At 42.8% G+C, this 106796-nt stretch overlaps 2 protein-coding genes across 2 annotated transcripts; one reads left to right on the top strand and one right to left on the bottom strand.

Moving 5' to 3' along the window:
- Positions 1–230: 230 nt before the first annotated feature.
- On the bottom strand, positions 231–68843 carry LOC117523938 (synaptotagmin-4). Its single transcript, XM_034185564.1, has 5 exons — positions 68625–68843; positions 47794–48803; positions 25647–25818; positions 1815–1981; positions 231–1436 (listed from the first exon to the last, which is right to left on the bottom strand). The coding sequence occupies exons 1-5, from the start codon at positions 68644–68646 to the stop codon at positions 1287–1289; spliced, it is 1521 nt and encodes a 506-aa protein (XP_034041455.1). The 5' UTR covers positions 68647–68843; the 3' UTR covers positions 231–1286.
- A 10066-nt stretch (positions 68844–78909) lies between these two features.
- On the top strand, positions 78910–97329 carry dhcr7 (7-dehydrocholesterol reductase). The gene is made up of 8 exons (XM_034185553.1): positions 78910–78961; positions 86172–86278; positions 87603–87825; positions 87934–88024; positions 89585–89798; positions 90406–90610; positions 96415–96546; positions 96801–97329. The coding sequence occupies exons 2-8, from the start codon at positions 86190–86192 to the stop codon at positions 97263–97265; spliced, it is 1419 nt and encodes a 472-aa protein (XP_034041444.1). The 5' UTR covers positions 78910–78961; positions 86172–86189; the 3' UTR covers positions 97266–97329.
- The last annotated feature ends 9467 nt before the right edge of the window (positions 97330–106796 follow it).

Raw genomic sequence — 106796 nt, 5'->3', positions numbered from 1 at the left:
TTGCCTTTTGTCATTGTTTGTGTCATCTGGATGTAAACATGATACAAATAAAGAGCTGAAGTTGTTTATGTGAAATTTTCCCACAAAAAAGGTTTGTGCGCTGTCAGATTCCCACCAAGTCTCCCACTAAAACATTTTGAGGTGATGCTACAGTACTGCGTTGCTGGATGGCAGTATAACAGCATGGCACCATTATTCCATTGTCTAGGGAGAACCCCGAGTACTGAAAGGGCTTTGCAGTATATGTGCAAATACTAACATGGTAATTCACCACAGTGAATCACAAATAATATATACAAATAATGAATTTTGATGCCTCATTGAATGAAAGTTCCATTTTTCAACTCATGCAGATATTCATACCATTGCATGAATGGAAAACATTCATTATTTGCTTTATATGACACTTAAATAGATCAGCATCATTGAAACATGACTTACACAAAGCTAACAGCAGAGGGCAGTGTAAGCTCTATGTCTGACCTGTAGGACACTTTGGCTGGCATGTGAGCTGGTACACCGCTGAGTAGTGTCTCAGCCCACATTTCAGCTGGCTGTGGTAGATAGATGTTATTTTAGAGATGGGGGAATGGACAGGATGTCTGCCTGGGTTGTTGCCATCCAGGGCTCAAGGGTATTCTCTGGCATTGTGCATGCAGCAAAGCACAGCACCAGCTCATGGTCCCAGACTTCACTTGACTGAACTTGACTTGACGTGATGATCACAGAAACTCACCATGCAGTTAAAAAATATATATGTTTCAGAACACGTCAACATGAACATAGCCTCTTGACACTACACAAACAGATTTCCAAAATCACTGTACAACAACAATGGCATGGAAAGTCACTGTGAAACAGTCACATAGCGTGGATGAACAATGCAATGGCACGAGGGAAACAGGCATAACCCTCCTGATGCATTTCTTCAGACACTGACTAAGCAGAAGACAAGGTTCTTCTTCCATATTTCTTAACCATCTGGATGTTTGTAAGAAGGATGTTGCCAGTTTCTCTCAACCAATATGATTTCAACTTAATTCAATTACAGCTGTCAAATGTCGATAGAGGACACAGTCAAATATTAATCATGCTGTTGCTACAAAATTGTCCAAAAGTGGAGTTTTGATAAGCTGAAGAACAGATAGAATACACATGATTTGCAAAAGAGACTATAAGTTGCAGAAGTATCAGCTCAATTTTTTTCTGTCTTCACTTATTTCTGTAACCAGTGGACTCGCTCTGCACAAGGAGAGTAACTCGCTCCTATGGGCTATCAATTATTTCTATAAGAGATCTGATTGGATGGCGTGCCAGCGAGCAGTTTCTATTTGACCCCTACTACACATTTCCCTCCAATGTCCTTGTCCCGCCTCTGGAGCTTTGTTTCCAATCAACACTCGACCCAGAACACTGCTCTTTGTGTACAGACGTCCCTGTAGAAATAGAGAGATGGCAATAAATAATTAAATGAATAAAATCCTGTAGGAATATGGGCATAGATAGATAGATAGATAGATAGATAGATAGATAGATAGATAGATAGATAGATAGATAGATAGATAGATAGATAGATAGATAGATAGATAGATAGATAGATAGATAGATAGATAGATAGATAGATAGATAGATAGATAGATAGATAGATAGATAGATAGATAGATAGATAGATGTTCTGTTTTGCACACACTAAAAAGTAATTAAAAGCATCATTGAGATGCTACATTTCAAGATGAGTGAACTCAATGACAACTGTGCAGCCGATTTACCCCTGCTGAGTGTATATCCACTGGGTAAATTTCTTAAGATCGTACCTGCATGACTATAAACTCAAGGACCAATGGCAGCTCAGTGATGTCACCAGGGGGCAGGTCAAACAGGAATGGAGCATTCCAGACAGGATTTGAACCACTGACCCCTTTGGTTTCCTTGGTACCAATCACTTTCCTTTCCAGACATAGGTTGATGATGATGTAATGATCTGTACAAAGAAAGTGGATAAGCAGCTCCATTGTGAGTGATGATTGTATCAGCATATTTTGATAAAAAAGAAGTTTGTTTGTCTGTATGTGGCCCTGTGACAGACTGGCATCCTGTCCAAGGTGTACCCCACCTCACGCCCTATGACTGCTGGGATAGGCTCCAGTTCCTCCACAACCCTTAAGTGGAGTAAAAAGAAAGTAGACAGTGGTATAAGGAGATGTGAGATAAGGCAAAAAGAAAAGTGGCAAAAGCTAAGGAAAAGGTATATAGTGAGTTGTACAAGACGTTAATCAGAAAGGAAGGAGAAAAGGACTTGTACTGATTGGCCAGATAAAGGGACCAAGCTGAAAAGGATGTGCAGCAGGTTAGGGTAATAAATTATACAGATGGTAAAGTGCTGACAGGTGAGTAGAGTTAGGGCAGCTATGAAGAGGATGAAATGTAGAAAGGCAGTCGGTCCAGATGACATTTCAGTGGAGGCATGGAAATGTTTAGGAGAGCAGCAATATGGTTTCATGGCGAGAAAGAGCACTACAGATGCAATGTTTGCTCTGAGAGTACTAATGGAGACGTAGAGAGAAGGCCAGAAGGAGTTACATTGTGTGTTTATGGATTTAGAGAAAGCTTATGACAGGGTGCCAAGAGAAGAGTTGTGGTATTGTATGAGGAAGTCTGGAGTAGCAGAGAAGTATGTGAGGGTAGTGCAGGACATATACAAGGATAGCGTGACAGTGGTGAGATGCACAGTAGGAATGACAGACTCATTCAAGGTGGTGGTGGGATTACACCAAGGATCAGCTCTGAGTCATTTCTTGTTTGCAATGGTGATGTACAGGTTGATGGAAGAGATCAGACAGGAGTCTCCATGGACTATGATGTTTGCAGATGACATTGTGATCTATAGCGGGCTCCCTCTCATTTACATGTATGTGAGCTCAGGTGGGACAGTTTGGGAACAAAGTTAGAGAGGCGAGATTGAGATGTTTGGACAGGAAGGACCCAGAGTATATAGGGAGAACAATGCTGAGGATGGAGCCACCAGGCAGGAGAAGAAGAGGAAGGCCAAAGGGGATGTGCTGAGGGAGGACATGTAGGTGGCTAACATGATAGGGGAAGATACACAGAACAGAGTGAGATGGAAACGATCTGCTGCTGATCTGCTGTGACAACCCCTAACGGGAGTAGCCAACAGAGGAAGAAGAAAGAAAATGTATTTATTGATTTATTTTCCAAATGGATTAGGAATGAATGAGACTGAATGTGGCAGCTATACTGGGAGTTACAAATTGACCATACATTTAAAATTGCAATAAAATAAAACTCTCAACCTACTTGGTAATTGTTGGCATTTCACCATACAATAACATCTGCAGAAATGGCAGATTGATTTATTGTTATCGTTGTTTTTTTTTTTGTTTTGTTTTTTTTGGAGGTCTAAGGTCTGTATGGGAAAATATCTGAGGTCTGATATTCCCGTACAGCAAAGTTAATAATTCCTTTATTATATGTTCAGAGCTGTTTTCATCTTGTTGGTCTTCATTTTGCATGTCCACTTTGAGCTTGTTTGCTGTTAATTCCTCCAATTCATACTCGTCAGTGTAATAAAATTTGCTTGGAGAATGGTTCTCTTCGTTGCTCATAATTTCTTTGTTCGCTTTTTGTTTTGTTTTATTTTGCGCCGTGAAAATTGTAAACAAAGTCACAAACCTGATACATGATCCAGACCGACTGTGATGGTAATGGTCTGATAGGGGAAAATATCAGACCGGAAATCAGCCAATCAATGCGTGCGTACTGTCGTAACCATATAATAAACTGTAAAAATGTAAAATCCAAGAAAGTGTGGACAATGGCAACTACAACATGGCTGTAGTTTGATTCAGTGCTACAATTCTTCAGACATAGGCTTTAATTCAATTCAATGTATTTAGTTTATATAACACCAAATCACAACAAAGCTGCCTCAAGGCGCTTCACACAAGTAAGGTCAACCCCTAGAGCAAGCACACAAATCAAATCAAATCAATTTTATTTATATAGCGCCAAATCACAACAAACAGTTGCGCCAAGGCGCTTTATATTGTAAGGCAAAGCCATACAATAATTACGGAAAAACCCCAACGGTCAAAATGACCCCCTGTGAGCAAGCACTTGGCGACAGTGGGAAGGAAAAACTCCCTTTTAACAGGAAGAAACCTCCAGCAGAACCAGGCTCAGGGAGGGGCAGTCTTCTGCTGGGACTGGTTGGGGCTGAGGGAGAGAACCAGGAAAAAGACATGCTGTGGAGGGGAGCAGAGATCAATCACCAATGATTAAATGCAGAGTGGTGCATACAGAGCAAAAAGAGAAAGAAACACTCAGTGCATCATGGGAACCCCCCAGCAGTCTACGTCTATAGCAGCATAACTAAGGGATGGTTCAGGGTCACCTGATCCAGCCCTAACTATAAGCTTTAGCAAAAAGGAAAGTTTTAAGCCTAATCTTAAAAGTAGAGAGGGTGTCTGTCTCCCTGATCCGAATTGGGAGCTGGTTCCAGAGGAGAGGAGCCTGAAAGCTGAAGGCTCTGCCTCCCATTCTACTCTTAAAAACCCTAGGAACTACAAGTAAGCCTGCAGTCTGAGAGCGAAGCGCTCTATTGGGGTGATATGGTACTATGAGGTCCCTAAGATAAGATGGGACCTGATTATTCAAAACCTTATAAGTAAGAAGAAGAATTTTAAATTCTATTCTAGAATTAACAGGAAGCCAATGAAGAGAAGCCAATATGGGTGAGATATGCTCTCTCCTTCTAGTCCCTGTCAGTACTCTAGCTGCAGCATTTTGAATTAACTGAAGGCTTTTCAGGGACCTTTTAGGACAACCTGATAATAATGAATTACAATAGTCCAGCCTAGAGGAAATAAATGCATGAATTAGTTTTTCAGCATCACTCTGAGACAAGACCTTTCTAATTTTAGAGATATTGTGCAAATGCAAAAAAGCAGTCCTACATATTTGTTTAATATGCACATTGAATGACATATCCTGATCAAAAATGACTCCAAGATTTCTCACAGTATTACTAGAGGTCAGGGTAATGCCATCCAGAGTAAGGATCTGGTTAGACACCATGTTTCTAAGATTTGTGGGGCCAAGTACAATAACTTCAGTTTTATCTGAGTTTAAAAGCAGGAAATTAGAGGTCATCCATGTCTTTATGTCTGTAAGACAATCCTGCAGTTTAGCTAATTGGTGTGTGTCCTCTGGCTTCATGGATAGATAAAGCTGGGTATCATCTGCGTAACAATGAAAATTTAAGCAATGCTGTCTAATAATACTGCCTAAGGGAAGCATGTATAAAGTGAATAAAATTGGTCCTAGCACAGAACCTTGTGGAACTCCATAATTAACCTGAGTCTGTGAAGAAGATTCCCCATTTACATGAACAAATTGTAATCTATTAGATAAATATGATTCAAACCAATGCAGCGCAGTGCCTTTAATACCTATGGCATGCTCTAATCTCTGTAATAAAATTTTATGGTCAACAGTATCAAAAGCAGCACTGAGGTCTAACAGAACAAGCACAGAGATGAGTCCACTGTCTGAGGCCATAAGAAGATCATTTGTAACCTTCACTAATGCTGTTTCTGTACTATGATGAATTCTAAACCCTGACTGAAACTCTTCAAATAGACCATTCCTCTGCAGATGATCAGTTAGCTGTTTTACAACTACCCTTTCAAGAATTTTTGAGAGAAAAGGAAGGTTGGAGATTGGCCTATAATTAGCTAAGATAGCTGGGTCAAGTGATGGCTTTTTAAGTAATGGTTTAATTACTGCCACCTTAAAAGCCTGTGGTACATAGCCAAATAATAAAGATAGATTGATCATATTTAAGATTGAAGCATTAATTAATGGTAGGGCTTCCTTGAGCAGCCTGGTAGGAATGGGGTCTAATAGACATGTTGATGGTTTGGAGGAAGTAACTAATGAAAATAACTCAGACAGAACAATCGGAGAGAAAGAGTCTAACCAAATACCAGCATTACTGAAAGCAGCCAAAGAGAACGATACGTCTTTGGGATGGTTATGAGTAATTTTTTCTCTAATAGTTAAAATTTTATTAGCAAAGAAAGTCATGAAGTCATTACTAGTTAAAGATAAAGGAATACTCGGCTCAATAGAGCTCTGACTCTTTGTCAGCCTGGCTACAGTGCTGAAAAGAAACCTGGGGTTGTTCTTATTTTCTTCAATTAGTGTTGAGTAGTAAGATGTCATAGCTTTACAGAGGGTTATTTTATAGAGCAACAGACTCTTTTTCCAGGCTAAATCTAGATCTTCTAAATTAGTGAGACGCCATTTCCTCTCCAACTTACGGGTTATCTGCTTTAAGCTGCGAGTTTGTGAGTTATACCACGGAGTCAGGCACTTCTGATTTAAAGCTCTCTTTTTCAGAGGAGCTACAGCATCCAAAGTTGTCCTCAAAGAGGATATAAAACTATTGACGAGATAATCTATCTCACTCACAGAGTTTAGGTAGCTACTCTGCACTGTGTTGGTATATGGCATTAGAGAACATAAAGAAGGAATCATATCCTTAAACCTAGTTACAGCGCTTTCTGAAAGACTTCTACTGTAATGAAACTTATTCCCCACTGCTGGGTAGTCCATTAAAGTAAATGTAAATGTTACTAAGAAATGATCAGACAGAAGGGGGTTTTCAGGGAATACTGTTAAGTCTTCAATTTCCATACCATAAGTCAGAACAAGATCTAAGATATGATTAAAGTGGTGGGTGGACTCATTTACATTTTGAGCAAAGCCAATCGAGTCTAATAATAGATTAAATGCAGTGTTGAGGCTGTCATTCTCAGCATCTGTGTGGATGTTAAAATCGCCCACTATAATTATCTTATCTGAGCTAAGCACTAAGTCAGACAAAAGGTCTGAAAATTCACAGAGAAACTCACAGTAACAACCAGGTGGACGATAGATAACAACAAATAAAACTGGTTTTTGGGACTTCCAATTTGGATGGACAAGACTAAGAGTCAAGCTTTCAAATGAATTAAAGCTCTGTCTGGGTTTTTGATTAATTAATAAGCTGGAGTGGAAGATTGCTGCTAATCCTCCGCCTCGGCCTGTGCTACGAGCGTTCTGGCAGTTAGTGTGACTCGGGGGTGTTGACTCATTTAAACTAACATATTCATCCTGCTGTAACCAGGTTTCTGTAAGGCAGAATAAATCAATATGTTGATCAATTATTATATCATTTACTAACAGGGACTTAGAAGAGAGAGACCTAATGTTTAATAGACCACATTTAACTGTTTTAGTCTGTGGTGCAGTTGAAGGTGCTATATTATTTTTTCTTTTTGAATTTTTATGCTTAAATAGATTTTTACTGGTTATTGGTGGTCTGGGAGCAGGCACCGTCTCTATGGGGATGGGGTAATGAGGGGATGGCAGGGGGAGAGAAGCTGCAGAGAGGTGTGTAAGACTACAACTCTGCTTCCTGGTCCCAACCCTGGATAGTCACGGTTTGGAGGGTTTAAGAAAATTGGCCAGATTTCTATAAATGAGAGCTGCTCCATCCAAAGTGGGATGGATGCCGTCTCTCCTAACAAGACCAGGTTTTCCCCAGAAGCTTTGCCAATTATCTATGAAGCCCACCTCATTTTTTGGACACCACTCAGACAGCCAGCAATTCAGGGAGAACATGCGGCTAAACATGTCACTCCCAGTCCGATTGGGGAGGGGCCCAGAGAAAACTACAGAGTCCGACATTGTTTTTGCAAAGTTACACACCGATTCAATGTTAATTTTAGTGACCTCCGATTGGCGTAACCGGGTGTCATTACTACCGACGTGAATTACAATCTTATCAAATTTACGCTTAGCCTTAGCCAGCAGTTTCAAATTTCCTTCAGTGTCGCCTGCTCTGGCCCACGGAAGACAATTGACTATGGTTACTGGTGTCGCTAACTTCACATTTCTCAAAACAGAGTCGCCAATAACCAGAGTTTGTTCCTCGGCGGGTGTGTCGCCGAGTGGGGAAAAACGGTTAGAAATGTGAACGGGTTGGCGGTGTACACGGGGCTTCTGTTTAGGACTACGCTTCCTCCTCACAGTCACCCAGCTGGCCTGCTTTCCCGGCTGCTCGGGATCCGCTGGAGGGGAACTAATGGCGGCTAAGCTACCTTGGTCCGCACCGACTACAGGGGCCTGGCTAGCTGTAGGATTTTCCAAGATGCGGAGCCGAGTCTCCAATTCGCCCAGCCTGGCCTCCAAAGCTACGAATAAGCTACACTTATTAGTACCATTACTGCTAAAGGAGGCCGAGGAATAACTAAACATTTCACACCCAGAGCAGAAAAGTGCGGGAGAGACAGGAGAAGCCACCATGCTAAACCGGCTAAGAGCTAGTAGCTGTGCTAAGCTAGCGGATTCCTAAAAACACACAAAGTGAATAATGTGTAAATAATTTAGAGGTGATTCAGCAGAGGGAGTGCTTTAGTTAAGGCACGTGAAGATTACACTGTGAAACAAATCGTTATCTAGTTATCTAGATCAATCTAACTACGCAGATTAAACAGCTAACAGATACAGCAAAACACCGCTGTGCTCCGGAAAAGGAAGTGATACAATACCGCAGTGAGATCCAACCGGCGACAGTGGTAAGGAACAACTCCCTCTGATGATATTAAGGAAGAAACCTCATGCGGACCAGACTCAGAGGGTTGACCCACTGCTTAGGTCATTCTAACACTTACAAGATTTTGCAAAGTTTTACAAAATAGAACATAACACAACAAAAGAAGATGCATTTGATGAGAAATACATGCAGGCATCTAGTCCACAGTAAGGGGTCATCCAGCAGTTTTCACGCCATTCAGTGGGCCTGTTCCTGTGGCAGAGTCCGTTCCACGTTCCACATCCATTTCAGAAATTATGCATAAATCTTGTAATTATGCAGAAATTATACCAGGCTTCTCTCAAACAGTGACCAAATACCAAAATACCAAGTAAACCTCTGGGTGCAACACCCAGAGGTTTACTTGTTGCAGTGTTTAAATATTTGTTTAAATATGACTGAACTTGTAAAACAGTGAAATTGCCCTTAACAATAAAAGGGTAAATATGTGCCAATAAAATTATTATTTATTTATTTATTTTAAGCTGAGATCCATCATAGCTTCCCCAAATGTCAACAAATCTACAGTAGTGATAAGCCTGGAGCGCTGTTTGGCTTAGTGTTGCTACAATATCAATAATTAAATTGGAATGATCTTGATGCCTCAGCCTTGCACATAAAAGTGTCTTCAGATAATTGAATTAAACTTGAACAATTTACAGTTTCTGTTATCTCTAGGCCAATATACAGACTGTTTCAATGGTTTTTCTAATGCAGTGCATCCTGAAAGTACTCACAGGACACTTTTTCCACATTTTGTTATTTTACAACCTTGTTCCAAAATGGAGTAAATTCAGTTTTCACAGCCATTTTCAGATCTCTCCAGAGATGTTCAATCAGATTCAGGTCTAGGCTCTGGTTGGGCCACTCAAGGACATTCGCAGAGTTGTCCTGAAGCCACTCCTTTGATATCTTGGCTGTGTGTTTTGGGTCATTGTGTTGCTGAAAGATGAACCGTCACCCCAGTCTGAGGTCAAGAGCATTCTGGAGCAGGTTTTCATCCAGTATGTCTCTGTACTTTTCTTCATTCATCTTTCCCTCAATCATGACTACTCTCCCAGTTCCTGCTGCTGAAAACATCCCCACAGCATGATGCTGTCACCACCATGCCTCACTGTAGGGATGATGCCTGGTTTCCTCCAAACATGATGCCTGGCATTCACACCAAAGAGTTCAATCTTTGTCTCATCAGAGCAGAGAGTTTTGTTTTTCATGGTCTGAGATTCCTTCAGGTGCCTTTTGACAAACTCCAGGTAGGCTGTCATGTGCCTTTTACTAAGGAGTGGCTTCTGTCTGGCCACTCTACCATACAGGCCTGACTGGTGGATTGCTGCAGAGATGGTTGTCTTTCTGAAAGGTTCTCCTCTCTCCACAGGGGAATGCTGGAGCTCTGCCAGAGTGACCATCGGGTTCTTGGTCACCTCTTTGACTAAGGTCCTTCTCCCCTGATTCCTCAGTTTAGATGCGTAGCCAGCTCTAGGAAGAGTCCCGGTGGAGCCAAACTTCTTCCATTTATGGATGATGGAGGCCACTGTGCTCATTGGGACCTTCAAAACAGCAGAAATGTTTCTGTACTCTTCCCTAGATTTGTGTCTTAAGAAAATCCTGTCTTGGAGGTCTACAGACAATAACGTTGGCTTCATGCTTGGTTTGTGCTGTGACATGCACTGTCAACTGTGGCACCTTATATGTAGACAGGTGTGTGCCTTCCAACTCATGTCCAATCATTGGAATTTACCACAGGTGGAGTCTAATTAAGCTGTAGAAACATCTCAAGGATGATCAGTGGAAACAGAATGCACCTGGGCTCAATTTTGAGCTTCATGGCAAAGGCTGTGAATAATAGGAAAATAGGAAAAAACTATTTCATCCATTTTGGAATAAGGCTGTAACATAACAAAATGTGGAAAAAGTGAAGTGCTGCGAATAGTTTCCGGATGCACTGTATGTTATTGATTTGATCTAATGTTAGTGTTTTCTGCAATCGTCCATTCTGACATCTGTGTCCTCACTCATAAAATCTGATTTCCATTGCAAATCCCTTTTACAGTAACATGTAACTGGCTTCAATAATAATTATAATAATACAATGAAGCAGTGAATCACTGCCAGGCGTCAATTTTTCAACTAAAAAGAACAGATTTGGGCACATTTTTAGAAGAGCTTTGATGACAAAACAATTACAACTAACGATCGTAAAAGTTTCCGTTTCAGTGATAAGCAGCAGAACAGCAAATCTGTTTTCTTTTTCGCAGTATCTCTCACGTCCTCCCAGCAAGCATGCTGAAAGCAGAGCTTTAAATGAGAAACAGTGACATATGATACCGACTGGAGGGGAAATGATAGCAGGCTGATCAGTTCCTAATCTGATTATAGCAAACCAATCAGGGATCAGGCTCGGCCTGACTGTGGCCGGGGCAAACACCGGCTATAAACATTATGAGTCTTCACACATCAGCGAAGGACATCACGACAATCACTTACATTATTTTTTTTTAACTGTTGTGCTTAATATAAACAAAATGTTTACTTTTTAACTGATCATTATTGTTTTTAATACATTTATTTTATTATTATTTACATTCATACATTTATGTTGACCAGTGTACTGTAGATTTGATATCTTGCAGTGATGTACTTTGAAGTGAATGGTTTAAACTGGTCATATGAATCTCATCACAGACCACAATTCGATACGCACCTCGATACACCATGAGCGATACGATACATATAGTGATACGTGACGATACTGACGATACAATGTGACACAATTCACTCCCGTTCCCGATTCAATGCAATTTGATATGTATTTGATGGTGATTAAATTCCTCACAATGCGATACGATTAATGATGTTACTGATAAGATTTTATCGATATCGATGCCATTATCGATTCCGCTTATCGATCCGATTCTTTATTGATTCCCTTATCAGTACCTCTTGTGAATTTTCTGTGTATTAAATGTAGACTTTACAGGTTTTCTATGTCAGCAACATTTTATTGAGTCTTAAAGTAAATAAATATGAAATTGGTCACTGGATCCTTGATCTCTGGACAGAAATAGAAATAAACAAAATCTGTCATTTCTTTTAAAATCATTTCCTTTCAGATATTAATGACACAAATGTTGTTGTGAAAGTGTCATGACACGGACCCACAACAGGGGGCACAAATGAACGGTCAATAGATGAGCCAAAAAGTAACAATTTAATGTTGTGAAGGTGCACAACGAATACACAGACAATCTCAGAATCTGATAACAGTCAATCCACAAAGGTGACGTGTGGGCAGGCTCGAGGATAGAAGACGTCTGTCCTGAGAAGAGCCGGAACCACACGATTTCCGGCGCCACCGAACCTGGTGAATACTGGAGCCGCCAAGTCCCGAATTCCCAGGTGATCACCGTCCCCGACTGTCGGATCTGGTACTGCTGGCAAAGAACAAAGACAGTCAAGTGTGGGTGTGTGTACACCCTGTAACAACAACGGTGGGAATGCCACCTCCACCTCTAACACACACTCGTGCAGCGTCTGAGTACCACTTATCTGACGGACATAGGACAAAACAGTCGCGACCCACGCCGGTCCTCTGGTTGACAGCTGCAAAACAATAGCTCTTGGAATCAATTACTACAGGCAGAGAAAGTTACCTCCATAGAAGTACGATATCTCGGCGATGAGGTGGAGATGACGTCTGGGTTTTATGGAGTGAGATGATGAAGAATGAGTGACAGCTGTCAGGAATTAATGAGTGACAGCTGTCACTCTCGGCTGTGTCCGTGGCGGCAGCGCCCTCTCGTGCCTGAAGCCCGCACTTCAGGCAGGGCGCCCTCTGGTGGTGGGCCAGCAGTACCTCCTCTTCTGGTGGCCGACCAGGCTTATCGGGGTGTCAATGGTAGAAATCGGCCAGGAGGGCCGGATCCAGGATGAAGCTCCTCTTCACCCAGGAGCGTTCTTCGGGTCCATACCCCTCCCAGTCCACCAGATATTGGAACCCCCGGCCCATTCGACGGACGTCCAGGAGCCGGCGCACTGTCCAAGCCGGCTCCCCGTCAATGATCCGGGCAGGAGGCGGCGTCGGACCGGGAGCACAGAGGGGTGAGGTGTGGTGAGGCTTGATCCTGGACACATGAAAGACTGGGTGGATCCGCAGTGAAGCCGGGAGTTGGAGCTTCACTGCGGCAGGACTGAGGATTTTGAGGATTCTGTAAGGTCCGATATACCTGTCCTTGAGTTTCGGGGAGTCCACCTGGAGGGGGATGTCCTTCGTGGACAGCCACACCTCCTGCCTGGGCCGGTAAGCAGGGGCCGGGGATCGCCGGCGGTCCGCATGGGTCTTCGCCCTCGTCCGGGCCTTCAACAAGGCAGAACGGGCGGAGCGCCACACCCGACAGCACTTCCGCAGGTGGGCCTGGACCGAGGGCACACCGACCTCTCCCTCCACCACGGGAAACAATGGGGGCTGATACCCCAAACACACCTCAAACGGGGAGAGGCCGGTGGCTGTTAACATCTGGCTGTTATGCGCATACTCGATCCAGGCCTGGTTCTTGGTCCCGGGGCGATAGCTGATCCGGAAGTCAAAACGCCCGAAGAACAGTGACCAGCGGGCTTGCCTGGGGTTCAGCCGCTTAGCGGTCCTGATATACTCCAGGTTCCGGTCAGTGAAAACCGTGAATGGCACAGACGCTCCCTCCAACAGGTGTCTCCACTCCTCCTCGAGTTCTCGATTGCCGACGTCATAGTTCCGTTCAGCCGGGGTCAACCTGCGAGAAAAGTAGGCACACGGGTGAAGAACCTTATCGGTCTCTCTGCTCTGGGATAGCACGGCTCCTATCCCTGAGTCAGAGGCGTCCACTTCAACCACAAACTGGCGGCTAGGGTCGGGCTGCACCAAAACTGGCGCAGTAGAGAACCGGCGTTTCAACTCCTTGAACGCGGCTTCGCACCGATCCGACCAGCTGAAGGGGACTTTTGGAGAGGTCAGGGCTGTCAGGGGGCTAACTACCTGACTGTAGCCCTTAATGAACCTCCTATAGAAATTAGCGAAGCCGAGGAACTGTTGCAGCTTCCTACGGCTTGTTGGTTGGGGCCAATCTCTAACCGCCGCAACCTTGGCCGGATCAGGGGCGACGGAGTTAGAGGAGATGATAAACCCCAGGAAGGACAAAGACGTGCGGTGAAACTCGCACTTCTCGCCCTTCACAAACAGTCGGTTCTCTAACAACCGCTGCAGGACCTAACGTACATGCTGGACATGGGTCTCAGGATCCAGAGAAAAGATGAGAATATCGTCCAGATACACGAAGACGAATCGGTGCAGGAAGTCCCGCAAGATGTCGTTAACCAAGGCTTGGAACGTCGCGGGGGCGTTGGTGAGGCCGAACGGCATGACCAGGTACTCAAAGTGACCTAACGGGGTGTTAAATGCCATCTTCCATTCGTCTCCCTTCCGGATCCGAACCAGGTGATACGCATTTCTAAGATCCAGCTTAGTAAAGATTTTGGCTCCATGCAGGGGGGTGAACACGGAATCTAACAATGGCAACGGGTATCGGTTGCGAACCGTAATCTCATTCAGCCCCCTGTAATCAATGCATGGACGGAGTCCGCCATCTTTCTTGCCCACAAAAAAGAAACCTGCACCCATCGGGGAGGTGGAGTTCCGGATCAGCCCGGCAGCTAATGAGTCCCGGATGTAGGTCTCCATTGATTCGCGCTCAGGTCGTGAGAGGTTGTACAGCCTGCTGGACAGGAACTCAACGCCTGGAACCAAATCAATGGCACAATCGTACGGACGGTGCGGGGTAAGGGTGAGTGCCAGATCCTTGCTGAAGACGTCAGCAAGATCGTGGTACTCAACCGGCACTGCCGTCAGATTGGGAGGGGCTTTGACCTCCTCCCTAGCATGCAAACCAGGAGGAACCGAGGATCCTAAACACACCCGATGGCAGGTTTCGCTCCACTGAACCACTACCCCAGACGGCCAATCAATCCGGGGATTGTGTTTCAACATCCAGGGGAAGCCCAAAATCACACAGGAGGTAGAAGGAGTTACAAAAAACTCAATCTCCTCCCGATGGTTTCCAGACACCACCAGAGTTACTGGTTGTGTCTTGTGTGTGATTAAAGGGAGGAGGGTGCCATCTAGTGCCCGCACCTGCAATGGCGAAGGAAGCGCCACCAGAGGGAGCCCTACCTCCCTTGCCCATCTGCTGTCTAGCAGATTCCCTTCTGACCCCGTGTCCACCAGTGCTGGGGCTTGAAAGGTTAAATCCCCGCTCAGGATTGTAACTGGGAGTCGTGTGGCAATCTGTGTGTGTCCCACATGAATGTTATGACCCCCCCTTAGCCCAGTCTCTAAGGGCGGTTGTTGTCGTTCTGGCCGTTTGGGGCAGTTTTTCTGTATGTGCTCCTTTGAGCTGCAGAGAAAACACTCCCCGCGGACCAGCCTCCTCATTTTGGCCCTGTGGGTTTCCCTAACAACGTCAGCAGGGGGAGCTGTAACCCCACGGAGCGCTGCGGCTGTGGAGCGTGGGGAGGGCGGCCCCTTTTCAAACCCGGAAGGGAGAGGGACGGCACGTATCCAGCCACGTCCTTCACCTCGCTCCCGACGGTGCTCCTCCAACCGATTATCTAACCGTATAACGAGATCGATAAGCCCATCTAAATCCTGCGGTTCTTCCTTAGCTACCAGATGTTCCTTCAGGACCGATGACAGTCCGTGTATGAAGGCGGCACGGAGCGCAACGTTATTCCAGCCGGACCTCGCAGCCGCAATGCGGAAGTCGACTGCATATTCGGCTGCGCACCGGCGCCCCTGTCGCATTGACAGCAGCATTGTTGAAGTGGTCTCTCCTCTGTTAGGGTGATCAAACACTGTTCTGAACTCCCCCACAAACCCAGTGTATGCTGATAACAACCGTGAGTTCTGTTCCCAGAGCGCCGTAGCCCAGGCGCGTGCCTTACCCCGAAGCAAATTAATAACATAAGCCACCTTGCTGGCGTCAGACGCGTACATCACGGGTCGTTGTGCAAAGACGAGCGAACACTGCATCAGAAAGTCCGCGCACGTCTCCACACAACCCCCGTACGGCTCAGGGGGACTTATGTATGCTTCAGGGGATGGTGGGGGGGTTTGTTGAATGACCAGTGGAATGTTAATACCCGGCACCGGGTCGGCAGGAGGAGTAGCCGCAGCAGCGCTCTGATCGCGCGCTTCCACCTGTGCAGTGAGAGCCTCCATCCTGCGATTAAGGATGACGTTTTGCTCGGACATCAATTCCAGCCGAGCGGTAAAGGTGGTGAGGATTTGCTGCAACTCACCGAGCACGCCTCCTGCAGACACCTGTGCACCCTGCTCTTCCATTGGCTGTCCAACAGATGGGTGACGCCCCTCGGGATCCATGACGCTGGCCGAGATATCCTGTTGTGAAAGTGTAGTGACACGGACCCACAACAGGGGGCGCAAATGAACGGTCAATAGATGAGCCAAAAAGTAACAATTTAATGTTGTGAAGGTGCACAACGAATACACAGACAATCTCAGAATCTGATAACAGTCAATCCACAAAGGTGACGTGTGGGCAGGCTCGAGGATAGAAGACGTCTGTCCTGAGAAGAGCTGGAACCACACGATTTCCGCCGCCACCGAACCTGGTGAATACTGGAGCCGCCAAGTCCCGAATTCCCAGGTGATCACCGTCCCCGACTGTCGGATCTGGTACTGCTGGCGAAGAACAAAGACAGTCAAGTGTGGGTGTGTGTACACCCCGTAACAACAACGGTGGGAATGCCACCTCCACCTCTAACACACACTCGTGCAGCGTCTGAGTACCACTTATCTGACGGACGTAGGACGAAACAGTCGCGACCCACGCCGGTCCTCTGGTTGACAGCTGCAAAACAATAGCTCTTGGAATCAATTACTACAGGCAGAGAAAGTTACCTCCATAGAAGTACGATATCTCGGCGATGAGGTGGAGATGACGTCTGGGTTTTATGGAGTGAGATGATGAAGAATGAGTGACAGCTGTCAGGAATTAATGAGTGACAGCTGTCACTCCCGGCTGTGTCCGTGGCGGCAGCGCCCTCTCGTGCCTGAAGCCCGCACTTCAGGCAGGGCGCCCTCTGGTGGTGGGCCAGCAGTACCTCCTCTTCTGGCGGCCCACACAACAAATGTAACTCCATTATCTCTGAGCTGAGCTCTGTGCTGCATATTTTTATGTAATTCAAAAAAATGCAGGACGTCTCATTTTGGGAAAAAAAAAACCCTGATTTTTGTTTGGTTGTACTTTATTGTTTGTATTATAGCATTTGGAAAGTGGTGTCATTTGACTGAAAACGGTGATTCGCTCTGAAGTTATTAATTCCAACTGAAATCTGCACGGCTCTTTGGAGCTGTGCACTTAGTCCCACAAAACAGAGCATATTATTATTATTATTATTATTATTATTATTATTATTATTATTTCACCCGTCAATTGAATCGGCACTTAGTCCCACAAAACAGAGCATATTATTATTATTATTATTATTATTATTATTATTATTATTATTATTTCACCCGTCAATTGAATCGATACACACTGAATGAATCGATGCACTTGCATCACACACGTTTTGTATCTACAGTTGTGCTCAAAAGTTTACATACCCTGGCAGAATTTTTGCTTTTTTTAGCCATTTTTAAGAGAATATGAATGGCAACACAAAAACTTTTTTTTCACTCATGGTTAGTGGTTGGGTGAAGACATTTATTGTCAAACAACTGTGTTTCCTCTTTTTAAATCAAAATGACAAGAGAACTACCCAAATGACCCTGATCCAAAGTTTACATACTCCTGTTCTTAATACTGTGTTTTTCCCCTTTAACATCAATGACAGCTTGGAGTCTTTTGTGGTAGTTGTGGATGAGGCTCTCTGATGGTAAAGCTGCAACTGAATATGTCTTGGACTTTATTTACATCACTTACAAAGAAATATAAACAATATGGAACTCTATGTTAAATCTGCATGGAGTAGACAGTTCTCAAAAACTGAGTAACTGTGCAAGAAGTAGAAGAGTGAGGAAAGCCACCAAGACACCCAGATAACCCAGAAGACGTTATAGGCTTACATGGCTGTGATTGGAGAAATTATGCACAGTGCAAGCTTTGCATTTTGTATCATATTGTTATCCATCTTCATGATGAAGTGGTATAGAGGAGGATTTTCTTAAGAAGACCTGAAAGTTTAGCTATAAATTGCCAGAAGGTACATCTGAGATGCAAGCCTGGATTTGATCTGTGTTGATGAAAGAAAATCCTTCTCTGCTCTACTCCACTATGAAGCTAAGAGTAGTGATGACTTGTCTTCCAGTTCCTGCTGTTAAAAAACATCCCCACAGCATGATGCTGCCACCACCATGCTTCACTGTAGGGATGCTGCCTGGTTTCCTCCAAACATGGTGCCTGGCATTCACACCAATCTTTGTCACAATCAGACCAGTGAATTTTGTTTGCCAAAATTTTGTTTTTTGTTCTGAGTGAAAAAAAAAGTTTTTGTGTTGTCATTCATATTCTCTGAAAAATGGACAAAAAAGCAAAAATTCTGCCAGGGTATGTAAACTTTTGAGCACAACTGTAGATGCTGATTCGTATCAATCTCCACATGCCTAGTTCATACTGTATGTTGCATACTACACTGATTGTTTGAATGTGTTGATTAAAACTTGTTGAAAAAAAGCCAAAGTGCTTGATTTTTTTTTTAAGTCATAATTTTTAAGGTAGGGCAGCATGGTGGCTTTGTGGTTAGCTCTGTTGCCTCACAGCAATAAGGTACTGGGATCGCTGCCTCCCTTGTCCTTTTGGTATGGAGTTCTCCCTGTGTTTGCGAGGGTTCCCTCTGGGTGCTCTGGCTTCTTCCCACTTCCATACCACTACTGGTTTCGAGTCCTAGCCCATGGCCTCAGTGTATGACTGGGTGATAAGATGATCTCGAACCAGGATTGTAATCAAATCTATGTTAATTTCAGTGATAAGTCTTGTGCAATTTTACTTTATATGGAATAGACCTAGCAGCCTTTGAGCACCCATGCTGCATGATTGAAATTGAAAATCTGAACTTTTCAGAAAGGCAGTGCAGTGTCCTTCCAGGTAACCAATAAGATGGAGAAAATCTTGTAACCCTCATGGAAGGACAACCTTGATTTTGTTATCTCTGTCTACAGTTAGCTGATTTAAAAAAAAGAGATGGTCACAAAAGAAGCAAACAACGTGGACAGATACTGTGTTCTGATTGAGGGTGAGTGCTTATATCACTACATGCATTATAAGCTAGTTATTACCTATTTTTTGTTACCAAACAAATAATTTCTGATCATAGTTACAGCTTTTATTTAATTATTTTTATAAGTTACAAGGCAGGTTAACTTGTATTGCTTTGTTAAATCAGATAAATATTTTCTGTTGTTCTATTTATTTAAGTATTCTGAAGTTCACATAATAAAGTTTTTTCAGGCATCAGTCATTTTTTTTCATCAAACTGGCAGCATTATCAAATTAGATATTACGATAAATGTCAAAACCGATCAAAATGATGGGATAAATAGCAATTATATATATTTTTTCCATATCGCCCAGGCCTCCCTCAATGTACAGTCAAAATTGCTCCTTGAAATTTCTCTTGTTGTTGTTGAGATTCCCTGTTAACTTCAGAATCTCTGGTGACTTCAAATCATCTATTATCACATCACTTGTTACAGTTTGCTTCATTCCTTGTAGTTTCTGCACTCACAGTAGATTTTTGTTTGTACTATCTTGATTTCTTGTACTACCTTGACTTCCATCTTACTCCACGTTTAACTAACTTTACTGTCTAGTTGTCCAGTGTGAAACACCGTAATCATCACATACCTCTTTCTTTGAAGTGAATATTGAAAAGCTGCACTAAATGGAATTGATAAGTCATATGATATTATACAGTGGTGGGCACAGCTAACCAAAAAGTTAGCTTTGATAACCATTAATCCGATAACTGAAAAGTTATATTTTATCACGCTAAACCAATAAACTGCTAAAAAAAATTATCTTTATTACCAATAACTGATAACTTTTAGTATTGATTCGGATGCGGCCACATCATGTTGGCTTCTGATAGACCATTTTCATTTTCACTTTTCGCTGCTGGGTAAATTCAGGGATCACAAACACATAAAAACGCACAAAAATGAATGAATAAAAAATAAAACCCCAAATACTGTCATCATCTTTTAAAAGTTAGATGTTACAGTTTATCTCAGTATTAGATACATGAACTAAAAAGCTGCTGCTCTTTCCACACGCTTTGAACCCTGAGGCTTAACCAAAATACATGTTGTGTGGGCCGCTGAAGAGGAGGTACTGCTGGCCCACCACCAGAGGGCGCAGCCACCTCACGGGAGCAGCCGGGAGTGACAGCTGTCTCTCATCACCACCTGACAGCTGTCACTCATCACCACATCATCATAAAAGCCGGACAGCAACTCCACCTCCTTGCCGAGATATCTTCAAACCAAGAAGGTAAAACTCTCAGCCGTTTTTGGTGCAAAACAGTTATTCTGAATACTTTGCAGGCGTACCTGATACCTATCAACAGCTGGAGGCTGGGGTTGTGGATCGTAACGGAGACGACGTTCTTCTCTCCTCACACCAACCCGGATAAGTAGTCAGGCGCTGCACGTTTGTTGTTTCAGTGTTTGAGGTGGAGGTGTCTTTCCCACCCGACTATTACAAGAAGAACTTGCTGACTGTTTGCTGGGTGTTTGCTCACACCCAACCTTGATTGTTTCTGCTTCCTGCCAGCAGTACCAGATCCGACAGCCGGAGACGGTGACCACCTGGGGACTCGGGACTTGGCGGCTCCGGTATTCTCCGGGTTCGGTGGCGGTGGAAATCGTGTGGGTGCCAGCTCCTCTCTGGATGGATGTCTTCTATCCTCGAGCCTGCCCACACGTCACCTTGTATATTTTGATTGTAACCCAAATTCTGTGTTTGTCTGTATTCTCATTGTGCACATTTCACAACAGTAAAGTGTTGTATTTTGGCTCATCTATTGTCCGTTCATTTACGTCCCCTGTTGTGGGTCTGTGTCATTACACTTTCCCAACAGGATATCTCGGCCAACGTCATGGATTCCAAGGGGCATCAACCATCTGTTGAACAGCCAATGGAAGAGCAGGGTGCACAGGCGCCAGCAGGAGGCGTGTTAGGTGAGTTGCAGCACATCTTAACCGCCTTCACTGCTCGGATGGACGTAGTGACCGAGCAGAGCAATATACTCAATCGCAGGATGGAGGCTCTCACCGCGGAGGTGGAAGCGTGCGCACAGGGCGTGGCTGCAGCTCCTCCTCCTGCTGTCCTGGTGCCGAATATAGACATTCCACTGGTCGTTCAATGAACCCCCCCACCATCCCCTGAAGCATACATAAGTCCCCCGGAACCGTACGGAGGTTGTGTAGAGACGTGCGCAGACTTCTTAATGCAGTGTTCGCTCGTCTTTGCACAGCGTCCCGTGATGTACGCGTCAGACTCCAGTTGGGTGGCTTATGTAATTAATTTGCTTCGAGGTGAGGCACGCGCCTGGGCTACGGCGCTTTGGGAGCAGAATGCACGGCTCCTAACGGTGTATACTGAGTTTGTGAGGGAGTTCAGACTGGTGTTCGATCACCCACATAGAGGCGAGACCGCTTCAACGGTGCTGCTGTCTCTGAGACAGGGGCGTCGGAGTGCAGCCGAGTATGCAGTCGACTTCCGCATCGCGGCTGCGAGGTCCGGCTGGAATAACTTTGCACTCCACGCCGCCTTTGTAAACAGACTGTCTCTGGTCCTAAAGGAGCATCTGGTGGCTAAGGACAAGCCGCGGGATTTGGACGGGCTTATTGATCTAGTCATATGATTAGACAATCGGTTAGAACAACGCCGTTGGGAGCGAGACGAAGGACGTGGCCATGCACACACCGTCCCTCTCCCTTCCGGGTCCGAAAAGGTTCCACCCTCCCCACGCTCCACAGCCTCAGCACTCCGTGGGGCAACAGCTACCCCTGCTGACGTTGTTAGGGAGACGAGCAGGGCCAAAAGGAGATCAAATGACAGAATGAGGAGGCTGGCCCGCAGGGAGTGTTTTCTCTGCAGCTCAAAAGAGCATATACAGAAAAACTGCCCCAAACGGCCAAAACGACAACACTCGCCTTTAGAGACTGGGCTAAGGGTGGGTCATAACAGTCACGTGGAACATACACGCATATCTGCACGTCTCCCAGTTACGATCCTGAGTGGGGATCTAACCCTTCAGGCCCCAGCACTGCTGGACATGGGGTCAGAAGGGAATCTGCTGGACAGCAGATGGGCAAGGGAAGTAGGGCTCCCTCTAGTGGCGCTCCCTTCACCATTGAAGGTGCGGGCCCTAGATGGCACCCTTTTCCCTTTAATCACACACAAGACACTGCCAGTAACTTTGGTAGTGTCTGGGAATCATCGGGAGGAGATTGAGTTTTATGTGACTCCTTCTACCTCCCGTGTGATTTTGGGCTTCCCATGGATGATTAAACACAATCCCCGGATTGATTGGCTGTCTGGGGTTGTGGCTCAGTGGAGCGAGACCTGCCACCGGGAGTGTTTAGGATCCTCGGTTCCCCCCGGTTTGAATGCTAATGAGGAGGTAAAAGTCCCCCCCAATCTGACGGCGGTGCCGATCGAGTACCACGATCTTGCTGACATTTTCAGCAAAGATCTGGCGCTCACCCTTCCCCCGCACCGTCCGTACGATTTTGCCATTGATTTGATCCCGGGCGTTGAGTACCCGTCCAGCAGGCTGTACAACCTCTCACGTCCTGAGCGCGAATCAATGGAGACTTACATCCGGGACTCATTAGCTGCTGGGCTGATCTGGAACTCCACCTCCCCGATGGGTGCTGGTTTCTTTTATGTGGGCAAGAAAGATGGCGGACTCCGTCCATGCATTGATTACAGGGGGCTGAATGAGATTACAGTTCGCAATCGATACCCGTTGCCCCTGTTGGATTCAGTGTTCACGCCCCTGCATGCAGCCCACATTTTCACCAAATTAGATCTTAGGAATGCGGATCACCTGGTTCAGATCCGGAAAGGAGACGAGTGGAAGACGGCATTTAACACCCCGTTAGGTCACTTTGAGTACCTGGTCATGCCGTTCGGCCTCACTAACGCCCCCGCGACGTTCCAAGCTTTGGTAAACGACGTCTTGCGGGACTTCCTGCACCGATTTGTCTTCGTATATCTGGATGATATACTCATCTTTTCCCCGGATCCTGAGACCCATGTCCAGCATGTACGTCAGGTCCTGCAGCGATTGTTGGAGAACCGGCTGTTTGTGAAGGGCGAGAAGTGTGAGTTCCACTGCACTTCTTTGTCCTTCCTGGGGTTCATCATCTCCTCCAACTCCGTCGCCCCTGATCCGGCCAAGGTTGCGGCGGTGAGAGATTGGCCCCAACCCACAAGCCGTAGGAAGCTGCAACAGTTCCTCGGCTTTGCAAATTTCTACAGGAGGTTCATTAAGGGCTACAGTCAGGTTAGTAGTCCCCTGACAGCCCTGACCTCCCCAAAAGTCCCCTTCACCTGGTCGGATCGGTGCGAAGCCGCGTTTAGGGAGTTGAAATGTCGGTTTTCGACTGCACCAGTTCTGGTGCAGCCCGATCTTTGCTGCCAGTTTGTGGTTGAAGTGGATGCCTCTGACTCAGGGATAGGAGCCGTGCTGTCCCAGAGCGGAGAGTCCGATAAGGTTCTTCACCCTTGTGCCTACTTTTCTCGCAGGTTGACCCCGGCTGAACGGAACTATGACGTGGGCAATCGGGAACTCCTTGCGGTGAAAGAGGCTCTTGAGGAGTGGAGACACCTGTTGGAGGGAGCTTCGGAGCCATTCACGGTTTTCACAGACCGGAACCTGGAGTATATCAGGACCGCTAAGCGGCTGAACCCCAGGCAAGCCCGCTGGTCACTGTTCTTCGGGCGTTTTGACTTCCGGATCAGCTATCACCCCGGGACCAAGAACCAGAGATCGGATGCCTTGTCCCGGGTACACGAAGACGAAGTCAAAACAGGGCTATCGGATCCTCCGGAGCCCATCATTCCTGAGTCCACTATCATGGCCACCCTCACCTGGGACGTGGAGAAGACCGTCCGGGAGGCCCTGGCACGGAGCCCGGACCCAGGAACCGGTCCAAAGAACTGCTTGTACATCCCACCAGAGGCCAGGGCTGCGGTCTTGGACTTCTGTCATAGTTCCAAGCTCTCCTGCCACCTAGGGGTGCGAAGAACCGTGGCAGTGGTCCGGCAGCGCTTCTGGTGGGCGTCTATGGAAGCCGACGTCCGGGAATACATCCAGGCCTGTACCACCTGTGCCAGGGGCAAGGCGGACCACACAACCGCTTCCGGTGCCTCGTCGCCCCTGGACCCACATCGGCCTGGAGTGACAGCTGTCTCTCATCACCACCTGACAGCTGTCACTCATCACCACATCATCATAAAAGCCGGACAGCAACTCCTTGCCGAGATATCTTCAAACCAAGAAGGTAAAACTCTCAGCCATTTTTGGTGCAAAACAGTTATTCTGAATACTTTGCAGGCGTACCTGATACCTATCAGCAGCTGGAGGCTGGGGTTGTGGATCATAACGGAGACGACGTTCTTCTCTCCTCACACCAACCCGGATAAGTAGTCAGGCGCTGCACGTTTGTTGTTTCAGTGTTTGAGGTGGAGGTGTCTTTCCCACCCGACTATTACAAGAAGAACTTGCTGACTGTTTGCTGGGTGTTTGCTCACACCCACCCTTGATTGTTTCTGCTTCCTGCCAGCAGTACCAGATCCGACAGCCGGAGACGGTGACCACCTGGGGACTCGGGACTTGGCGGCTCCAGTAATCTCCGGGTTCGGTGGCGGTGGAAATCGTGTGGGTGCCAGCTCCTCTCTGGACGGATGTCTTCTATCCTCGAGCCTGCCCACACGTCACCTTGTATATTTTGATTGTAACCCAAATTCTGTGTTTGTCTGTATTCTCGTTGTGCACATTTCACAACAGTAAAGTGTTATATTTTGGCTCATCTTTTGTCCGTTCATTGACGCCCCCTGTTGTGGGTTCGTGTCATTACACTTTCCCAACAATACGTCCATTAATGCATTGATTGGCAGAGTAAAATACACGTAGTAAATATAAATTCTTACCTGTTAGGTTCAGTGGGATTCATTTGAATAAATAATCCACATAAAGCATCCTTTTTAAAAAAAAATCCAAAACAGTGTCTAAACATGAAGAAAAGTCCACAATGCTCCCTGCGTCAACCGGCCAATCACTTTTTGCGCTTAATGATGACATCATCAGCAAGCGACAGGCAGCCAGTCTGCTACAGACACACAACAGATGGACTAAAATGTTTGATTTTAGGGTTTACAAATGTTTTGAGCTCACTTTACCAGCAAAAAAAAAATGTTATGGGACTGAAAGTTATTGGAACTAAATTTATCGGAAGATAATTGGCCCGATGATGGTTTTAAAACTTATCTGAAAAGCTAATCCGCTAGCAAAAAAATTAGCTTCGACAATTATCTGTTATCAGATTATCTGAACTGTGCCCACCACTGATATTATATATTATTGAAAAAAAATCACTCAGGGTCACATAGATTGCAGGTAGCATTTTCTCGGTGCATTTCAGAGCTGTTTAACTGTCCATCAAATACACTGGATTGACTTTAGTGTACTTACAGTGTGTACTGTGCAAGTGTATTATCTTGGAAATACAAGTATTGGTTCAGAACTAAGTATTGGCAGGTATTCAATATTAAATGACTTGAATCAGGATTAGGGTAAAAAAAAAAAATAAACTTGATCAGAACATCCCTTGTAAACACACTTTCTGACATTTGTTAATATAAATTACAGTAATAACTGCAAGAGTTACAGATACATTTCACATTGTTTATGTCTGCATGTCTACCTGGAGTTCCTGGGATTCGTGTAAGCTTGGCCAGATTCTCAGCTTTTCGCACCATGACTTTGATACGTTGTGCCAGTGTCTGGTATTGCAACAGGATGAACACCTGACCCAAAGCTCTTGGAACACAAACGAAACTCTTCCGTGCACTTAGCGTTTCCTGAGAACTCACACTCTGGTAAGGAGAAGAAAGCAGAGATAAAGAAACATGCGTCACAAAGCTGGAAATTAAACACCAACTATAACCGAGAACATAATGCAGACTCTAAAGCTGCAAGGTACTAAAAACTAGTACTCAAAATAGTTTCTTTTCTCAACCACCCAAGACGGGCACTAAAAGGTTTATTGCTTTCCTTCTACATGGAGAGTTACTGTGATTATCTGCTGAGTGTCTCTCAGTTTTACTTATTTTTGATACAGTTCTTCGAGAATATTTCCAAAAACTGTCGCATTTACTCGCATGGGCTGTGCAGCCAGTACATTCTGAGTGCCGGTCCCAAGCCTGGATAAATGAGGAGGGTTGCGTCAGGAAGGGCATCCGGTGTAAAAAGTGCCTAAATTAAAGATACAGATAACAAATTGAATTTCCATACCTGATTGGTCAAGGGCTGGGTAAACAACAACCGCCACCGGTGCTGTTGCCTAGCAGGGTGCCGGCGGTCCACAGAGGGGTGGACCAACGACAAAAAAAAAAACAATTTTCAGACGGTGGAGGGGGTGGGACATGGACTATGGACATACATGAACAGATTTCAAAGAGATTTTGTAGCAAGGTGTTGGGAAAGTGTAGTGACACGGACCCACAACAGGGGGCGTAAATGAACGGACAATAGGGGGAGTTAAATTAGAACACTTTACTGTTGCGAATGTCACAACTACACACAGCAGAATGAATACAAGTCAATTAATGAAGGTGTCGTGTGGGCAGGCTCGACGATAGGAGACGCCCGTCTGGAGACGAACCGGAACCACACGATTTCCACCGCCACCGAACCCGAAGGATACTGGAGCCGCCAAGTCCCGAAGTCCCCAGGTGGCCACCGTCTCAGCGTGTCGGATCTGGTACTGCTGGCGGAAAACAAAGACAGTCAAGTGTGGGTGTGCGTACACCCCGTAGCAATAATGGTGGGAATTCCACCTCCACCTTTAACACACACTCGTGCAGCGTCTGTTTAACCACTTATCTGACGAGACGAAGGACGAAACAGTCGTGACCCACGCCGGTCCTCTGGTTGACAGCTGCAACACAATAGCTCTGGAAATCACTGAATGCTGGCAGAGAATATTACCTCTCACAGAAGTCGATATCTCGGCGATGTGGTGGAGGTGTCATCCTGCTTTTATCCCGGGTGAGATGCAGATGATCGGTGACAGCTGTCATAGTTGATGAGTGACAGCTGTCACCTCGGCTGTTCCTGTAGGCGGCAGCGCCCTCTCGTGCCTGAAGCCCGCACTTCAGGCAGGGCACCCTCTGGTGGTGGGCCAGCAGTACCTCCTCTTCTGGCTGCCCACACAACAGCAAGGTAGGCCTTGAGTCAAGAAGCAGTTGAACATACTGTGGGCCAAATGCAGACCCAAGATCAGTTTTAATTCTTACTTCTATAAAGTCTCTCGATTTTCCAATCAATTTATGTTCCTATCCAAACCTATGCTCATGAAATGTGAGTCATGACCAAAAGCACTGTTATGTATTCTCTGAGTGCCCTGTAGGTTCCATCTGATTTCAGCTCATTAGCCTGTATTGTCTGGAGTCCAGTGAGTCACAGTCTGCTGACAGCTGGCTGAGAGTCCACTGGCACCTTCGTGAGATCACTGTGAAGTGGCTTTTAGCTAACAAATAACACTGGGCTTCACACATCAATCATGATTACTCTGCTTTCAAAAGTAAAGACAATGTTATAGCACTTAAAGTGGTCATATTATGCAAAATGGATCCACACATAAAATTCCATATCTGTTTATGTAAAAACTCTTGTGCTCTATGAACAAAGAATCTCATTATAGACTTGTCAAGGAAGTCCATAACTGAACCCCTGCTTGTTATCTGAGATGCACCTGTTGAGCCTGTCTGCACCCTGTACAACACACGTGTCTCATTGGCACTGCCTGTGTCTCAATTCTGGGAGGACATCCTTCAAGGGCTGCATTCTACAAAGATCTGGCCTTCCAAAACCATGAAGGCCGAACCAAGCATTCTGAAATAAGAGAGTTTAGCTTTCAGAGCATTTTGCTATTGTGTGATTAACTTATTCTGGCCCTGAAACCCCTATTACCGAACAACCCTGACAGCTGCACATGACAAGGTAACATAGTGGGTTTAATAATAATTTTTAATATTTTTAGTTGTTTTACTTTATTTGTAAACATTACTTATTTGCAGCTGTACATACTGACCCCAAAATTGTCCTTTTTAAACATTTACCAACCAGTTTGTCTTGGGGTGGGAAAAACTAAACAAAAGTGAGCAATGAGTTTTGGGATTGTTTGAGCCGTGAAGGATGTACCTGTTGTATCCTTTGTTTTCAGGGAAGAGAGAGCTGCATTTGTTGGCCACATTCCAAGGGGCCTTCAAAGTGAGGCAGCCTAGTTGTGCCACTAAAATGTATACAGCAGATGAATGCATCCTTTGAAGGATGCGGTCCCTGGATTGAGACACAGTCAGGGTCAGACAATTCATTTACTGCAGTCCCCCTCCCTTCAGAGAGAGAGGGGTGAGCAGCACCTTTTCATTTAGAGACAAGAAAAGGATGCATCACCTGGCTCCAAATGTAAATATGTGCGCTGAAGACACCTGGAAACCCACAGGAGCTTCTGAAAAGGACTAAGGGCCCTGTCCCACTGGCGTTTAGGAGGATTTGCGCATGAAATGAGGAGACAAAAGCTGAGCGTCCGCAACAAAGGTGGGCGGAAATGACAAATGTCCCAGGGTGGATCAGCGAATACATGAGGAAGAAAAGTGGATATAACAGGGAACAGAAGCGAAGGCGACCGTGGAGGCGCCCCCATGAGGGCTACAGCGGCCGTGATGCACTCGCTCCATCCGTGCCCACTCTGTCTGCATGCACGACATACCATTTGCGACCGTGATGTGGCCGTGCTGGGCACGCGTCATATTGTTTTGCACGCTGTCCAGGTCCGCCGCCAAGCCGCGCCAACCCGTCGGTTGTGGATATCAGCGGATGACAGGGGATATGCGGCGCGTTGGTTGTGTATGTCCTGCGTATGTCTTCAGTATGTGTTCAGGCAGTGATGCGGATCTCATCCGCAGCAGGATTTTTGAGCCGCTCAAAAATCCTGGCTGCAGACATGCGTGCCTCTGCGGATGATCACGGACATGTTCGGATGGCGGCCGACTCATACAGGAATGTTACACGGTTATTGCGGTTGTTTGGCGGATGTGGGCCACTTTTGTGCACATTCCATCTGCAAATCCTCCTAAACGCCAATGGGACAGGGCCCTAACTTAAAGCTACAGCGACAGATTTTTTCCCTTTTATCTCCCCAAAACACTTCCAACAAAAAAGTCATGTGTTTGTCTGTGTGAGTCTCTTGGAAAGTGTAAATTTTCAATGTGTTTCTTCAGATCTTGGCAGAATGATCAGTGACATCAGGAGAAAAAAGAAACTCATCAGTTTGTTTTCCATAGCATGGCTATTTTTTAATAGTTTCATTCATTTCTCTAGTGGGAGTAAATATGACTCCCTTAAAGATGTTTGTTCTTTTTCAGAAACATTCATTAATAAAAACAACTAACGTGTTGCCCATGGGGATCCACAGGCTCGGGAATGGGTAGTGTTTATTAGGGTTGAGCCGGATACTCGTTTCAGAAGAGTATCCGGTACGGATAAAGCATTTTTGACGACCACAAGGGTGATCCAAATAAAACTCACCAATATCTGTGCTCGTGCTGAAGAAAAATTCTGATTGGCTAACTGACCGTCTTCACACTGTGATTGGCCAGTCACACACAGCACCCACCCCTCCCTACACAGACACGTCTCTCTGCAGCTTCTCACACACACACAGACAGGATCTGTCTCTCTGTGCTTGGCTTGACTCTAGCTCATGTTGCTGTGCTCCTTAATTTTTCTTCAGTTCGCCTCTGTTTTGGTTTGTATGGTATTTCATATTACTTGGTGAACTTGTTTCATAACGTACAGAGCTGAAAGCAGCTCGTGTTGTGTCGGTCACTGCCTCCACTCCGGTCGGGTTTTTGTTTTTTAACCGTTTGGTTGCTGGCTGGTGATATAAAGTCAGTTGGAAAACTTTGCTTGTACTGAACACGGTGCATTTGAGAAGAATACAGTGAACAAGGCTGACATATTTCCCTGTTTGCCATCACTGGATGTTTGCATGAATCACCAAGTTCACACAGATCATTAAAAAATAAACAGTCTTAGAACAATCTCTCTCTCTCCCTCTCACTCAGTCACACACACATGCACACAGACACACACGCACAGACACCTAGTCAAAATGCCAAGAACGTTAGGAAGTAAAAATAAAGAAATAATTGAAAAAAATCACAGTTTGATCATGAAATTAAAAATAATAATAAAAATAAAAAAACGAAAGTTGTGTTGATTATGACAATTGTTGTTCATGCATACTTAGTTCATAATTTCCTGCTACTTTGAATGTCAATTCTGAGGCTGTTCTGTTACTCCTTCATACACTTAAGAATATTCATGTTCTGAGTTCATAAAAAAAAAAAACCTGTTCTGTAAATAGTTCTCTTACTTTTGTGATCAAAATCATTGATTTGAATCTCAATTTTGAGGCTGTTTCTGTGAAGGCTCTCAGTTGTCCAAATGGTTTCCATAGTAGAGAAGCTTGAATCTTTTTGCTTGACTCAAGGACGTTTCGCTTCTAATCGCAGAAGCTTCCTCAGCTAAAATTCTTGCTCTGGTAGTCTGACTTCTGTCTTGACTCTTGTACAGAAGAATAACAGAAGCCAGCAAAAACTGGAGTTTTAAACCTAACCAGACCCGTCCTAACGAGAAGCAGACTGCTATTGGCCAGTGACTAACAATTGCTCTAATTAGCACCTATTGTGCTCTAGTTAGCACCCTCCTAATGACAGGGCAGCTGTCCCTCCTAACGATGGGAATGACGTCTCTCCTGGTGACTCTCCTGATGACGTGAATGACTCATTACCATGAACAAAAGACTGAAACTGTTTTGACCTGAGTACCCCATTGTAAACAGGGGACAAATTGTGTCTCAGACCCCCTCCCTGGTTAAGGCTGGGTTTCAACTGTTTCATATACAATGCTTCTTTCACTCCCCTCTCAAGCCATTTCTTTTCTCTGGCTAAGATTTTAACTTCCTTGTCCTCAAATGTGGTTACTGTCTTTAAGGTGGAGATGAACTGCAGACTATGGTCCACCGGCGCCCTCTCTGCAGCACTGGTATAGCCTTTTGTGCAACGACTGCTTAGTCTCACCTATGTAGTGTTTGTTACAGTTTTCCTGACATCTGATAGAATACCCCACATTGCTCTGTTTGTAACTAGGGATCCTGTCCTTAGGGTGAACTCATTTCTTCAAGGTGTTAACAGGTTTAAAGTAAACTGGGATTTTTGTGCTGTCTGAAGATCCTCTGTAGTTTTTCCCCTACTGCTAAATAAGGGAGAGATACTCCTCTTCTTCTTTGCTCTGTCTCCTGTCTGTCTGGTCTCTTTGTTCTTTGGGACTTCAGCACTTTATCCAGGGACCGTCGTGGGTACCCACATACTGTGAGGGCTTTCCGTACATAGTGTTGTTCTTTAGCCCTTCCCTCTGTAGTTGTGGGCACCTGTAGAGCTCTGTGTTGAAGAGTCCTGATCACCCCGAGCTTGTGTTCAAAGGGGGTGGTTTGAGCCAAAGAGCAGATATTGGTCAGTGTGAGGGGGTTTTCTGTAAGCCCTTGTCTGGAGCTAAATGTTCTCTCCAATCGTAACTTCACAGTCCAAGAAGGCTAAATGGTTGTTTCTGGCATCCTCACGTGTGAACTTGATATTGGAGTCCACCGAGTTGATGTGCTCTGTAAAGGCCTCCTGTTGCTTGCTTTTAACCCATGTGTCATCGACATATCTGAACCAGTGAGTGGGAGAGACGCCTGTGAACGACGCCAAGGCTCTCTTCTCCACTAGCTCCGTGTACAGATTGGCCACAATGGGGGATACCAGAGACCCCATCACACAACCATGGATCTGCCTGTAGTAATTCCCCCTGAACAGGAAGTATGTGGTGTTAAGACAGATCTCCTAGAGTTGGCAGATGTGGTCTGGTGTAAGTTTGGTCCTTTCAAGTAGAGACATGTCCTCCAGCAGCCTCTACCTTACAGCTATGACGGCCTCAACAGTGGCTGTCACAGAGACCCCACAAGCAGCTATAAGTAGAAAATCATTAACTACCTCCAAAACCTGGAGAGAGAGGGACTCACGGACTGTACCCTGCGGACGCCACTCCATGCATCCATGGGCTGCCCAAAATCCACAAACAGGACGTGCCACTCAGGCCGACTGTATGTAGCACAGATTCCATCACTTACAATTTGGTCAAGCACCCCAAGTGGATTTTGGCTCCTCTAGTGGGTAATTCAGACCATCATGTGGAGAACACACAAGATTTTGTGAACGAGATCAAGGACCTTCAGCTGGAGGCAGATGAAACTATGGGGTCATTCGATATGACATCGTTGTTCACCTGCATCCCCACTGCTGAGGCTGTCACAGCTGTGAGGCAGAGGCTACTGGAGGACAAGTCTCTACTTGAAAGGACCACTCCGCCCACTCTGACTACAGATGCAGATACAATAATTTAGATGGTTGAACGGATACAGATACAGATACTGGTGTTGTTTTCTTTTCTTTGCTCCTCAGGTGGCATGGAAGCTGATTTGTCTGTGGAAAAGAAGGTGCTGGCTGAAGAATCCTCACCCTCGTCAATATCATGTGAGGCACCTGGGACTGGTGCTCACGTGCAGCCCTAAAGACTTTCAGCTGTAGCAGATAATTGGATGGCGTTCTGCTTTTAAGGCAGGTGTGAGCCAAGCAGAACTGCCGGGAACTCGACCTTGTGATGTTCGTTTGTGAGACGCTGAGGACCGCACCTGGGTTTGACACATTAAGCCTGTGAAGCAAGGAAGGGTGAGGACACATGCTGTCAGCACACAGTAAAGGTAATTAACTGTTGGACTAATTGTAGATAATAACTTGAGGTTTTGCTACATAGTATACGTGAAATTGTGATGAGAATGGTGTGGCTTGCTTCTCACTGTTGTGGCGTGCAGGATAAGTGATCCTCCACTTATTGTGAGAAGCTGCTCATGTGCATAAAGATAAAAAGTATAAACCTTGATGTGTTGCTGATAGCATGTGTTTTGTGAAAGAAATTGCTATAATTGCTAACGTGCCTCACATCTTCTGTGCTTCAACAGAGAGTCAGTTTGTCGTGTCCACCTGGGGGGTGTCTGTTTGATGGTAGTGAGTCCAGGAGCATCGGACTTCTCTCCCCGTGAACACTGGAGAGCGTGCCAGCAGTCACTTCTCTTGAAGGACATTGGGTTGGGTTTTTTTGTATGATTTATTTAGGCACAGGTGAAAAATAAATTGTTTTTTGTTGATGGAACCGCTTCCTGGTTATTTTTAGTGCTGGGTCCTGTCTGACGCAGGTTCGCTCCTCAATCTGCGTCGACACATAACAGCATCCATTTTAAAATGAGCAAATATTTGCACAAAAACAATAAAGTTTTTCAGTTTGAACATTAAATATCTTGTCTATGTGGTGTATTCAATTGAATACAGGTTGAAGAGGATTTGCAAATCATTGTATTCTGTTTTCATTTACATTTTACACAATGTCCCAACATCATTGGAATTGGGGTTGTAATCAGAGATTTCTGACGTCTGCCAATCCAGATCCAGATCACCTCCAAAATTCAATAGAATAATTGACTTCAAATCATATATAAAGTGAAACCTTGATCCAGCATCCGGATCACCTCCAAAATTTAATGGAGTCTTCCATGCCCTAATATCTATCTGTGGTGTAAATTTGGTGAGAATCCGTGAAGTAGTTTTGAAGTAATCCTTCAAAGCCTCTATAAAGGGAATTCTTAATGCAGAATCTGGATTTGGATCACCTCCAAAATTCAGTGGAGTCTTCCATGCCCTAATATCTATCTGTGGTGCAAATTTGGTGAGAATTCGTGAAGTAGTTTTAACATAATCTTTCAAAGCCTATACAAAGTGATATCTTGATCAAGAATCTAAATCCGGATCCAGATCACTTCCAAAATTCAGTGCAGTCTTCCATGCCCTAAAATCTATGTGTGGTGCAAATTTGGTGAGAATCCATGAAGTACTTTTGACGTAATCCTTCAAATCATATATAAAGTGAAATCTTGATCCAGCATCTGGATCACCTCCAAAATTTAATGGAGTCTTCCGTGGCCTAATATGCGTCTGTGGTGCAAATTTGGTGAGAATCCATGACGCAGTTTTGATGTAATCCTTCAAAGCCTATATAAAGTGAAATTTCATCCAGAATCCAGATCCGGATCCAGATCACCTCCAAAATTTATTGAAGTCTTTCATGGCCTAATATGTATCTGTAGAAAATGTCATCAAAATCAGTACAGTAGTACAGTAGTAGTACAGGTGCTTTTAATGTGACAAAAAACACAGTGGCAAAAAAAATTAAAACCACAATATATTTCACTCATGGTACCAATATGAGACTTAACTCACTCATAGTAAGAGCAACATAACATTTAACCAACTGACTAAACCAACTGAACTGCAAAAACAATAAATCAATTACACAAATAACACTGTTTAACTAACATGAACCACACTAACTCACTCTCATCACTCATCTTCAACCACTTATCCGGGATTGGGTCGTGGGGGAAACACCTCCAGCAGGAGACCCCAGACTTCCCTTTTCCACATTGACCACCACTGACTGGGGGATCCCAAGGTGTTCCCAGGCCAATCTGGAGATATAATCTCTCCAACTAGCCCTGGTTCTTCCCCGAGGTCTCCTCCCAGATGGACGGGCCTGGAACACCTCCCTCGGGAGGCACCCAGGAGGCATCCTTACCAGATGCTTGAACCACCTCCGAGCTTCCCACCCTATCTCTAAGGAAGACACCAGCCACCTTCCTAAGGAAGCCCATTTCAGCCACTTGTACCTGTGATCTAGTTCTTCCGTTCATGACCCAACCCTCATGACCATAGGTGAGATTAGGAACAAAGTGCGGTAGGCCAAATGCAATACTGTCCTTGCTGTACCGATTCTCCAGCCAATCTCATGCTCCATTGTCCCCTCACCATGGAGCTGTATATAAGAACTAGAGAGCACAGTCACGCTGAGCCGTGTGCCAACAAGGAGGCATGATCACCATTTTAATTCCGGGCAAGTTAGTGATTTGCATGCATAGAAGTTCACTTAGTCTCGTCAAGAAACAGGTGGAATATGCCGGAAAGCTGTGCATGTTGGCAAAGCCACAAACGGAGGAACAAGGGAGACAATATTTCCTTCCATAAGTAAGTGGTTTTGGTTATTCTTGTCACTTTGTCTGTGATATTTGGATGATAAACAACTGTATGTCTCCTGCCGTACCTGTGTCGCCCAATGACATGGACCACTAACTCTTCACTTATGTCTAGTTGATATTTTCCACTGCTAGACCAATGTCTACTTAAAATACTTGTCGTTAGTGATTAAAATTGTTCGACAAGACTGGGGATTTTTTTAAATTTGCACCTTAAAATAATGAGATTATAATGACCCGTGCTGTGCCGCTCACAGTCATACCCACACATAGAAATGTGTACCCACACCGGTCAATAAAGGATAATTGTTCAAAAATTATATATATATATATATATATATATATATATATATATAAATGTATTGTAATGGTTTTAGGAGCCGCGCTACATTGAACACAGCAGCAGCTCAGCCTAGCAGTGTAGCTTAAAAGCGCAGATCCGTGTAACTCTCAACACTAATATTTGGGAATGTGTGAGTGTCAGAGTATGTTTAATACTTTCCTGATGTAATTTAATGTAATTTAATTTTACTGGCTCGATATCCAGGTCAAAATGGCATTTTAACACGTATTTTGCAAGCATTTTTCTGAGTGTGTTCAGTCACGAATCTCCATTGAAAATGCATTAACATCCGGGTACTTCATCAATATTTTGCCCAGTTAGGAGACGTCATGTCACTGTCCATGAAGGGACACTTTCGTTTAGTATGCAGCATTGGGACTGCGCTCTCTAGTACTCATATACAGCTCCATGCCCCTCACTCATGAACAAGACCCAAAGGTACTTGAACTCCTTCACTTGGGGCAAGACCGCATTCCCTACCTGGAGTAGGCAATCGATCAGTCTCCTGCTGAGAACCATGGCCTCAGATTTAGAGGTGCTGTTCCCCATCCCAGCCACTTCACACTCAGCTGCGAACAGATCCAGTGAATGTTGGAGGTCACAGGCCGATGAAGCCAAAAGGACCACATCATCTGCAAGAAGCAGTGATGAGACCCTGAGTCCACCAAACTGGAACCCCCCCCCCCGACTACGTCTCCATATCCTGTCCATGAATATCACCAACAAAAATTTGTGACAAGGTGCAGCCCCGGCTGAGGCCAACCCCCACTGGAAACGAGTCCGACTTACTGCCAAGCATCCAAACACAGCTCTTGCTTTGTGAGTACAGAGATTGGATAGCCCTGAGAAGGGACCCCATCACTCCATACTCCTGCAGCACCTCTCACAGTATCTCCCAGGGTACCCGATCATATGTCTTCTCCAAGTCCACAAAACACATGTAGACTGGATGGGCATAATCCCAGGCACCCTCCAGGATCCTTGTGAAAGTGAAGAGCTGGTCTGTTGTTCCACGACCAGGACAGAACCCGCATTGATCCTCTTCAATCAGACGTTTGACTATCAGCCAAACTCTCCTTTCCAGCACCTGGAGTAGACTTTACCAGGGAAACTGAGTAGTGTGATGCCCCTGTAAATACCACATGCTCTCTGGTCCACTTTTTTGTAAATACGGTGATGACCACCCCAGTTTGCCACTCCTTAGGCACTGTCCCAGACCTAAATGTAGAAGAGATATCTCATCCAAGACACTCCCTCCACACCCAGAGCCTTCAGCATTTCTGGATGGATCTCATCAACCTCCGGGGCCTTGCCACTGCAGAATTGTTTGACTACCTCAGTGACTTCCACCAGGGAAATTGATGATAATTCCCCATTAGCTTCCAGCTCTGCCCGTACTATAGAGGGCACTCCAGTCTGATGCAGGAGTTCCTGAAAGTGTTCCTTCCTGTGCTGGATTACATCCTCAGTTGAGGTCAACAGAGTTCCATCCTTTCTGTAGACAGCTTGGATGGTTCCCCGTTTTCCCCTCCTGAGGTGCCTCACGGTCTGCCAGTACCTTGGTGCGACTGAAAGTCTTTCTGCATGGTTAATCTTAACTCCTCCCAGATCCAATGTTTTGCCTTCCCCACAGCAGAGCCTGCCACTCTTCATCCCTGTCGGTACCTTGCAACTGAGTCCGGAGTCTTCCAAGATAACATATCCCAGAAGGACAGTCAGACAGCTAACCTGACCGCTGGTGTCCACCACGGTGTTCAAGGGTTTCTGCCCCTTGAGGCACCTAAGACCTTCAGGCCACAGCTCCCCGCTGCAGCTGCAGTAATGGAAGCTTTGAACATTGCCCATTCTGGTTCAATATCACTAACCTCCACAGGGATTATAGAAAAGATCGGCTGGGGGTGTGAGTTGAAGATCTGTCTGACAGTGGGCTCCTCCAGATGTTTCCAGTTCAACTGCACTATCAGTTTGGTCTTACCAAAGTCTGTCCCACTCTCTGATCCAACTCACCACCAGATGGTGATCAGTTGACAGCTCTGCCGCTCTTTTTACCCAAGTGTCCAGAACATGCAGCCTCAGATCAGATGATACGATCAGAAAATCGATCATCAATCTTTGGCCTAGGGTGCTCTGCTACCATGTACACTTGTGAGCATTCTTATGTTCAAACACGGTGTTTGTTATGGACCAAGTCCAATAACAAACAACCATTCAGGTTTAGATTGGGGAGGCCGTTCCTCCCAATCACGCCACTTCAGGTGTCTCTGTCACTGCCCACATGTGCGTTGAAGTCCCCCAGCAGAACAATGGAGTCCCCTACTGGAGCCCTATACAGGACTCCATTCAGGAGCTCCAAGAAGGTCAAATATTTCAGACTGCTGTTCAGTATACGAGGTCTGTCAATAAAGCAACGGTCCTTTTTATTTTTTTTCAAAAACTATATGGATTTCATTCATATGTTTTTACGTCAGACATGCTTGAACCCTCGTGCGCATGCGTGAGTTTTTCCACGCCTGTCGGTGACGTCATTCGCCTGTGAGCACTCCTTGGGGGAGGAGTCGTCCAGCCCCTCGTCGGAATTCCTTTGTCTGAGAAGTTGCTGAGAGACTGGCGCGTTGTTTGATCAAAATTTTTTCTAAACCTGTGAGACACATCGAAGTGGACACGGTTCGAAAAATTAAACTGGTTTTCAGTGAAAATTTTAACGGCTGATGAGAGATTTTGAGGTGATTCTGTCGCTTTAAGGACTTCCCACGGTGCGAGACGTCGCTCAGCGCTCTCAGCCGCCGTCGTCAGCCTGTTCAAGCTGAAAACCTCCACATTTCAGGCTCTATTGATCCAGGACGTCGTGAGAGAACAGAGACGTTTCAGAAGAAGTCGGTTTCAGCATTTTATCCGGATATTCCACTGTTAAAGGAGATTTTTTTAATGAAAGACGTGCGGACGGGTCCGCGCGTCGGGACGCAGCCGACGCGGTGCGGCGGCACAGGAAAAACACCTCCGTGTTGATAACCATTTGTAAAATCCAGGCGGCTTTTGATGGCTTTCAGTGGAGTGAGTATATGAGAAATTGTTTAACAGCAGGACATGTTCCAACTTGTCCTTAAGGCTTTCAACAGAGGTGTTTTTCCTGTGGCGGAGCGTCGCGTCGGCTGCAAGTCTTTCATTAAAAAAATCTCCTTTAACAGTGGAATATCCAGATAAAATGCTGAAACCGACTTCTTCTGAAACTTCTCTGTTCTCTCACGACGTCCTGGATCAATAGAGCCTGAAATGTGGAGGTTTTCAGCTTGAACAGGCTGACGACGGCGGCTGAGAGCGCTGAGCGACGTCTCGCACCGTGAAAAGTCCTTAAAGCGACAGAATCACCTCAAAATCTCTCATCAGCCGATAAAATTTTCACTGAAAACCAGCTTAATTTTTCGAACCGTGTCCACTTCGATGTGTCTCACAGGTTTAGAAAAAATTTTGATCAAACAACGTGCCAGTCTCTCAGCAACTTCTCAGACAAAGGAATTCCGACGAGGGGCTGGACGACTCCTCCCACAAGGAGTGCTCACAGGCGAATGACGTCACCGACAGGCGTGGAAAAACTCACGCATGCGCACGAGGGTTCAAGCATGTCTGACGTAAAAACATATGAATGAAATCCATATAGTTTTTGAAAAAAATAAAAAGGACCGTTACTTTATTGACAGCCCTCGACAGCTTGACAGCACAAACAACAGTCAGAGTCCCCCACCACCACCACCCGAAGACACAGGGAGGTGACCCTGTCATCTACTGGCGTTAAGTCCAATGTAGTGGCAATCAGCCAGGGACTCGTGAGTATCCCCACACCCGCCCGGCACCTCCAGAGAAGAATGAGGTCCAATCCCTATCAAGGAGAGTGGTTCCGAAGCCGAGGCTGTGTGTGGAGGCGAGGCCCATCACATCTAATTGGTACTGCTCCACCTCCCGCACAAGCCCCTGCTGCCCGGGTCTGGTCCACCAAGGCCCTTGACTTTTACTGCCACCCATGGGACAGCATACCCGACACCAGGGGTTCCACCTACGGGTGGTGAGCCCACAGGGTGGAGATGGAAGGTCCACATTGCCTTTTTGGGCTGTGCCTGACTGGGCTCCGCGACAAGCCCAGCCACCAGGTGCTCACTGACGGGCCCTAGATCCAGGCCTGGCTCCAGACAGGAGCCCCAGGCTTCCTCTGGGCTGGGTCACATTTCCTCTGCCTCATTTTGTCATGGTGTCTTGTGAACCATTCTTAGTCTGGCCCCTCGTATGAGACCAGTTTGCAATGGGACACCTTACCGGGAGCACAAAGGTTCCAGACAACACAGCCCTCAGGTTCATAGCGGCTCACAAACCTCTCCACCATGATATGGTGATGGTTCCCGGAGAGATGAACCACAATAACAACATTTTAAAACCTCAAAACCCCAAACTCCGATGGTACATTGTCAGCACAATATTCATTGTTTACTGGTTAGCTAAAATTGCTAATTTCTCCCAAAATATTTGTCCTATCAACTTTCCATTTTCACAGAGTTCATCCTTTACCCAAAATACATAAGCATCCCAAACTGCAAATGTCAGTTCTCCCCGGTTTCTGCATGATCAAAGCCATACGCACACACGCACACACGCACACACACACACATATGCACACAGAGGTCACTTGGTTATTATAAATTATAATATATATATATATATATATATATATATATATATATATATATATATATATATATGAGGTTGTCTTTTAAATTCGTAAATGCACAGTCATCTAACTACTGCACTGTTTTCATGCAAAGTCACAGCACGTAATGGCTGTAGAAAAATCATCAATACTTCAACTGGATCCATTAGACTGATGAAAAAGTGAGTGGTGCTTCCCTATAAATTCAGCAAGTGTCAGCATTAAAAAAATGGAGGCACTCGTGCACATCTTATGTCCTGTCGGCCACCCTTGGAAAAATCATTTATTCCGATTACAGACATGAACACATACATTCAGGAAGGAACGTAATTAAATCTCTCTCCGAGCTACGTTCCATATAAATGTGACGTCTCTGTGGCAAAAAAATAGTGAGGGAGTGTTTACACTATAATAATAGGAGCCTCCCATATATTATGAATGCCCTCTGGCAGTGTTTCAGCACAGTTGCAGAGGACAAGGCATGGGCATGCTGCCAGTTTGCAGCACTGTGTATATTTGGTCAGCAGTCACCAACAGCGATCTCACCATGACTGACAAGAGTGGAAATGTAACTAATGGATGTGCTGATAAGTCTCTGTGGTCCAACATGATGAAAGCATGATGCAGGACATTCATAGGTCTGGCTTATAATAAACTCTTAATAAACTGAAAAGGCAGAGTTTGCTTAAATAATTTCAGAAAGAAAAACCTCAGTCTCTTCTCATCCAGTGTTCAAAGTTAAACGTATGAAAATGAATGCATAATAATTTGTATATAACTCACATCTGCAACATTGTGAGAGGAAGAGACTCAATTCTAGGCACACCACAACAGATTGTTTGCATGTGTTTCACACCTTTAAAAAAACACCTGAACCTAAACTGTACGAGGTCTGTTAGAAAAGTATCCGACCTTGTTATTTTTTTCAAAAACCATATGGATTTGAATCACGTGTGATTACATCAGACATGCTTGAACCTTCGTGGGCATGCAAGAGTTTTTTCACGCCTGTCGGTTACGTCATTCGCCTGTGGGCAGTCTTTGAGTGAGGAGTGGCCCACCCTCTCGTCGATTTTTTCATTGTTTAGGAATGGCTCAGAGACTGCTGCTTTGTTTGATAAAAAATTTTTCAAAACTGTAAGGCACAACTGAATTCGATAAATTCAGCTGGTTTTCGGTAAAAATTTTAAGGGCTGATGAGAGATTTTGGTCTGGTAGTGTCGCCGTAAGGACGGCCCATGGCGCCTGACGACGATCTGCGCTTCAAGGCGGCAGCGTCTCGCCGTTTCAAGTTGAAAACTTCCACATTTCAGGCTCTGTTGACCCAGGAAGTCGTCAGAGAACAGAGAACTTTCAGAAGAAGTCGGTATGAGGAGTTTATTCGGACATTCCATTGTTAACGGTCATTTTGTAATGAAAGAACGTGCGGGCAGAGTCACATGTCAGGCCGGACCCGACCGCGAGGGGTCGCGACAGGAAAAACACCTCCGTTGGAAACCTTAACGGGCAAGTTGGAACATGCCCAAGCTGTTAAACAATTTCTCAGTTACTCACTTGTTGAAAGCCATCAAAAGCTGCCTCAATTTTACAAATGGTTTTCAACACGGAGGTGTTTTTCCTGTCGCGGCGCACACAGATTGACCGAGTCGTTTCCGTGACGACTCGACGAATTTGTGCGCATGTCTTTCATTTAAAAATGTCCTTAAACAGTGGAATGTCCGCATAAAGTCCTCATGCCGGCCTCTTCTGAATCTTCTCTGTTCTCTCACGATGTCCTGGGTGAATTAAGCCTTAAATTAGGATGTTTTCAGCTCGAAACAGGCCGACGATGGCGCCTGGAAGCGCTGCACGACGTCCCGCTCCGTGGGAAGTCCTTACACCGACAGAAACACCCCATAATTTCTCATCAGCTGTTAAACTTTTCACCGAAAACCAGCTTAATTTCTCGAATAGTGTCCACTCGGATATTCCTCACAGGTCCAGAAAAAATTTTGATAAAGCAACGCGCGCCGCCTCGAGCAGCGTGTGAAACAAAGGAATTCAGCCGAGAGGGCTGGACCACATCTCACTCAAGGCCTGCCCACAGGGAAATGACGTCACCGACACGCGTGAGAAAACTCACGCATGCGCACGAGGGTTCAAGCATGATTGGTGTAATCGCACGTCATCCAAATCCATATAGTTAAAAAAAATAAATAAAAGTGTCGGTTTTTTATCTAATAGACCTCGTATATCTCTGTTGTAGGCTGGCTTCCTGACCAAAGCTGACGCATGTGGCTGAGTGGGGAAAACTGGTTGTGGTGATGACAAAAGGAACTGGTGTTGAGTCAGCCACTACACACACTTCTCCACCAACAGGTAGGGAAGACCCACTCATTCAGGTAAAGAGTCAGCCACTCTCACATTAAATGCCACACTTAAGGAGAGACTTCAGGTTATAGGCTGGCTGGGCTCGGCAGTGGCAATCAGCCAGGGACTAACCTCTTCTTTCCTGGCAGTATCCCTTTCCGCACACACTATTCTATTTCAGCAGTGGGTGACTGATCTTAAACATAGTAAGTCATACAAATCTAAGCATATTTCAATGTCGCTGGTAGGCAATACACCTGCTTCTAGACTACTGTTATTTATCTTGTTGTTTATTGGAAATGTTGAAATTAACCCAGGTCCTGACTCAAATGTATTTATCCCACTTTTTATGTATTTTTTAAGTTATTATGTCAACTTTTATACACTTACTAGTGCTGGAATGTACACATCTATCACAGAATGTACACCTCCAAACCTATAATTTCCTACTCCCACTCTGTTGCACCACCGTGCCCCCCTCATAAAACTGGACTCTGCTCCTGTACTTCCCTTTTTTATAGTACAGAACCAGGTCCCAAACCAAAGAAGGATAAACAAGTTTGTCATTCCAGGAAAAATCCAAAAACTTTATACCAGTTTAGTAGAAGCAAAGGTCTCAAAATCTGTCATCTAAATATACGCATCCTTGCACCAAAAATAGATGAACTGAAAATTATACTAGCACAAACTAAAGCCCATGTAATGGCAATCATTGAATCCTGGCTAACACCAGAAATTCCTGATTCTTTTCTCTCCATTGAAAACTATAGTTTATATCGGAAAGACCATATTGGTAAATGTGGAGGTGGAGTGGCGCTCTATGTAAGTCAAAAATTATGCGCACTCCATATCAAAAATTGAAACTGCTTCGGAGTCACTGCAGCTAGTTATAAATTTTTACAAATCAACACGCAATTACAATTCTAGTAACGTATAAACCTCCGAATGTAAATCCGAACCTATATGTGTCTCAACTCTCTGATATATTAAAATTAGTGAATACAAAGGAATTGATTGTACTTGGAGACCTAAATCTGGACTGGAATGACAGCTCATCTAAACCATTAAAAGCTCTTGCAACCAAACTTGGACTTACTCAGTTAATCAAAAACCCAACTAGAATTGGAAAAACACACAGCTCTGCGCTTGATCTCATCTTTACTTCTCAAGCCTCCAAATTCGCTCTCTTTGGTATAGTAGAAACTGCTATTCCTGATCATTTTCTTACATATGTAATCAGGAAAAAAGCCAAGAATACAAAAGGTCATGCTAGTCATCCAACTGTGACCAAAGTACTAAACTCTAATTTACCACGATTATTGTGGCTGGCGTGCCTGGCTGGCTTTTGTGTGTCTTCTGTTTATGTCTTTTGGTTTTCCTCCCAGGTGGTGCGCATTTGGGACTGAGTGGCTGTGTAGCTGAGTTTATCAGGACCTCACCCTGATCACCTGAGGCTGATCACGTGCAGCTCGTCAGGACTCACAGCTGTGGTGCATCTACACGGATTGGAACATGGTGGCATTTAAGTCTGGAGTGCACAGTGTGTGTTTGCCAGAGACTCGACCTTGTGACCAGACGGGTGAGATCGTCGTCTCTAGAGCCATCTCCCATCGGTGGATGCAGAGAGCGTCCAGGTTTGATGCATGGTCTGTGAAAGAGGGGGGGGGTGAGGTCTCACGCTCGTCAGCACACTTCCTGAGGTACGTTTGGTTTTGTGACTAACATTTATACAGTCAGTAAATGTGGTGTCCCTCACACCCTATTATATTGAGCTGTATGTTAGTCGTTTAAATCAGCTTCCACTGCAGTGGAGTTTTGTGAACAGGGTGTTCTATGCCTGCAGGGTGGGAAGCTGATTTGCAATTAAGCCAGGAAGTGTTTGCTGTTTGTACACCTTTGAGCGTTCTCTCTGTGTGTAGAGTGTGGACTCACAAGATGATTTCTTCATTCACAGACTCGGTTTGTCGCGGCCACCTGGGGGGTGTCGGCGGGGTCCTTGGGTCCGAACTGGTTCTGGCTCCGGACCGTTAGCGCTGCTGGGAGCGCACCGCAATCCACCACGCCAGACCGCGCACTTTTATATTTTTCACATCACTGTTATGTTTATTAAACTCTGTTATCCTTTGTACCGTGCTCTGCTTATTTCATACTGGGTCCTTCAAACGCTGGTCGGTTCTCCGGGCTGCGTCCGACACATAACAACGATTAAACGAAGAGACTGACAATATTGACTGGTCAAATGAAATGCAACTTAGAAACCCTGATCAAATCTTAATTAATTTTCATGAGAAAATCAAAAATGTAATTACAAAATGTACAATAAACGATAAAACAACGGCAAAATAAATTACCTTGGATTAACTCCCAAATAATTAAACTTCTTAAACAAAAAGTTACATCTTTAAAACAATATAGAAAAAACAAAATGCCAGAGAGTAAATATCAATTCAGGCAAATTAGAAATAAATGCATGGCTGAATTATACAAATCCAAAATGACATATTTTCAAAACTTAATTGTTCAAGCTGGCTCAAATCCAAAAACGCTATGGCAAGTACTTAACAACATAACAGGAAACAATAAAAAGAATAACTTAAATAAAATTCAAATTAATATCGATGGTAACCTTGTCACAGAACACGAAAGGATTGCAAGTGCTTTTAATGATTATTTTATATCCTCTGTAAATGAGTTATCCTCTGTCTTCATATCTCCTGATGTTACAACAGTGCAGACAGGTCTTCAACAATTATTCTCCTTTACAGAAGTCTCCCAACAAGAGATATCTGCCACTTTTCAATCCTTAAACAACTCTCACACACGGGATGTCACTGGCTTAACAACAAACTTCCTGAAGACACACTCTGAAAGCTTTGTACCTTTGTTTCACCATCTGATCAATTTATGTATTAGACTCTCTGTGTTCCCATCTTCCTGGAAAACTGCCCTGATCATTCCCATATTTAAATCAGACAGCCCTACATGCATTTCAAATTACAGACCAATAGCTATATTTTCAACAATATCAAAATTACTAGAAAAAACTCTGTATAATCAACTTATCAACTTCCTGGAGAACAACCACCTGCTCAGTGACTCTCAGTATGGTTTTTGGTCCAAACGTTCCACTATGTCTGCTCTTCTACTGTTCACTGAACATATACGCTCTGCTTTAAACAAAGGACAGGTTACAGGTGCAGTTTTTATAGATTTCCATAAAGCATTTGATACAGTAAATCATCTCATTTTACTAAGTAAACTTCAGTCCTTTAAGCTGTCCCAAAGTGTGCTTGACATGATTACATCCTATTTGAGTGGCAGGTCTCAAATAGTCAAAATTGGTCAAACTAAACCTCGTCCTCTTAAATACAATATCGGTGTACCACAAGGGAGTACTCTTGGTCCATTACTGTTTCTTCTTTATATTAATGATCTTCCACTTATATGCAATTATTCTAATGTTTTATTGTATGCAGATGACACTGTACTCTTTTACTCCAACTCAAACCCCAATTTTGTAAATGCTAAATTGTCATCTAATCTCAAAATACTCCAAAATTGGCTAACAGATCACCACCTTAGTATTAACATGAAAAAGACAGAATGTATGTATTTTCATTCCCCCAGGAAGCAACTCCAAATGTGCAACACAATCATGTTCTCTGATTACAAACTGCACATAACAACAACCTATAAATATCTTGGTGTGTTCTTGGATTCTCATCTTAATTACAAAGAACATGTCAACTCTCTGACCAAGAAACTGCAACAAAAACTGTATGTCTACAACAAAATCAGACCATATTTGACAACCTCTGTTTCTCATATGTACCTCCATGCTGTAGTCCTCTCCTCTATCTCCTATTGTTTGCCTATATGGTCTCTCACCACAAATGATGTTCTTGATCCTGTGGCTCGACTGTACAACAGAGCTTTTAAAATTCACTGTCAACTTCCAGGTTGGACCCACCATTGTATAGCTCTGTCCAGATCAAATGCTCTGACCTTCAACAACTATATAAGTAGTATGGCTATTAGATTCTATTTTCAGTTAAAAAACTTCAACCTGCCACCAGCTCTGTTGGCTCTAGTACCAACTACAAACTCTCAAAGGAGCACCAGATCAACATCGGCAGAACAGCTCCAAGTCCCTTCTTATAAAAACACTTATGGACAAAGATCATTCTTCTACATCTATACTAAGGTGTGGAATGATATCCTTCTGGGCACTAGAACTATCAGCTCAGAGATACTATTTAAAAAAACTTACAGAGATGATTTATTGAATAGTTATTCGTGTAACCACTGCTCTACCTTTCTCACTTGTCTGATCTTTTTATTTATGTATTTATGATTTTATGAATGTGTGCTGTACATGTTAGGTTTATTGTCCACATGATTGAATGAAATGATTGTTTGTGTGTAGGTTTATGTGTAAAACAGGAACCTACTGTAAAACAGTTTTAACTGAGTCAGGCCTGGGGTAATGTTCAATTGTGCTTTGAACCTTTTTCCTGTATAATAAATGAAATGAAATGAAATGAAATGGTGTCTGTCTTAGTGATGGAACAATAGCGAATAGTTCAATGTAATTTGTGTAGAGTGGGTTTAATATTTTGCAAAAGTACATGAAGGTGGATATCAGAATATAATATGCAGTAATTAAGATCTACCATTCTCAACAGAAGCCTTCTAATCCTCCTCCACAACATAAATCCCGTGACAAGCATGTCACTCTCTTCAGTAAAAGACAGTTTTGAAATGTAAATAGCTACATTTTAGCTTTGTAGGAAAAGTGTGGGAATAACACTTAGGAATCATTGGTTACCCTCATTTGTCAGTGGTCATATAGTAGTTGGAAATAAAAATTTCCCCTGCTATTTAAATAAATCGGGTCAGATTTTCTCAATATTGGAATCTGGAGCCAAAAGTCATCAATGGGAAACCACCTTTAAGCATGGTTAGGTAGGATTACTTTGAAAGAATACATGTGGATTACATGTATGTATGTACATACATTTGGATTACTTGTAATCTGATTACTTTTGGATTACATTTCAAAGTAATCCTACCCAACCCTGCCTTTAAGTAAATACGAATTTTGTTGGGAAGTGTTCTTGTGTGTGTTCTTGTTTCAGGTTCTTATCTAATTATCTGTTCCACTTATTTCTCTGTCATCTGTCAAAATACACAAATACATAGAATGGGTGAATCACTTATACCTTTTTCATCTTGCTTTTACTTGGGCTGAGCTGCCTGGTGTATGTAATAGTGGTTTCAGTCTCCCAATGCACCTGCTCACAGGGGAGCTCCACCACACCGAGGGAAGCCTCCCTTAGACCAGAAAAGTCTCTGCTGTATACAGCCAATCTCAAAGTGCAGGCATGAAGATCCTCCAGAGAGCCCACCTCCAGCACACAGCTCTGACTTTGGAGCTCCGGACTGAGGCTGCGGCGCCTTGTGGCTATCTGCTGAGGGGAGGAGCAAAGTGGTGGAAGGCTCACCCGGACAAACACCCCACTGCGTCTTCGGCTTACCCCTGAGAGCCCTAGAATGTTGACCAGCAGGGTTCCACAGGCAGAGGAGAACAGCAGGGAGAAGTGTAGGAGCGCAGCTTCCTTGGATGGGATGGACAGGGAGTTAGAGCCATACTGAGGCAGACTGGTCTCTCCCTGCTGGACAGCAGCAGTAGACATTTTAGCAGTTAGTCGACTGCTTTCATTGAAGAGGAAGTTTTCACCACTTATAGTACTGCGTCTAGCTGTTGCCCGACGAGATTTGGACACAAGGCTCAGCTTAGTGAGGGAAGGCAATGAGGCTCGGTCAGGAACAGAAAATTTACGTGGTGTGCAGGGAACAGCTGGGGTACTGAGGCGTCGCATTGGGAAAGAGGACCTTGGAGACCATGCTGGCTCAGCAGACCTAGATGGGCTTTGGTCAATGGGCAGGGCAGTGAGGTCATCCTCAGATGGGGAAGAGCTGCTTTTCAAGGAAGGAAATTCCAAGACATCCCCATCGAGCTCTTCATACTGCTGCTTGATGGGTTGGGTGGAAAGGGTTGGTGTCAATGTCACAGTCACGTGTTCAGCAGGCGCTTTACAAGGAGATTGGAAAACTGCTTCTTTGTCCTTTGATGAGATATTCTTCCTTCTGCACCAGCACAGGATGCAACAGAGAACAAGACAGAAGCAGAGCACAGCCAAACCCACAGCCAGCAGGATCTGAACGTGTACTAGACAAAAGACAAGACAAAACAAACAGGATGACTGGTGTTACTGGGATTAATGAGTGAGAGAAGAGGACTGTATTTTCAGTGACCATCTAAAGATATCTTCCTGAAAGCAATTATCTTTTTGTGTCACTGTTCTTCCTGCCTCATGAGGCTGAACAGGAAATGTCTCAGTGTTGTGATCATTTGCGGTCATTTTCTCTGTTTTCCTTTTTTTTTTTTTTTTGTACAATTGAATCGTCACAGCTGCAGCTGTGAAAATATGCACATTACTGTATATTCCAGAGTATTATTCCTAGTTTGGGAGGTTCTGTAACTTATATTCCAAAAATAAAAAATCATGTGTTCATTATTAATAACAACTATAATAGAGGGTGGTGGCCTAGCAGTTAACTGTGCTTCTTTGTAGTGCGGTAAGTTAACACTTCAAACTATCCCTGCCCATTCTCCATTGTGGAGTTGTGTCAAGAAGGGCATCCGGTGTAGAATTTGTGCCAAATCAACATACAGATCCACCTCGGATCTGCTGTTGTGACCCTGAGTGAAAACAAAGGAGAAACCGAAGGGATGTACCATAATAACTACTTATACGAGTATAGGCTGTTCCCAGGAATCAAAGGACTGAAAAAAACCTCAGATAATAAATGTCAATAACAAAGCAGTGCATCCGGAAAGTATTCACAGTGCTTCACTTTTTCCACATTTTGTTATTTTACAGCCTTATCCCAAAATGGATGATTTTTTTTTTTTTCTTTAAAATTCTAGACACAATACCCCTTAATGATCATGTGGATTTTTTAAATTTATATAAAAAAAAATAGAGAAACAAAAAAATAAAATAAGACAAAAACAAAGAAATCATGTGTACCTAAGTATTCACAGCCTTTGCCATGAAGCTCAGAACTGAGCTCAGGTGCATACTGTTTCCACTGATCATCCTTGAGTCCACCTGGGGTAAATTCAGTTCTTTGGACATGATTTGGAAACACACACACACACAAGGTGATAGTTGATAGTGCATGTCAGAGCCAGTGATGCCGGTAACGCTTACTTAGTAACGCATTACTCTAATCTAACTGCTTTTTTCAGTAATGAATAATCAAATTAATTAATCTTTCCAAATCAGTAATCAGATTCAAGTTACTTCTCCAAGTCACTGTTGCGGGTCGATCGCAATATTAAAACACCTGTGTGCAGGCGGAGGTCAGAGTTTGACTGAACTGCCCACTTCGTCCCTTTCAGCGAGCTCCGCTGAGCTTTACAAAGACATTTTTACGCTTTTTTAAGGTCCCAATGAGCACAGTGGCCTCCGTCATCCATAAATGGAAGAAGTTTGGATCCACCAGTACAATACCTAGAGCTGGCCACCTACCTAAACTGAGCAATCGGGGAGAAAGGCCTTATTCATGGAGGTGACCAAGAACATGATGGTCACTCTGTCAGAGGTCCAGCATTTCTCTGTGGAGAGAGGAGAACCTTCCAGAAGGACAACCATGTCTGCAGCAATATACCAATCAGGCCTGTGTGGTAGAGTGGCCAGATGGAAGCCCCTCCTTAGTGAAAGGCACATGGCAGCCTGCCTGGAGTTTGCCCAAAGTGACCTGAAGGAGTCTCAGACCATGAGAAACATAATTCTCAAATCTGATTATGACAAAGTTCGAGCTCTTTGATGTGAATGCCCGGCGTCATGTTTGGAGGAAACCAGGCACCATCCCTACAGTGAAGCATGATGGTGGCAGCATCATGCTGTGGGGATGTTTTTCAGTGGCAGGAACTGGGAGACTAGTCAGGATTGAGGGAATGATGAATGCAGCAATGTACAGAGGCATCCTGGATAAAAACCTGCTCCAGAGTGCGCTTAACCTCAGACTGGGGTGACGATTCATCTTTCAGCAGTACAATGACCCTATTGTAGAGAAGCTAGAATCTTCGACTGGACTGGGTTGCTTGATGCGAGGACGTTTCGCTTAAAATCGCAGAAGGTTCCTCAGCTAAAATTTTTGCTCTGGTAGTCTGACTTCTGTCTTGACCCTTGTAGAGAAGAACAAACAAAAGCCACAAAAGTTGGAGTTTTAAACCTAACCAGACCCCTCCTACCGAGAGGCAGACTGCTATAGGCTAGTGACTAAACAACTGCTCTAATTAGCACCTATTGTACTCTAGTTAGCACCCTCCTAATGACAGGGCAGCTGTCCCTCCTAACAATGGGACTGACGCTATTATGTGGGGGCGCAAGTTAAAAGAGCGATCCAAGGCCCGACTGAACCCAGCCTAAAATAACTAGAAGCAGTTCCGAAGAAACAAGTATATTCATCACCCTGTCGTGCTGTACATAAACGTCAAAAAAATAAAATACATCTGGTGGTGGCTAAACAGGCGGCGCCCTCTCTCTGCGCCTGGACTGACCGGAGCCCAAACGTTCAGGACTCAGGATCTCCGCCGACACCCCCCCCCAGGTGGCCTTTCCCGGACTATACTCTGTGAGGAGGAAACAAAGGTGATATCCTTCAATATAAATATCAGAAAACTATTAGAGACTTACTTATCAGCAACACGTTCAGTTTGATCTCAGCGTTATTTAAAAGAACAGCTGCTCGCAGCCGGTGGAGGATTATCACTCCGCACGCCACCGCCGCGAGGAGCAAACAAGACACTGACTTTTAGTATTTAAATTTAGCTACGCACAATTGCCATATTATTTTCATAGATAAACATTCAAAGAAAGTCACCTCTGACGTGTGCTGACAGCATTTGCCTCTCACCCTCATCCTCCTTCATAGACGTACGGTCAGGCTCTGGAGCGACCCTCAGCGTCCCCAAACGGTCGACACAACGTTGTTTTGAGCTGTGAAAAGTTGAATTCTCCGGCAGCCAGCACTCATCACCGCTGGCTTAAATGCAGCTCCTCATTTCTCTATTGACACCAGCTGAAAGTCCTTACTCTGCACGTGAATGCCACAGGTGCAGCAGATTGTCCTGAGTAAGCACTGCACGTGAATGCCACAGGTGCAGCAAATCCTTGTGTCAGAGGTGAGAGACTCTTCTGCAGCACAATTTACCCAGAGAACAGTCCCAAACCACCTGGAAAGGAAAACAAACACACAAACACCAACACAATATCCAACCCCGCACCCCAACACACAACAGACGCCTCTCCTGACGCCTCTCCTGACACCTCTCCTGACAACTGTCCTGATGACGTGAATGACTCATTACCATGAACAAAAGACTGAAGCTGCTTTGACCTGAGTACCCCATTGTAAACAGGGGACAAAGTGTGTCTCAGACCCCCTCCACGGTTAAGGCTGGGTTTCAACTGTTTCACATACAATGCCTCCTTCACTCCTCTCTCAAACCATTTCCTTTCTCTGGCTAAGATTTTAACTTCCTTGTCCTCGAACGTGTGGTTAGTGTCGTTAAGGTGGAGATGAACTGCAGACTGAGGTCCACCGACACTTCTCTACTATGGAAACCACCTGGACAACTGAGAGCCTTCACAGATACAATGACCCTAAGCACACAGCCAAGATATCAAAGGAGTGGCTTCAGGACAACTCTGTGAATGTCCTTGAGTGGTCCAGCCAGAGCCCAGACCTGAATCTGATTGAACATCTCTGGAGAGATCTGAAAATGGCTGTGCACTGATGCTCCCCATCAAACCTGATGGAGCTTGAGAGGTTCTGCAAAGAGGAATGGACAAAACTCCCAAAAGCTAGGTGTGCTAAGCCAGTGGCATCAGATTCAAGAAGGCTTGAGGCTGTAACTGCTGCCAAAGCTGCATCAACAAAATACTGAGCAAAAGGTGTGAATACTTACGTACGTGTGATCTCTTAGGTTTGTTTGTTTGTTTGTTTGTTTTAAATTTGCAAAACAGTCCAAAAAAAAACTTTTTTCATGTTGTCATTGTGGGGTGTTTTGAGTAGAATTCTGAGGGGGAAAATGAATTTACTCCATTTTGGAATAAGGCTGTAACACAACAAAATGTGGAAAAAGAGTAGCTCTGTGAATAATTTCTGAATGCATTGTAAATGTTTACATAGGGTGTTCCCAGGAATCTAATTACTAAACAAAATAAACTCCAGTAATAAAAGAATATATGTCAATAACAAATGCACACTTCAAGTAATTCTGCCTGAGCTGTGGAAGAGTAGACCAGCATTGTTAACCCCACAATGATTCTGGAGGAGGCATGAATGGTTACCCATCCTATCTATTTGCCCTTGAAAGAATTAGGTCACAGATAAAAGTGGTTGACATGCCTGTCAGAGCTCATAGGAGACCTGTTGAGTGTTCACACTGAATGAATCAGCTGAGGCAGTTCATGCTAGATTAAACACTGGGTACTGTGATTTGGAGATGTTTCAGACCTGAAGGAGACCCTGAACCCAGAACATACAGGAAGGAAGGTAACAATTCCCAAATGGCTTGGGGACACCATGGAAAGTTTAGTATGTGGGAGGGGAGAAGTTTGTTTCTGTGTCGCTTGACTCGGCTTCCTGCCACTGTGCCTTGGCTACATATGCTAACTGATGGTAAATGGATGCCAGCTTGCAGTCTAGAATCAAAACAAATCCTCATTTTGCTTTAACATTGAAGTAGTGGTATGACTCATATGCCAGACTCAGTGGGGGATGGTGTGACAGGAAAAGCCTACACTACCAGTTTGCCTATGGAGATCCATGGCCTCTGGGTTGGGTAGTGTTTTTAAAATAGGTAGCTGACATTTTTCAAGGGGGATAATAAATTAAGCAATGCATTGGAGTGGCGTGTGAGTTTTAGAGCTTTATACCTAAACAATTTTTAGAAGAGGAACTCAATATTTTTATTTCTTGTATTTCCTGTTAATTATGTAATTCTTAATGTTAATTTACTGTCTTAATGTATTCATGCTTTTTAGGTTGTTGTTACCAATAACCAGCAAAAATCTATTTAAGCATAAAAATTCAAAAAGAAAAAATAATATAGCACCTTCAACTACACAACAGACTAAAACAGTTAAATGTGGTCTATTAAACATTAGGTCTCTCTCTTCTAAGTCCCTGTTAGTAAATGATATAATAATTGATCAACATATTGATTTATTCTGCCTTACAGAAACCTGGTTACAGCAGGATGAATATGTTAGTTTAAATGAGTCAACACCCCCGAGTCACACTAACTGCCAGAACGCTCGTAGCACGGGCCGAGGGGGAGGATTAGCAGCAATCTTCCATTCCAGCTTATTAATTAATCAAAAACCCAGACAGAGCTTTAATTCATTTGAAAGCTTGACTCTTAGTCTTGTCCATCCAAATTGGAAGTCCCAAAAACCAGTTTTATTTGTTATTATCTATCGTCCACCTGGTCGTTACTGTGAGTTTCTCTGTGAATTTTCAGACCTTTTGTCTGACTTAGTGCTTAGCTCAGATAAGATAATTATAGTGGGCGATTTTAACATCCACACAGATGCTGAGAATGATAGCCTCAACACTGCATTTAATCTATTATTAGACTCAATTGGCTTTGCTCAAAATGTAAATGAGTCCACCCACCACTTTAATCATATCTTAGATCTTGTTCTGACTTATGGTATGGAAATTGAAGACTTAACAGTATTCCCTGAAAACTCCCTTCTGTCTGATCACTTCTTAATAACATTTACATTTACTCTGATGGACTACCCAGCAGTGGGGAATAAGTTTCATTACACTAGAAGTCTTTCAGAAAGCGCTGTAACTAAGTTTAAGGATATGTTTCCTTCTTTATGTTCCCTAATGCCATATACCAACACAGTGCAGAGTAGCTACCTAAACTCTGTAAGTGAGATAGAGTATCTCGTCAATAGTTTTACATCCTCATTGAAGACAACTTTGGATGCTGTAGCTCCTCTGAAAAAGAGAGCTTTAAATCAGAAGTGCCTGACTCCGTGGTATAACTCACAAACTCGCAGCTTAAAGCAGATAACCCGTAAGTTGGAGAGGAAATGGCATCTCACTAATTTAGAAGATCTTCACTTAGCCTGGAAAAAGAGTCTGTTGCTCTATAAAAAAGCCCTCCGTAAAGCTAGGACATCTTACTACTCATCACTAATTGAAGAAAATAAGAACAACCCCAGGTTTCTTTTCAGCACTGTAGCCAGGCTGACAAAGAGTCAGAGCTCTATTGAGCCGAGTATTCCTTTAACTTTAACTAGTAATGACTTCATGACTTTCTTTGCTAATAAAATTTTAACTATTAGAGAAAAAATTACTCATAACCATCCCAAAGATGTATCGTTATCTTTGGCTGCTTTCAGTGATGCCGGTATTTGGTTAGACTCTTTCTCTCAGATTGTTCTGTATGATTTATTTTCATTAGTTACTTCATCCAAACCATCAACATGTCTATTGGACCCCATTCCTACCAGGCTGCTCAAGGAAGCCCTACCATTATTTAATGCTTCGATCTTAAATATGATCAATCTATCTTTATTAGTTGGCTATGTACCACAGGCTTTTAAGGTGGCAGTAATTAAACCATTACTTAAAAAGCCATCACTTGACCCAGCTATCTTAGCTAATTATAGGCCAATCTCCAACCTTCCTTTTCTCTCAAAAATTCTTGAAAGGGTAGTTGTTAAACAGCTAACTGATCATCTGCAGAGGAATGGTCTATTCGAAGAGTTTCAGTCAGGTTTTAGAATTCATCATAGTACAGAAACAGCATTAGTGAAGGTTACAAATGATCTTCTTATGGCCTCAGACAGTGGACTCATCTCTGTGCTTGTTCTGTTAGACCTCAGTGCTGCTTTTGATACTGTTGACCATACAATTTTATTACAGAGATTAGAGCATGCCATAGGTATTAAAGGCACTGCGCTGTGGTGGTTTGAATCATATTTATCTAATAGATTACAATTTGTTCATGTAAATGGGGAATCTTCTTCACAGACTAAGGTTAATTATGGAGTTCCACAAGGTTCTGTGCTAGGACAAATTTTATTCACGTTATACATGCTTCCCTTAGGCAGTATTATTAGACGGCATTGCTTAAATTTTCATTGTTAAGCAGATGATACCCAGCTTTATCTATCCATGAAGCCAGAGGACACACACCAATTAGCTAAACTGCAGGATTGTCTTACAGACATAAGGACATGGATGACCTCTAATTTCCTGCTTTTAAACTCAGATAAAACTGAAGTTATTGTACTTGGCCCCACAAATCTTAGAAACATGGTGTCTAACCAGATCCTTACTCTGGATGGCATTACCCTGACCTCTAGTAATACTGTGAGAAATCTTGGAGTCATTTTTGATCAGGATATGTCATTCAAAGCGCATATTAAACAAATATGTGAGACTGCTTTTTTGCATTTACGCAATATCTCTAAAATTAGAAAGGTCTTGTCTCAGAGTGATGCTGAAAAACTAATTCATGCATTTATTTCCTCTAGGCTGGACTATTGTAATTCATTATTATCAGGTTGTCCTAAAAGTTCCCTGAAAAGCCTTCAGTTAATTCAAAATGCTGCAGCTAGAGTACTGACGGGGACTAGAAGGAGAGAGCATATCTCACCCATATTGGCCTCTCTTCATTGGCTTCCTGTTAATTCTAGAATAGAATTTAAAATTCTTCTTCTTACTTATATTTGAATAGTCAGGTCCCTTCTTATCTTAGGGACCTCATAGTACCATATCACCCCAATAGAGCGCTTCGCTCTCAGACTGCAGGCTTACTTGTAGTTCCTAGGGTTTGTAAGAGTAGAATGGGAGGCAGAGCCTTCAGCTTTCAGGCTCCTCTCCTGTGGAACCAGCTCCCAATTCGGATCAGGGAGACAGACACCCTCTCTACTTTTAAGATTAGGCTTAAAACTTTCCTTTTTGCTAAAGCTTATAGTTAGGGCTGGATCAGGTGACCCTGAACCATCCCTTAGTTATGCTGCTATAGACGTAGACTGCTGGGGGGTTCCCATAATGCATTGAGTGTTTCTTTCTCTTTTTGCTCTGTATGCACTACTCTGCATTTAATCATTAGTGATTGATCTCTGCTCCCCTCCACAGCATGTCTTTTTCCCGGTTCTCTCCCTCAGCCCCAACCAGTCCCAGCAGAAGACTGCCCCTCCCTGAGCCTGGTTCTGCTGGAGGTTTCTTCCTGTTAAAAGGGAGTTTTTCCTTCCCACTGTTGCCAAGTGCTTGCTCACAGGGGGTCGTTTTGACCGTTGGGGTTTTTCTGTAATTATTGTATGGCTTTGCCTTACAATATAAAGTGCCTTGGGGCAACTGTTTGTTGTGATTTGGCGCTATATAAATAAAATTGATTTGATTTGATTTGATCATATACACACTATTATTATTATTATCATTATTATTTTATTATTACTTCTATTTTGTCATTGGATTTTTAAATGGACCACAATGGAAATAAGTGTTTTCACTTTCTTGTGTCATCCATGTATTTTTATCGTATTAACAATTATATGCACTTACACTCACGCTTTAAATCTAAAGATGATTTCCTGCCCCCTGCTGGAAAGGTGTGTGAGTCCAAAATGTACCTAGCAATTTTAGCTAATATTCGTAGCTTCTCCAAAACTATTAGTCGTATTAGTGTTCCATTTTGGCGCTGTTCATCCTTGATTCAAAATACATAAGCATGCCAAACAGTGAATGTCAGCTGTGCTCTGTTTGTCCCTGATCGAAGACGTGCTCACACGCATGCACGCGGTTTTAATTTGACATAGACAGTGGCTGAAGACATTAAAACCACTAAACATTTCAGTCATGTACCAACATGAAACTTAAGTCACTCATGGTAATAGCAACATCAGACTTATCTTAACTGACAAAACCAATTGAGCTACAAAAACACAATAAATCAATAACACTGTTAAACAAACATAAACTACAATAACAACATTTTAAACCTCAAAATTCTGAACTTCCATGGTGCATTGCAGTACAGCATCCATTGTTTGTTTCGCTAAAACTGCCAATTTCTCCAAAAATATTTGTCCTATTTATTAACTTTCCATTTTCGCAGAGACAGCCTCTCTTGGACTGCCAACACCACAGTGATGGTGAGGAAAGCCCAGCAGTGACTCTACTTCCTGAGGGTGCTCAGGAGAAACACTCTGGAGGAGAAGCTGCTGGTGTTGTTCTACAGAGCACCATCGAGAGCATCCTGACTACTGCATCACAATGTGGTACAGGGGGTGCTCAGCAGCAGACAGGAGAGCGCTGCAGAGGGTGATCAAAACGGCCCAGAGGATCACTGGTTGCTCTCTGCACAGCCTGGAAGACATTGCCAGCTCTCGCTACCTCAGCAGAGCTGCCAGCATCTGCAACGATACATCCCACCCCAGCAACCACCTGTTTGACCTACTACCCTCTGGCCGACGGTATAGGTCAATCAAAACTAGGACAAACAGACTCAGGGACAGCTTTCTCCCCAGAGCGATCACTGCACTGAACAATAACAAATCACTGTAATCCGCACATTCAAGTTTCTTGTGCAATATCTGTAAACCATGTGCAATTTTCCCATGCAATATGATTCCACAGTTGTATATAATTCTCGTTTTACATTTTACTTGGTCCACATTTTATTTTATTTTATTTTATTTTATTTTATCTTATGTTTATATTAGTTGTACATATACTCTGAATAATTTACCGTTAAATTTCACTATCTTTTATTTGGCTAAAAATTACTCACACCACAGAAAGCACCTTGCACTCAAATCTCATTGTAATGGAAATTACAGTGACAATAAAGGCAATTCTGATTCTGATATATATATGTGTGTGTGTGTGTGTGTGTGTGTGTGTGTGTGTGTGTGTGTGTGTGTGTGTGTGTGTGTGTGTGTGTGTGTGTGTGTGTGTGTGTGTGTGTGTGTGTATTTGTGTATAAAACGGCTGAGTGGATCCTTGTAATTTGATTGGTGTTTTGTATGTCACGTGACATGGATTATTCATCCCATTTGTGTTGTGTTGCATTTAGCGTGCAAATTTGGTTCCATTTACCGTGCAAATTTGGTTCCATATGTTTTGTACCATTGCACGCTGTAACCACTGCCCACTAGTGGGGGTGGCGTTTAGCTAAACATGGCAGATTGTTTTGCTGATGGATGAGGATTTGAAGGAGCTAACTGATGGTGCTAATTCTTCTAACACAAAAAACAAATCCACTACACCATAAGACATCTGTAGGCATGAAGAGCTGTTAGGATGACAAGGATGAAGTTAGGATTAAAAGCTGGACAAATTTCTGATGCAGTTTTTCGTTGGAGTGAGGACAGCAGACGGGAGTCTGTACACAAAGTCAGTGCATAGCATCACGGACTGCATTGTCTTTTCTGTTGTTTGTAAATTACTAAAATATCAATGACAAGGATCTATTTTCACCATTATATAAAACAAATAATGAATGTTTATACGTGTAAGTTCAATGGAACGAATATCACAGAGTTGAATGGTACGCTCCGTCTTTTACCGCATGAAATATTCGTACCATTGAACTCATAAACATTCATTATTTATATAATATAGCATCCCACTGAAAGACATACCATGACATTTGCCATACAAGAATCCCTGCATAATCAAGAACACCCTTTTCTGAAAGCCAAAGCTTGTTGCATTATCTCCATATCAAAGATAAATGGTTCCACGCGTCCCAGATAGTAGTTTGTTTGGCACTCATCAGCTTCATAAGGAGCCTCCATTAACAGATGAACGTATGGAGGAGGTAAATACATTGGTGATGGTAGAAAATAAAGGCTGAAGGGAACATTTTGAGAAATGACTCAGAGTGACGATTCAGCTACTAAGCTCATTCTGCAAACCAAATGAACTCATGAGCTTGAGCTTCGCTGATTCAGCATTTCTTCATGGTAGCTGATCCGTTTCACAAGCAGATCTTTTTCCATGAATTGACTGGTGGGTTGAAGGAAAAATCATTAACTAATGTGATAAATAAACATTTTTTTTTCCCCATTTTAAAAACCTGCTTTTTTGTGGTGAGTTGACATAAGTAGATTTAGTAAATGTATTATTTAATTTGTTAGCATGTTGTTTCATTTGTCATTTTTGTGTAGTGTGTGCTGGTGTGAATGTGTTTGTCTGTCTAAACATGGTCTTATAATAGACTGGTATCCTGTCCAGGGTGTCCCCTGCCTCACGCCCTTTGACTGCTAGGATAGGCTCCAGCCCCCCTCGTGACCCTTAAATGGAGTAAGCGGGTATAGAAAATAGATGGATTTTCTGTGTAATTGAGATTTTCTTTTAAAACAGATATAAAGTTCATTTTGTACTGGTTTTATGGCATTAGTGTTTAAATATGCTGAACTGTTTTCAATCTAGCAAAGTTGGATAGCTTGATTTTAAGAAGTTATGAATGCTTCTATACCAATTTTAAACTGGTTTAAGACGTTTTTATTTATTTGTTTATTCACAGCAAACTGGGTTTAAATCAGATGCTGCATTAGCTGTTTAGATTTTGGTTATAACATTCTACAGTGATGATACACTGGTTTATGTTGGATTTAAATTGGCTGCAACAAATTGGTTGTTGAAAACCACATGGGTATTTTTTATTGGTTTCAGATGTTTCTGAACCACATTGAACCAAATTTAAATGAGATATGAGTTGGTTTGGACAGAGTTAAAAATGATGTGATGATGAAACAGTGGTTTAATGGCTGCAACTAACTGGTTGTTAAAATCTAGGTGGGTACATTACCAGTCACTTGGTTTGGACACCCTTTCCAATTTAATTGAATGGAAAAGGGTGTCCAAACTTTTTCACTGTATCTTTGAAATTTGGACCATTACTAACAAAATCCAAACAGTTTGCAAAATGTCTGATATTTTGACTGAGATGTTAATTGTGAAAATAATTGATAGATGGACTAATAACAAAAATAATTAGTGTTCATTAATTATGTGGGAATGCTGTAATGTCACAAAATTATTATCATCTGTAATCTCCTGGAGTGACTACCTCCTTGGTGCCTGGCTTGAATGGCACTCTTCTAATTAATACAAGTTTGTAATCATTTCTTTATTTCTGTTACCTACAGTATCTAACACTTCCGTTAGTTTTTAAGTGCAACCACTGTGAATTTTAGCTCATTATTTTACTCCTGTGTGAATCTTAGGAGTGGTTAGAGTTTTTGTTAGCGGTTAGCTTGCACTAGCTTGGCTACACGTGTGGATTTTTTGGTGCACAAATTACATTATGCCTTGTGACACAAGTCCAGGGTGTACCCCGCCTTACACCCTATGAGTACTGGGATAGGCTCCAGCCCCCCCCCACTGACCCCATAATTGGAGTAAGCGGTTGAAGATGAGTGAGTGAGTGAAATTACATTACATTACACTCTACATTAATCTTGCATGATGCTGACAGAAAGGGTGGCTCTCTAAGAGAGCTATGTCAGTAAGGTAGAGCAGCTTCTTAGTTCAGTGGAGTTAGATGTTATGGGTACTCCAGATAAGCTTAGTATCGGGCCGGTTAGCACGTTGTTAGGCAGAAGAAGTTGCATAGGGCCTGGTGCCTGTTTGTGATTGCCACTGCGTACTGTGAACCAGTTTTCAACCTTGAACATGCCTGTTGATAGCACTCCAAGCCACGGGTGCCTTCTACCCCATCTCCAGGCCAAAATGCTGTGCGTTACTGATAGGGGAGTCTATCACCTGCAAAGTTAGAGTACAATTTCCTACTGACAATAAATGTACTCCTGGGGCCAGACCACCCAACATTGCCTCTCAACTCAATGCTGACGTTCCACAAGAATATTGAGCCAAAGGAACATGACACTAGATGCAGCCACATAGTTATTCATGTTAGCCCAATGATATTAGGAAGAGACACTCGGAGGTCACAAAAATGGACGTAGAGAGGACTTGTGACCTCACCAGAAAGATGTGTCGGCATCAGTTAATAGTCTCTGGTCCCCTCCCGGGGTAATGTGGAGGCATTTAGCAGCCTGACTCGGTGGCTGGCGAAATTCTGTAGACAGCAAGGCTTTAGTTTCATTGATAACGGGACTTTTTTGGGGGTTGCCGTGGCTTGCTGATGCCGGACAGCCTTCACCCAACTGGGGAAGGTGCTGTCATCTTATCTGTAAACATAGATAGAGCTCTACAGGGAGGGTAACATTGGGACTGTACAGCAGGCCATGGAGCAGGTGATTAGAGAAACCTGCAGGGCGTACGACTAATGTGGTTATGGAATCCATAAGCTTAGTGGGGAAATTATCACAGAAAATTCACTATGGTGATAGTGCAGTTTATGTGGCAGGGAGGGAAATTCGTCAAGTTAAGGCTGTGGCCTGTTTCTGCAGACGTGCCCATGAAGAGCATACAGGGATATGTTTTGCAAACTTAATACCATTAGTACATTGAATAACATTAAAATTGAGGATGCCCCACTGGCTGTTCCAGCAACATCAAATATTTAGTGTCTGCTACATTCAACCCGCATGGAACTTCTTAATCACCAAACCAAATTTTAGGCATCTTATATATACTACTCTGGAACCACCCCCAAATCCCAATAGTCCAATTTTCAACCCCACTGAGGTCCTTAGTTTCGGTTTCATTAACATAAGGTCAATGTCCTCAAAATCACTGTTGATAAATGATCTAATTATAGAACACCACTTGATTGGTTTATGTGAAACCTGGGTTAAACCTACAGCTGTCCTCCCCTTAAATGAAGCCTGCCCACCAGCGTACATGTTTAGTCACGTCCCCCATGATACCAAGCAAGGCGGGGGTGTTGCTCTAGTTTATAAATCTGGCTACTAGCTGTTGGTGTTGTGCTTCAGCTGTCTGCTTTACTCCCGCTCCCCTCCTGTTTTCTCTGGGCTGTGTCACGGAGCTGATTGAACACCTGTCTGCAATCATCTTCACCTGCATTTATACCTCGATGCTGGAAACTCAGTTTTGCCTACGGGGTTCCTGGCTTCAGTTCATGTGTTTTTGTACTCTATTCCTCGTGTTGCTGACATTTTTTTGTCATTCCACTAACTTTTGTCTCCGTGTTCACAGCCTTCTGGATTCTATTAGCTCTGTTCACAGCCACCTGGTCCTGCTCTGGTTCTGAACTTCATTCTCCTGCTATATGGTCTGGAAAATTGTTTTTCACACCGCTCTGGCTGGTCTCTCCCTCCTCCAGTGCTTGGTTCTTCAGCTTAACCAGTTTTGCATATTATTATCATCTGTACAATAAATTGTTACATGTTTTGGGACTTAAGGTCTGTTTACTGAATTCGAGTCCTAATCATTGCTTTGGGTTTTTGCATTATAACAGGAGCTTCCAGCCACAACATGGACTCAGCAGGAGCAGACCAGATCCATAAGGCCCTCAGCTCACAGGGAGCCTTACTTGGTCAACAACAAATCACAGCTCTATCAGACCAAAAGCTTGCACTCGCCACACAGGTATCTAAGCTATACATGCAGCTACTCACCCTTACAGGACACTTGCCAGTTCATGCCATACCTACCACAGCAGCAGCCACTCCGGTAGCTCCCTCACCAGCCTCTGCTTCCCCAGGAGCCTTGGCTTCACATTCCCAGGACCCTGTCATTTGTCACCCGAATGGTATGCAGGAGCAGTTGAGAGATGTGTCTCTTTCCTATTTCAGTGTTCTTTAGTATTTTCCCAAAGACCTTCCATGCAATCCACGACAAAGACACAATTGCTTATCTCATTAGGTTGCTTAGGGGAGAGGCCCTGAATTGAGTTACAGCCTTATGGGGGCAGCGGTCTCCGGTGTTAGTGTCATATCTATCATTTGAACGGGAATTCCGGATAGTGTTCGATCACCTGATGAGGGTGCAGATGACCTCCCAGCAATTATTGTACATCAAACAGGAAACCCATAGTGTGGTGGCGTATTCTGTTGAATTCCACGTTCTTGCTGCGGAGTCTGGCTGGAATGCCGCTGCACTACGGACAGACCTTTTGTTAATGGTCTGTCTGAGATGCTTAAAGATGAGCTGCCAATCCGGGATCAACCCACTTCCCTAGATAACCTCATATCCTTAGCAATTAAAATAAATAACAGTTTGAGGGAAAGAAGGCGGGAGAGAGGCAGAAGGGCGGACCGCACATCTTCCCCTCGCTTCCCTCTGTGGATAGTTCCTAGTCCTTCTTCCTCACACTCCACTGGGAGTACACTCCCCATGCCTGCGGCGCCCCCTGCCGAGGAACTGATGCAGCTCGGCAAGGCTTGATTGACTCCCAAGGAATGTGCGTGGCATCTGACAGCTAAGTAGTGTTTATACTGCAGTATCCGAGGGCACATCATTCGCGAATGCCCATTTCGGCCAAAACAGAATGCTCACGGATAGACCTCAGGATATCATTATGCCATACTCAATTCATGGGTGACCATTCCTCATGCAATCAAATCCCGGTCACACTCATTTTTGATATAACCAATCATTGCAGCTCCAAGCACTTATCGATTTAGGGGCCAACGCTAACTTTATGGATCCCAGTGTTATAGTCCAGGCTCATGTCCCGGTGGTAGAGCTTCACACTCCCATCCAGGTTTCTGCACTGGCTGGCACTTCCCTCCTCTCAATCACACACCAAACGGTTCCGGTCATGTTAATGGTATCTGATAATCACCGGGAGGCACTTCAGTTTTTCATTTACTCTGCCACTCCCTCACTGGTTTTGGGTCACCCCTGGCTACAATCCAGATATTGATTGGCTGACTGGAACTATCTGCCAATGGAGCAAGGCTTGCCATCGCTGTTGCCTTCGATCCTCCATTCCTCAAACCAAGGACTCCGGGGAATCTGTTTCTGCATCTGTAGATCTTTCCATTGTCCATGAGCTGCATTACGATCTTAAGGAAGCCTTTAATAAGAATCAAGTGCTATCCCTACTGCCTCATATGACTGCTCCATCTATTTACTTCCGGGTATGTTGTTTCCCTCCAGCAGACTTTACAACCTGTCACGCCCGGAACGGGAATCTATGGAGCAGTGTATACAAGACTCCTTGGCAGCCGCTCTGATCCATCCCTCCTCTTCACCCCTTAGGGGCGGGGTTTTCTTTGTGGGGAAGAAGGATGGGACATTATGCCCCTGCATTGATTATCGTGCATTAAATGCAATTACTATCAGAAATCAGTATCCTTTCCCACTACTCAATTCTGCATTTGATTCGCTGCAGGGGGCATCGATATTCACCAAACTCAGTCTCAGAAATGCTTACTACTTTGTCCCTATTAAGGAGGAGGATGACTGGAAGACCGGGTTTAATACCCCGCTGGGGCATTTTGAATATCTTGTTATTCCCTTTGGTCTCACCAATCCTCCTGCTGTTTTTCAAGCCCTGGTCAATGATGTTTTGCATGATCTTCTCAACCGCTTTGTATTGTTTATCTAGGTGACACCCTCATTTTTTCCAGAAATCTCTAAGAACACACCCAACATGTCCGTCTTGTCTCTAAGAGACTGCTAGAGAACTGCCTGTTCATTAAAGCTAAGAAGTGCGCTTTTCATCAGTCCTGTGTTTCCTTCCTGGGCTTTGTTTTTGAACATAACCATATCAAACTGGATCCAGCTAAAATTACTGCAGTTACTGAATGGCCAGCTGTTTGGCTAACACCAAACCGTTTCTAGGTATTTCCAGTTTCTACCGCCGGTTTATTCAAAACTTTAGCCAAATCACTTGACCCCTCCATAAGCTCACCTCCTCCAAAACCTCCTTCCTCTGTTCCCATGAAGCCGATCAAGCTTTTAACACTCTTAAACATAGGTTCACCACCGCCCCAGTCCTCATCCATCCCGATCCCGATCGTCAGTTCATTGTGTAGGTCGATGACTCCAACATCAGGATCAAGGGCATCCTCTCACAGTGGGCTGAGGGCGACAAACAGCTTCATCGTTGTGCATTTTTCTCCTGCCATCTGTCTCCCGCCGCGTGTAATTGGACAGATCACAAGAACCTCGCTTACATCCAAACTGCTAAAAGACTAAATTCCAGATAGGCCAGGTGGTCCTTATTTTTTGAACATTTCAATTTTCCTCTCACCTACAGACCCAAATCTAAAAACATTAAGCCTGATGCCCTCTCTCGACAATATGCTCTCCTGGACAATTCCTTTTCCCTGGACAGAATCCTCCCAGACCTGGTGGTCACCAGGACGCTCAGGGGGACATAGAGAAGGTCTTCCGGGAGGCACAAAAGAACATCCGGACCCCAAGGGAGGACCTCCTGGATGGCTTTTTCTACTTACTTCAGCCCGCTCAGCAGTCCTCCAGTTTATTCATAACGTCAAGTTCCCTTGTCACCTGGGCATCCAACGCACGCTACATCTGGTCCAGCAGCACTTCTGTTGGCCCTCCATCCAGGCAGATGTGTGGGAGACCATGAATGCCTGCACCACCTGAGCCAGGAATAAGGCTCAGCACCAACCGCCTTCAGGCCTCCTCTGTCCACTTCCTACTCCTGGACGTCCCTGGTCACACATCTTCCTGGACTTTGTTACCAGCTTACCTGCCTCCAATGGACACACAGTCATTCTGACCATCCTAGACTGTTTCTCAAAGACAGCTCGTTTTGTGGCCCTGCCTAATTTACCATCTGTCCAGGAGACAGCCAACCTCCTAGTCCACCACATCTTCTGGCTGCATGGCATCCCTCTGGACATCGTATCGGGCTGAGGACCCCAGTTCGCATCACAGGTTTGGAAGACCTTGTGTTGTACCTTAGGGGCTTCGGTCAGCATCTTGTCTGGGTTTCACCCCAGACCAACCGCCAGGCGGAACGGGCCAACAAAAAACGCAAGGTCACCCTCCGGTGCGTTACGTCCTCCCACCCGTCCTCCTGCAGCACCCACCTTCCATGGATTGACTATGCTCATAACACCCAGGTGAGCTCAGGGAAAGATGCTGGAAACTCCATTAGGATACCAGCCCCTACTATTTCCAGACCAGGAACTCAGTCTTACTGTGCCCTCTGTTTAGGATCACCTCCAACATTGTCAGTGGGTGTGGAGGGCTACCCATTCTGCCCTGCTCTGGATGAGAGGCAGGATTATTCACTATGCAGACTGGCACCATACCCCGGCCCCCAACTACCGACCAGGTCAGGAAGTCTGGCTCTCAACTAAGGATGTGCCTCTCAGGCCTAAAACTCATAAGCTGGCGCCTCGGTTCCTGGGATGGTTCACAATTGAGAAGATCATCATCCCGGTTACTGTCAAACTTCCCTTCTCTCATCTTAAGCCAGTGCATGCCAGCACCTTGTGCCATCTGGCTGATCCCCCTCCTTCTGCTTGGGTTGTAGATGGCCATCCGGCTTGGACCGTCTGCTGGATTTTGGATGTGCACCACTGTGGTCAGGGTTTCCAGTATTTGGTGGACTGGGAGGGTCGTGGCCCTGAAGAATGTTCCTGGGGTTTGCGGGGCCTCATTCTGGACCCCTCCCTCATCCATGACTTCTATCGGGCCAACCCAGGTCATTCTGCTAGGTTGCTTGGGGGCTCCCACTGAGGGAAGAGGGTACTGTTGTGCTTCAGCTGTCTGCTTCACTCCCCATCCCCTCCTGTTTCTCTGGGCTGTGTCATGGAGCTGACTGAACACACCTGTCTGCAATCATCTTCACCTGCATTTATACCTCGGCTCTACTGTTACTCAGATGCCGGAAACTCAGTTTTGCCTATGGGGTGCCTGGCCTCAGTTCATGTGTTTTTTGTACTCTGTTCTTCTTGTTGCTGATGTTTTTGTCATTCCACTAACTTTTGTCTCTGTTCTCACAGCCTTCTGGATTTCATCAGCCACTACAGTTCTGGTGCTGTTTGATCTTTGCGCTGCGTTTGATATGGTGGATCAACGTACTCTGCTTGATAGGCTGGAGAATCATTTTGGGATTACCGGGAATGTCCTTGCATGGTTTACATCATACCTGACCAGTCGGTGTCATTGTGTCTTGTACAACAACACTACCTCCAACCTTAGTGACATGAAATATGACGTTCCACAGGGGTCTGTCTTAGACCCCCTGCTTTTCTCCCTTTATATAGCACCCCTCGGGCACATATTGCAGCATTTTGGGATTACCTATCATTGCTATGCTGATGGCACTCAGTTGTACATGCCGATAACTGCTGGTAGTCTCGTACACATAAAGTCCTTAGATGTTGTTTTGACTTAGTGTTTTCTGTTTCTTCACCTTTATAAATTTTTTCAAAAACCTTGTAATTGTTAGAATGGCCTAAGCAGTGAGTCACCCCTCTGAGTCTAGTCTGCTTGAGGTTTCTTCCTCAATATCATCAGAGGGAGTTTTTCCTTACCACTGTTGCCTGCGTTCGTGGTCTGTGGTTTGGTAAGGTTAGACCTAACTTGTGTGAAGCGCCTTGAGGTAACTTTTTTTGTGATTTAACGCTATATAAAATGAAATCAATTGAAAATCTATTAGAAAACACAATGAACTAAGTCCCTTTGACTGCTCCCTTGTTTTCACTCAGCATTGCCACAGCAGACCCAAGGTGGACCTGCATGATGAGTTGGCACAAGTTGGATTAACATCGATATTAGAAAAACATAGAATGGGTAAAATATTTAATGTTATTTGCAACTGTTTTGTATCTCACTGATGAAAGTTATCACAAACAAATACAAGATAAATTGCAAATGCTTTGGGAAATCATTGTGGTGATCAGATTTTCACAATATTTCAGTTGTACAAAAACAGTTCTCTTTTTAAAAGCCTCAGCACCATCTTCTTTAGCAGGTGAAATAAGCAGGATTTATGTTTTGTTATTGGTTTCTCAAAAACATGCATAAGTTCAAATCCCATAGGAAAGAGAAAACTGAATTGCAGATTTCTTACCTGGCAGAGTGTATCGTGACATGATGATATATTTGATACGGTGGATCAGAATATATGCTGTTTCTCACAGCGGTCCATCGCCAGTGCACAGAACTGAAGCTGCAGCCAGCAACTACGTCATCTGAGCTTTTATTTCCATCCCAGTGATTACGGGAGGGAAGCAGTGAGGCAGAGAGGGTCTGCTGCTTCCATCATCAACCTCAGAAGCTACCAGCAAGTCTTTCTCTGTCCTATTAACATCACTTATATGGAGTTCTTTTTGTGCCATAACAACAAATTGTAGCTGCATACATGAATATGTATGTTACAGAAAAAGAATACAATTAAGTTTGTAAGTAGACTGCTGATCCATGCCTTTGAAGTATCTCACTTGCTTTATCACCATCTGCTGGTGATTGTGTTGAAATACAAGTTCTTTGAGCCAAGTCAATACAATCCGTCCTGATTTGATAGATAGCTCATTCAATCTGAAGGAAATCTTAGAGACACTACTGGGATTCAAACCCACGAGCTTGTTTATTAGACAAACACTTTAATGAACTAAGCTACAGTGATGTAGGAACTGGCTTCCAGGTATGAGTACGGATTCAAAGTGGCATAAAAGCTCTGTTAGTGTCAGAGAATGATCTTTTTCTTGGTGTGGATGACGGCACCACTTTGGTGCTGACGTTACTGATCCCTATATATTAAAGCATTATTAACTGAGCGTGCGGTCTGTATGGGAAAATATCAAACCGAGGTGTAAGTATGAGGTCCGTACGATAAACACCTTGTTATGTATACATTGACAGATATACTGTTATCATCATTTTTTTTTACACCCTGATATCAATATTGCATAGCCCCCCCCCCCCCCCCCCAAAAAAAAATGAGATCATACTTATCATGGAGGGAACTGTCACATTTCATAATGGAGTTACAGGGTGGAAGTTTGGCTACCTTGAGGTTAGAAAAGCAATCAAATCAAATCAAATCAATTTTATTTATATAGCGCCAAATCACAACAACAGTTGCCCCAAGGTGCTTCATATTGCAAGGCAAAAGCCATACCATAATTACAGAAAAACCCCAACGGTCAAAACGGCCCCTATGAGCAAGCACTTGGTGACAGTGGGAAGGAAAAACTCCCTTTTAACAGGAAGAAACCTCCAGCAGAACCAGGCTCAGAGAGGGGTAAACTTCTGCTGGGACTGGTTGGGGCTGAGGGGAGCAATAAGCAGGCTGATTCGTCAGGATACCTTGTCATGACCTTGTCACTGGTGTATGTATGAATGTGAGGCATCACTGTGAAGCACTTTAAGCATCGACATCAGATGGAAATGTAGACCATTTCCATCTAAATTTTTTGCAGTGAAATACAGAGTGCCTCATGCCTCTGTTAGACCCTGTGTTGTTTTCTTTCTATATAGCCCCACTTGTTCAGCTCATCTGTTGTTGTGGAATATTAATTGTTATGCTGATGATACTCCACTTTATATGAAGATAAAAATGTTTGGGGCATTATTGCAGCAAAAGTATTTGCAAATGTGTATTTCAACCTGTGCATGTGTAACCAGATCCACAAATGTGTAAAACAATCTGTGTGTGTGTATTTCATTTCATGCATGTGCAACCAAATCCACAGATGTGTAAAAAACAAAAAAAAGTGTGTGTGTGTGTGTGTGTGTGTGTGTGTGTGTGCGTGCGTGCGTGCGTGCGTGCGTGCGTGTGTGTGTGTGTGTGTGGAGACTTGTCTGTGCTGCCGTGGCTACACACCTTCACACCACCAAGGGGCGAAAGCACCAATGATATTGGATTTTTTTTTTTTTTTTTTTTTTTCTGGAGTCTGATGTGCGTATCACTCCATAAAAAAGTTTTAATTTCTTTTATGGACTGATACATTATCTTAAAGTTATTTAAATTAACTTATCAGTGCCTAAAAAAGTTTTAATTTGTTTTATGGAGTGATACATTAGTTTAAAGTTATTTAAACTAATGTAAACTAATGCATCACTCCATAAAAAACTATAAGAAAACACGAAGTTATTAAATATAATGTATCGCTCCATAAAAAAAAAGTTTTAAGTTTTTTATGGAGCGATACGTCAGTTTAAAGATTGAAACGCACAAGTTGACTCCAGAAAAAAGTCTTAAGTGTTTGTCTGCTTTTTGTGAACATATGTGCAAGTATGATGCACAAAAAATGAACTTTTTAGATATTTTTGTTTACAGACAAGGTAACAGATTGGGTTCCACACTATATAGAAACAGCACCGATCGGAACTGTATCCTGCATGGAAAATCTATTTCCAGTATCTCTACAGAAAGGTTTACCCATCTCACAATTTAATCGTATACGCCGTAACTGTAGCTCAGATTCTGATTAGCAATTGCAAGCTAATGATCTCGTACAACGCTTTCAGCAGAGAGAATATGATCCAATATGGATCACTGAAGCTCAGAAGATTTGATATCACCACTCAAAATGAATGTCTGTATCACAAACAAAACAAAATTGAGATATCTAGATTGAATTGCATCATACAATATTCACTGTTGAGCAGGGAATTTGAGAGTTTTACAAAAACATTGGCATATTATAAAAACTGACCCACAGCTGAAAAATGTGAAAGTTTTCACCTCACCACCTCGTATTGTACACAGAAGACCACCCAATTTGAATAGTATGTTGGTTCATTCCAATTTGTTTCCTTTAACGGAATCACATTTGTTACAAAATACACCAGATGGGAACTACAGAAGTGGTCATTGCACTCAATGTAATTTTACTTTTAGAACAGAAACATTACAACATCCTAGGATGAGAAACACTTTTAAAATCAAGGGAGTCATTACATGTGACACCTCTAATGTGATTTACATGTTAAAATGCCCTTGTGGACTGGCTTATATTGGAAAAACTACAAGATCTTTAAAAACAATAATTTCAGAACACAGACCTGTCCTGTCCTGTGACAGTTCATTTTTCTACTAGACAGCATGTAAGTTCACTCAGGTATCTAGGTATTGAACATGTTTAACTTACAACTTAACAATCGAGGTGGTGATGTCAATCATTTGCGTCTCAAAAGAGAAGCCTTTTGGATTTACTCGTTGAATACAGTTTTCCAGGGGTTTTCAAAGTGTGGGAGAGTGAGCCTCCCCTCAGAGAACAAATGAATAGCTGCCCCCACCACCACCAACACACATACACACAATTTCAACATCTTCGTGTGTTTCTTTTTATTCTTTTACACACCGTAAGCACATTTTAAAAGTATTTGTATGTTTTTAAGGAATTGTCTATACATTTAAAAATTTTACAGCCTTTGTAAACATTTTAAACATGTTTTTAAAATCTTTCTGTTCTTCTATTTTTATCTTTTGTCATATTTTAAACTTTGTTTTTTAAACATTTAAACATCTCTGTGTGTTTTAAACATATTTGGCATAACTAACACATTTTAACATAAATAATAAGCGATGGGTATTGATAAGATTTTATCAACATCAATGCGATTATCGATTCTGCTTATCGATCCGATTCCTTATCGATTCCCTTATCAATACCTCCTGTGAATTTTCTGTGTACTAAAAGTAGGCTTTACAGGCTATGTCAATAACATTTTATTGAGTCTTAAAGTAAATAAATATGAAATTGGTCACTGGATCCTTGATCTCTGGACATAAATGGAAATTAACAAAATCTATAGTTTTTCTCAAAAGCATTTCCTTTCAGACATTAATGGCACGAATGTCACTCCATACCTCTGAGCTAAACTCTTCCAGCCAGCTGTGCTGCAAGTCAGCATCAATGTAATTCATAAAGAATGTGGAATGTCTTATTTTGGGCAGAAAACAATGTTTTAGTCTGATATCTGTGTTACAACGTTTGGAAAGAGGTGGCATTAGATTTAAACGGTGATTCACTTTGAAGTTATTAATTCTGACTGGACTCTGTCTTGGCAGAGAGCGGCACAGCGTTTGGAGCTGTGCGAACAGAACGGAGGGCGATTCTTGTTTCTTACCTGCAACAAGACGAATCCCAGTTAGTAACTTTACTCCGCAAAAAAGTGACTCACGATTGACATTTTAAAATGGCTTTGAGAGGGGTTAAAGAAGCGGACTTGTCGCTTCTGAAAAGCAACGAAGCAATGAACCAACAAAGTAGCTGGTCGGAGCACTGCTTTGTTGTTTCAAGCTTCAAAGTGGAGCCATTATAGAAGTGGTTGATAACAGACCTACCTGCAGAGGTGAGAGTAAGTCATTCTTAAGTCATGAATCTGCAAGTCCCAAGTCAAGTCTGAAGTCAGCTTGCAAACAGTTGGTGGTCATTATGACTTGAGACTTGACTTGGTACTTGCTCATTCATGACTTCAGAGTGACTTCCTTCTATTATGAATATGTTCCCTTGACTCTGCAGCATATGTGTCTATTTATATATGTCTACTTACAGATGTATGCAAATGTTTGGGCACCTCTGATCATTTTCATGATTTTCCTTTATAAATCATTGGTTGTCTGGATCAGAAATTTCAGTTAAATATATCATATAGCAGACGAACACACTGATATTTGAGAAGTGAAATGAAGTTTCTAGTTTTACAGAAAGTGTGCAATAATTAGTTAAACAAAATTAGGCAGGTGCATAAATTTGGGCACCCTTGTCATTTTATTAATTTGAATACATTTAGCACTAATTATTGGAACACATCTGGTTTGGTAAGCTCACTGACCCTTGACCTCCTTACACAGGTGAATCCAATCATGAGAAAGGGTATTTAAAGTGGCCATTTGCAAATGTTTCCCCTTTTTGCATCTCTTCTAATGAGTGGTAATATGGGACCCTCTAAAAAACTCTCAAATGACCTGAAAACAAAGATTATTCAACTTCATGGTTTAGGGGAAGGATACAAAAAGCTATCTCAGAGATTTCAGCTGTCAGTTTCCACTGTGAAGAACATAGTGAGGAAATGGAAGACCGCAGGCACAGTAAGGCCCGAAGTGGCAGGCCAAGAAAAATCTCAGATAAGCTGAAGCGAAGGATGATGAGAACAGTCATAGTCAACCCACAGACCTGCTCCAAAGACCTGAAACATGATCTTGCTGCAGATCTACTCTGATTAATATGGTATCTGATTCTGTCTGCTCTGATATTGCATTAAGCAGCACTGGTGCCCCTCAGGGCTGTGTTAGTTCACCATTTCTATTTACATTGTATATCACTGACTGTGTCAGCTTTCAGCCAAACCAGTATGTTGTTACATTTTCAGATGACACTGTAATACTTAGTCTGCTACACTACACTACACTAGTACCAATTTAAGTCATCACAGATCTGGAGTGGACAGGTTTGTGAACTGGTGTGATGCTCACCAACAGATTAATACAAATAAAACAATGGAGATGTTGGTGGACCCCAAGTCTGTTGGGGATAGTAGTGTGGTCGCCATACATGGACGTAAATTGAGCAGCTGGATTCACATAAATATCTAGGGGTTTACATCGACAATAACTTAAGCTGGCACACACAACTGTCAAGCGTTTGTGCCCGAATCCACAAGCGCATGCACTTTCTCCGTTGATTCCAATTGTTTGGTGTATGTAGGAATATTATGTTGATTTTCTGCAGAGCAACTATTGAGTCTGTGTTACGGTATGATATTACTAGCTGGTTTTGTAATTTAACGGTTAAATCAAAAACTCAAATACTAAATCTGATTAAAATAGCTGGCAAAATCATTGGTATGGTGGTACCTGTAACTCCCCAAGAGTCGTTTGAACAGGCAGTTCTCAGATGTGCAGACAATATCTTATCAGATGCTTCTCATGTACTGCATTCTGAATATATTTTACTTAACTCAGGAAGGAGGTGCAGGGTTCCTCTTTGTAAATACAACCGATATAAACATTCATTTATTCCATTGTCAATGAAGCTCATAAATGAGCAGGCAGCTCAGGGAAGATAGTATAAGGTCATGTGTTGTGGAATTTGCACTAAGATGTTAATATGTTTTCTATTAATTATGTATTTATATTTTAACTTTGATCTACTATGTGGTTATTTTTGATGCATGGATGGTATGTGCTGGATGTGTTGTTGTGCAGCAGACCCCTCTGTCAAAGGCAAATTTCTCCTTAGGTAGCCAAATAAAGACACTTTGACTTTTATTTGACTTTGACAGTGTCTCTGTGCATCGTTCAACTATACAGCGCACTTTGCACAAAGAGATGTTGTATGATGCTGTAATGCAGAGGAAGCCTTTTCTGTGAACACGCCACAAACAGAGTTGCTTGAGGTATGCTACAGCACATTTAGACAAACTAGCTTCATTTTGGAATAAGGTGCTGTGGACTGATGAGTTATTTGGACATAACAAGGGGTGGTATGCATGGCTGAAAAAGAACACAGCATTCCAAGAAAACCACTTGCTACCTACAGTAATATTTGGAGGTGGTTCCATCATGCCGTGTGGCTGTGTGGCCAGTGCAGGTACTGGGAATGTTGTTAAAGTTGAGGGTCACATGGATTCCAGTCAATATCAGCAGATTTTTGAGAACAATGTTCATGAATCAGTGACAAAGTTGAGGTTGCACCGGGGCTGGATCTTTCAACAAGACAACGACCCTAAACACTGTTCAAAATCTACTAAAGCATTCATGCAGAGGAACAAGTACAACGTTCTGGAATGGCCATCTCAGTCCCCAGACCTGAGTAGTATTGGAAATCTGTGGTGTGATTTCAAGCGGGCTGTCCATGCTCGGAAACCAACAATCCTGAGATGTTTAGTAAAGAAGGGTCCAAAATACCTTCAACCAGAATCCAGACTCTCATTGGAAGCTATAGGAAGTGTTTAGAGGCTGTTATTTCTGTAAAAGGAGGATCTACTAAATATTTATGTATTTTTTTCTGTTGGGGTGCCCAAATTTATCCACCTGCCTAATTTTGTTTAAAGAATTATTGCACACTTTCTGTAAATTACTTCTCAAATATCACTGTGTTTGTCTGCTATACATGATCAATATTTAGATAACATTATAATACTGTGTGATGGTTCACACCTGATGTTTGTGTTTTATTGTTGGAGATAAGATAACCACAAAATGTTTTTATCTTTTTATTTTTTTCATCGGGTTGATTGCCAGGTGAAAATAATTAGTTTCAGTACATATACAGGTGTGATAGAGCTAGTGATGCTCGATTCAGTCGAGCTCGATTCAGTCTGCTCGACACAGCATCAAGCTTTTTGAACCAGAAGTGTCAGTGAGTAGCATTTCGAGCATGCCCCCATCACGTGACCACTGCGAGCGAGGCCTCGTTACGTCACACCACGTGTCGAGCTTCATGGAAAATTCGAATAATCTGGGCATTTCAATATGACCCGCCAAGTATTTAAATGAGATCTGAATCGCAGCTCAAACCGCGGGTTTTTGAGAGGAGGAGATTGCTAGCGACACTGTTATTGCCAATTACCACAATTATAACAATTGAATCGGAGCCATGGAAAGCATTAGTTTATATTTAGGTCTAGTTTAGAGTTCATTTAGTATAGTTAGCTACATACACATAGGATCGAACATAGAGAGACACACACTATACACAACAGGCATATCCATTCATGTACAACATTTATTCACACAGTACATCAACACAGGTTATACGTAGGTTAGACTATATATTATAGGTAGATCAAAGACTGAGCTGAGTGACTGAAGAGCTGTGATTTTGTTGAAGTGAAAGGTGTGAGAAAGGTGAGTGTGTGTGTGAGAGAGTGAGAAGTGGTGAGGAAGGGACAAGGAGGAGCCAGTTCCAAAAAGAGCACGATCAGTTGCTTGGGAGCACTTTGATCTAATAAGCCCCAAAAAGGTCAAGTGCTTGATTTGTGCTCAAGAGTTGACGTACAGTAACAATACGTCTTCAATGCTGCGACGCCTGAGGTCCAAACATCCCAAGACATCAATGGCTGCTGCTTCTGTTGCTGCTCCTGGAGCAGGAATCAGGCCATGTAAGCTATCTTATTCTTTATCTAAGATTAAAACATACTCATAAACAAAAATAGCTCAGCATATCATACTGTATTTCCATTAAAGGCAGACAAGCTGGTTTGGATGAGGCACTGGTGGACTATGTTGTGGAAGATGCACAACCGTTCAAAATAGTGGAGAGCAAAGCCTTCAGGGCTTTACTACAAAGGTTTGACCCAACATATGCCCACCTCCAGAGGAGAAGACCGGCTCAAATACTGGGCGACATGAGTCGCAGTCTATCCCAATTTACAGAGAATGGCAAAAAAAATATTTGTAGATGCCAGCAACATCAGTGCCTTGCAAGCGGGTCTTCTCCAAAGCTGAAGAGATGGTGAGGCAGAAGAGGAGCCGATCAAAGTCCAGCACCGTTGAAATTATTCTTTTTTTGAATAAAAATTGTTGAAAGATGCACAATCACCGTCTCCTATCCCCTCTATTCTAATTTACAAATTACAGCAACATAAGCACCAGTTGCAGAAGCACGTGCCTTCCTCACTTTTCCCGTCACATTTTATCCAAATATTGTTTGAGGAATATAAATCTACATATAGTCTACAACAAAGGCTTTCATAACCATTATATGTGCATCTGTAGGGAGTATTTATTACATTAAAAAGACACAATAATACATATGACATTTTTTTATTATTATTTTTCAAAAACAAACCACATCAGTCATGAATTAATGCAAACATTTGTCAGGGCAGTGGCTCATTGGTTCATGAGGCTTCGAAATTGCCATCACTAGATACAGCACTAATTATATGTCTGAATAAGGGCAGCACCTGAAATGCCACTATTATTGGTGTCCAAACAAAGCTTTTTGGATGGGAGCGCTGAGATTGTGTAGATTTTTGTTTTGATATTTGTCTCATTTTTGATCCAGCATGCCGTTTTACACATCTTGGATGTGCGTGTGTTTTCTGATTTACTTGCTTTTTGTGAACAAACAAAAGAAGCATCTGCAATTATTTTAACCATATGAAGCTCAGCATTTTGAAGTCCATAATACAACCCAACCAGTCACTTATGGTGTCACGTTGTTTCAGAATTTAGACATCAAAAACACCTACGGACATAATTTTAACAAGATCTAAGAAACTTCAACATGTTCACCACACCAGTAGCATAAAGCATGACAATCTTCAGAATAAGGACACATATATTTATTTTACCCAGAAAGCATTGCATCCAACTTGAAGTGGTGGAAAGGCTTAAAATGGGAGGGGTAACGATATTACAGTGCTTGCGCCCCCTGGTGGTGTGACGGTGTGCAGGAACGGCACACACACACACACACACACACACACACACACACACACACACACACACACACACACACACACACACACACACACACACACAAATCGCTGCAGGAATCGAAATACTTACACACACACGCGGATTTTTATTTTACACATCTGTGGATCTGGATACACACGCACAGCTCGAAATGCATATTTGCAAAAACTTTTGCTGCAATAATGGCCCCATATAGACATCACTGAGAACAACTGCACTGGACTTTTTTTTTTTTTTTACCATAACCAGCAAGTAAGTAATCTTGCACAACTGCTGATTCATGATAAAACATCATATTAATCAGAATCAAATGCATCATTTGCATCCCCAAAAATTTGAATGTCATAAAAAAGTTGTTTTTTTTTTTTGTCTGTTTATGTTTATGTAATGAGTTTAGAATACGTCAATTCCCTTTATGAAATAACCAGAAGGTTTCAAGTGTTTTTAAAAATTAATTTAACTATGACAATTACAGCTTAGTGTTCCAAAAAATAGAAAAAGAAAACCAAAATATCACAACGCCAAGTCAGAAAGAGGTTAGATGGTGTGGAAAATGCAACAAACACATAAATAAATAAAATAAAATTAATTAGAGGTCGTTTCTTTGAAAAGGAATGATTATATTAATGATGCTCACATGGCTGATCACATTTTGTGTGTTTAAATTAGATGCGCCAATGTAGTTGGTAAAATTTCAGTTATTAAGTTTGTTTCGCGAACATTTTGAATTTTTTATTACATTGTGAGCCAAAGTGAACTTTGGCTCCTGATGTCAGGATCCAAGTTAGGAAATAAAAAGATAACATGCTGATGGCTCTGCGTCGAAGACGTTCATCAGGCGCTTGGTGGCTTCAGTCGGCATTAGCCAATGAGAGCGCTGACGCACTCCGAAACCCCGCCCATGCACGGATACAATTGGTTTAATCTGTCAGCGCTGTCCCTCAGTGGGCGGGGTTTGTGCTGTTACTGTATATCTTCGGCTGCAGTTTTTCAAGGAACCGAACGGGGATCTTCTATTTGACTCTAAAGTGAGTAATAAAATACTTTTGGGTCGTTTTATTTCGTGTTGTCGGTCCAGGCTTTTTGAACAGTGCTGTTAATAATTTCGAATGTCATTCTTGCTGCTCAGTTCGTCTCCCCCCCCGATGATTGTGATGCAATGAAAAAAGAAACAAACTGCGAGGAGTTTGAAAACACACATTCTGAATAATTTGTTGCTTTTAGTATGACTAATCTCACCCGAAATCTATACATTCCAGTCCAGGTATTTTTACGGCTGAAACCTGTTGATTCTTGTTTTGTACGGAGGCAATGTTCACATTACTGGCTGAAGTGACACTTCTCTGTTTTTGTTTTTGTTTTTTTGTTTTTTGCCATTCATGAATGTGAAAAAGTTCTAATTCTATTTGGTGCCTGCACATGTGATCATTGGTTTAATGTCTGATCTCTGATGCCGTGAGACCGCAGACATTGGACACAGGTTACTTACGGCTTTTTCTCACACCTGTTTGGTTGGGTTCAGTCTGCTTCTGATATGTTGGTTTGTTTGGGGTGGTATGAACACACATGTAAATGCTGGTGTGGACTGAATGAGCTATTTGAGGGTGCATCAGATGTGATTGACCAGATTTCACATTGTAATGTTGTTTGGTACACTTCCATCGTCACACCACATTTATATAGTGAACGCATGTACTTGTAAATACTCTAGGATTATTCCAAAAATCTCAGAAATTTTTGTTGGTAACATCAGTAAGCGAAGTGTGCAACGCATCTGCGCATGCGTGGGTCAAACAGGGGCAAAAATCCCAACTACCAAACTCCCACCACTCCCATTGAATTCCGTATACAGTAGCATTAGCAGACTGTAAACGTTAAGGCTTACAAGGATTGTTTCAAAGGCTTTAAGCCTTAAGTGACACATACAATAATGACAGATGCGCACTGTGCTGTTTTCAAATGCTTGAATGGAATTTATAGGCTTGAAAGTTGGCTGAAAACACACAATTGCAAAGCTCCCCTGAGTCCACACAAAGACAAAGAAGAAGAAATGTGGTTGTAAACCTCCGTTCATTCTACACAATTTCCCCACAGAAAAGAAATATCCAGATGGATGTAAAAGACGGACTAAAATTGTAAGTTTCTTGCACACACTTATTTTGTCAATATCCTGAAACTGTGCCGAATTATAATGTGGCTGATGACGCCGTTTTCGTGCATCGGCTTATGACTGTAATGTCACGCCATGAATGACGTGGTGCGTAATATTGTAAAATTGACATGTTCTATAAACGAACTGCATGCATGAACATATCATTGTATGTCTGTCAACTTATCAAAACAAACATGACACCAAAGAGGTTAATATGTGAGACTCACCTTCATTGTAGTCATTATGAAGCCAGCGGAGTCACAATTTCTCATCCCTGCTTAGCAAATATTCTGCGATATCCACAGTTTCAGTCTCTGGACTTTGTCTAACCATCCGTCAGTTGCCTTCAAGGGGTCAGAAATTTGTCTCCAACTATCAACACGGACTGGTCATTTTCGACAGCAGCTCTCTCTTCCTCCTTTGTCGGCATTAACGGTAGTTTCTGTAATGATGCAGCATACGCAAGGGCAGCCATTTCTGTCCAATGACGTACGTAGTCCTGGTTGCAACAGGCAGTCCGCGGAGCTGACAAAAACGCTTTAAATTGTCAACTTTCCAGCGGTTGAAATGATCCAAATCATAGCACTCCTCGCTGCTTTCCGCCGCCATACCTTGTGGATTGATAGTTGAAAAATTTAGCCTACCCATAATGCACCGCGCGGCGTGAGATGTGCACTTCGCTTCGCTTGTGACTGTTTACTTTCATCAGCCCACATTTACTGTCACCATTTCATTTCTTCAGCAGAACAGAAAGATTATTTCACTGCCATGTTTGAAAAACATTGTTGCATAGTTATTTATTCACAGCTCAAGTAATAGTCCACTTCTATGTTTTGGTATAGTTTGCTTTCACACCATGTTTGAACTGTACCCAAGTACACAGGGACTGTTCTCCAGACCATCTTTTCAGGTTCACCCAGGCACATTTGGATGATCTGTGCTCATGTATTGCGTTCACAGTGTGCACACTGTAGGACTGTCAACTCTGATCCGGGCCCGTATTCTCAGTGCCCAAGATAACATACAAATAATGGATGGTAAGGAGTCCAACATAGAGAAATATTGGATGAAGAAAAGTTATATTGGACGAGGCGTAGCTGAGTCCAATATAACTTTTCTGAATCCAACATTTCTCTATGTTGGACGACTTGCCATCCATCAATTGTTATGTTCTCCACCCCCCTCCCAAATTAAGCAAACAACAAAGAGGCAAGTAAATTAGATCAATTAATTTTGTTGTGAACAGCATATGATTGATTCTGATGCAATGAATGCTTCTAAAACATCAGTAGCGTGCTTGTCTACCTTCTTAGTGTTTTTGGCATCCTTGGGGTTCAATATTTCCACCAGTTCCTCCTCTGTGAACTCAGCAAACCTCGCTGGCAGACAATTTTCTGCTGTTGTTGACATGTTTGTTGCCATTTTTTCAACCAGCGTCTGTCAGCTAGTTCCTGACCTTCATATGCCGCACTCTGATTTGCCAGCTGTTGGCAGTAAGCTCTAACGCTATTGGTCAGTGGGAACTGATCCAATATAACTTTTGGTCCTAGCCTTTTTGGATCCTTTTGGATCCAACATAACTTTCTGGCGCCAAGAATGCCAAAATACAGGTAAATGATGGACAGAAAGGCTAATCTGTGATTGGCTATTGCAGTCTGAGTGGAGAACATAACATAATATGTTGTCTGTCGCATGTTGATTTGTTAAGCTTGATTATTTTTTGAATTTAAAAGTTTCAAAAGAATTTAAAACTCTGTGCCAAAGAGTGTTTTCCACATACAGAAAACATGAAACTTATACTCCAGAGTGACTTGTATATATTTTTCCCCTTCAAGAGGCATTTTTTGACAGGTGTAACTTATACGCTGGAAGATACGGTAGTTTTATTTATAGTTTACACCTGTAATGTTTATTAAATCTTTTATCGTATTTTTGGATACACATTTTTAAGGTCTCTTATATCCAAAAAGGGCAGAGTAATAATAAATTAGCAGTGCCTAGTTGTGCGTAGACATATTAATAACACAAAGTTCTATTTGTGCATAGTACATCTGCGTGGTCAGTGTAGTAGATCACATATTGTTGACACAATTCCTTTTTTCTATCCATTTGTAGAGCTGAAATTGCCTTCTTGAAGTGATGCTCTTAAACACGTTCTGTGTTTAAAAAAATATTCCTAGTTATCGATCGTTGTAACTTTACCACAGTCATTTAGCTAATATGTGAGTTGGTAGAGGGGAATGTTTGACATGATTGGGATGTGAAACCGTAACGTTATTCACAGCTGCAACACCCTACCACTAGGCCACAGCATCTCACATTCTGCAGTCACTCATAGCGTGTTGTCATCATGTATACCCGTGAAGAAACTTTAAACCTAATTTTAAAAGTTAATGTTAATCCTGAACCTAACTCCTAACCTTAACAGTAACCCCTAACCCAAACCATAACCCAGAACCATAACCTTTAACCCTAACTATAAACACTAAGATGACTGGGCTACATAAAAATAGAATTTGGAATCATTAAGTTTATGAGGAAGGGGTGGTGACCTAACAGTTAGTGTGGTTATTTCCCATGCAGAAGGGTCCTGGTTCACGGCCACCCCTGACCAGTCTCTGTTATGTGGAGTTACATCAGGATGGGCATCCAGTGTAAAACTTGTGCCAAATCAGCATGTGGTGACCCCAAAGGAGAAGCTGAAGGGACGAATACAACTATCGCACATACACCGATTGTAGCCGAACTGCGTCAGAATGACACATCTGGCCACAATCAGGAAATATTGAGGTGCGGTCTGAAGACCAATGGACGGCAGTCTGTGAGCATCTGCATAGTTGGTCCCATTCGCTCAGCTGTCCTAAGTGTGTTGTACATGTGCAAAACACTGTTGACACTATCAAGATGTGGTGCACATCTGACGGCCATCTAGCTGCAGTTTGTGCGTCATCTGATCGCAGTCTACATATTCTGACAGCATCAAAACAGAATCTGAAATGATCTGATCATGTTGTGCCATGTATGTCCACCTCCACTGGACCCTGGTCTGGGAGGGTAAAGGACATGTTGTTATGCAATTACATGTATGTGGCACTGTGCGCGCATCAGAGGCTTGGTGCAGCGCCCCACAGTGCAGCTGAAGGGGATGTCGCCGCTATAATGCACGTATTGTTACATGTTCACCTCCTAAGTCTGTAACAGGGATGATGTGGAAATGTTTCTTCAGCTCATGGCAGCATAAATAAACATGCAACTCACCTCCCGTACCCCGCGCTCCACAGCATGTGTGCTGGCAACATCAGTCAGCTAATAAACACGTAATCCACCTCTGGCATAAATAAATCCCATGTGAAGTGACGTCCTGCACAGTAATCCACCTACAGTTGTGTTAAGATGTGTATCAAGTAAAATGGCCACAAAAAAAAAAGTTAAAGAGAGAAGAAAAAGTTCACTGGTTATGTCTGAAGAATGTTTTGCACCTGTGGGAAGTTGGTGCTCGGCCAGCACAGTTCAGCAGCAGTTATGGAGTTCAGCCGGACGAATAAAATCGAGCAATGCAAGTGATCAAACACCTAAAGGGATTTTTCACCAGACTGTACACAAACAGGCAATTAATGACAGTTGTCAGCCTTTTTGTGCGCTCTCTCGATGGACAGCTCCTGTGCTTGCGTGCACATATGCGCCCCATGTGTGTATGCAGGGCAGCTGGCACAGCCTTTATGAACACACATACACGCAGCTGAGCGAACATTTCAGCCACACACTCACACACTACTTTGATCACCTGTTCTATGCATGCAGGCACACACGCATAGCGGCTCGTTCAGCCATTATGAACACACGCACGCAGCTAAGTGAACTTGTCATCTGGCCACACACACACACATGCTGTTTGGATCACTTGTTCTACGCACGAACACGCACGCACTTCGTCATGTGAGACATACACACTCCTGCCAGCGCACCCTCCTCCTGATCAGAGGTCACTTTAGCGCTGAGAATGTGAGGACGAGCGGGGATTTGATTGTGTGAGTGAGTGACAGCTCCAATGTCGGTGCTGTCTGACAGCACTCTGTGTCATCTGACTGTTGTCTGAAATATGTTTGGGCTGCGTCCTGCAGCTGACACGGCTGGCCACGCCTCTTTTCCTCCCGACTGCGTCTGGATTATGGCCATATTTGCTGTGTCGGCCTGGTTCCTGCACATTCTTGCTATGTGTGACTGGGGCTTTACTAATAAGGCTATGTACGAATAGCCAGTTTGTAATAAATTTGAATTTTTCTATATATGTCCTACTTCTGACCAATAACAGGACAGTTTACTTACGTGTTGGTTTTATTTACACATTTTAATCTGCCTTGAAATGTTACGGTGTGAAAGCAAAACAAACCAGGGGAAAATCCAAAACAAATTACATTATAGACAGGCAAACCAATTGGGCACCGCAGTCTCGTTTGAGGGCAGGTGCTAAAGGGGTAAAATCTGAGATAATTTCTGTACTTCCAGGCTAAAAAACCACACCATTTTCTCTGAGTTTTTGGGCAAATTACATGCAAACAAAGTGAAAATGCAAAGGAAAAGTGACGATGCAGTGGAAAGTGGACATGTGTTGCGGTTTGTTTATGACCCTGAGCACAAATATGTCGAGGTGGTTTTGCAGGCGAGAGAATGGAGCTACTGGTTAGCTGCGTCAGTTAACACTTACCGACACGACGTCTCCTGTTTGCCTCATCTTCCCTTCGCCACTGGGAACTGAAAAAAAAAATACTTTTTGCGACTGCTTTGGTGCTTGCAGCCAAAAACCAAACAGTACACCACTTTTCCATGTGAAGTTATGCTGTGTATATATTGCATAACCGGAGCGGTCAAATCCTGCGATTTCACGCAGTGTTCAAATGAGACTGTGGTGCCATATAAGCAGATTTGGATAAGTGTTTTGCTCCAGTGGGACAATATGTTTTTGTCGATGGGGGGTAAGTTAAATTCTGTCACTATATGGTATCAAATAGAAATGTATCTTACAGACAAGTCAGAGTTATAGGCCTAATCTCAAATTCTCTTTTGTACCCCTTCCCCTTGGCCTTGCCCCTACCCCTACACCTACCCCTTTAAAACAAGGGGTAAGGCAAAGGGGTATGCCCCTAGCCCTATGAATTGAGACACCCCTCTGCCTTAGGGGGAAAAAAATGACCTGTCTCGAACTGCCGTCTTACAGACCTTGAAATCCAACATCGGGGATTGATATTATCCAAAGATTTATGAACATACAAACTAACGTGCTTATCCTTTATCATGTTTTTCTCTGTTGTGAGATATAAAAGTGTCTTATCTTAGCGTTCGTGTGTATATGCATTATAACGCCTCAGCACACGAGCGAAGTTACGATATTCCTCAGAATGACAATATATGGAACATGCATCCAGCAGCATACACGTTGCTGTCATAGACAACTGCCTGTAAAGTTTTTTGTCAAGTTATAACTTTTTAAACAGCGTAATTTGTAATGAAAGCCGTTTCATTTGTGCGGCTCTTTCAGCGCGATGTTTGTTTCTGTGGAGACAGCAGTAAGCTCCTCCTACCCCTTCAAACGGAGTGTGCATCCAGATTCACTCCATTTGGAGGGGTTTGGAGCCCTCGCCTCGCTCCAAAAAGAGATTTGAGACACCCCTCTGTCTCTTGTGCCCGCGCAAATCGGAGGGGAAGGGGTAAGGAGAAGAACTGAGATTCAGTCATAGTCTGATGTTGTATATTATCAGATATCCCTCATTCAAATGAGGTAATTCTTCAATAACATAAAAATTCCAGTCTTGCTTGCAATGATCACTACTCTTTTCATGATGTTACTTACTGTATTATTATTATGGAAATCGTTTGAAATAATATAGCCATTTTTGCAGGAATTGAGGCTTAATTCAATCTGTTGCACAGAAAAGTCTACGTATAGGTCTGTTTTAACCTACTAATGCTTTTGAGAGTCACTCAGATGTTTGTTTGCAGACAGAATTAATTTTTCCATTGACCACACTGACTGTTTGTCTTAAGCACAGCGTAGGATGCAATTGTTATTATTTGGTACGTCACCACAGGTGACTGGCACAGTGGCCATGGAGGCCACCAGGAGACGTACCAAACACGGGGCCAATGGGAAACCCTCTGAGGAGAGGAAAGAGCCAGCGCAGTGGGGAAGAGCATGGTGAGTTCATGTTGTGCCACAGATTTCTCTGTCATTTTTTTTATTACACAGATTAGGTGCACTGCTCCTTTAGGTTTTATTGTGGTGCATCCACTTTGGTTTGAGCAGGGAAGCTCAGACTCAGTTTGTCTTACATTTGATCCAGATTCACAGAAGTCAGTTGTGTCGGAAGTCAGAGTGTTTCATCCTGACATCATTGGCGCCAACGCCAATAACAATGTGACTTTATCTAGTGTCATGCTCCTTCGTCTGCCTTCTGCAGCATTAGCACCCTAAGATGGGAGGCAATGTCGGGAGCTCTAGCCCCAGGAATACCGGTGTCTGTAACCTGACTTTGCGGGTGATAGAATCCCCTATCACTAAAGCCTGGCGTTTCAGCCTGGAGACAGGAGTGGACGTCACCCATGGTCTCAAAGAACTCACATCAGGCAAATCCAAGGGAGAAAACCGGTTCACAGTTCACAGTGGCGAGTGTGATTGGGGTAGTGCAACCGGGCACCAAGCCCTATGTGACTTCCTCCGCCTAACCACAGGTTGAATGCCGTCATCCACAGCCGGCATTTCTAGGCTAATGCTAATGGGCACACTAGCCAGCCCAACGCTAACCTCGTCTGGAGTGCCCGTAATATCTAACTCCACTGAGCTACAAAGCTGTTATAGCTTACGGACACAGTTCTCCTAAAGAGCCACCCTATCTGCCAGCATCACGCAGCATTTATGTAAAGTGTAAAGTAGTGTATTTTGTGCACCAGAAATTTCAAGAGTATAGCCAAGGTAGCACAGACTAACTGCTAACGAAAATGCTAACCACTCCTAAGATTCACACAGGAGTAAAATAATGAGCTAAAATTCATAGCAGTTACACTGAAAAAGTAACTAAGAGAAGTATTAGACGGGTTGAAACAGTAATAAAAGAAACAGGGGAAAAATATTATAAATATGGACAATTATAAAGTTTCCAATTCACCTAACCTGCATGTCTTTGGATGTGGGAGGAAACCCACACAAACACGGGGAGAACTTGTAAACTCCACACAGAAAGGCCACAGGTGGGAAACGAACCCATGATCTTCTTGCTGTGAGGCAACAGTGCTAACCACTAAGCCACCGTGCTGCCCATTAAAATGGTGTTTGTGTTATAGATAAACAGTGTGTCGATTAAATTAATTTTGCATACTCTGGTGTGACATATAGTCTGGAAATTATGGTAACAATGTATTTCAGCAAAACAATTGTTTGTTCCTTTTTCAAACTGAGTCTGCATATATTGAACTGTTCTCATAGGATGCATGTGTTTTTGTTTGTTTGTTGTTTTTTTTTCCAGGGAGGTGGACTTGTTTTCCTTGATTGGTGTGATTGCACTCCTTTGCTTTGCCCCTTTCATTGTTTTCTTCTTTGTAATGGCCTGTGACCAGTACCAGTGCTCCATCAGCCAGCCTCTGTTGGCACTGTATCATGGGGAGACCACTCTGCTCTCCATCTGGGCCCAGGCACCCTCCTTCTCCTGGTCCGCTGCCAAGCTATATTCCATCTGGGTGTCCTTCCAGGTAGGGAATAGGAGAGGTGACATGAGATGCTGTCACAAACTCGTATTTCTCCAGCTTCAGTCACACAGCCATGTTGATGAGTTTGTTGTTGCTCTGTTTGCTGTTTAGGTTTTCCTGTATGTGTGTGTTCCTGATGTCACTCATAAGTTCATTCCTGGCTATGTTGGTGGTGTGCAGGAAGGAGCACGAACTCCTGCTGGTATTTAGTGAAAACACAAACTTTTTTTTTCAGTAAAAATAGTTCTGGGAAGTTAGTTTTTTTGCAATTAATTATTTCCCACAGGTGCCCTTAAATGTCCATAATCATCATTTCTGTTTCTGTCGAAAATATACATTGAATTACTGCCGTTTATTCTGTAATTTTTCAAACTGAACTAAGAAGTTAAAGGCACTTTGCTTTTGCTTGGTAATTCTAGCTTCAGTTTGTTATTGAACTAAAGTCAGTTTTCTTGTGCTCTAAAGAAGCTTGATACATAATAATCTGTATTGTAGTAATTTTATTAAGTTGAACACAGAAGAAAAATGATGACCCCAAATGGATTCAGTTTATCAATAACCATACTAAATCTGTGGTCAATAATAGAATTTTGCAGTGCAATTCCTTAAGAGACAGCTTGTTTAACATTCTGTCAAATTTGACCCTTTTTCCCATTCATTATTTTTTTATTATTTTTTTTTAGTCATCAATGTTATCTCTTGTTTTGTATGAAATATGCTTTAAGCATCAGAGATTATGTTGATGTTACCTGGTCAAAAAAATGGAGTTTTATGTTTGTGCTGATGCTGACTGGGTTTTTTTTTTTGGGGGGGGGGGGGGGGGCAGCAGATGGATTAAGGAGTCACGTATCAGTCAAATGTATGGACACACCTGATTTTTCTCCATTCCTACAATTACCACATTTTGTAATAGTGATAACCTGCAGTAATAATTCATAGTCAAGGCTGCAAACCACTTTTGTTTTGTTGTTATTGTGTTTTTTGTTGTTGTTGTTGTTGTTTTTTAACATTGCTGAGCCCTCTTTTTGAGATTTCGGCCATCTTTGGTTTCACTGGTCTTTTACTGTTTGTTTGTTTTTTGTTGTTGTTTGTTTTTTGTTTTTTTGCAACCCTACTTTGCACATTTCGTGGCTTTCCTCTGCTGTGGCTGTCTGTTTTTGATAACCAAAATATTCCCTCACTCCTTCTGATATGACTATAAAAAACTCACAGATGGGATTTTGGGTGCACCAATATAATATTTTGGAATGGAATCGGTCCATAATTACTGGATTGGATATTTGGAAATTAAAAAAGAAAATCCAATCCGAGTCTTTTATTGCACATCTGAGTATGCTGTTGCTGTGGGCTATTTGTTTCACAGTTTGACGTGATCTTTTGTTGAATGGCTAAGATAGTGTAGTACATCCAGCAAATGTATTTGTTTACCGATTAGTTGTTTTAGGACAAGAAAAAAGGTATCATATTGACAGATACTGGGAGTCCCACTATTGGTATAGATCATGAGTAAGTAGTATTGTGCCATCCTTAAAGTGGACTTTGTGTAATGATCAGGATTATTTACACAGATCAAGATAAGAAGTCTTGGCAGCCTACCAACTTTAGCATTTTCAAACCATAGGATACCGTTAAAGCAGTAATTGGACTATGCCTGTGCTTCACATTATAAGAGCACTCATGCTTGGATTTTATTTTGAAAGCAGTGGTGGTAACTACGATATTCACTTTTCAGTCATACTCTCTTGTGCTGTCCATCCTCCAGGTCTGATTAATAAGTATGAGATCAATGGACTGCAGTGTTGGTTGATCACCCACGCATTGTGGTTTGCCAACACCTGCTACTTTCACTGGTTTTCTCTCACCATCATATTTGACAACTGGATCCCCCTCCTGTGGTGCACCAACATACTGGGCTATGCCGTGTCTACCTTTGCTTTCTTAAAGGCCTACTGTTTCCCCACAAACCCTGAGGACTGGTGAGTACTGAGCATGACTGGGCAAGTAGGAGTTATCTGAACTTCATCCAAAGTTTGTGGTTTAGTTGGACCAGAGTGCACCGCCTGCCTACCCCCCATCCCCATTTAATTTGCTTCACAGGTTTAATTGTCAGTCATAATGAAGTCGAGTAAACAATGATTGAGCTTCTGCTCAATGAGCACACAATCACTATTCTTTTTAATACAAAAAAATAACACCAGATCTAGGTTCCATTTCTGTAAATCTCTTTGCGTTTCAAACTGTGTCACTGCTGAAATGCATCCAGTATGTTGGCACAGATGAAAATATCCCTAATGGCACTGCAGACCGCTTTGAAAGTTTGTGACAATGTCAAACATGGTGGAGGATTGAAGCAGCGTTACTAATGTTTCTGCTGCCAGTTAAACATGAGAGTATGCAGGAGTAAAGTAAAAAGTCAAAGGTTTGGACCCACTTCACCCCAGAGTTGTACTAGCTCTTTCAAAACTAAATCATTTAATTTCACACAGAGCAGAATCTATGCTAAATTTAATATCTGAACTTTACTCATAGTATCTTGGTGAATATTGTAATGACCCTCAACTCCACCAATGTTTGACTCTGCAGCAAGTTCACAGGGAATGTCTTCTACAACTACATGATGGGCATTGAGTTTAATCCACGCATCGGCAAGTGGTTTGATTTCAAGCTGTTCTTCAATGGCCGACCTGGAATAGTTGCCTGGACTCTTATCAATCTTTCATACATGGCCAAGCAGCAGGAACTGTACGGTCATATCACTAACTCCATGATTATGGTGAATATACTGCAGGTAAGGATTTTCTTTTGTTATTTTATTGCTAGAGTAAGAGTAAGATATAAGGTGCATAATCGTTGTTATGTTTTCAACTTTGAATGTGTGTATGGAGTGAGAGGTTTTATTAGCTTGCCACCAATGTTTTGACTCAAAGCAGTCCTCAGGACACCTGTGCGGGTTTTTTTTTTTTGGTTTATTTGCTAACGGCATGCTCTGCACAGAATACAAAAGTATCTCATCTATCAACTATCCTCTGCTAGCTGTAAGGCCTGAAATTTGGGTGACGAATTGTCCTCTGTCTGTTCATGCATCCATCCTTCCCTGCATGCACCAAGTCAGACAAAATCTGATTATCAACAAATTTGAGCTGGATGTCATAAAAGAGTTTAATGCAAGTTCAAATTTAAGCATTATCTGGTTTGACAAAGGACCCTTACACACACACACACAGAGAGAGACATCAGTATTTCATGCACATACGAGGTCTGTTAGAAAAGTATCCGACCTTTTTATTTTTTTTCAAAAACCATATGGATTTGAATCACGTGTGATTGCATCAGCCAAGCTTGAACCTTCGTGCGCATGCGTGAGTTTTTTCACGCCTGTCGGTTGCGTCATTCGCCTGTGAGCAGGCTTTGAGTGAGGGGTGGTCCACCCCTCTCGTCTATTTTTTATTGCGAATAAATGTCTGAACAATTTGGAGCTTTGCTGCATCAATTTTTTTCCAGAAACTGTGAGAGACCTCCAGGTGGACACCTTTCGGAAAATTAATATGGCTTTAAGGAGTGATCCAGACGGTTTAAAGACCGCCCACAACTGCTGAGAGCGCGGCATGCTCCCAGCCCCCATCGACAGGCTGACACCCCGCTGGAACAACCAGATCATTTCCAACGTGAAGCCTTTGTTGATCCAGGACCTCGTCTGACTTTCACAAAAAGGGAAGATGTGGACATCAGCACTTTTTCGGTATATTCCACCGTTACAGGAGTTTTTTTCATGGAAAGAAAAGCGGAGGGACGCACCACGGAGCCGTTCATTACGCGGGACAAAACCACCTCAGTGTTGGTCTCACAGGACGGCTTAAAGGTGGATTTCAGATGGATTCCGGTTGCTTTTCAGTCGTGTGATTATCCGATTGTGATTGTGCATGAGCTGGACCTGCCCCAACATGTCCTGGAAGGCTTCATCACGGCGTTGCTTTGCGCCATGCAGCTCGACCGCGACGCGCAGAATTCCTCCGCACATCTGTCTCAATGTGCCGAAAAAATGCTGATGTCCACTCTTTTCACAATTTCTGTGCTAGTCAGACGACATACCGGATCAAGACAGCGTCCAGTTTAGAAATGAACGGCACATTCTACTGTTACAGGAGTTTTTGTCATGGAAAGAGGAGCGTCGTGGTGGAGCTGCATGGCGCAAAGCAACGCCGTGATGAAGCCTTCCAGGACATGTTGGGGCAGGTCCAGACCTGGAGTTCAGAGGTTTCAGCTGGTTTCCAAGTCCAGACCTAGAGGTCTCTCACAGTTTCTGGAAAAAATTGATGCAGCAAAGCTCCATATCGTTCAGACATTTATTCGCAATAAAAAATACACGAGAGGGGTGGACCACACCTCACTCAAAACCTGCTCACAGGCAAATGACGCAACCGACAGGCGTGAAAAACTCACACATGCGCACGAAGGTTCAAGCTTGGCTGATGCAATCACACGTGATTCAAATCCATATGGTTTTTGAAAAAAATAAAAAGGTCGGATACTTTTCTAACAGACCTCGTATAAACCTTCCAGCTTTAAAGGATAACTCTCAAATTTTTCAACCTGTGTTTTTGTTTTAAATGATTTTTGGGTTCTCTCATGGAGGGCAGGTGCCAGGCACCTGAAGTGGCTTGACCCGCAATGCAGACTCCCAGACTACTAGGCTTAGGTGTAAAAGGAATCATGGTCTTTATTCCAGGCTCAGGTACGGTACACAGGTGATCAGTCTTTGGAGCAGAGATACAATCAGGGTTAGGCAAAAAGCGCAGTCATGGTCGGGCAGGGTTCCGTGGCACGAACAAACACAGACATCTGGGTAGAGGCAAAAGGCGCGGTCGAGGAAAACAGAGCAGGATTCAGTAACACGGCTAGGCAAAAACAGGACTGAATACTAGAGCTGGAATGTGTACAAAAGACAACAAACTGGCAGAGGTGTGGTGGCTAGGAGGAGTTTAAATAGACAGGAGTTAACAAGGTGTCCATGAGATGAATGATCTAGAAAGGGGGCATGGTTATAGGACAAAGATTGTGCAGTGTGGAAGATAGTGAGGTGGAGACAACACAAAGAGGAGTGATGAAAAGACAAAGACATGTGAACAGGTGCCAAGAGTGTGAATGAAAGAAAACACAAAGCAGACAGAATCAAAGTGAGAGACAAAGACATGAGGCAGGTGTAGTGGCGTGAAGTGAGAACATAATAAGATTGGCGTGAGGAAAATGGAGAAAAAAGATCAAACAGAAACCGAGGACAGAATATAATTCAACTATGAACTGGAATGAACAGAACGTCAACATGAGAACAGAAAGGCAAACCAAAAGATAATAAACATAGAAGGTAAAACCTACATAAGAACTGATCAGAGAATAATAGGAAAATGAACACTAAGACAAAACTAAACTGGAACTGACTAAGAAACAAAATGACTAACCAATAAGTAAACAGAATAGAGAATAAACACATGACAAAAATAAAACAACTAATAAGTCAAAGCTGGGGCAGATGGTGATGAAAAGAAAGAGGCAAAAATAGAATCAAAGCCCCAATCAGGGCCAAATCGTGACAGGTTCAGCTTTTCACTTGGAACAAAAGTGATGATAGCTGGCCAGCACTGAATTGGAAAGCTAACACTAATATGGCCTACATAGCTGTGCAGTGTTTGCCGGTGGGGCAAGCTAAAAGCCTGTCTTGAAAATGGAGAGGACAAAGAAACTTTTTTAAAATAACTGATTATACAGGCAGTGAGACAATCAACTTCTGTTGAGGTATTTCAGGCCAAACTTAAACTTGCTATACCTGCAAGGCATATAACCATTCAGGATTGTGAAGTATAGTTTTGTTTTATGTTCTGACATCCTTATCTGCAGCTTTTATGATTCAAATTTTCTAATCTGATTTTAAAATAAAACCATTTATTTATATATTAATAATTACATTTTTTTAAGCCCTTCATGTTGTGTATCGTAACATCTTGTGGGCTCTGTTGTAGGACACTTTGAAATCTCTGAAAGTGCTTGACAAATAACATTATCATTATTCTTGCTTACTTACTTAGTTTGGCCTTCTTCTCAATAAAGTGAATCTGCTACCTCAGCGTGCACAATGAATCATGGGTATGACCAAAGGTCATTCGTGAAAATCTGACCCGGAAGCGATAAGCTGCCAATGTTTTGAAAGCAACGTAGAAAAGCCAACGCAAAAAGCGATGGAAAAGTTGATTTAGTACACAATTTTGGACAGAACAGATGAAATTCATGGAAATGGATGACGTGGTGATGAGTTTGGATGATTTTCAGCAATGGACAGTGGTGAATTTAAAAGCATTTTTGAAGAAATGAGGAAAATAAAAGGAGTTGATGGCATGAGCCTTAAAGAAATAAACATGACAATCTTGCCAGAACCGGAACAAGTTGTCCAACAAAACCAGGCAGATACTTTGGACCAATGATGGGTAAACCAGACCCCATGACAATTAACAAAGAAAAGTGGGTGGGGAGAAGGAATGAGTGTGTCAGTGTCACGTACTGAGATGACCCCCGTACCAGTTTTGTATATTCACTATCTGTGCATGTGCGAGCTATCTGCACATGCACAAAAAAATGAGAAGTTTGTTTCTGTATTGAGTTTACCTTTCCTGTGTGCGGAAAGGACTGAGAGCTGGTTTCAATTTATGGAGAAACCTAACCTGTCTGTAAACCTGATTTTGGTCTGCACACAGGTTAAACTCAGTACAGAATAAACTTTCCAGTTTTCCAGAGATAAGATCAGAATTTATTCACATTAAATCTGGTTTTGATCCACACACAGACAGTGTAAACTCAGAACAGAACAAACTCCTCTTTTTCACACATGTGCAGACAGTGAATATCCAAATCTTTCCCAGAAACAGCGATCTCTGTGTGCACTAATATGCTCCACTTTCAATAATTCTACAACTAGTTCCCACTAAATTTGCGAAGACTAGAAGCATAGACACCCAACCTTGAACATTATCACATTTCCACAGATTTGAAGCCTGTAAAATGTTGCCAATTTAATATATAAAGCTGACTGTGTGTGCATGTGTTCGCTATGCACAGCCACAGAAATTAAGCAATCGACACCAAACTTGCTATGGTGACGGGGAACCAAGGGGGAGGTCACTGGGACCCTTGCATTAAAAGCGTACGTGCGCGAACACACACAGTCAGCCTTATATATTAGACCTGCTCACTGGAACCTTTATTTTCTCAGTTCATGTGGTACTCAGGTAAAGTAGCAAGCATCACACGTTCCTTATTACGTAGTAGCAGCTGGCTAGGGTGCACTTTCAATACAATCTGAACAAGCCAGTGCGCACCGCGTGCCAGTTAAAGCGCGCATTTTCTCAATTAAAATGTACCTGCTGTGTACATGCCAGAGCATTGCAGTGATATGACATGCTATCACCTTTTTAATCATCATTCACTTGAGCCTCATGAATGTCACAAATTGCTCTATGAAAATGAATGATGACAACATACACGCAATGCAGCTTACTACACCTTAACTGAAGTGACATGAAATATACAATGGCATGGCTAAAATTCTTCTCTATTACCCGTGCGTAGAATGGGTAACTCAGCTATGCACTAGCACCATTCTATTACTTATTGATCTTTGACCAGAAGCGTTATTGGGACCTTGAGTCACACTGTGCATGGTCCTGCTGAGATAGCAACTCCAGTTCTTGGAGACACCAATTGCCACTAAGTCTCACTCACTCATCTTCAACCGCTTGCTCCAATTGGGGGTCTTGGGGGGCTGGAGCCTATCCTAGCAGTCATAGGGCGAGGCAGCACCCTAGACAGGACGCCAGTCTGTCGCAGAGCCACATATAGAGAAATCAGCACATTCACACCTGCACGCACACCTACAGACAATTTACAGTTTCCAGTTCATCTAACCTGCATGTCTTTGCATGTGGGAGGAAGCCGGAACACCTGGAGGGAACCCATGCAAACACGAGGTGAACATGCATACGCCACACAGAAAGGCCACAGGTGGGAATCTTAACCATGACCTTCTTGCTGAGGCAACTGTGCTAACCCCTAAGTCACTGTGCTGCCCCGCTACTAAGTCTATATAAGCCAAATTTCCATTTGTCCTGATAGTATAGCATCAAGCAGAGAGTGTCTGCTGCACATGGCTGGTGATGAGGAACATCACTTGTGTTGTGAGGGAATGTCACCTATGGGATTTCAGTCAGGTCCCTTAGTATTGAGGACTCTAGCAGCTGGAGAAGGCTAAGGGGATGCCCACGCTTCACCTGTCCCTTTTGAGAGGTGGGGTTGGACCAGTTGTCCTCCCAGTGTGGTGGATGCAGCAACAGCACATGTTCCAAGGCCTGACCTGACCTTGCCAAGGCTGGTACCCATTATAATATAGCTGGGTGGACTGAGACTAGGTAGATTATGTGTCTTGTCCAAAGACACAGGGAGTTTGCATGTCTGGCAGTCAAACCTAGGTCCACATAGTGATATCTCAACTCCAATCCTACTGGGCTACTATTATTACTATTCAATATTACTACTGCTGTTGTTTTGTAGGCAATTTATGTCTTGGATTTCTTCTGGAATGAGGCATGGTACCTGAAAACCATCGATATCTGCCACGACCACTTTGGGTGGTACCTGGGTTGGGGAGACTGCGTTTGGCTGCCGTACCTCTACACACTACAGGTAAGAAACACCTTCTCATCCACGTTAAAGTAACATGACATCTCTAGCCTTCTTTGACGTAATTGTTTGTTTAATCACTTTGTACGTGCCACATGCTGTCATGTAACTTTGACCCCATCTCTTTAACTCTTAAATTCAGTGTAAACAGATTAGGACAGACTTGAATGTAACCATTTTGACAGCACATTCAGAAAAAAAAACATGCATGTATATTTTTAAGATAATACCCAACTTGACCATGTTTTGCTGTTCAGGGTCTGTATCTGGTCTACCACCCTGTCCATCTGTCCACTGCCCATGCTCTAGGCGTCCTGTCTCTGGGACTTGTTGGATATTACATCTTCCGCAGCACCAACCACCAGAAGGATCTTTTCCGACGCACCAACGGCTCTTGCTCTATCTGGGGCCATAAGCCGACATACATTGAGAGCTCATATTTCTCCAGCGACGGTGGCGTGCACCACAGCAAGCTCCTGACTTCAGGTTTCTGGGGCGTGGCACGTCACTTCAACTACACTGGTGATCTCATGGGCTCACTGGCGTACTGCGCCGCCTGCGGGTTCGGACACCTACTGCCGTATTTCTATATTGTGTATATGACCATCCTGTTGGTTCACCGCTGTGTACGTGATGAGCACCGCTGCAGCAACAAGTACGGAAAGGACTGGGAACACTACACTGATGTTGTACCTTACCGCCTCATTCCCAAAGTGTTTTAGAGCGATGAGGGGTGAAGCGTGGGTGGAGGAACAGATTTTTGACACATACTAAAAAATAAGATAGGATGACAGCATACTGTAATTACAAGGTGTGTTGTGAAGTCTTCAGGAACACACCACTCCACTAAAATGCTGTTGATTATATAGGGTGTCTCAAAACATGTACCCAAAAGTATTTTGACAGCACAGAAAAACTAATCAATATGATCAGACATTTTCTGAATGACCATGTGACCATTTTAGTTCAGGCTTTCCTTTTTGATGTTTTAAAACCCTTTATCTTTTACACCATATGATCAGTGTAACCTCCTCGTCTGAAGTTTCCTAAGAAAAAAATCATCCGTCTCCAGTTTTCCAGGAAACCACCTAGCAAATTCAAGTCTCCTTGCCATTTGCTGAGGAGTTAGTTCACTCTGAGACTAAATTTTGTATGGAAAGAGATGCAAGTCAGCCCTTATAATGTGTTGCACAGAACTCGACAATTTCTGTTCTCTGAATTAGGGTCAACTGTGGCATTTTTCTTGGACTTGAATGTGTTGCAGAATAAACTTTAGGGTTCCTGAAATGAGGAAAACACAATTATTTCCCAGTAAAACCATTTCCTGGTATTCATATTTCAGAGTACTTTTGGGTAATTTTTTTTTTTTTTTTTTGAAACACCCTATATATTTGTATTGCAGAATGACACTTGTTAGAAGGCCTTTCTCACTCATGGATCCAGACTGGAATTCATTTGTAAACACTGTGTCAAAATGACACACCCAGAAATGACACACCCACAAAAAGACTCCAAATCTCTGGATATTTTAAGTGTTAAAGAATAAATTAATAAGTAAATATGTAAATAAAGTATTGATAGAAATAGTGAATAAATTTGGAAATCTAAACACAAATGATCATCTGTGTTCACTCGTGCCTTTTCCCTTTTGTTGTTTTCTTATAAAATGTAAATTCTGATTTTAATGTTTAACATGTCACATACATGCAAAATATTATGGCTGCGTGTTTGATGGTAAAGCCACCAAATTTTACACGGACACTGTTTAATTTAAAAATGGATATCATGCCGATCTCTTTTTGTATATTAATGGAATTGTTGTTGGAAAACATAGAAAACACCACTGTCATTAGGTTATATTTTCACTCCTGTGTGTTTGTGAACAGCCTGGAACCCACAATTTTTCATATATAATTATGAAATTTTTGGAGGATTCAAATTATATTTGGGCAAGAAGTGATTCAATTTCCAACGTAATAGGTCAATGTTAGGAAAGATCTTGGAAAATCTCAATTCTTTAGCATTGAACAAATTTTCCAAAATTCATAACTCTGTAAAAAAAGATCAGATTTCTTTCATATTTGAAAGCAAGCACACAGGTGACGCTGGTAAGGAAAAACTTTTCCATGAGTGTAAAGTGTAGTGCTTTTGATGTCTTTCGCCACCGTCTCTGTTTGTGGGTGTGTAAAAATTAAAAGCACCTGCTTGCAGCAGAACAGTACCAAAATGGAATGTTGATGGGACTAATATTTTTGGAGAAACTACAGATATCGGCAAACGTTAATTACATTCTGGATTAACACACCATTCCAGCAGGGGGTGGTAAATCATCTGTACATTAAAAACGTGAGTGTGTACAGGTGTGATTTTATTTAGTAAGTTCAGTGTAAGTACATAATATAATTTAATACGTTGAAAATAACATGGATGACACAAAAAAGTGAAAACACATTTCATTTGTGGTCAATTTAAAAATCAAATGGCAAAATAGAAGTAATAACAATAATAATAATAAAACTGATAATGATAATTAAAGTATATATATGATAACAACAACCTAAACAATTCAGAAATACATTAATACAGTAAATTAATATTAAAAAATTACATAATTAAGAAATAAAAGTGTTTAGTTCCTCTTATACAAATTGTTGAGGTCTAAGGTTCTAAAAACCTTCTGGACTCACATGCCATTACAGCAGGGGGTGGTAAATCATCTGTACATTAAAAACGTGTGTGTACAGGTGTGATTTTATTTAGTAAGTTCAGTGTAAGTACATAATACGTTAAAAATACATGGATGACACAAGAAAGTGAAAACATTTCAGTTGTGGTCAATTTAAAAATCAAATGGCAAAACAGAAGTAATAACTAATAATAATGATAATAAAAGTATGTATATGATAACAATAACCTAAACAATTTAGAAATACATTAAGACAGTACATTAATATTAAAAATTACATAATTAAGAAATAAAAGGGTTTAGTTCCTCTTATACAAACTGAGGTCTAAGGTTATAAAAACCTTCTGGACTCACATGCCATTCCAACTCATTATACAAGGTTTGCTTAAGTTATTACCACCCTTGAAACGTGAGCTACCTATTTTACATACGCTACCCAGTCTACAGCCTATGGATCCACACAGGCAACATGTTAGTTGTTACTATTAATGTTTTATTTATTTCATTTTATTTTATTTTATTTATTTATTTATTTGGGGGGGGGGGGGGGGGTACATAAGTCACATCAGAGTATAGGTTGCATGACCTCTCACACTAGTAAAACAAAAACAAAAAATCAAATCAAGAAATATCTGTGTAAAATTTGGTGCTTTTACCATTTTACAGATCTGACATGCTGTTTATGGTGAAAACTCAGCAGAAACACTAAGCCAACAAAAATGGGGGAAAGATTAAGAGAAAGAAAAGCACCTGAAAATAAAATAAATGTCAAAATACAAAAATTTTAATTTGAAATGTATTTTTACAACTATTTTTCCACTTTTATTTTATTTTCACTTTTTTTTCCGTTTATCTCTAGTTTCATTTTTAATTAATGTATTCCTCTGTTTCCCTACATTATATAGATATTTAATGTTTGTTTTGGCACTGTGAATACCCCATACATCATCCTGACTATTATTAAATAAAGTCATGAATACCTCCTGGATTCACATCCATATTATCATCAAAGAGTAATGGGTTCTTCCTCTTTTAACAACCAGTAATTTCACTAAGGCATCATAAAAAATGGTTTATTACTTTATGCTAAGAAACAAAAGCACAACCTTGACTGTAAATATAATGCAAGGAATTTTGTGCCATTGTTTCCAAAAAAAAAAAACACCTAGTGAAATCATAAGTAATTGGTTGTTGCTAGGTAAATGTATTGATCATCAGATCCAGACGACTTTATTCATAAACGTTTTGTAAAATTGCTCAGAACGGAACAGTCGGGATTGCTGAGTTCCATTCAGCATAGCTCTCTTCAAGGATTTTGTGAGTTTGTTTACCGCTCTAACACACCCTCTTCTTGTTTTACAAAAAAAGGATTTTCTCCCTTAAAGACCTTTCTACTTTAAATTGTCTCCTGAACACGCACCTAAGCTCTCTTTCCAAAGTTGGAGGAGTTATGTTATTTGCCTGTTTGTGTGAACTTCATCGACTTTATCTCTTGAATGGATTCTCGTGTGCATTGCCCTCTTCTTGAATCATTTTCAGCTAAAAAAAAACGTAGGGAGATTGACTTCCTAATCAAACATGCCCCAGTCACTCATATTTGAAAGTGAGGTGCAGACTGGCACTCGCTATCGCCTGACAAAGTTTGATCTGGATCTGATCCGGATTGTGGATTTTGTGGACATTTTAATTTAATATTGAAAAGCCCATTTGGTGTACATTTTTCATTATAACTCAATCAAAAGTGCCTCAATTGCTGTCATCTGTGACAATGAGGTGCAAACTGGCACTCTCAATGAATAAGTTTGATCTCCATCTGATCCGTATTGCGGATTTAGCAGGTATTTGATTCTTTTTAACATTGGAAAGCCCTTAATATTTTGCATTATGTTTTAGTTTATGAAAAGCCACGTCTAAACAGGACTTTGACCTTAATTTTTTTTTTCCAAGATAAAAATTTGTAGAATTGGAAAATAGTGTTGGCAGAGGTTTGCATGTGAGCTTGGTGCTCTAGTTGGACTTTTGTGTTAACCGATCCATTTGTGATCATCTCCAAATCAGGAAGGTTTGTGTGAGAGGAGAACCTGTTTCACTCAAACAGGTTCATTTTCTTAATAAAAATATTAATACAAATGATGTCTAAAATTGACTTTATGAGCACGTCTCCTTTTAAAAAGATTTATTGTGTTCAATGAAACTTCACTCAGTGGCAGCACACAATATCAAGATCTCCATAAATGCGCAACAACAAACAAATTTTCGACAGAGAGTAGCCCTGCTTGGCTTCGTCAGTGTCACTATCGCTTCCTTATAACAACGCCATGCTTAAACCTATAGTTTTTCCTATAGGCTTTTGTTTTAATAAGCCAATTCAGCCATTGTCAACACAGTTCATGCTGGTAAAGGTATGGTAGGAAAGTCAACGCTTTGAAAGAATTTTGCAAACAACGGGACTACGAAATAGATGGGAAGTGGAAGAAACAACTTGTGGCCCTGGTTTATGTCCTCACCCTACAAAATTCCCCATAGTACAGTACATGGGAGGCCTTTAAGAAACACAATAAGTCTTTACTGACTTTTGAAGTTGACAATACCCAATCCGGTACAAATGTCAGAAGTTTGGGAAAATGAGACATCAGCAACAAGTAAATGTTACCTCTGCATGTTGATAAGAAAAGAGCAAAACTTGAATGGCCATGAAAAACACAGACTGAGACCTGTCCTTTCCTTTCCCTATTATTTATATATATATATATATATATATATATATATATATATATATATAAGTCTATATGTACCGCATTATATACCATATATAATACTAGTCAGCAGTGCACTGTACTTTGTGCTATGACACGTTATGAATCATCAGACTTTGCGGTAGTACCATAATATAGACAGTATAAAAATTTTAGCTGTGTTTATTTGGATATATAACACATAAAAGTACAATCCCAATTCCAATGATGTTGGGACATTGTGTAAAATGTAAATAAAAACAATACAATTATTTGCAAATCCTCCAACCTATATTGAATACACCACAAAGACATGATATTTAATGTTCAAACTTACAGCCTTTATTGTTTTTGTGCAAATATTTTGCTCATTTTGAAATGAAGGCCTGCAACATGTTTTAAAAAAGCTGGGACAGTGGTATGTTTACCACTGTGTTACATCACCTTTCCTTCTAACAACACTCAATAAGCATTTGGGAACTGAGGACACCAATTGTTGAAGCTTTGTAGGTGGAATTCTTTCCAATTTTTGCTTGATGTACGACTTCAGTTGTTCAGCAGTCCGGGGTCTCTGTTGTATTTTGCGCTTCATAATGCGCCACACTTTTTCAATGGGTGACTGGTCTGGACTGCAGGCAGGCCATTCTAGTACCCACACACTTTTACTATGAAGCCACGCTGTTGTAACAGGTGCATAATGTGTCTTGGCATTGTCTTGCTGAAATAAACAGGGGACATCCCTGAAAAAGACGTTGCTTGGATGGCAGCATATGTTGCTCCAAAACCTGGATGTACCTTTCAGCATTGATGGTGCCATCACAGATGTGTAAGTTGTCCATATCATCACAGATGTTGGCTTTTGAATTTTGCACTGGTAACAATCTGGATGGTCTTTTTCCTCTTTTGTCCTGAGGACATGACGTCCATGATTTCCAAAAACAATTTGAAATGTGGACTCATCAGACCATAGCACATTTTTCCACTTTGCACCAGTCCATTTCAAATGAGCTCGGGCCCAGAGAAGGTGGCGACGTTTCTGGATGTTGTTGATGTATGGCTTTCGCTTTGCATGGTAGAGATTTAATTTGCACTTGTAGATCTATTAACGAACTGTGTTGACTGTCAGTGGTTTTCTGAAGTGTTCCTGAGCCCATGCAGTACACAGTTACACAATGATGTCGCTTTTTAATGCAGTGCCATATGAGAGATCGAAGGTAACGGGCATTCAGTGTTGGTTTTCGGCCTTGCGAATCAGTTAACTCAGAACTCAGAAGTTTATTGCCATTGCCAATGAACAGGATTCACAGACTAGGAATTTGCTTTGGTATGATGGTGCAACATTAAACAGAGCAATATAAAATGCTAAGATATAATATGTGCTAAAATAAGATAAAATATAAGATAAAATATGAAAGGCTATGTGCAACGACACAAACAGAACAACAGTGCAGTGGGAGGAGTTCAATTAAAAACCAGAGTACATTGTCTAAAGTGACCCGTGATAAAATGATAAAGTGACAGAGTTAAGGTTAAGGTGACTGAGTTATGAGTTGTTCATGAGTCTAACGGCAGAGGGGAAGAAACTGTTCTTATGGAGGGAGGTTCTGGTCCGGATGGACCGTAGCCTCCTGCCTGAGGGGAGTGGTTCGAATAGACCGTGTGCAGGGTGAGAAGGGTCAGCTGTGATCCGACCTGCTCGGCCCAGAGTCCTGGAGACGTGCAGGTCGTGGAGAGATGGAAGGCTACAGCCGATCACCTTCTCAGCAGAGGCCACAATGCGCTGCAGTCTGTGTCTGTCCCTGGCTGTGGCCCCGACGTACCACACCGTGATGGAGGAGCAGAGGATGGACTCGATGATGGCCGTGTAGAACTGCACCATCAGCTGGACAGGCAGCTTGGCCTTCTTCAGCTGCCGCAGGAAGTACATCCTCTGCTGGGCCTTCTTGATGAGGGAGCTGATGGTTGACTCCCACTTGAGGTCCTGGGTGATGGTGGTGCCGAGGAACCGGTGACAGTCCACAGTGGTGATGGGGCTGTTGGGGAAGCGGGGGGGCTGTGGCTTTCCTGAAGTCCACGATTATCTCCACTGTTTTCTGGGCGTTGAGCTCCAAGATGTTGCTGCTGCACCAGATCACCAGCCGGTCCACCTCCCTCCTGTAGGCAGACTCATCCCCATCCGAAATGAGTCCGATGAGGGTGGTGTCATCCACAAACTTGATGAGCTTTACGAAGTCGTGGCTGGAGGTGCAGCAGTTAGTGTACAGGGAGAAGAGCAGAGGGGAAAGGACACAGCCCTGTGGAGATCCTGTGCTGAGAGCCCAAGTGTTCGAGACATTCTTTCCCAGCCTCACACGCTGACTCCGGTCCGTCAGGAAGTCTGTGATCCACCTGCAGGTGGAGTCGGGCACATGGAGCAGAGAAAGCTTGTCCTGGTGCAAAGCCGGAAGGATGGTGTTGAATGCAGAGATGAAGTCCACAAACAAGGAAAAAGAAAATGATAATGTGGTTCCATGTAATTCAGTTAAATGAATCCACCATTGCATTAGCTTTTGAATAAATCAAAGGGAATCAATGCATCTCCCATTATCACAACTGATGTATATCCATAACATCTGCTATTACAGCAACATGAGCCCTACTGATGTTTCAGGAAACAGACCAGGGCTAATAATTCATGCAGCTGATTTGCATTTTGGGGATTAACGGGACTCTTCCTAAAGCTGGCCACCCGTCTAAACTGAGTGATCAGGGAAGAAGGGCCTTAGGAAGGTGACCAAGAACCCAATGGTCACTCTGTCAGAGCTCCAGCATTCCTCTGTGGAGAGAGGAAAACCTTCCAGGACAACCATCTCTGCAGCAATCCAACAATCAGGCCTGTATGGTAGAGTGGCCAGACAGAAGCCACTCCTTAGTAAAAGGCATGTGGCAACTAAGGTTGCCACCTTTCAGAAATTAAAATAAAGGATGCTACTCAGGGTCACTACCACCACCCAAGGAGGGGAATATTTAATTTTGAAAAAAACATTTTTTCATACTTAAAGCTTTAAGTGCTTTATTAACACAAAACTGTTAGTGATCAACTGTTCAGTCACTGCAGTGTGCAATAATAAACACAAATATTAAGGAAAACAGACCAATAATTTTAATCTTTAAAGTGAGGTGTCACTTGTAATAGTTAACACAAGGGGGCAGCAGATGACAGGGGAGAAAAAAGACCCTCTTGTGGCAATTTTATAACATAATTTTAATAATAATATGTATCTTGTGCAAAACCACTCAAGTAAAATCAGTCAGTCAGCTCAAACTATAATATGAGTTTTGCTTGTTTGTTTGTCTGTTTGTTCCACTTGTCCTCCCAAGGTCATAATTAATAACACCCCCCACCACCACACACACATACACACACACCCAGTACAATTTGTACCAAACTTAGCACACATATGGAGGTGAATTCTGGAATTGCCCAGGCAAGGTCAAATGTCATTTGTTTGGACTACGGTCATGTCTGCTTTTCTATTTGTTGGCCTCTCAGGTCCTTTTGTTGATTTCTACCACCCATGGTATGTCAAAGAAGGTTGATCTCTAAGTTGCCCTTGAAGAATTAACTTTTGTAACGATCAAAGAATTAGATTTTTCAGGCTGATTTGGATGAACCCAGAAACATTTAGGTGTGATATCAAAATTGCAGCTGCAGGGCCAGTCAGAGGTCATTGGGATCAAAGTCAGACTGTCGTAGTCCTTGCTGTCTTCATGCTCGTGGTCATTATTACCCAGTATATGTAATTATTACTCTACATGTCCAACAAAAACCTTTTAATGCTGCTATGGTGTGAACCACAAGACATTTTTCGAGTTGATGTTTCCAGTTTGGTTGCAGGTTTTAAAGTACCTGTAAGCCGTGGTCTGTTTCCTGAACCATCAGTAGGGCTCATGTTGCTGTAATAGCAGATGTTATGGATATACATCAGTTGTGATAATGGGAGATGCATTGATTCCCCTTGCGTTTATTCAAAAGCTAATGCAATGGTGGATTCATTTAATTGAATTACATGGAACCACATTATCATTTTCTTTTTCCTTATTAATTGATTCTCACATTATCCCTGAAGGAGCAGAAGTGTCAGATCACACTAATCAGGTTGACAAATAGCTCTCTGTGAAAGTGATGAAACTATGAAAAACCGGGAAAGGGGGGTTGGGTTGGGTTGGTGAAGAAGAGTTATGAAGACTCTATTGAATTTGCAAATCAGAATCTCAAACCCGCCTGTATAATGTTGAGTGTGCATAATACCCACATTGTGCAAGTTGCGTTTTGCAGCTGCATATTCTGAACTCGGGGGTAGGTGGGGTCAGGCGGAGGGGAAGTAGCCAGAGCAAAGACAGAGTGGCGGAGAGAACAAGAGGGAGTAGAATGAGATCTGCAGACAGCACAATGGGACACTTGGAGTTGGTGCCACTCCTCAGCGAAAGCTACCTTGATTTCCCAAGAGGCCAAATTAGATTTTATTGGAAGTTTGGGAGTAAGAGACTGGTAGTCAGAGTCATACGGCAGAAGGAAAGGGGCCCCACAGAGGGAGAAAAGTAGATGATTTGTCAGCAAACTGTGGGCACTAATGACTCACGTGTTCAATAAAGTGGAGGTGGACCTCTACAGAGCATTCCAAGGCACGATAGGTCTAATAATCATGTTGTAGTGGGCGAGAGAGATGATTGGGGTGACAAAGATGCAGTTCTAGCCTGCATATTGTTTTCTGTGTATTATTGTTATTATTTAATTTAATGGCTTCTGTTGGTTTGAATTATTACAACTTCTTTTTATATTCAGATTTGTC

The sequence above is a fragment of the Thalassophryne amazonica genome, chromosome 2 (genome assembly GCF_902500255.1).
Source record: "Thalassophryne amazonica chromosome 2, fThaAma1.1, whole genome shotgun sequence".
Taxonomy (NCBI): Eukaryota; Metazoa; Chordata; class Actinopteri; order Batrachoidiformes; family Batrachoididae; genus Thalassophryne; species Thalassophryne amazonica.
Note: the sequence above shows the minus strand (reverse complement) of the source record. Positions and strands in the feature narration are given on the sequence as shown.

What these genes read in the sequence shown, in the direction of transcription:
- LOC117523938 (XM_034185564.1), bottom strand. Translation starts at nt 68,646, where the DNA reads ATGTCACGATACACTCTGCCAG. An exon ending in GTAAAAGCAAGATGAAAAAG is followed by an intron (nt 25,819 to 47,793) that starts GTATAAGTGATT and finishes TCTCCTTACCAG; the next exon opens with AGTGTGAGTTCTCAGGAAAC. An exon ending in TTGAGTTTATAGTCATGCAG is followed by an intron (nt 1,437 to 1,814) that starts GTACGATCTTAA and finishes CTATTTCTACAG; the next exon opens with GGACGTCTGTACACAAAGAG.
- dhcr7 (XM_034185553.1), top strand. Translation starts at nt 86,190, where the DNA reads ATGGAGGCCACCAGGAGACGTACCAAACACGGGGCCAATGGGAAACCC. An exon ending in CCATCTGGGTGTCCTTCCAG is followed by an intron (nt 87,826 to 87,933) that starts GTAGGGAATAGG and finishes TTTGCTGTTTAG; the next exon opens with GTTTTCCTGTATGTGTGTGT. An exon ending in CGTACCTCTACACACTACAG is followed by an intron (nt 96,547 to 96,800) that starts GTAAGAAACACC and finishes TTTGCTGTTCAG; the next exon opens with GGTCTGTATCTGGTCTACCA.